The sequence below is a fragment of the Sylvia atricapilla genome, chromosome 3 (genome assembly GCF_009819655.1).
Source record: "Sylvia atricapilla isolate bSylAtr1 chromosome 3, bSylAtr1.pri, whole genome shotgun sequence".
Lineage (NCBI taxonomy): Eukaryota > Metazoa > Chordata > Aves > Passeriformes > Sylviidae > Sylvia > Sylvia atricapilla.
Genome location: NC_089142.1, coordinates 18,503,719 through 18,647,897, shown reverse-complemented (window position 1 = coordinate 18,647,897; position 144,179 = coordinate 18,503,719). Strand labels below are relative to the sequence as shown.

Sequence of the window (144,179 nt, the reverse complement as noted above, 5' to 3'; positions counted from 1 at the left end):
TATTCAATTAAGCTAAACTCTTTTAAAAGCCCCCAAATATTACAATTTAATGGTCCATGTGCAAGAATAAATTCCTGGATTCTATTCTGGGGTAATACAAAGTGACTGCCAATATTTTGGATCCAGCCTTCAAGCAAATTTGATAACAATCTTGAGCTCCACAAGCTAAAGTTCAAATCATTCTCCTGTAGCACACCTCCCTTGAGATCTGGTCAGATGCCTTTACATTACATATTTTCAAACATACCTAGCCATGGAAATCAGTTAAATCAGTTTCAGCAAAAACTGGGTGCTTTGTCAATATAAGATTTGTTCTCCTTATTTTTCAGTTTCTCATTTGTATAGATGTAACTTCCAAATATCAATAGCAGTAATTTTAAACAATAAATTTTAAAAGCAAAAAAATCAGAAGTCTGTACCTGTCTGCAGAACAGGCAGACATAGGTATTCAGTTGTTCAAAATTGTCATAATTTTAGTTGTAGATCAGCTCTGTGATTATCTCAAGACCCTAAAGAAGCAGAAAGCATTGATTTTTGCAGCTCACTGTTATTCCACAAGACATGTGACCTTCAAATCTGCCATTCATGTCCTCTACATACAACTCTTTTTTTTACTTTTAAATTCTACCTCCATTATGAAAACACCAATTACCACAAATGGCTTAAGACTGTGCAGCCAGGTGTGACTCTGTGGCTGTGACTTTCTGTTTCTTCATTAATTTTGATATTCTATTATCAGGATTAAGAGGGTATTTAGAAACCTCAGTCACATTATATGAAGCCGCAGAGCAGCAGCCAATCTCTGTTGTGAAGACCTTAGACTCCCAACAGATACAAGAAACAAAAAAACCCACAACCTTTTCCTAACATTAGAGATCACCCAGCTCCCAGTAACACAACTTGATGCTTCTGCTCTGAGCAATTATAAGACACTGGAAGGCAGAAAATGCATGATAATTGCTCAAGGCAGCTCTTTCTTCTTCAGGCAGTAAGTGGCAGCATTGCAGTAGCCTTTGCTTCCCTATCTTCTTTGTTGTTGCCTACCAAAGCAGTCCTGCTTTTCTGCTCAAGCTCACAAAAATCCTTCTGCCATTTCTATATCCCTAAAATGTAATATTATAATTATATTGGAAAGCAATATATTATATTTAATATAAATAATTTTGTCTAAAGGTAAATAAAAAAGAAAATTTGTAGATGTGGAGTCTTGTGAATGGAGACTGTGCATAAGAAAAGCAACTCCTCCCTCTCTATGCTCTCAGTCAGGGAGCATTTTGTATCCTTATCAACATTTCTAAAAACTGAACAAATTAAAACAAGGGAACTGAAATCATTTCTTCCTGTTTCTGCAACAGAGGATGTAAATGGGATTCTATCTATAGGTAGACATTATAGTGTAGATCCTTATTCTTGAATATTTTATAGCCACTAAAAAATAAGCCTGAAAAATCACCATCAGATCATTTCATGTTAATTGACTTGACTGTGATATGGTATTGGATTTACTCAGTTCTAAAAGGGCTTTTTGGAACAACAGCTGTGATTTCTTCCTGGATCATAATCATCATCAGCCATAAGGAAAGTGCAATCAGAAGGGAGGAGACAGATCTGCTGATGAAGCACAAGCCTGCCTCGTGTTTAATTCCCTCTTGAACTTTGTTGGCTCTGCAGTGCTAAAAGGAACAACATACATCGGGAATTCAGTTTTGTCACTTGCATAAACATATAGTCCTAAATATGAATTACACCCTTTTCAGTGTCTGCTGAAGTGAGTGGCAATTTTCAGTTGTAGGGTAGGACTAAAGAGTAGATCTTTTCTTGAGAAGAAATGGAATCTCAGGATAATTGATTTTCTGGTCAGACCTGTCTGTGGAGATTAGCTTGTGTAGTCATTAGTTCTTGGGCTGTTTTCACACTAACTGGCTCTGTACCCTGATGCTGGATGTTCCTGTCAAAGGTTGTTGTTTTCTCTGATGTGGCATTTTTGCTACTGGCCTTTGCAGAGGAATGAAAACAGTATGATCTGTCTCTTGTGGAAAATTTTCTTTATAAAGATCCAGTTTTCCCATAAGAGCTTGACAAGTTGTGTAAGGCAGCTTTTCATTAAAAATCTTGCTTATTAGCTGTCAAGGTTAAGAGGTGAATAAGAAGACTCATTTATTCCTCAGGGCAAAATGGAGCACTTCCAGTGAAGAATCCTTGAAATGCAAGAAAAGGAAAGAGAAAATGGCTTTGTAATAATTTGCACCATGCCTGGTGTGAAAAAATCATTATTTTATGACATTTCTGAGTCCCATTTTCAGTAGTATTATATTACCTGATGACTGATTTGATACCTGGGAATTTCTGACCATGTTTAGGAGAATCAGTCATAATAATATTTTAGTAGAAATTTTAAAATAATTATTTAAAATGATAATACACTGCATAATCTGGCAATTATTCAAAATCCTCTTTCAGTGATATTTATGTTTTTCTGCAACACCACATACAAACACTTTTAATCAGCATGTTTTTAAGATATTTTGGAATCCTGAGAACAAGTCCTTTATAAATTAAAGAATTACTATTCATTATCACTATAGAATTTTTCCTTCATGATCTTTCCAATCATTAAAGAGCATTAATGAGAAAGTTTACTTATTGTGAGTGTGAGCTGGTTTTCATGAATATCTTTCCCTGAGATTATATGACTGCTGAGATAAAAGCTCTCAAATGTTAATGTACTTGAGGTTTATAATGTCTAATGTTTATGTCACAGGACATAGGTCAGGGAAGTGAACTGGGAGTGATTGTTCAAGATAAATAATCTGCATGTTATTTTTCAGCAACAAAACAGGGTCAATTAAGTCCTGGGACTTGTCTACTGAGTGATCAAGTTATTGCAGGACTTCATATAACATTAATGAGGCATCATTTGAACAAATTGGAAATTCTTGAAATAGGATATCATACAATTAATTTTTAAGGAGCTAAGGAGAATAAATGCTGAGAAAAGGCTAACTGGATTTGACCTTTAATGATGCATAGAGAAAAAGAGAACTTCTCACATTTCATATTCCAGTGTTAGGATACAAAAACTGCCCTGTGTTCCCTCGAGAAATAAACAAGGATTTTTTGCAGAATTTCTTTTTTCCCTTTGTTTTCTTCTCTCTTCTGTGTTACTCTGAAGGTCGAGATTTGAGATTACATGTTCACACACAGAACAGTGACAGAAATCTTTAAGCTGGCCGTGTACATTCACAGCTATAAAGCATAAAAATCTTCTAATATCACTGCACATACTGCACTCTAAACTACATTTTTCCTGCTAGTATCCAGCTACAAATGATAGATTTCAGGCTGAGTTACTATGTCAGCTAGACAGTGATTTACATGTGCTTTTATTTTATGGTCTGGTTTATATACTTCTTAGCTTTACACTCTTCTGTGATAGGGACAAATACAGTACCTACAGTGAAATGAAATAGATCTTAAATTTTATTTGTTTGAAAATGAATTTAATATTGACTCCATGATTTGACCTAAGTCTGTAAATGTTTTGAGACCACTAGTTTCAAATGTTCAATTGCTTTTTATCGATACAAAATACAGCTTCAGAATATAAAAAGGAAGCTGTCCTTACAATGGGATGTGCAAGACTTACATTATCTAATTAAAGGCCTACGCATTGTGCTAGCTTTTAAGAAAGTAAATGCACAACTAGTTCTCTTAGAAGAAATGCATTTATTTGTCCCTGTGCTCTCAGACTCAAAGATGCAAGGGTTATGTCAGTTTTCCACCCAGCATCCTATATTCTTCCTGTGGGATAACTAAATCCTTACACTGCAAAGTGACAAACTCACATGTACTCAAATTTGTTCCTACAGGCTTCTCTGGAGAGTTGATGAGAGTGAATGGGCTTAATACCAGCAGAGAATTTGAAGTATTTGTTATTAAGTGGAAAACAGCATAAACTACCATTGTCATAAGTCTTTTTTTGTCGTAAGAGCTTTATAAGAAATTAGAGATATGTAAATAAGGTACAGAAAATTATTTTTGTTTCCAGGGAATTAGACCATTTGATTACAGCATGCTTTGATTATTTAATAACATCTGGAGAAGCTATTTCAATTGCCTTCAAGATAAAAAAATATATAAAAAATTTGGAACATACCATTTCATATAAGTGAAAATAATGTTTTGTGTAAGAAGGAAAATAAATAACAGCTCATGTATTCATGTTAATAGGCAGTGCTCAGAATTTGTTTTATATGAAATTACAAAAATCTTTTTTATTTTTACCTTATGTCTGTCATTCCTGACAAGTAATTTCTGTTTTGTTGTCTGCTGCTACATGAGAGGAGCATTTAAAATACTGCAGGTATTTTGGGGAACCATCAAAAGCTCCAGCAGAAAGGTTAAGTTAAAAACCTTCATGGTACAATAGACCGCCAGATCTTTCTACTGGGCACAGAGAGGAGCACTGGACAGTCATTCTTCTTGATTCTAGTCAGGGAAGATATGAAGGGTGCTAAAAACAACAGATTAATTTAATTAGGCTTTAAATATAGACAGACATACCCCAAGTCTTTCCCTGAGGGGTGAAGAGATTGTCAATGAGAGAGAGAAGAACATAAAGGCACATTCCTGACTTATGGATATCTACTCCAGGATGAGCTGAATTACACCCAAGGTGAAAGCCACTTTGATGACTAGAGTGAACATTTACCTTGTAGACATCCTCCTTATGGACAGTGAATCCAGTCACATTTTCTCAGAAACAAAGTGGAATTGAGGGAAGGGATTCCGGGGTGCATTGATTGGCTGAGGTCCATCTTCACAGGACAGCCCAGTACCTACAGCCAGGCAGTTGCCCATAAGCAAGAAGATATTTGCCCTTATAGGCTATGTATGCAACCAGCTGTCAAGCAAAAAGCCTAATCAATCCTTTTGCTTGATGTGGCACAGTGAGGAAAAGTCCAAAGACTAAAAAGTGAACGGAGACGAGAAATAATTTTTCTCAGCTTTTGTAGTACTCATATAAAAGGGTAGATGGGAGATCCTAAAAAAAGGCCAGGAGCATCACCCCATATTGGAGAAAATGAGACCCTTTTTAGTGGAGGAGCCTGCTAGTTGGCATGTGAGCTCAGAGGAGCCCAGGAAGACTGGCAAGCCTGCCTTTAAGTTTAGCTTTTTTCTTGTAATCAGTAGGATAATTCCAAGAAACTTTGCTCAGACCAGCAACAACTGAAAATAAAGTTGTCCTCATTCAAGTCATGTTTGGGTTTAACTCTTGAGCCTTTTGTAATCTATCTATAATAAAATAATTCAGTTTAACTGTTGGTCGTAAGGACCCGAGCACAAGTGAATTATTTTAATTATTCTTATTTAATTATTCTACTGCCAGTAAACTACTACATTTTTTCCTCTGAGTTTCCTTGTTTTGCAGCTGAGCAACCATATTGATATCTGTTCACTCTTTAGTATTTTTTATTAGCTATGAATATTCAAGCAATACATTTGAGGTATATTCAATAAATTAGTGAAATGGTAGATAAAGTAGTTTGCAGATGACACTCCATAGAGAGAAAGAAAGAGAAAGAGAGAGACAAAGAACAGAGAGAAAGAAAGAGAGAGAGGAGGAGAGGAGAGGAGAGGAGGAGGAGAGGAGAGGAGAGGAGAGGAGAGGAGAGGAGAGGAGAGGAGAGGAGAGGAGAGGAGAGGAGAGGAGAGGAGAGGAGAGGAGAGGAGAGGAGAGGAGAGGAGAGGAGAGGAGAGGAGAGGAGAGGAGAGGAGAGGAGAGGAGGAAGGAGAGGAGAGGAGAGGGAGAGGAGAGGAGAGGAGAGGAGAGGAGAGGAGAGGAGAGGAGGAGGAGAGGAGAGGAGAGGAGAGGAGAGGGGAGAGGGAGAGGAGAGAGAGGAGAGGAGAGGATGAGGAGAGAGAGGAGAGCGAGAAAAGGAGAAGGAGAGAGAGAAAAAGAGAGGAGTAGGGAGAGGATAGGAGAAGGGAAGGGATGAGAGTAGAGAGAGGAGATGATCGGAAGGAGAGGAGAGGGAAGGAGAGGAAGGAGAGGAGAGGAGAGGGAAGGAGAGGAAGGAGAGGAGAGGAGGGAGAGGAGAGGAGAGGAGAGGCGGAAGGAGAGGAGAGGAGAGGAGAGGAGAGGAAGAGGAGAAGGAGAGGAGGAGGAGAGGGAGAGAAGAGGAGAGGATAGGAGAGAGATGAGGAAGAAAGAGAGAAGAGAGAGAAAGAGAGAGAGAGGAAGAAGAAAAGAGAGAGAGAGAGAGAGAGAGAAAGAAAGAAAGAAAGAAAGAAAGAAAGAAAGAAAGAAAGAAGGAAAGAAAGGAAGAAAGGAAGAAAAGAAGAAGGGAAGAAGAAAGAAAGAAAGAAAAGAAGAAAGAAAGAAAGAAAGAAAGAAAGAAAGAAAGAAAGAAAGAAAGAAAGAAAGAAAGAAAGAAAGAAAGAAAGAAAGAAAGAAAGAAAGAAAGAAAACTGTGACATTTAATAGGTCTCATCTACATGCCAGATGAGCAGCAGTTAGAAACATTACCTGAGCTGAATGATCTGGAATGACTATATTCTTTAGCCAGCTGTGACTAAATACACATACCCAGAAAAGTGAATTACGGTAGATTAATTTACATGGGAACAACAACAATTTTTGGTATGCTGATGTTGTAATTTCCTCTGCATCAGGTCACTCTTACTTATCTCATTATTTAGCTGATCAGCAACCTAAACCATCTGCACTCAATTAACAATGTCATTCCTGCTAAAAGCTGCGGTTGTGTTATTTGTCAGGATGTTCATAACATTCTTGTCAGTTTGAAGAAATGCTGTACTGATTTAACTAACCCTTCATGGGAAAGGAAGACTTGGCACTCTCTGTAGGTATTATGGCTGCCATCACATATCCTACGTTGCTACTATGAAAAGCTTTTTGAAGCAGACATTAAACACCCCATAGCTGCTAAGCCTTCACTGGGACACTGCAAAACAAAATGGCACATAACACGAATGAGTTGTCTGCTCACAAAAGACAACTTTTGCAAGAGTCATTTCATGTAAATTTGGATACCTGCAAGGTACACGCTTACATCCAAGCTCATCACCTCTGGTTCCTTCTGCAATTGATGAAGGAAATGAGTCATCTCTATGACAGGATTCACCACATCATAGAGTAAACCTATCAAACTGTGAAATTGTTGATTTTCTTCATTTATGGTGATGAAATGAGCTTGACTAGTCTGAGCACAGATGTTCACTTTATAGTTTCCTAAAGGGAAGTAGAAGGGATACAGGCAGGTTTTGCTGCTGTTTGAGAATCTGAAATGTCTGTCACCCTGTCCCTTTGTTTTGCTCTGATTCTTGTGTAATTCAGATTACAGCAGGGGTTTTCAGAAACTCAGCATATTCTTGGAAAATATGCAAAAAGATAAAATATCTTTGATGGGCAAAAGGAAGGAAAAGGAAAGAGGGAGACATTGAAAACTGTTATATAGAGATGTTATATATTGCACTTCTGGCTGACAAAGGCATCCTAGAACTTTTGCCACACTGCCCTGCCCTATGTCCAATATCCTCAGAGTTACCAGACCACAGCAGAGCACTCACTTCTGTCTGTCTCTTGACTGCTGGCAATGAGTGCTCTTTGTGATGGATGCAAAGCTGTACCCTGCAAAATGTAAAGAAATTTGTGTCCCTAATTTTGCTCAGTTACTCTTTAGGGATGTAAATTTTCGTGTTCCTATATGTCTGGGGCAGATGTATCTGTTTTACAAGTTTTTCTCACTGATGTTTTAAAAATTCACTTTAATGAAAAAAATTCAGCATTTCCATTCCAACAGTAGTTACTATGTATATCAGAAATACTCAGTAGTGAAACTTTAATGTTTATTTTTAATTAGATACAATAAAGATTTCACATGCTAAAATACATGTTAATGTAATGATTCTTTTTCAATTAATCCTTCTTTTTCTCCTTAAAATTAATTTTTCTTCAATTTTCTCATTCCCATTATCAAAGACATGATAATATTTCCCTTCCTTTTCCAGATATTCTGGTCTTTTTCATTTTGTTCCAACACTTTGCATTTTCCAGAGAAATATATCCGTGAATAAGGACTCTGCTCCAAAGCATTTCTTTGGAGAAGTTTAAACAAGTTCCTCTACTTCTCATAGGCAGTGATGTGTGCACTTACTGGTCTGAGGAACAAACCTTGTTCCTGAAACAAATTGACCCAAGGGATGTCTACGTAGTGTTCTAGCAATGCCTAGTTTGCTAATTGCTAATTTCTGTTCTGTTCCTCAGAGTCTATCCTATTCAAAAAGGCAAAACTTTCTAGGTAACTTTCTGATCACGGATGAGCCAGCATCTAACCTAGAGTAATCTGCATGATTTCATTGTGCAGCTGTACCCAGTGCCGGGTCTTCTCTTTGTGGACCTTTCTTTCTGGTAAAAATGAAAATTTGAATGGTCTTTTTTTCATGTATATAAATTCTGTTTAGGTATGGCAGTTTTCCAAAATACAACTTGTATGTAACAGTATCAAGACTACTTCATATTTTCTGTGTATATCACATTTAGTAAATTGAAGTTAAATATTCAAATAGATTAAAGCTTGACACATATTCCTGTGCTGTCATATTCACACAATCTAAATCAAATATTTCTGTCACAAAACAAGATACAATGACTGAGTGAATTCAGATATATACTTTACATAATTTTCCAGCTTGAGATCAGGGACAATCCTTGCAAGTTTCGAGCCCAAAAAAGCATGGATCATGGATGATAGAGGGCTGAGGGTGAAGAACAAGGAGGATGGAACTTCATGGCCTGGGGCTGTAGCTGGACGGTTACCCCAGTATGCAAATGGACCAAAACTTGTGGAAGTGTGAAACCTCATGACCAGTCATCCATTTTGTGACCATTTTTGGGTCCATCTTGGGTGTATCCTCAGCCAGGTTCTTGTGCTGCCCAAGGTGTATCCTTTAAGACCTTATAATGAATATTTATTTTATTTTCTTAGCTGTCTAGTCTTTTTTCCAGATGAGCTTCCCAAGACATCACTTCCAGTAGTTCAGAGCTCATACTGCAAGGAATGCACATGGCTAAAGGACTGACATGCAGTAAATACCAGGCAGGGTGATTAGTTATTTCCCTGTTTCTCCAGAAAAATGTTAGGAGAAAAAATAATTTAGCTGTTAATTCCTGTATTTGATAAATAATTGAAAGTGTCCCTTTGCTGACATTTTCACTCTACTCATGCTATGATTATTGCAGTCTTTCAAAGGATCTACTGACTTCAAGCAGGGATCTTAAAGGAAAGACAACATAGATAAGAAAGTAAGGCAGCCTTTTCTTTGGAAAGCATATAATTTTCCATTAAAATGCAGAATATAATATTTGCCGATGTTGAGTCTTCCTGAATAACTTATTTCTGCCCAACATGCCCATTTTGTCATTTTGAAAGTCTAAGAACAATATTAATTTTTATGAACATGTTTTATTTTTAAATTCCTGTTTGAGGGGGTAAAAGACGAGAGTTTCAATAATGTTAAAGAGCTTTCAAATAGAGGAGAAATAATAATAATAATAATAATAATAATAATAATAATAATAGGAGGAAAATTTAATACCTAGCTGTGTTAATTGCAGTGTCTTCAAACACAGGTTGCATCCATTTACAAAACATGTGCACATACCTGTGTAGATTTTGATTACCAGTGGACTATGAGATTTCATTCCCAGTTATGCCAAGATATAAAGGAAGGTCTTAGCAGTGGCATGTGGCTCCACACACACAGGCCCCAGGGACCCATTGTTGCCTCAAGTTTGCCTGCTTTTCATTGTTTGCATTTTGTTCTCATGCAGCTTCAAGAAAACTATGTATATTTTAGAACTTATCTATTTTGTTTACGTATTTCTCCCCTGGGAGGAGAAAGATGATTGATGGTGATGTTCACCAAGGAGATCAAAGAGGTGGCTACCTGTGTAGCCAATCTTTGGTCTGCTTGTCAATGTGTATATATATGGAGTCAGAGAAATAAAGTAGAGAGCTTTCCTGCTGACCTTTCTGCTGCCTGCTTCGTTCTTTCATGTCCCTAACAGTGACACCCCATCCCTATTGGCATCTCCTGTTCACATCTCCGTATTGTGTTACTGTCACTATGCTGCTCATTTGTGTTCACATAGTGCTTTTACGTGTAATTTTACACTGGCACAGGGAGGGGTTGATTCACAGCTATCAGCCCTTAGCCAATCTTCATTTGAAGAACTGAAGTTTGAGCATCAGGCTTTGAGACTGTATGTCTCATGTTAAATGGGGTCATAATCTCTTAAATGGTGTCTGAAATGGGGTTCAGATTCTCAGTTTCTGGATTTCATTTTGTTGGAGGTCAAGTTTGTCCCTTTTTCACTCTAAAGAATTTTTTTCCCCATAAGTTACCAAAGAGACCAAGTGTTGGATACTTAAGAGTACTTAACTGAAAAAAAGAGGCGGCTGAAACCCGGTTGGAAAGAATTTTTTTTCTTTAACTGTTAAGGAGTTAACTGCCTTCTGATAAGAAGCCAGCTGTTGAAAAACGGATGGAGCATTGTTTCTTATCTCTGCTCAGATGGGGCATTGTTGCTTATTTCTATTCATTCTTCCACTAGCCCCATGGGAATATCTTCTGTTAATGGACCATTAAAGCTCACCACTGGCCTAAAACATTACATAACACTATTTTAAGATGCTCTACCCAGGGAGGAGAAGCCAAACCATCTTCACCTAGATAAAAAGGAGACACAAGTGTCACCAGACATCAAGTGTTCCCATGGAACTCCCAAAGGAAGACTAGACCCGTCTCTGGACCCTTGGCTCCACAAGATCATCGCTTCTTCAAACAGGACCACATCTGCCACTCCAGGAGGGCCTACTTCCTGACTGTTTTCAACACCCTGACCAACAGAGTGTCGACTGTTTCAGACTCCTTCAGTTTTCTAGGATTTCTTATTTGTTTGTTTGCTTGCTTATTCTTCTGTACTACAACATTTGTATTTTTAATATCCTTAGTAAAGAACTGCTATACCTATTCCCTTTGGAATCTTTGCCTGACAGGCTTTTAATTGCAAATTTATAATAAACTAAAAAAGAAGAGGAAGGGGGCTTACATTCCAAGAAAAATTACAATCTATAAGCAGATACCTGTCTATCTAAACCAAGACAGATTTCTATGCAGAAAGCATATATGGACACAATATTGCCCAAACAAAATGCCTACACTTGCTCTCAAGCTGCTAGCCTGTGAGAAAGTTTTGTGACTAAATATAAACTGAAATTGATTTCCTTACAAAACTAAACCAAGCCCAGGGAAACTTTTATGTTTGTTTACTTCTCTTACACTGTCTTTTTTTATTTATGAGTCACCACGTCCTAAACTAGAATTTTCATTGAAATTCCTTTGAAGTGTGACTACAAATATGTAAGCAAATTGAATATAGATGAAATTGAGGAGGTTTGTTTGTGACTTCATTGGCTCTTATAGCTAGAATCTTTTAAAGTCTTCATCCATATTTCACACCTAAATCTAGAGATTCTTTTTTTTCTTCTTAGTATTTTGGATTTGACTTGAAAAATTTAGAGTTTGCTTTTCAGAAAGTGGATGTACTTTGCTTTAAAAAATGAATATTATTACAATTGGGAAGCTTTTGAAGACATTCCTTTTATTGTTTATGCATTTTATCCCACTTATAAATGAGGCAAATTAACTCTAATATTGTATTTAACTCTATTTACTAAAAATACTTTTGTTTGCTGAGAAACATCCTTTGAGAACAAAGATATTTCCCTGTTTCAGAGCTCAAAGGATTAGGCCAATTGCAAAGTTTCCTTTCCTGAAAGAAGGTTTAGCCCAGAAAACATAGCAGTTTGCCCCAGGCTTAACTAGAAGAACTGAATCTCCTGCCAGACATCTTAGATATGGGTCAAAGTTGTTTTGCCAGACATTTCAGATATCCAGATTTACTAGTTCAAATGATACACTAAGATTCTTCCAAGAGGTTAATGGTAAATAGATGAAATCCATACTGGGTACAGTGGGAGAGAGAGAGAAATATTTTGCATAACTATGTTGGAGATTTGCAAAGTTACCAAACATGTGGTGTTATGGGGCAGAGAATGCCCCTGAGAAAATTCAGTAGTTTCCGTACACTTCTCTGGTTTTGTTACTCATCCTCCCACAGTTCTCCTTCCTGCCTCATTTCCGTCACAGCTGCACTTTAAATAATCAGGGCCTAATTTCTCTTTCCCTTACCCCAGTTTCACAGCAGTCTAATGGAGTTAGATCTTGTTTTATTTGTTTATTTCAGGTAATGGTATTATTATACACAGGGACATGAAGACATAACTTGTGAGAGTGACAGAGTTTGGGAAAGATGCTCTGAGAGCAAAAGGAGAATAAAGACTATTTATTCACACATGTCAATTGGCTAAGCTATGGAGAAACATTTTGTCCAGTTCCATGTCTGACGACCAAAGCCTCTGTATACAGAGGTTTTTTTCCCAGTCCACTGGCTGCAGATGAAATACAGTGTAGAAAAGTGTGTTTACTGGTTTGCAAGAATTTTAGTCCAGATATTACATCGATTGTAGGTAGAATTAAGGTGAATTACAGTAATTTCAATACAAAAACCCCCAAAGCATTGTATCTATGATGAACTGAACCATACTGAAGACATTTTCTTTCTATTTTGAGTAAATGATGTCCTAAACTATCTCTGAGAAAGAAAATGGATGAGTGTTTGGAATATGTTTAGATCTATGGTTACCAATGCTTAGAATACACTTCTAACAATAAATTAAAAACTGTATACATATAAGCAAAACTAATGCAATTCATGTTTATGAAAGTTGACACAAATAACCTGTATACATGGAGGCTTCTCCTCAAGAAAAATCTGTACCTGAAGAAGGAACCCTTATTTCTCCTTGCATTCCTTTAGTGCAATTTACCAGTGACCTTTAAAAGTACATACTGCAAAGATTTTAGAGTCAGCATTCAGGTCTTATTCTATCAGTGAAAAGAGCTCATGGTTACTTGGATCTTTTCATATGCAAGATCTATTCAGTCAGAAGACCCAGAGTCCCCACCCAGATGTAGCTCTGGATAAAACATAATGTGTAGATTAAACCAGCAGGTTTCCTGTTGGTCACCAAAAGATGGGAGCAGAGAGTTCCTCCTTCTGCAAAGAACTAAGACACAGTGTTTACATAACATCCTTAATCATTTTTTTCAAATGTGTCACACAGAAATTTTACAGTGCTCCTCATCTCAAAGCTTCTTCCTTTCACGGTAAGAAAAGGGGTAACTCTTGAGTCCAACCCAAGTTATTGTTCCAACTAAAGACAGACTGTATTGCTACATTTAGCCAAGCCCTGTTTATAGAACAGTTTTTTAATTTTCTTTGTATGGTAACAGTAGATACAGTCCTATGTCTTCAAGCCTTAAAAAAAATGAATTATATTTTTTAATTAAAAGAAGAGTTTAGATAATTTTAGCTACCTATGAGATCCCTTGAGATTGCATATGTCCAGAGTTTTTATACTGTATATGTACTATATATAAAATCCATACTCAGTCAAGATTAAAAGGGCATTGAATGAAATGCACATTGTAAAATGTTGCTAAATTATGACAAACAACTTGATTTTGAGTAGCAAATGAAGCATACCATGAAACTTATTCTTAAATAAACAAGACCTTTATAAAGTTTTCTATTTGACCCTCACTTTCTCAGGTTATTCAAAGAGAATATGCATAAATGAAATGTCACTGATTCAATGCACAAAACATAGAAGGCCAAAAATAATTTAGAGGGAACACATTCTTCACACACAACATTTTATACTGTCAAGCTACTCTGGTTTTTTATACCCTGGAGATCTTAACATAAATTACTGCTCTAGAAATGACAGCTGTTAGCATTCATACTGTTCAGTCCACTCTAATGAACTTCATTTGAGGCTGAATTATATGAAATCATTCCCCAATTGGCAAGCTATCTGTTAGCAGTGACTTCTGATGATTCTTTGTAAAGACAGGATGCAGTGACTATACTCTTCATTATTTCTACAAATCACATTTAGAGTCAAGCAACCTTAGGATTGAAGAGAGAAAGTATGGAATTATGGCAGTTGCACAATGTCAAGAAAAATACTCCTTCCTGTTCAGGCCTGAAAGAGTTTAGCATTGATAGATTAGCACATTCAAACAAGGATAGAAAATACTCTAAGTCTGCAAATTTGTCCCACCATTAGCCTCAGCTAGAAATAAATTGAAATAATATATTTCCTAGATAAAAGGTTTAAAAGCAAGCATTTAAGTTTTGGGGTTTTTTTAATTATATATTAAGTGTTGCTTTGGCAAGTCAAGAGCAATAGTGATAATTTCTAAAGTATGTGACTTCAGTGAAAAGGATTAATCATGTACATCACAGCTCCTATGAAGCTGTTCCACTTTAGCACTTCTCTCATGTCTCTGGTCTTATAGATTCCTTTACAGATTAACTTCTATTCAGACAGAGGTTGCTACTCATAAATCCCTGTTCATGTTATAAGGTATGACAAAATAGTTAAAAATACTCTACATGCTGAAGAGAAGGATATTCACAACAGTCAGTTTTACAAACACAGTGAGGATACCTTGAGCTGTGTGTGAAACCAGTTCCTCTGAGGGGGACTGAGACCAGGACTATTTCCTGTGCTCTCTCACTGGAACAGCTCAAGATGGGGACAATCAGATGGAAAGCAGAGAAGGTCCTGGGGGTCCTGGTGATATGAAGTTGGCCATGAGCTGGCAAAGGGACGTGACAGCAAAGACAAATAGCTTCCTGTGTGGCAGAGTGTTACCAGCAGGATCAGGAAGGTGATCCTTCTTCCCCTCTTTTCAGCACCAGCGTGGAACCCATTTGGACCATTGGGTACAGCTCTGAGCCACTCAGAACCAGATAGACATTGACATATTGGAGCAAGTTCAGCCAAGGGTCATGAAGAGGATAAGCATAAAATCCTTCTTATTCCTATCAGAATTTTTTTTCTTCTTGAAACGTGGGCTATATCACTGCTATAATTTTCGCATCGATAAGTCACTTCTAAACGACCCTAATAGCATTATTTTTTGGCAGTAGTTTTGAAGAAACTAAGGGATCACATCACTCTCATGTTTTCTGTCAGAGGATGTTAGTATTTTAATCTGTGCACATACTGCCCCTACATTTATGATGAAGAAAGGTAATGCAGTTCTAAGTACACCTTCAAAGACAGAAAGGCCATCAAGGTAGTGCCAGATCTCTGTTCAGGGCTTTGTATGCTGTTGCCCATATACATACCTTGTTAATTCCATTCTGTGCATCTAATTTCTACACTTAATGAGTTTTCACTTTTCAGAAATTATCTTGCTATCAAGAAATAATTTAAGCATAAGGCATGAAAATAACCAGTACTACCAACTGAAATAAAGAAGTCTTTGAGCCATAAAACAGCTCATAAATAAAGAACACATTTCAGGAAGCATCTTGACATATGGTTATGGAACAATTTATCTTGAGTGCAATCACTACAACCAAGGGATCAGGCTCATCCAGGATGGATTTAGGAAAGGCATGAACTCCACGATCCATCTGATCTCCTTTTAGGACAGGATGACCCAGCTAGCTGATGAGGGAAAGGCTGTGGATGTTGTCTGCCTGGACTTCAGTAAACCTTTTGTGTCTGTCTCTTCTTCTTCTGGAGAAGCTGGCAGCCCCTGGCTTGGACAAGTGCTGTGTCAGGGGAGGCTCAGGAGGTTCAACTCTTCAGGACACCAGGAAGAGTTTCTTCACTAAAAGGGTGGGTAACCATTGGAAAGGGCTGCCCAGGGAAGATGTGGAGCCACCATTAGTGGAAGAGTTCAAGAAATGACTGGATGGAGCAGTCACTTCTATAGTTTACTTGGCATGGTAGTGCTTAAACAGAGGTTGGACTTGATGATCTTGGAGGTCTTTTCCAACCTTAATGATTCTATTGAAATAATGTTACAATTGCTCAGAACAATCACATATCAGGCTCCTTTTACAGTTGTCCATCATACCAATTTTACTGTCTCTACCCCAGACAGCACAGGCTAAGTATAGGTATCAGAAGCATATACAGAACTAGACAGCAGCCAGTATTCTGGCAAAGCTTCCAGCTCAGCTGTCATCCCAGCTGATTCTCAGTGAGCTCAAATATAATCCATTGAAGATGTCATTCCCACAGGAAGCTGAGGATCAGTTCACACAGGACTTTGTGTTTGTTTGCATATGTGTATTCACTGTAGTTAATGTCATTTTACTGACTGCACTTAAAAATTGCTCTCCTCCCGAACCGTGTGAAATGCGATTATCCCTCTAACCATGAGACTGTTTCTGACAAAATACACGTGAATCAAGCCCTAGCAGGTCTCCCACGTTCATGAGAACTATTGGTTTCAGAAAAGAAGCACCTAAATAATAAATCTTCACATCCTATTTTGTCTTCATTATTCCTAATAGAAACAATGGATTGGCTACCTTTTTAGGTTTATGGTCCAGAATGATTTCAAAGTGATTATAAGCAAATCTTTTATGTCTCAGACAGAAATCAACTTTTTCATTTAGGATGCTATGTTGTATCTATCATGTTTCCAGGATAAATGATGAAAAATATGATACTGTTTTGACTGAAAAAATTACTGTAAGGACAAATGTGCAAATTAAAACAGAATTAAAAGATACAATAATATTATTATCTACTATGTAATCCTAAACCAGCAAAGTCCAAATGAGGATTTGCAGTATATCTGTTATCAGTTTTGACTGGCTGTGAAAATACTAGATCTAGTTTCAAGAAAGATCCTACTGCAAAACCTTTCAGCCAGTGGAATCTGTTGAAGTAAATGGAGTCATATCAATTATTGTGAGAAGGGTTGCAAGAGAATGAGGAAAAGCATCTTTTAATAAAGAGCTCTCTTATAAGGAGTAGTGTGGTAGGAGTAGAACAAGATGCAAGAATTACCCTTATGCAGGATACCTAGAGCTAAAGGAGAAAAAAAAAATACTAAATAAAGTAGCAAAATTCTACTCTAGAAACAAGCATCTGTCCACAAAGAATAGGGAATAATCACTGTGTGATAACTATGTGAGGTCCCAACACTGACTAGAATGGCTGTAAGAATATGTGGACAATAAACATGCATTCCTCTAAACTGAATAACTCCTACAACTAAGAAAGATACAAACAGAAAACCAAATGTTGTTGCTAGCATAATAAATAAGCAAAAAATACCCTTCTTATGTATATTCTTAACCATAAGATGTCTGGTATCTTTCTGTTTCATAGTGTGTTATTCATATCTTATTGTTTTATGTACCCTAGAATTAAAGTAGAGCATCTTAAGTGGCACAGCTTTTGACCTTAGCAAAGGCAGCCAACACTCACTCACCAGTTACAATGCATTAAATTACTCTGGTGGGACTGACCCCCAGTTTACGCTGTCTGGACGCCTGAGTATCCAGTACTGGTATTACAGGACAAATCTTTCCAAATCCTTTAGCAACACTGCTAATACAAATATTATCTTGTGCCAGCTCATTGTCAGGAACTGTGATGCTGTTCACAGCAGTCTCAGAGAAGAAATAAAAGATGAGGAAAGTGTGGTATAAATATGAGATGATGAAAGATTAATTGAAAAAGAGAAGTAAGGATCTCCTGCTATAAATAAGAGGTGTGGAAACATATTTTCCTCTTAAACTTTCTCTCTCTCAGTCTTCAGTCTTTGAAAAGGTGTCTGGGGCACTCTTCTGGGAATTCCCTTAGTTTCTTGACCAGGTTTCTACCCAATAGATAACTTCTTCTGAAAATGAAAAAATAGTTTTAAACTTTAAGGCATACAGATTTTTGTGTCACCTATTTTGTGAGATCTAAATTCTGGGGCTAATCCAAATTTCCTTTCAATTAATGAGGCCAAAAGTGGTATATATTTCAGTATACTTAATTCTCCTGAGGAATACCTTCAAAATTAGTGGGAAAAACTTTGAAAGAACATATTCAAATTTCATAATACTTTCTGCTTCATTTCTGTTACTTGAATTTTTTACATTTTAGTAAATACTTCAAATTTTTAACAAGTACTGGGAAAACAGACTGATATTCACGCACAGTCTAGAGGAACAAATCTTTCCAGAGAAATGCAAAATGTAGTGGAAATGGAAAGAAAAAATTCTACCTGGCAAAAAGCCAGCTAATTTTCTACAATAAAGAAGCATGCTAATTCCAGAACATAACATGACAAAAGCTCTAGTAAACATCCTGAATGCTTCATCCCCCCAAAAAAATCCCTTCTATATAATGACTACTGTTGCTGTGTGATCATCTTCTTCTGCATATTCCTGTGAAGAACTAGTACTCCAGGGATTTTTTGCCTTTGATGACTGATCTGTCTCAGCAGCCAGTGGGAGTTTGCCCTTGACTTCTGCAGAAGCTGGGTCAAGATCCAGAACAAACAATGACAGACTGCTGTCTGAATCTATATGAATTTAGTGAAAAAAACCCCTCACTGAGTATAAGAGAGGAGGCGATGAAATTAATTTTAGGGTAGGGTAGACTCTTTACCTGCCACATCAAAAAATACATTTTTGATCGATACTATATCCCAACTTTTCTCATATCAAAGCAGAAGCATTCAAATTAAGCTAGTATGTCCAACTTGGCAAACTTATCTGTTGTTTTAGCACACAGGCCAAGGATTGACTAGACACTGTATCAGAGCTGGCAAAAATCCTCGTGGTTGTACTAGATTGATTTATGCTGACCGAGGATCTAATAATATATTGTCCTCAAATAAAGTAAGGTATACAAGAGGCAATGTGTGAAAACTTTAGATGGTTTTCTCTGCACTGAATCTATATTACTAACAGAAGACTTCAGAATTAATTCTGGCAACACTTAAAAACATACATTTGCAAAACTTTTGGAACTAAGCCATTCTGGCAACAAATATTCAGAATAGATTTGAAAAGTATTCTCCATGGAAATCTTTTATTGAGAAAAAAAAAAGTCTACAAAATTATTACTCTGTAGACCAGAAGAAATGCAAGACCATTTCATTAGTTGTAAACTCTATTTTAGAAATTAGACATAAAAAGACTTTTCAGACTAGCATAACCATAAATTCAAGGACTTCCTACTAAATACATCCATGTATTATTTCAGTAATATTCTTTGTCATTTGTATTTTACTCATCTAAAGCTTATATTCTATTCCAAAATATTCTAGATTTTCATCCATTAAAAATATTGTGTAATGCCAGAGGAAATACATGCTTCACACAATTTTTCTTCTGATACTTCGAAGACATTTGCCACCTTCCCTTTTAAGAAGAAACATCTTATTATTGCAAATAACATGAGTATATTTTGTAAATGTAAATAGTGTGCCTCTTTCTTCTCTGGAATTTTTTAATTTTAACTCCCAATTGCAGTGATTCAGCTAAAAAATTCTGAAATCAAGAGGGTAAGAAAAAGAATAGCATATGGTCAAGAATCTGAAAATATGCAGATATCTGTGTTCTACAATTTTCCATAATTTTATGACAACTATTCTTAAATGGAGTTTCTTCAGTATGATGGGAAAGAAATAAAACTACTGTTTTCACTAATTACAAGGTTTTATTCTAATTAACTATTTACTGTATTCACATGTTGATTTACAGCTAATGTAACAGAAATGGAATGCTGCAAAATCTCAGGGGTTGAAATAGTCAAAATTGTCCAGTTACTATTGGTCCACTGTCAGGCTGAATGCTGCTTTTCTCCTGAATCAAACTTCTGATTCTTTGCCAAGATTAAGAGTCTGTCTTGGGAAACAATCCTTACAAGTAATATAGCACTTTATCATTCATAGTTCCTTAATGTTATCCCTGCTAGACCTGCATATACAGAATGCATTTTAAAAGTTAAAGTCACAATAAGTATCAGAAACCAAATATTTAAAATATATGGTTTGGATCTCCAGCTGGTACAAACTTTACCTCACTGCTAATACTGATGTAAGAACTATGGTCATAATGTCCTTTAGTTCTCCAGTCTTCATGTCCAAGAATGCAGAAGTGGATTTTTCAGTTTATTCTCCTGTCATTGGATCTGATACATCACAGAGATGGGAAAGCCACCACTTCACACGAGTGTAACATTCCTGAATGCAGCTCTTGCACAAGCAAAAACACATGGCATCCAATGAGGGTTATCCTAAGGTTCACATTAGACAAAGTCAAATTAAGAACTAGGGTGTCCTCGGTTGCAGTATAGGATGTATTCTATCACCATCTTCATGAACTGATTACTCCAATTGTTGGAGCAGTGTTTTCCCAGGCCCCCCTCCCTCTGGGGTGCCTTCAGTTGATGGCCCATCAATGCCTTGTGCATGACTCACAGATAACTCCCTCTGGGAGCTATCTCTCTTTAATGGGCCATCAAGGAGCCCCTGTATGACTCATCATCCCATTGTGACATGCTCTGCCAGGGGGAGGAGCCAAGCATTCTCACCTGGATATAAGCTGGGATTTGGGACAGTACAGGCAGCCCTTACCCACTGGATTCCCAGACCTTTCTGTGAGATCACTGCTTCAGGAAGACCACCTCACCTGGACTGCTTCAATCACCCTGCTCAGGTTGTATTCTGACTCTCTCAGCGGTCTTTTTGTATTATTGCATTTATTTTATTTTATCTTTTTTCCCCGTTCTTCTCATTAAATTGCATTTCTGACTTGGAGCATCTCACTCGTTTTACTTTCAAACCACAACATAGGGAAACATTAAAACTATTATGGAGCTTTACCTAGGGATTCTCCAAGTGTTATTCCAACTTTGATTGCTACTGTGCACAGAGCTGACACAGCTGCTACCCTTCACAAAATAGTATTTTACCTACGCAAGGCATAGGCACCTCTACTGGACTTGGGATGGACTATTCCTGGAGAACTGTTTCCATGGTCACAAATGTTTGTGAATATAAGAGCATTCCTGGCTGGACAACATCATGATACACCATAATAACCTTGTCTGTATAAAGTGCCTAAGCAAATGATGGAACAATAAGTGAATTACTAAATGAAAAGGAAAAAAAGTTAGGACATTAAAATTCCTGATAAGAAAGAACTTTAGAATTCATTTCACATTGATTTCTGTGGGATTATCATTGGGTGACTCCTTTTCCATATTTATGATATTACAAGCTTATCACCACATACTATAATTTTCCCAGCTTTGAGATTGGTTTGTATGTTCTTAAAAATTTTCAAAAATATTTCTTGAAAATCTTATATTTACCAGAATGTGTCTTATTTACAACATATTATGGAATGGAAATACTACCAATAGCATCAGTGTGCATCAGTAAAGCTTTTGCAAATCATTTGAAATTATACCGTGAATCAACAGGAAATCATACCGTCACATTATGTGATTTAGAATTTTGAGAAAGATAATTTATAGGGAAAAGTGCCGATATGCATTAATAGCCATGCAGTATAATTATTCAATGAATGCAAATGAGTACAATAGATTTCTGACAATTAAAGTATTGTGAAATAGCCACAGGAACAGATAAACTCTCCAGTATATATTCTCTCAGGTAGGTACACTGGGAAATGCTCCTCAACCTTCATTTTGGCTTAAGGTATTCAAATTAAATTAAATTAAAGCTTCCATACTCTCAGCCTGAGGCCAAGCGAGGCTTTGCTGGAATCCTTTAGCTGCCAGATGAACAGAGCCCCAGAACTTTCAGAAAGTTTTTTTGCATCCTCTTGCAATAAAATGATTGCCAAGGTTAACTGTCAGATACTTGTAAGGATCAGTAAATCTCACAGTGAGAAAGGTATTTCCCATTGTTTAGTAAAAAAAAAAAAAAAAAAAAAAAAAATCTTGTTGGAATATGTGAGAGAGAGAAAAATAAACTGTGCTTTGAAGCTTGAGCCTTTTTCAACACTGAACATCTTGAGTTTTTGCACCAAAAAACATTTGCAAACAATTAATATGTGAATGGGAGCTAGCAATTCAGCAGCCATTAGGGAGAGAATTATAGACCACAGTCTGAGGCTTTCCAGGGCACAGCCAGCTTTATATACTAAAAGAGCAAATCTATTAACTTAATGTTTCCTGGTTTGGCTATGAATATAGATCACAATTAGTTTATAGTTTCATTTGGGTGGTTTCTCTGATTTTTCTAACTATCTAAATAAAATTCCTTCAGCAGTGTATTCTGGCACACACTACTCCTGTTCCTCTTCATGGAATACTTCCAAATTGGATTGCTTCTGATATTCTCTTCCTGTAAGCTACATTCCATCAGAAACACCTGTGATTTTTAGGTTCTTTCAGCATCTTGGTATTTAGAGAGTAGGATCTGATATTTACACTGTACAAGCAGCACTGGCCCTCTAGGAAAAGAAAAAAAAAAGGTAACCAAAACTGTGGATAGTACCATGTTTAATCAAGATAAAAACGCAATTAAAATAAAAAGATTCTTGAGGATTGCTCCACTGAGCTTACAAAAACATTAGTACCTGTTTAATTTTTTTTTTCTACACAACCATTATTTCCTCATCCAAGGAATGACATGCAATTTTTTCTCTTTCAGTTTGACTGATGGAGCTTGCTGAAAATTTATTCTACTTGCCCTCATTTGGCAGAGAGATTCTCCAGATAAAGTTTTTATTTCTTCCTTAGAAGTAGTTTCAAATGTCCCATAGCCTGTGATCGCTACTCTAGATTAGAGAACATCCATTTTATCTGAACTTAGGTAATAATTACTATGGTGATGGACAATGCATATGGTAACACTCATCTTCTTATTACTTACTGCAACATACTGCCAAAAAATTTGTAAATATCAGATGAGCTCTCATTTAGATTCCTCTGTGCTGTCAGCCATATAGGTAAAAAAAATAACTCCCTTTATCTCTGCTTTCACACATCTTTTAGAATATGACAGAACAGAAAAAACACATGTGGATATTTTCACTTCAATAGCACTTAATAACCTATGCTTATAAATAAAAGATTGGGAAGCAGGAAAATTAAAAAGGCAAATGAAAAATTACAGAGGCATAGCTGAACTCTATACCATATAATAAGGAAGTCCAAATAATTCAACAGACATACTCAACTGCTCTGAATATAAAACCTCAAAATAAAACAATCTCTTTTCAAATTCATTCTTATTGCAAGTAGAACATCAACGGTGATCTAGATCCTGTTTTCTTCCCTACCTAGAGTTGGAATAAATATCTTTTATATGAAATTAAATAGCTCATTCAATGAAATTAATCTTATCAGATTCTTAAGCTCAGTATTATATAATTGATATGGAAATAATTTTCTTGGAATTTTTTTTTTATAATCCTAAAGTTTTAAGAATGAATGCTTTAGAAGACAGACTACGAAATATAAATATTTCTTGTTATGTTTTTGAAAATCTTTGATTCATTCTATAGAACAGAATGGGCAGCAGTGTAAACATCAGCCCAATCATTAAGGAAATCTCTTATGAAAGAAATATGGTTGAAATACAAGAATGTGATACTGACAGTACTTAAATATCCTTGAAATTTCAGCATGCATCACACAGTAGTTCTCTTATTCTAGATGAATGTATATGCAATTGAAAACCCACTGTGAGAGATAAAGCTGAATTTGTTGTGTAAGCAAAAATTAATGAGAGCATTAAGTACAAAAAATCAGTTTGATCAGTCTTGCTACACTAAGCACAATGAAGTCCAAAGCAGTACCATACATAATTACTTCTTTGAAAGGAGAAATTTCCCAGAACTGAAAAGAATTATGAGCCAAGTCAGTTAGCAGAAAGAATTTAAGCAGAAAAATCATATGTCAAAAAGAAATCAATTATGGGTATTTTGCTTCATGTCCAAAAGGTAATAAGCCTATGAACAAACAAACAAACAACAACAAAACCCCAAACTCCAGTAAACAGAATAAGGAGGCAGCTATAAAATTAGAGTGATATGACAAAAATTGAGAATATACTAAAATAACAACAACTAGTTACTAAAACAATAATAACTAATACAAAAATATTAATTAGAAGTTGGAAAATTGGAAGAAAAATAATATAAAACATTACAACACAACAAGAATAAGGGCAATGAGAAAGAATACTTTAATACATAAGGGTAAAGATGCATAGGTCTGTTATTCTATAGAAATGGTACACCTGTAAAATGGTAGAGAAGATGCTAGAAAATATGGTCAATTTTGATTGAATGTGGAAGGAATCGCTGTAATACTTCAGAATGGACAGGCATAATGCCATCAGAATGATAGTTTTAAAAAGAGTGCCATTGTTTGTCTTGGAATTTTAAAATCAAGTGAAATTATTCAGTATTGATGTTTTTCAGTGATTTATCTAACAAAAAAAAAAATTTAATTGTGGCTTTCATATCTCCTCATCCACCACCTTCATAGGTCCCTTGTGGTTTTTTTGTCCAGTGAGTACTTTAATTTCTATAGAGATCATCTTTTGCTAATAGTGTCTCAAGTGTCATTTTAAGTGTCTAAAACAAACGGATTTTGACTATTGTATTAATAAATCAAGCACTGCCAGGGAACATTCCTGGGCACTGGAATTTGAATATGTTAAACTCTTAGAACATTCTCTGGCATCATTTTTCCTGGGCCAGCAAGTGCTCTATCAAACAAATTCCAGGTATGGCCTGAATGTTAATGCTGTCTATGAACAGATCTCAAAGGATGTGCAACCGGTTTTGGTGTCTAAGATAACAATGGGTTCTCTTCTCTGCCCCTTGGCCTCAGTGCCACAGAATAGTCCCAGGTGCATAGTTGCCTTGTAAATATGTAGCCTTTTGTGAAAGATCAAATAAAAACAGATTCAAAATTAATGTCTCAGATTCTCAGCCAATGAATGTCCTTTCACATTTTTGGCCATGAGTTTTAACTGTTCCCAGAGCAAAGTCACTTTATATGACTATTTCTAAGCTGCATTTCGGGCTTAATTACCCTTGTACTATAAACTCCAGTTTTCTGTCCAATTTTCATATTGTGATCCTGATAATATAAGTTTCCTGTAGACAGTTTTATTAGGTATAACATGCCCCTTGTAAAAATAAATAGGTTTAGCTCAGAGTAGGTCTTGAATCTTTCTCAATCTTTTTAATGTCTGCTGCTTTTTTTTTTTCACCTGGCTTTGTAAGTTCCTAGCACTGCAAAACAAACCTAGCAGTTTTCTAAAGAACATCATGAAAAAAACTTGAAAGACATAATTTTGTATTTTGTCTTTCAAGCTTTGAATTGTCTAGGCAGCACTTTTCCCAGATGAAGTTTCACATTTCATAGGTATGAAATAAGCATTTAATAAACTCAAGGCAGCTTACCTGAATAACATTCAAAGTATAATCTTTATAAACATGAACTATGACTGTCTAAAATCAGTGCATGATTTGCCTGTTTAGAGGATGGAGATGCCACCATAAGCCAGAAAAGTGACAGCCATTCTGCTCAGCAGAAGCACTGTCTGTTTCAGTGTCATAAATAAAATCCACCTCTAACTTTAGGCCCTGAGTAATTTAAAACTCTAGAATTCTCTTTAAAAGTACATAGAACAAGGATGCAGCCTATCAATGGCTTTTTCTTGATAAGACCATGTATACAGTGGGCTTATTTTTCTTTGGCCTAGTAGAATAAAGATTCAAGGATTCCAGCAGCAAAGAAAAAATTTTAATTCGTGGCTCAATTTTGGTCAAAAGAGAAATCTTTAAGCACACAAATGCAGAGTAGCTTCATGGAAGCTCCTTGTCTTCGTTCTCTTTTGAAGGCAAAATGCTAAGCACTGAAGTAAACCAGAAGTAAGGACAGTCCCTCTGCAGATGAATGGAATGAAAATTATCACTCAAAGGGTCTTAGAAACTCTCAAGCTCAATTAGAATATGCCTAGTTAATATTGATGCCCATAATTTCAGGACATCTTGAAGTTAAGACTGTTAAGATTCCTGTATAAAACACAGATGAATTTTAGGCATTCAAATTCTTACTTGAGAAGGAAGCGACCTTAGGACTACAGCTATAGTACTAAGTTAAAAATGCCCCAGAACTATTTTGGCACTGAAGTAACAGGCATGAAAGAGTTTGTATCATTAACAATAAATGGTTTTATCCCACTAAAGCAGGATGGCTTAATCCAAAGTGTAAACTGGATCTTTTAAAGAACTATTTAATTTTTTGCTTTAGATATTTTGGGTGAAAAGGATCTCATCCAAAATTAGTACAGTTCCATATCCGAAACAGTCTTCAGCAAAGTACTATATTTTATCAGCTATTTTTCTTTTCTGTTTTCTTCCACAAATGCCTAGATTTTTTTATGTTTGATTAGTGGTGTCTGCACTCATTAACTGGTCTATGACCAATGTTGTTAGAACAAGCAAGACTTACATTATCCACAGTACATATTTTTTCCAGTTTACCAAGAAGCAGTCATCTTAACACACCTATAGACTTCTGTTACTGTGGATTGTCATTTGCAGCTGTTATTGATGTAAGACAGAGTTGGATATGGGGATTAAGATAAGTTATTTCCTTTGGAGACCAACATTACCACTTCTGTTTAACAATATTATATTTACTCCAGTGCTATTCATTTACTGTCTGCTAAACTGAAAAATCCAGATCTTTCTTCCATTCCAGCTCACAATTTTAGCAGAATTTCTATCTGCTCTAAACACCGTGTTTTGTTCTTTTTCTTTTCTGCAGGAACTTTGTTAAGTGATATTCCCATATGTTTTAGGGGTTGTGAAGAGTGAACACATTTTACAGGATTCAAACATGACATTACTGAAGCCAAATAGCTTAGCTGTTTTCCAACATACTGGACCTTTGAACGAATAGTAAAGTTATCCAGAGGATAGAAAATATTCACAGAATTTTTCTTTGATATGTTAAGTCCTCAGGTTTTAGTTATGAACCAGCTTCCAACTGCTGAGGGAGAAAGAACAAGGTAGTATCTGCCACAGCAGCCTGTTACACCAAGCTGAAACATCTGCTTTTAACCACTGCTGGACAGAAATACACATAGAGTCCTCTGACAATAATTAACATCTTTGATTTCTTTCATCATTAGTAGAATTTTTCACAAACATTTCCTACAATTACTTACAGTCCTAATATAGTGAATTTTCTGGTGTCATGACCATTGTTTATTATCATTTTTTTATCAGGTATGACTGTACAAATGAATGCATATAGAAAAAAAGTAGGAAAAAAATCGATTTATGCATCCAAGTCAGAAACTCAGTTACAAGAAATCCATTCAGCCAACATGGGAAAAAATAAATCCAGATAAATTGTAAAAACTTTGCGAGTAAAGCAATAGTGCCTGATTTTTGGGTTTCTTTGTCTAACTGCCAAATAGAGTCAAACAGTAAGATATCCTGTCCTGTCAAAACTTATGGAGAACACACCAAAGCTCAAACAGTAAAACTTTCCAGAAAAACTGGAATCCTGCTGTATGTTTTCCTCAGAGAGGCAAAGCAGATTGGACTCATGCATGTGATTAATTACAATGACCTGCCAGGAGTCCACACCACCATGACCCAAAAATGAATGCAGAAAGGATAGCAATGTTATACAACAGGCAGTGAAGGCAGAATTGAATAGGGAGCCAGTAAATTAGCTGTCAGGATGGAGAAAAAAAGACAGGAAAAGGAGTAGCTCAACGGGAGACAAAACGTTCAGGGGCTCAAGCTGTCATAATAGAACAGCTGGAACAGAAGAGCTTTTTCCTATGGTGGCTATTTCTTCCCATTTCTCTTTTATGCTGTGATCTTGGGAGAAAAACCAGAGTCCATGTATGACTTCCCTTTACTCTATTCAGGAATTCACTAGAACATGGGGCTCAGATTACATTAATGTCATTTAAGACAAATAAATTAGAAGTTACATCAGCAGAGATCCTTGCTGGAGAAGTGCTCTCTAACATGACCTAGCAAGCTGGCTGTATTTTGTCCAAGTGTGAACTTGCACAGCATTTGCTTAGTTTTGATTATCCATTAAAGCAGCAGTTTAAAAAAGAGCTCTCCCAACAGGAAACAGGCAATATTGTCTAAAACTTTGAACAGTGGAAGAGCACATTCTGTTTCCAGGTCTGACAGTGAACTGCTGTTCTTTCTCCATCTGTTAAGTTTCTCAGGTCATGGCTGACAGTAATGAAGCATCATATAAGGAATAAATACACCATAAACTTGATAAAGCGCCTTGATAAAAAAAATGCTATTCATTTCAATTAAGGGTGCTGAATTAACTAAATGGCAGTTGTTGCGATGGACTTTTGGGTTTTTTTCTCCATTGAAGAAACCAAATAGCTTCAATTACTTCCTTCTCTCTTTTTTTCTATCTCTTTATTGCCTAATGAAATGTGATGCGAATGCAATAGTAAAGAAATTACAGTATTATTGCATGCTGTTTAGAATAAAAAATGTTTGGTTGGTAGGTATGTCTGGAGGCTGTCTAGTCCAGCCCCTGTCCCAGGGCCAGCTACCAATCCAGGTCAGGCTGTTCAGTTGAGTTGTCAAGTTGAGTTTCTACTGTTTCAAGGAAGAAGATCCTATAGCCTTTCTTCTCCAGTGCTTAACCAATGTCACAATGAAATTTTTATCCCCATATCCAGCTGGAATTGCTCTTGCTACAACTTGTGGCTGTTGTCTCCTAACCATCACAAACTCACAGAATACTTAGAGTTGGAAGTGACCTCTGGAGATTAACTGTATATTAATTATGCCGGGATTGATTCTATCTATCAGAAGGATCCAGTACCATTTGAAATGACCTTTTGAAAAGATCTTTTTGACACCCTGCTGTCATCCAGTAGGGCCTAGATGTCCCCAAGTTCCCGTATGATTTCTGTCATTCTGCTGCCAGGCTATGGCTTCTCAAATGACACTCAGGAATAACTGTACTGATGGCTGATTAAGTAAATAATCCTCAAATATTCGTAAGTCTGAATGAACCATATTTTTACTTCTGGTAGTGGAAGTCCAGGTGCTTAAAATGCTTAACCCCAAGCATCCAAGAGGAGGTGTCTTTTGTGCCATCAGTGTCTGGGCTACTCTAAAGTGGAGTGACAGTGTTTGGAACTGCAAACATTACCTGTGATAATCTGGCATCAGTGACAGGGGCTTAGCCACCTTCTGCTGACAAAATTGGTTCTAAAATTTGCTTTCAATAGAATCGCTGAACAATATTAGAGATATTGTCCGGGGAAGTATACAGTGCAGTTCATCAGAAGTGAATGTCAAGTTCTGTACATAAAAGCAATCAGCTGTATAATGACAGGCTGAATAATTACAGTCTCTGGCACTATAGAAAAGCATCTCTAAAGTATGGTGAGCCACGAGTTGAAAGTTATTCACTGTCAGGCTGCTACAAAACACCAGAACATACCATACTGGGATAGATAAACAATAGTTTTGTTTGCAAAACACATGAAGTAACTTGTCAGTAACATGACCTCAGAGAGAGCACCATGTCCATTTTTGGGCAGTGCAGATCAAGAAGAATGTGGATCAGTCCAGAGAAGCAACAGAAATAACTGAAGGTCTTAGAAATGTGGCCCATAAATGTTGAAGGAATTAGGACTGGGTAATCCGGATAGGGCTGAGGAAAGAAAACTTGGCATGACTTAATCTTTTCTGACTTTATAAGTGACAAAAAGAAGAAGGAGGACATAAAGACTCAAGGCCATTTCTGGTGCTGATTGGTACTAAAGATGTTTGGTCACTATGATTTATTTCTCCCATGCAAGTGTATCAGGAGCAGGGTCCATGCAGCCAATTCATCCATCACAACTGCTTAGCTCACCCTCATGAGTTAGGCTTTTGGCAACAGAAGGCTCTCAGAAAATGTGAAGCTACTGCCAAGCACTGGGGACTGTCCAGTCTTGTAAACTTTTTTTTTCCACTATATTATGCATCAACTTGTATTTGTACAGAGAGTGTTTACGTCACATAAAGAGCTGAGTCAGAAACAGAGGCAAGCTACACAAATCATTTCATGACAAAATTTGACCATGTTTCTGTTTCTTTAAAGGCAGAATCCAAGAGTAACTATCAGCTGAGAGTTAAGGAGTGCTGTGGAGTTATGCACAAAAAATGTACTTCAGTTTAAAAGAAAAACAAACAAACAAACAAAAAAACAGGAAAAGAAGGAAAAAGAAACCCATTGATAAAAATTTGATGCCAGGGAGTAGCAAAGGCCAGCTGCTGCCTAAGGGCAGTGACGGCAAAGGTGATCCAAACCAAAGTGGATCCCTCACCACACGGGTACAGTCCTACAGGGCTGAGCAAATTGGACAGAACCATGGGCTGGTAGCAGGGTCTGTCAACAGCCACAGATTCAGGTCCACAACTGATGCTGAGGATCTGATCAGGTCCAAAGAAGATGGAAATAGCAGCAAACAGACACAAAACAATTTGGACAGGGACAGAGAGCCTGTGGCCAAGATTAAATGGTGCCCTGGCCTTACAGGAAGGGGTGTGGAAGGCTAGCAGGATTAGCAAGGTCTATCTATTCTGTCATGGCTCTGGAAAATTTCAAAGGAACAAAAAATTAGATATAATTTTTTAGAAAATTAGAAATTCTTATAGATTCTTGATTTAACACACATTAGACTGATTTTAAGGGTATCTGCTCTTAAAAACAATTGATGCTACACAGCATTTTAAATTCCAAAGGAAGATGGATAAAATTCAATAAATGTAATGATTTGTTCACTACTATTGATTTCAAATACAGAATTTCTACCAACAGCAAAACCTGTGATATATTTTCTAGTAAATATGGGCTGAAAGAAAGATTTTTTTTGTCTTAGCTTATGCTTGGAGTTTACCAAAATTGCATCTTGGGTTGGTGGCATAACCAACTGTGTTGAAATCTTTTCTAATAGTTATGTAGTCTTAGGGAAAAAAATCTCATGAAATCTCCTGAGAGTTGCTGTGTTTTGAAAATCTTGGCTGCATCTCAAATGGGAAACAGGCTCTTCCAGCTTTGGGATTTTACTGGAAACCATAAGCAAAGAAATGATGTTGAAGCTGGGAATTCAAATGTTACCCCGCCCTTCTTGGCCAGAGATTAGATGAGCTGGATGTGACACACTAGCTTCAATCCATCTGTTCTTTCAGGCACTATCAGATACAAAGCTCATTTCACTGACAGCAAATGCTCTGAATAATTTGTATTACTTGCATTCTGCAATATCCTTGGTGATCTGTTCTCCTTCCCCACTTCCCCCACAGACAGAGACTTAGCTATTCATCATGTGCTCCTCACCTCATTGTACTATGAGACAGCTGTGCTCCCATGGATTGCTTTAGACCATTTGGCTGCAAAAGCTGGCTGGCAATCCTGTACAGCTGTAACCTTGGCCCACTAACTTTCTAATGAAATCCATGCCACAGTGGGCACCAAGGGGAAAACAAATACCCTTTTGTCCATGGAAACTCTGGCAGGGAAGCAGATCCACTTTTGTTTCAATAACAAATTTCCTTTGACTGCAGCCCTCCCTTTGATTTTTTCACAGTTAGTCAAATTGACAGAATAACCAAGGGCAGGAGGAGGCCTACAGTACTTTGGGCCACAGCTGCCAATTATTCGAAACAAAGAATCCATGGACAATTAGCAAAGAAACTGCTAAATCAATTCTTAGAGATCTGTCTTAATGGGAGGTGGTTTCATTCCTCAAACTGGTTTCTTTTTCGTATGCACACACATTCAGTAGAAAAGCCTGGATCGGTGAGGAATGTCTGGCATTTCTGCTGTCAGTGTGCATGTAACTTGGAGTTTGTTATTTTTAGAAGCCTATTGCATCCAAGTATGCATGAATTCTCACGTAACCTCATAGCATGAACAGCTCAGGGAGTCAGGGATGTGAGGCTTTATCAGATCAAGTAGACAACTTAGTTCCTCGGGAGTGTTTGTCACACAAACACTTGCTGCATATTCCAATCCAGGAGCAAATGGTCCCGTAAGATTAAAGTGGAGAAGAGAAGCAGGAAAGGCTGTGGTAGCTGGGTTATGTGGTAGAGTTATGCATAGCAAAACTCTGCAGGGCAGAGCTAAAATTCGTTAACCTGGAGAAGGCATGGGGAAAGCTGGATGTTCAGTGCATTTCAGACAGTCATATGTCTTTTGTAAGCGGCTCTAAGAAAATGTTTCTTTCTTAAGGGAGATTTTTTGTAAGCAGGAGATTTCTGACTGGTCTACTGTCATTTTTTGACCCATACCCAGAAATGAAGACTTATTTCTTCTCTCTTGACAAGATCATCTGATAAGCCTCTAAGGGCCTTCACTGTAGAAGTAAAACAGGGTGATCTTTACAAAAACAGCCCAAGGAAGGTCAGCTTTTGAGAATGTTTGAGATATAGCTTGAAACATGTAAGAGAAACGAGCAAATTTGAACTGGAACTTTCCAGAATTTTTTGATTTCCCTTTATTTCCAAAAAGAGTAAGGATACCATTTCTTACAATGTCAAAGCCCAGCAAATGTAAGGAAAACATTTAAGAAAATAGCCCAGTGTTAGGGATAGAGAATTTATTGGTTCAGCCACAGAACAAGTTTACGATGAGCTTCCATTTAAAGAGGGCATTGTTTCACAGATAGGGCAAGGATCTCTAAAATGTCCTCTGCTTGGCCTGCAAAATTTCAGGGATCTAAAACCACTCAGCAGTTTGAAGTGCTCTAGCACTAAAACATCCAAAGTCACTTGACACATAAATGATTAGGTGCATTGAAAAAAGAAACAGGACAATATTCCACTACAATACTTCTGAAAAAATTACCTTTTTTCAGTAAAATAAGGCAGAAGTAAATGTAAACCATGGTTCAAGTATTTTTTAATTTTTTCATTGAAGTATTTAGTTTAATCACCAAAGCTTGGGCCTTTCCCTTTGCTGAGGGAAATCCAAGTTTAGAACATAAATACAACATTCCTGCATAATGTAGCTTTGATCTAATGAATAATAACATGGATAGATTCTTGTTCTATTATTCCCAGAACATAAATGAAATTGCCTTGTTGTTAACTTTCTCTAATCCTGATTACATCTGTATGTCATTTAGGTCTAAGAGAGTAAGACAAAAGTAATTATAATTTTGTTGGCTTAAGGGCAATCTCTGCTTTTGGACACAGAGGTTTTAAAAGGGGTTGAATTGACTTCCCTCTCATCCTTCTTTTTATTTTAAGTTTCTTTTAAAAAACAGAATGAGGAAATGGAAAAAAAAATGAGCTAATGATATGGCTAGTGTTACTTGTTAATTCTTGTGAGCTTGTCCAGAGTTTATAATGCACATTTCCTTAAGAGAGGAGATACAGTTTTATAAAAATAAAGATAGCATGGTGTGGTGCTACTGGAATCATGCAGGGTTAAGGCAGCTACTAAAAATACTGTGTATGAATATGCTGAATGTCTTTCTAGTCCCTATGGTAACCAAAGGAACAATCAGTTGCTCTGAGGACAAGTGGAAAAGAAATGCTATGAGAAAAACAGACCCTTTCTGACTAGAGCAAGGAAATGGCATGATCTCTGCAGCCTCCTAAAAATAATGTACGCTGTCATTAAAACTTCAAGTATGCAACCAAAGATCCAAGTATCACAAAGGGATGAAAATAAAGAGCTGGCACAAGGCTCTGTGGCTTTATGATTGGGCTTGAGGTACAGAGGTAATTTTCGGCCTGTGATTATTATTTCCTAGATACTGCCAAGGCTTCCACAGACTAATCTCTCCTCTTTCAGGGTTTCTAACTGGATATCCTCTGAACAAAGTCCCATGGCTTATTTTGCTCACCACCCAACATCAGTCATCTTTAGAGGTGCATCCAAGCCACTGCCAGCGATAAGTAGGATTTCCATACTGCAGGGCAGAAGTACCTATTAGCAACAACATAAGATATCTGCAGCATTCCCAGCAGAACTCACTAAGCTGAGTTTTTTGTCACAGCATAATCTTATGTGAATTTTCATAGAGAAAAGTATTAATTTTTTATAATGCTGAATGCATGAGACACCAGGTTGGTATACCGAAGATACGTAACCTTGGTGCTTTTGTTGTAGAGATCTCAGACAGCAGGAAGGAAATGTTCCTGAGGAACACAAGTGAAAGGAAGAGGATCTGGAGCATGAATTTGCAGCAGAGAATTGGAGGAACTAGCTGGGGAAAATGAACACCTGGCATAGTAATTGAAGTTCATAACATGATTTTACGTGTGAAAATCAAATCTGTACCAAACATTTAAAACCATGTATGTTAAATACACTTTCCAAAAACATGTATCTATGCACCAAAACATATAAAAATGTCACTAGAATACAGCTATATTAATAAGTGTAACACTGAACAGCTCATAACCATAACTGATTTTAGTCATTTTCTAAATCACTGAGCATCCCACAGCACTCAAACTACCAAATTGCTTTTTCTACCAAATTATTTCTTTAAAGCATTTTCTTGCATCTCACTCTAAAGCTCGTAGAGTTCTTTTGGGCTTCACACCAGAAAAATGACTGCCACTGAAAAGGACCCTTTATGTTGTGTCTGTGATCTAGGAAACACTGACTCTACATATAGATTTAGAAATTCTTTGCCTCATCATTCTCAGCAGGAATTGTCTTTTGAAATCTCTCTTGCCCATTATTTGAAAAGCTGGAAGAAAAAAATTCAACACATTTAGTGTACTACATAGAGAAAAATGTATTTTTCATTCCTGCATATCGCTTCCAGAATTTCAGCAACAGATGTAACTGAACTACCAAAGCTGCTGAGACCAGAGGGAATGCAAAATCCCTTCCTCCTACCCTACATAAGGTACACTGTTTTATTGGCAGTTTTTGAGTGGCACCTTCTAGGCAGAAATACATGTACATGTGCTAGGTTTTGGAATTCCATACCATTAATTTGGAATTCCACCATATGTGGAATGGTCTGGACAGAGTTCCAGGACACATGGGGCCCACTGTATGTGATGTACAGACTGACCTCTCAGAGCTGAAGTGTACACCAGCACTAGGTCTGGTCCATCCAAAACATGATTTATCAGTGAACCATAGGCAGAATATAGTTAATATAACAGTCTCAATATACATCATGCATTACTGGCCTCCACTGTAGTAATTACTGTTATTGAATAAAAAAAGACAAATCAACCTCAAGTATCCCTGTAATCCTCAAATTCATATATGTCCATCTGGTAAAGTAATTTACATTTTGGACATATTAATAGCATGTACTAATTTACTTTCCAAATCTAGAAATTATATTTTTCATCTCTCATAAGGCAGAAATTTTTACCATTATTGTTGTCCGTCTTCTCTTGATGTAGGGAACCCAAATCCCTCATACATTTTTGCTGCATTTATTTACTTTCCAACACCCCTTCTCTCTCATTGGGAAACACAAGTCTCAGAAAAGTGATGGCCATGGAAGAAGGAAGTTAGCAGCAGCAGGAAGAAGATGGATACAAGATTCAGATTGAACAAAACTTCAAAGCAAGAACATATGCACTCACCCTTTTATCTGCTTTATCGAGGCACAGCTCTTACCCCTAACAGTATGAGGTCTGTCAGTGCACCTTATAAAATCAGTGAAAGTGCCTAGGTCTACAGAATCCTGGGAAAAATAATAGTAACACTTCAATCACAGGAATGCATCATTAATCAAGTAGTAAAAAACAGTCCTGGGTTTACAAAGTTGTACTTTTTCTCCAGCAATGCTGGATTTTACCACTTTCAACAAACTGTTGGTAGAGCATGACAAAAGAAGAGAAAGGACAAGATCTTTGGATTGTCAGAGCTCACTGTCAGTCATTGTGAGGACTGCAAATATTGGTAACATCCTGGGCTGGGCATCCAGCTCACAGTTGTTTTTACTCCTGTATATCCTGAAGGTGAGGCTTAAGGAAGTTGTACAAAGGCAGACTGAGGATCATTGCTCTTCCCTGCCACACACTCCATGGCCAAAACTTGGAGGGGAATTAATGAACAGTTTAAATATGGAAAAATAAATACAAAAAGATGAAAAGAGGTTACAATAAAGCAGAAATTGGAAACAAGCATAAGTCAAAAAACAAGCAATAGTCTAGAGACAGGCTGGCATCAGTTCAAGCTATGGGACTTAAAATAATTTGAGGCAGTCACCTTTAAAAACAAGTCATAAAAAATGCCTTGGTTGTATCAACAACTTCAGCCCTTCTACAGAGTAAAATCTCTCTTTGTCTTTCTTTCCCCTGTTTTCTCTCTTTTTTCATGCATCTTGTATTTCCCTCAGGTCTTATTCCTCACAGATAAATTTTCCTCCTGCTCAGGAATGTATTATTTAGACTACCTAAACACATTATTATTTTTTTTTTAACTATACTAATAAGCAATGGTATTTTTCTGGGTCTTTGACAAGGGGTGACATTTTAAATAATGAGTTAATGCAACACAAATTTTTGCACAATTGTTTTTACTCTGTCTCAAAATAACAGCAAAGCAGTTAAGAGTATAAATACTTCTAAAGAGATAATAATGCTGTAGCTTTGCGATCTATAAAGATGAACAATTAAGAAAAACTAACATATGAAAATCATGTTACCATAAAACAGCCCAGAATAATTATGATGAACATTTTTTGTTATTTGAATGGAGATTAAAAAAATTCTTTAAAAAGCCCTGTCACAGAAAACATAAATGGTATTGGCTACATCCCAAGTAGAAACAAGCTAAAATATTCATGGGTTCATAAAGCTTTCCCAGAAAATCCTTGAAATTGTAAAGTGTGTCACAAGGAGGATTTTCCTGATGAAACCATGTAAAAATAGCTTCAATAAAGTAAGCAAAGGAGTTAATTCTGGCAGAAGGGATCTGCTTTGAGTTATTGAGAAGTTGCTCTCTCCTCATGTATCACTGTCAATTAAATCAATGGATCCTACAGCTCAAACCACCAGAGAAGAGTAAAACCTGGGACTGGTAACTTATTACCTCATTGCCAGTCACAGACATTGGGCTGCCAGGAATGTCTCATGCCCCTTTTTGGCTCAGTACAGGACACAGTTCAACCCTTCTGTCTACCCCACTGCCTTCCTACCCCTTCTACACACTGAGGGAAATGCAGGTGTAGCTAGCTAGTTTAGAAAGATAATTTGTTCCAAGCTGTTACGTTTCTCAAGTGAATGTCAGATGAATTCATAATTGTGGGAACTCTTGAAACATTTCCAGCCTTACACAACATGTTTGTTTTAGGCCTCTGGTAATGTCTGTAATGTGTGGGTCTGCTGAGATTTGGAACAGATGCATTATTTTTCACAGCCACCTGGAAGAAAGTAAAATATTGAAAAAGGTTGGTTTATAAGGACTCCCTAGTGTCCACAAACTGGTCTGGTTAATAAAAGAGAAAATATTTCTGATTTTTTTCAGCTGCAAAACAAATAGTAAATGTATAATTGCTGTTTTCTGTCAAGCACATAAAAATGTCAGGAGGCTTGCAAGGCTTAAAATCGACACACCGTAGCTTGCCTAGTGTCCTGATTTGGGGGTACATTAAGTATTTGTGAATGTACTTTTTAGACCTGTCCTGTAAACTTGAAACTGAAGAGAGAAGACCTCAAACCTGCATGTAATTCAGTGTGAACTAGGCTCTTTTAGCAGGAGTTAGAAGAAACTCATAATATTGTCTTAATTTCTTAAATTCCTTTACTAGAGAAAAGACACACTTGAAATTTACACTTTGAGAGCAAAGGATCTTCAAAAAAAGAAAAAGTGGCCAAGTTCAAATGGCAGCCCAAAGAATAGACTTCTCCAGACTGAGTGATGTTTGACTTGTTGCAAATGCCCTTGAAATTATTGGCAAACTATTTCACATATACAAATATCACCGGCCATAATATCTGCTTGAAGTCCTCCTTTGTTTCCCCTCAACATAATGAAATGTTGCAAAATCCTTTGTAATCCCCATTCCGTTCTTTGAGAGATAAGGGCCTGTCTATCTTTAGGCTGAATAGAGGAACTTTGTATGCACAGTCCTGGGAGCAGACTGACTGGCTGGACGTCATCTGCCAACAGTGACTTTGTAGCTGGAGCAAAAGCCTCAGGCAGGGATCAGGAATATGTAAGGAAACCCTGCTAAGCTGCAAAGCTTCACCTGCTGCTCTGCTCATGGCCTCAGACCTGGTGACATCCATAACAAGAAATTCCCAAGTTGTCTCAAGATGGAGCTTCTCTTATGTAGACATTGGTTCTTAAAGATGGTGCATAATGAATCTTCCTGTATGCAGAGGACATGAGCTATTACACACCAATCCACAGAACCTGGATATTGACAGGAGAGATAAGCCCTTAAAGCAGCTCTGTAGTGGTGCTTTAATATCCAGGATTTCTCAGGTGGTCAAGGAGAAACTTTTTACTTTTAAAACAGGGTTTTAAAGTGTCTTCACAAGCTGACCAGTTTTCCCATGTACAGATATACAAGGTCTTGCCTGAATTATTTTCACAATTTGTCCTGAAATGTCATCACTGTTAGGTAAATGGGATAAGCTACTTAACTACTGCTGTGGACAGGGAGGACATGGTATATACAGCCAAAAACACTTGGAGACAAGAGGTTTTGTCCAAGATATACACATTTCAGCAGCACATGTAAAGAGCAGTTGTCTCACCAGACATCTGAAGCTGCTGGCCTAAAAATAATGTTTGGGTAGATAGTATTCTAAAAGAGAGAACTCGTTAGGCTGACTGTGTTTGCAGGCTTTACAACCCTGAATATACTTCTCCTTTACATGTTACAACTCAGGTGCAAGACATACACTGGAATTTCCAAACTATTGAAATTATTTTCTTCATTGCGTTAGAACTCTAAAATTTCAAAGAAAACAATCTACATCTATTGCTAAGAGAATATCAAGTTGAACTGAAGTTATCTTTTGTCTCTGCATTTCAGAGATCAACTGACAATTATTAAAATATGATTTTGTAACAAATATTTATACATCACTAACAAAATTCCTGCATTGTTCTTGTGTGCTGGCTGTTGTGTAAGACCAACTCTTTATACCACAGACAGCTCATCTCATCTTTGATTATAAATTATGACATTTACATGGCAAAGTGCTGTGTAAAGGGAGCAGTGTGAGAGAAGTTGGCACTTCTTGAAAAAAAATAAGCCAAATAAAATGTTTCTTTTTCAAGCCTCTCCTCTGCTAAGTGAGCTAGAATATAGGGACATTTAGCTATAATACTAAGAAAATGAAATATGGAATACATTCCTCTCCATTCACCCCCCCAAATCTAAATCTTCATTATCTAACAATTTACAATGAGCTACATCTGCAAAACTGCATAGCTACATTTGAAAATCCCAAAGGCCTAGTGCAATTCCTAACAGATGTATCATTGCTTTTATACAAAGGGGAATAATGTGGCCCACTAACCACAAGAAATACATCAAATTATATCTCTGGTGATGACTATAGCATCTGGTGATGATATCATGTGCCAACTAGTTTTTTCAGCATCTTACACAGACCTAGAATTAGGTCTGTCTGTGAAGCTCAGTAGAGAATTGCATTATATTTCATATCTTATTGGCTTTTCAGAAATGCTATAGAACATTTAATTGAAATTATAATGCCTTTATGAAGTCTATTATTTAGTAAGCCATTTGTCATCCTTACATCATGGATATAATCCAGTATCAGGTTTACAGGCAGTGTCTACCTATGTTAGACTCAAAATTGGTCTGCTGCGGCTTGATGACATGCTTGGTTTTTCCAACTAAACCCACTCTTTAAATTGGCCTAACTTTTTGGATAGTGTTAATTGGAATGTGATAGAAATGTGCAGGTTCTTTCTAACTCATTCACAGGTATGAAGCCTGGCATTGTTTCATTGACTGTCATACAGAGCCTCATCATCCTGATTCCTTGGAGTCAGCTGCATGTCTGCATCACTGCCCTGGCCTACAATCAGCTATTCTTGCATGCAGAACAGCCTAGCTTTCAGATAAAGCTGTACCTAAGCCTGTGAATTTTCTCCGTCTTTATTCCATGAACATTTAATATTAGGCACCATCTAGTTCTCAGCCTCTCAAGCATAATGAGCTACATCTGCAAAACTGCACTGCTGCATAGCTCCTCTGACACTTTATAAGCCATCAAATTACTATCAAAGCACTAGAAAAAAGTCACAGTAGACTTTTACATTAAGTATTATCAAGTAGCTGAAAATTAGCACTAGCATGTCTTTTCCCAGTTACATAAAGGAAAATGTCCCTTCAGGTTAGTGTAGGTTGCTCACTGTTAAGCATATTCTTTTATCATATAGCCCATTTTTAGCTTTTTAACTGTCATTGTGCATTATATTAAGTTTAATATCCAACATCACGTCTTTCTTTGACCATAATTTTAGTGGTATTTCTCATAAGGTAGTTATCTTCAGAGAGATTTCTACTATAGTATTTCTCATAGTATTTCTATGAGAAATACTATATTGATTGTGCATCTACCATTGTACACAGTAATTTCTGTCAAACTACAAACTACAAAATGATAATTTCTGTCGAATTACAAACTACAAAAGGTTGTTCTTCCTACTAGGAGTATATATAAATACAAATTTACTTTTTATGTTTTGACTTCAAGCAGTTAACGGTCATTCAGGAAATTTGCCACAGGGTAACAAATTCACTGGTGATTATCATATAAATCTTTTAGTAACAACATCCATGCAAACTAGATAAGGAATTCGAAGACTAACAGAGAGTAAGGGTATACTAAGAAACACTCCGCCTAATTCTACTTATTATGCTCAGCTTTTTACAGGGAAATCTCTGACTGAACTTCTTAAATAGAATTAAAGCCAACTACTTTTGGAGGAAGAGGATGAAAACATAGTTCATACTATAAAGATATACCTATCTTCAGTCAGAGGAATTTGAACTCAGCTGTGAAATTAACCCATCTCTTATCCTTCATCAGGTACATTTATGAAAGGGGCATCTCTACATCTTTATCCAGAAGTCTTGATGAAGAACTTGGAAGAAACAAACTTGTTGTTGAGGATGACTGAACATTGTATGGCTGAAGAAACTTCAGTGTTTTGAGAAAGTTACAAGCATGTCTTGTCTGATTCCATGCTTACCTGCGAAAATTTAAGAAAGGTAAATATGCCAACAGGATGTGAAGACAATATTTACCAGATGAGTTGAGGATGAAGATTGTCTGAAAAAATCAGACATTCTGATGAAAGACGTAATTTAGGACTCATCCAACATCTCAGAAAATTAAACTGATGAAAACTTAATTCTATCTGCTAGCAGAGACAATATTTTTTTTTATGCCTTGTCTGATGATGCTTTCACGTTCACTGGGGTTTGGTGAAATTCTGGGATGTTCTATGATTGTTTTCAAATTATATTTACTGGCATTTTCCCTTCAGTTTAGTTCCAGATGGGTAATGTGATGTTCAAATGATCTGAGGATTTATTTTTAAGGGCACAGGCTATCTGACAGGTATTAAATATGCACAACTATGGCCTCACTATTTCTTGACATGCCTAACTCCATCTACATGAGAGGAAGGGAGAAAGGACAGGGAACTCCTCTCAATCTCCACTACAGAGCAGCTGGTCGGAAATGACAGGCACTGCAAAGCCATTATCAGCCACTTCCAGACCTGGAAAACTTCTGCCATAATCAGATCATCTAAGACTCAGCTTCCCCCTCTGGTTAAAAGTTCATGGTGGTGTTGTTCATGGTAGATTTGTCTTCCTTTGATAGACCAAACTCCTATTCAAAATAAAGGCAAAGATCACCAAAATGCAAAATAAACAGGGAAAGGAAATCACACATTAGAAGGAACAACAGTAATCCCTTTCTGAGACACAACACACCACCAGTGAGCTTCAAGAGATTTTAAAAGACTTTAAGAGGTCTGCATTATTATGTCATGGGAGATTTTAATATTGAGAGCTGAAATTAATTGCCTGTGCATGTCAAAAGCTAACCCAAGAAGGGAACCATCCTGTTTCTTATCTTCTGCCTTCAATTAATTGTTCCAAATCTAGTCAATAGTTGAAATGTTTTTCCCTCTGTCTGCCTTGAACCAGAATATATTTTATGATCAAGACATCAAATAGTCAATGTAGAATCCAATAACTCTGGACACAGGAGGATGAGCAGCTCCCTTAGCCAAGTGTCCTCTCCAATGTGTTTAAGAGCAAAACTTCCTCCTAAATTCCATTTAACTACTTAGGCTAACTCACAGATTGACTGGTAGAGTTGAAAATAATTTTCTTGTTTTCTTATTCTAGTTTGGGCATTCTACCTCTGACTTCTGCTTTTTAAAAAACATTTTATTTTGGTTCAATCATGTATATTAAACGTTTTTAAGAAGTTATATTGTACAAAGTGTAGAGTCTTCCAAACAGTTCTTTTCCACTTCTCAGTACACAGGTGTCTGTTGCCTTCAGGTCAGAGAAACTGAATTGCAACAGAGAATAGAAACCCCAGTTACTGAAAAACAACAAATATATGGATAAACATGTAAAAAATACATATTAATATCAGATACTAGGAACAAGACTCATAACCACTGGTTTTGGCTGGAGTAGAATTGATTTTCTTCCCAATGGTTGGTATGGGGCTGTGATTTGGAATTGTACTGAACACAGGGTTGATAACAGAGAGATGTTTTTGTTATTGCTGAGCAGGGCTTGCACAGAGCCAAGGCCTTTCCTGCTTTCTGTGCTGCCATGCTGGTGAGAGGCCGGGAGTGCATGGGAGGGTGGGAAGATACACAGCTGAGACAAGTGATCAAAACTGACCAGAGGGATATTCCAGACCATACAACATCATGCTTAGGATATGAAGTGAGGGGAGGAATGAAGAAGAGGGAATGTTTGTCTTCCCAAGTTGTCATTGTGTGTGAGGGGGCTCTGCTTTCGTGGAGATGGCTGAATTACTGCCTACACTTGAGAAGCACTTATTGATTCCTTATTTTGCTTTCCTTTGCCTACTAAACTGTCTTTATCTCAACCCATAAGTTTTCTGTCTTTTTTTCCTAGCTTTTACCCTTCTGACTCTCTCTCCAAAACTGTTGGTGGGAGTGCTAAGAGGCTGCATGGGGCTTGGTTGCTGGATGGGGTGAAACCATGACATCCTGTCATGTTGAAGTCATTGTCAAAGGAATATAAAATCTATTAATACAAAAATTGCAACTTGTCACTTAAAAAACACATTTTAAATACTACAGATAATTCTTAGAGAGTGGTATTCCTTTCACAAAGAACAGAACTTTCTAGATGATTATGAGTAAATCAGCATATAAGTAGAAGAAGGTATGACATATTTAGATATGCTGCAAATCCCAAAAGTTAACTATTTAATATATTTTTTTTTGTGCATACTGCACTCACTTTTGTGTAAATCTTACCATGGACTGAAAAAATTAATTCATTCAGTTTACTTCAGGGATTATTCCACACTTTGAGGAATTGAATAAGGTAGCTCAATACTCAGTGGCCTTTTTCTACTCCCAAAATTGCATTTTATTTAAACAACCTAAAAAAACCCCTTCCTTCTATTTTTCCAAACATTTCCTCCAAAATAATTGTGAGTTGTTGCCATATTCAGACACTTCATGACAGTTGCTTGGCAAAAGGTCTATTAACTCTCGTAGGAAACCAGTCCCTATGGGACCATAAACGCTGGTTTTCTCTTAAATCCATTCCCTTTGACAGAACACTTCGGCCAGGACTTTGGATGACTTGTTTAGGTACAGGGTTACCAGTGTCATGCAATAGAGAGTCCCATGGACTACAGAGGTCACTAGATGGGCGTAAGAAATATATGCATCCTAGAAATAAATATATTAAATGACTACAGTCACAAAGACTTTAACTCATATAAATATCAAATATTTCATAATTAAGAGAAAATACATGCTGTAAAGGAATACCATTTTCAGTGGAATTTTCATTCCAGCCTCCAGCTGGAATTTCATATATTCTATAGAGATATTTAACTAATTGGCTCTCAAGTTTACAAGACAGAAGGGAAGTATGGGTTTTCTGCCTGATAGCCAGATATTTTATTCAGGGCCCAAGAGAGAAATGTGTTCATGTAAGCCATGATCCTGTGCATGCTTCCTTGGTTTGCTGTGCCAAGACTGATGTAACAAGCCTTGGGAATCTTTACTGAAGACCCAAATGTGCTAACTGAGATCTGATATAGCAGTCATCATCCTGACAGTCTGGCAAGCTGTCTAGAAGAATTCTCTAAATCTGCTGGGAGAGTCAAAGTTATTCTCTAAAGAGTGAAGGATTTTCTGATATCTTGCCCAAACCACAAATGTTAATTTTCATGTGGATTCCAATTTCACTTGTAGCTAGCACTCACAAGGATGGACCTTGTGTAACAAAATATACCTAGAAAAAAAATTAAATATTTTCTAGGACAACATTGCCAAGGTTTTTATTGGTATCCTGTAGAAGGAACACATTTAGTGAAATCTTGTCTTTATATTGCAGTCACATATTATACCTGGCAATCTTATTAAGGAAGATTTCTAAGTAAATTGGTCATGAGTGTCCCTTGGGATACTTCTGTTTTTAGGAGATGCAACTAACTTCTCTGTTTATTCAGTTTACTCGCACTGGGCATTCGTGTAAACAAACAAAAATTAGGACAGAGGTCTGGGACATTACACAGAATAGGATATTTTCCTAATGAAAATATACCGTTCAGTGCTGTCATACTGAACTGTAGTAAGATGACATCACTGAACTGATCTCCTGATCTTATGTCTTAGACACCAAATTCCTTCTCCCTCTTAACACACAAAATCCACAACTACAGGAAGATTGTTTGATTGTCTGGGTGGAAATCCTGGCCCAACAAGAGCCTTTCCCAGGACTGACCATAAAGTGTCAATGACATCACACACTGATTTAGCAGAGAGAAGATTCCAGCCCTGTCCTATCTCTTGTTAACAGATTTTTTTGAGGGCTTTCAGAATGAAAAAAAAAGGCATGTGTTTGATTGAAGACAGGAAGACAAAACAGAAAAATAATGGTCCACTTAGGGAAGCTGTTTCTATAACATTTTTCCAAGATCATACCTTATGAAGAGCTTAAATTGTAAGTACTTAAATTTTCTATAATCCCATAGGAAAATTAAGATGATGATTTTAAAACAGCTGAAATAAGTGGCACAGTCACTGCCATCAGCTTTCTTCAGACTAAAACTAGTACTAGTATCTTGTTTGCTTTGCAAGAACCTGCCAAAGTAAAACTGTAACATTTTCTGTGAAAGTCTGGGATTAACACTCTAGTTTGTACTTAGTAATAAGCAGTCAAATACTCAAGATTTGGTTTACAAAATAATGTGCAATTGCTGTGGCATTTCCATTTTCTTCTATCCCTTTAATATTTACAATTTAAAGTAGTAATATATTTTAAAAATACCATGTAGGCAACTTTTCTAATTTTCTAATAACTTTTCTAATAAATAACAATCCAAATAATAAATATTATGGATTTTAAGGTAGCCATAATTAAATACTGCTAATGCAAATGCTTCCACACAACAGGTAAGATGGCTTGCAGGGTTTCTAGTAGAGAAGTGGAAAATCATAACCAGTAATTCAGCACAGAACAGAGACACACTCCTTTCTAACAGCTTGTAAACAAGTGATGCCACAAAGCCCATCAAGGCTGGTACTTGCAGTGTTTGTCTCAACAGAGACACAGAGACTTGGAGGAACTCAGGTCTTCATCTGTGTCTGAGTAATTTTCCAGAGATGTGGTGGAGTTCAGAGGCACTAGGAACTTCTCACATCTGCCAACCACAGCTGTTCCGTAGGCCAAGACATTTTATTTTCCAATGGTGCAAATCCAGCACTAAAATATGCAAAATTCCTGACCACAGCTATAGCTTCATATAGCCCAAACTCTTTAAATCTCTAATATAAACAGTTTCCCCAGCCATATTTTTCTGCTCTTTCATAAGTGTGGGCTATTCTTGTTTTAATCTAATTTAAATTACAGGCAGAACTAAGGGCTGCAATACAAGAAAGCTGAAAGGGAAAGGAGAGACAAGATTATCACTAGGAACACACAACCTACACCATGTGTTACTACACTGTGTAAATCCTGACTTTATATCAAAGCCTCTCTCTAAGCTCTTGTACCTTTAAATAGTGCATCAAGAATGAAGCAAACAGCAGCAGATATGGGAGGAAAAATGCCAGAGACCATCAAAAGCTTTTTTTCATTTGTGAACATCTCACCACAGAAGGGAAGCAGCAGCTCAGTCTTCATTTGTTTTTCCTTTGCTTTCTTATTCTCTCAAATGTGGTCAGTCATACTTGAAAATTATTGCTACAAAGAATCTACAAGATGAACTCACCTGTAGCTGCATCAGAACATCTATATTGTATTACATAACTTAAAACATTAAGTAAATTACATTCTATAAAGAAAGATAAAACAATTACTGATAAACCTGTCTGATTCTCTAGACTGTTTATATTATTAGAGTGACATAGTTATATGCAAAATCATTCATGGAGGAATAAAGAAAGTGACTCCTACTAAAAAAATTCAGGCCTATAAAATAGCAAAAAGCTCTCAGATCTGGCTGAACATGAATCCTGGGTGTCATTTGCTGAAGAAGAGTCATCTTACACTATAAATGGCACCCATCTAAAATTTTTCATTTCAAAATCAAAACAAAAAAAGACTGATCTATTTCAGAAGTGAAACTACAGGTTAGGATAAGCAGTTCAATGGCAGAATACAAAACTATTGCAGGCTGAATTTTTTTTTGTGCAAGTAAATAATCCCCACTACACTTTTTAAATTATGGTGCTTCGGAAGTAACATTTCAAAATTTTCTGTCAGGACTGGAAGTCTTTTTAAGACACTATTCAAACACAAAGTAGTGTTTTAATGAAGAAACTCTGGACAAATTGAGTTTACTAGACAAGGATACAGTGACTCCTCAGGGCTTTAAAAGTCTGTTCATCTAAAGCAATAGGTAGGAGCTATGTCCCTTCTTATCACTCCCAATGTTCAAAATGCTTTAACTCAAAAACTAAGATGAAGTCTTCTGATACATATCTGAAAGAATTTTGATAAATGTCTGAATATTTTTGATTTTATAATAAGTAAAAAAAAAATAAAACTAATTAAAAATATATTAGCTGCTTGTGAGGTAGGATTTGGGGTAAAAATAGCATTCCACTGGGGAAAAAAAAAAAACAAACAACCCCATAAGATGAAGGTTTTAAAATCTACATTAATGTTTGCCTGTAGCAGGAACCCAGATGTCCTTTTCTGACTGCAAGACACCTATTGTTTGTTATTGCCTGGATTGTTGATATAAAAGAAAACCCGAATAATCCCACAGCAATATTTAAATACTCTCAATATAAGAGAACAGCCTGGCAACATGTGCTGTATGCAATCATACAAGGCATTTCAGATGAAAGAAAACATCTATTCTACTTCTCCAGTATGCTGTACTCCAGTCAAGAAAGCTATTTCCACAAAACCTAATTAAAAAAAAATATTTTCTGAGACAACATTTGAGTTTTTAAATAAAAATGTAGGTTGCTTGTCACCCTAAGTTTGCCTGCTTTTCATTGTTTGCATTTTATTCTCACGCAGCTTCAAGAAAACTATGTATAATTTTAGAACTAATCTACTTTGTTTACATATTTCTCCTCTGGGAGGAGAAAGATGATTGATGGTGATGTTCACCAATGAGGTCAAAGAGGTAGCAATCTATGTAGCCAATCTTTTGCCTTCTGATCAAAATGTATATAAGATAGAGTCAGAAAAATGAAGAGAGCTTTCCTGCTGACCTGCTTTGTTCTTTCATGTCCCTAACAGTGACAGTTGCTAAATAACTGATTTTCACCCAGAGGTAGAGAAAATCATTGATTAATTCAGTTTGAGTATTCCTTTAGCAACTGGAATTGCTTTCCGTATATCAAAGTTGTCCCACTAACCTTTCCGGTGCAGCAAGAAGATGGCTTTCTACACAAAGAGTGACCTAGGAAGGAGCAATCCCTCAGCTTGGTGTCTCCCATGGAAGTGTGAAATCTGTGTTACTGAAATCCATAACTAACAGTGCCAAATCTGTTACCCAAGCACAGTAAAGGAACATGAACTCCCTGTATGTCCCTCAGGGAAATGTTTTTAACAGTCTGAATCTTTCTCTGAAGCATCCCATTCAGGCCTCTGTTGTCCTTGTTCACCAGCCAGGACCTGCCATTCTGGGTCAGGCTGAAGATTTGCTCCAGTAAACACTTTGACCTTCAGTCCTGAGCTCATATTTAAGTCCTTTAGCTGTCAAAGTAGGTAGGACAGAAGAAAAAAAAAAAGTCACTGCAAGAGAGGCAATGCACAGAGTGGAGGTAGGGGACTAAAAGCCTGCCTTACTACCACTAGTAGCTGGTTCAATAAATGGTGAAATTGCTTCCCAGTGCCGCAGGACTCTCTATCACAGTCTACTATATGTGCTGGTTTGGTATAATTAATCTGTTGCTATATTCCTAATGAACTTTGGCATTTGCCTGAAAAAAATCAGAGGCCTTGATGAAATCTTTCCTTTTTTCTCCCTAATAAAACAAAACAATAGTTTATTTCCTTTTCTCTGGACAATTCCTGACTACTTACTTTTCCCCGTCTGGACACCTTTTACATGCTTATCTCTACAAAAAGAGACATGAGCACTTTGCCGTTTCAATCCTTGGAATGGCTGCACATCAGATTAAGCCCTTAGAGCATCTCATAAAGATATAAGTAGATAATGAGATTTTTTTTGGCAACTCAGCAAGAGCACATGACTTGTGGGAATGTAAAGTTGTATCACTGAGGGAGGCATCAAAAAAACACAAACATCTTTACGAAATGCAACAGATAAGTTCATTCTTTTATTGCAGGAATTGCTGTTCCATTTCCAAATCTAAACAGATATTCAATTCATAGCTTTTCAGGTAAACACAGCTAGCCAGATCTTTTTGTAACTTAGACATATCTGATCTGTAATCTGCTCCATCTGTTAGCTGGTTGTAATGCTTAAGCCTCGTGAAAGGACCATTCATAACACTGCCAGCTGGACAGCAAATATATCAGGCCGAAAAGAAAAGAAGAAGTATGCTGGAGGTTCAGAAGTTTCCTTGCCATATCATGGCAGGCTAAGTGGGAATAAAAAAGGAAAGGAAAAGAACTATGTTGTGAAAGACAGGACTCGAGGAAATGGCCTGAAGCTGAGTCCGGGGAGGTTTAGGCTGGATATCAGAAAAAAGTTCTTCAAGCAGAGGGTGTTTGGGCACTGAACAGGCTCCCCAGGGCACTGGTCACAGCATCAGCCTGACAGAGCTCAAGAAGCATCTTGACCATGCTCTCAGGCACACGGTGTGACTCTTGGAAATGCAGGGACAGGAGCTGGACTCAGTGGTCCTTGTGGGTCCCTTCTAACTCAGCTGATTCTATGGTTCTATGAGCTAAGCAGCAAGGACAATTACAAAACAACAGTCTGGTATTCTTAGTACATCTGCTTTAAAATATGCTGTTAAACAACAATAGTGTCTTTTCATGACTAAGAACAATTTCCTGATTAGGTACATCATAATCCAAAGCTGGTCAGGACAGTACTAGTATTGAGCAATTAATTAAGCATTTAGCAATTTATTGGTTTGCATTAGTTTTAATAAATATAATGCTTTGTTCCACTGGGAGTCTGACAAACTTCCAGCATGAATGAGATAGGTGCATATGCTTATATTACTACTTTTTGTTGACACAGTTTATTCACATATCGGATCTCATTTTTTCTTATACAAAACAAAAATTGGTCTAGTGAATTCTGAAGTATATTTCACTGAACTCCATGCTGTAGATGAGAGGCCATTAGAGGATATTATGGAGTCTTTTCTTCTACTGGTAATTTTCTAATTTTATTATAAAATTATAAATATAATTTTATTACACTGTGTGTGCATAAAACTATTTTAACAATACAACAACAGAATAATGCAGATGTTTTGAGAAAGTTAGTCAAATATACCAGCTTTTGATACCTTAATCTAGTTTTCAAACTAAAACCGTGGAACAGTCCAACATGTCTAACGACCTCTCTGCAAAGATTACTGATTTGGTATATACTAAAGGCAAAAAGCATGAAGCTAGTTGGGGATTAGAAGGAAAAAACATGAGGAAAAATACTTTAAATCATATAACGATATGTGCTATGGCAGCAAAATATTATTTTACGAAACAAAGTTAATGAAAGTCACAGGAGGTCATTCCCTATAAAGACAACTTACTGTAGTCAAATGATTCTTAGCTGTAATCAACTAAAAGAAATAAAGTCAATTTACTTGATTTATTTCAAATGTAACTGAGTCTTCTTCAGAATATATCAGTATCAGTGGAAGGGTTTTATTCTAAATGTCTACACTTTGCGGTTTGTTAACAAACTTCTAAGCATTTAACACTGTGTGGGTGAGCACCAGTATGTTTCAGCACCCTATAGGAAAACACATGAATGATCTATTGCAGTTTTGCTGTTCTAGATTTGCCTTATGAAAAACTAACAAATACATAAACTATAGTGAAGTGCAATTAACTGTAACCTGAACATGATTCTTAACTTTGTCTCTTGGAGTCCATCTTTAACTTCTCTCTTATCACTGTAAGATAACTTAGAATTATATAAATTTCAGTGACATTGCATCACAAACTTCTTCAAATGAATTTCAAAAAGGAACTGACCTAGTCTTCTAGAGATCCTAACACCTCACCAAAGGATGAGAGTAACTCATCATGTGTCCAGCAGTAATTCATATCCTGGGATAAAAAGAATAAATGATGTAAAGAAGATCTCTTTTGCACAGAAGACTCATTTTGAGCTGAGATTGCATGAACCTGAATATTCATTGGTGAAGTAATGAGAAAAAAGAATGAATGTAGAATCAAGTTCTTAGGTAGGCAAGTCATGACTGGATATATTTGGAGACACGAGGAACTGTAAGAACAGACTTAAATTTGTATGTATTTGTATTTAATTGTTATGATATTCCTATTAAAAAAGTTTGGAACTAAGGTCTAAAAATGCCTTTTGCTAAGAAATAAGTGTATTTTTAAATATCCTGCCTAAGCCTATGGTGTGGAGGTGGGTGGAGCCCCGGCTGCTCTGCCCTGGAGGGAGCCAAGCTGAGGAGTCAAGGAAGAATTTCGCAACTTCAGCCAGAGCACCTAAGACAAAGACAAACCTCCTAGCCACGGCGACCTGGCTGGAGACCCACAAGCCCCCTCGGGATTTTATGTAGATCTGTTACAATTGATTGGTTCTGTACCCTTTTCCTCCCACCCTGGTGTCCCATAAAAACCCCTGAGTTTCCTCTGGTCAGCAGAGGTTCCTCGTCCCTGGATCCCTTTCGCTGGTACCCTCGCATACTATGGTACCTTTTTCCAGTCATCTAGAAGAAAACAGTGAACAGATACTTTCATTTTATGTGTTGCAATATTACATAAACCACTGGTTCTACATCAGCTTACTTCTCAGAAACAGTGTTGATTATGACAATCCTGCTTAAGATAAGTAATATGTAACTTATCAAAGCCTACACATTGGAACTTCAGCAAATAATCCAAGGAATACATGTACAAGAAGACATCTTGAAATTTACTTGGAAATGTGGCCCATTTTATTTTAACTGAAAAGCATTCATTATACAGTGCAAACAGTTCTTTGGTAAGTTTACTGGTTAAAATAACAAAAATGACAACTTTGTTTTAGGTAACATTAAAAAAGAAAATAAATATGTAAAATTTGCATCATATTACAGCAATATTCTCACAGTGGATACTGAGGAAATGGTCATCTAGACATTGGCCACTGTTTCAGAAATGTTAAAATCAATGCTGATTCTAGAGACACTGCAATAAAACCGAACGAGTACAATCCATGACTGATTACATTTTAGACTGTGGATAAAGACCTGTTTTTCCTGGTTTATAAACAGATGGATGGTGGACAATAACTCAATATTAGACTTGTTACACTTGTTAGGCATACCCAGACTCCTAAGCCCATTTTATATACCATATGAATAAAGAGTGAACAACAAAGAAAACCTCCCACTTTACTCTGGAGGCTGGAGAAAAGAAGCAATCAGATATAAGGTACTATTTTATAATTATAAAATGGAAACTCTCTTCTCCTATAAGCGGAAATCTTGAGAAAGTTTATTTAATATAAAATTGAAAAGAAAGAATGCAAGTAGTAACCAGCTGGATGTATTACTGCCTTATTTAACTGTTTGGACAGTTAAATTATATTTGGTTTAGCTCTGCAACTCTTCCTCTTTGAGGAATTTCTGCTATAGGTCAGTGGGAGTTCCATCTGAGTTGGAATTACAAGACGAGACATGTGGTTTGGACTCTTGAGAAAAGTCAACAAAACACAGAGTATCAAAGAAATACAGGAATGACAATCTTTAGGAACCACATGATACTCGAACATGCTCGCCACACAATTTCCAGAAGTATTAACAAAGAATATTACATAAATCAAAACATTGTATATAAAATCAATTAAAATATTCTTAAAAATATAAATTGCAATTCCATGTGTACCACACACCTTTAACACAGCACTCACATGTACATACTGCTTCTACCATAGTATGAAACAAAATTTCTGCAGTAAGCTTTAAAGTAACACCAAAGTTTGAATGTGTGTCATGGTAATAGTTTATCAAGTTCAAAATTATTAATGTTAGTAATCAGAGAAATTATGTGCCAAAATATGATAGCAGATTTCGTATTGCTGTGCTAGGTTAGTTATTAGACAGGTATTTTTTCTACCATGCAATAATTAAGTACTCAGTTTGCATAATCTGAAATGCTTAACATATGAAGGTTTAATTTTGTGCAGATTTCTTTGATACCCCAGTCACTTGAATTTGAATGTTTAAATTCAGAAGTCAGTGAACCATGTAACTAGCTCTGGTTCTAGAAAGTCCTGACTTAGGACTAAGGAACAGGGCAATAAACTCTCGCAATTAAAGTATTCAGGGAAAGAATCAATTCTGAATAAACAGAAAAAAAAAGCTGTAAAATGAGGTATGATAGTTGTCCTTCACTCAGTATAATTCCTGGTCAAAAATACACAGTTGGCTCCTAGAAAGTACACAACTTTGAAATGCTAGTGTAGACATATACTCTATAATGTTAAACATTTAAATGGGAGATGAAGTCCACTGATGGACCATTTTTAACAAAAATGATAAAAATATTGAGGTAAAAATATATATTCATTAGATGAAACTGGAAAAAAAAATCAATTACCTTGTCAGAAAAAGTAGTCAATCCACAATAATCATGCTGCTTGATTTGATGTTAGTGCCACAATATAATCAGGGACATTTGTCCATTGATAATATGCACAATGAATCAGTAGGAATCTTTGTACACAAAATGGCATGTGACATCTTTTTACATTTTTAAAACAGGGCCATACAATTACACGAGCTGATCTGAGATCAAGAGAAGCATGCTTTCAAGGTGACCTGGATGGTTATGTTACAAAGATTTAAAATAAATGAAACAAACAAACAAACAAATGTTGTCTAGCAATTACAAATGTTTTGACAAAAAGGATTATGCTAATTTTTAAGATCAAATGCTACTCTGTCATGCATGTTTCCCTAGAATGAGGAACACTGTCAATTACATCTATAATACACATTCAGTTGCTTTTGCTTCCTTCCAATTACAGTTATTTATATCTCCTTGCTAATTCTAGCTTTTCCTGCTTTGAAAATTTGGTGAATTTTGATCCTTAAATTAAGGAAAAGTTGTTGAAGGGTATCAAGTAGCTTTCTTTATTTCCTTGCTGGCCCAGGCCCAGCAGTGATAGTGTGATGTAACAGAATTTCCATGCATTGATGTTTGCAGAAACCTGGCCTGGCTATGGCATTGCTACAGGCACAGTGACCTTGTGTTTTCCATTTCCTGGCATTTTACTAAATAACAGCAAATAGTTAAGTATCAAGACAGACTGGTACTAGAAAGGGACAGTAAACTTTGAATGTTGCTAAGTAGAGATAGGAAACAAAGTGTTCATTTTAGAGTAAATCCTAAACCCAGTCATTTTGGGTACCTAACACTACCCAACAGTGTTCTTTTAAAGTAGCACCAGTTCGAGTTTGTCTAACCTGAGAAGTATAACACACAGTTAACTTTGACCTGTTTGCTATTTTCCCTTTTGTTAATTTTTGCATTGTGATTTACCTTCATGGGCAGAAAATAAAATGATACATTATGTTATACTGTTGCAGCACCATTAGAAATGTTGTAAATCTTGATTTCTTGCTGTTGTTAAGACTGCAGTTACCTGGTTTTGCCATCAGCAGGCACTGATATGATTTGAGGAGTACGCACCCTAAATTCTTTAAAAAGTATGCTTATGGCTTCTTTTTATTAGTATTTTGTTGTAAGCAGACTGGACAGCAATCTCCTTTACCCTTCACAGGAGCTTTGCAGTCAGCTGGCGGGCACGATTCTACAAAACAGGTAATCTGACCAACCTGTGTCAGGAGAAAAGCAATAGAACGTACTTAGCTACATGCTCCAAACAAGAAATCATGTAATTTTTTCATGTTATTGCAGAAAATACTCTCATTCATTCTCTGTAAGAACCTGCCTAAGATGGTAGCTCCACATAGCTTGCTTTAGTATAAACTTACATTGAGAAGGATAAGGCCCTCTCTGTATTACCACATTTTTTGGTAAAGCAGCATACATGCTTTTGTCTAATAGTCAAGTGTAATCAGAGTACCAAGAACTAACATTTTTTTTTTACATCTTTTTTAAAAATTTCTCTCTGATAGAAGAAATTGACAATCTAGCACTAAGAGAGATGAGCTTTTATTGATTTTTATGCATTTGGTTGGATTTTTTTTTTTAATCTCACTTTGCAGTTAAATTTACCCATATAACTATACATAAATGAAAAAACAAGTACAATAGATAACAACTGGATTGGAAAACAATGTTGAGGGCAGGAACATCTGAATAATATAATTTGCTGCAAAAAAGAACTGAAGAACCATTAAAAAAATTGCAAGTATTACCCAGAAATTAGTAGGCACAAAACTGGAACTGCTAGTTTTAGAAGCAAAATTATCACTTCTCTCTCAAAATTAGTTTCTACATACTTACCTTGCATTCACATACAGTACAAGGATCCCTTTTCCAGGTTTCATTGCTGGAATATGATTTACCCTCTTCATCAGTGCAATCGGAATTACTGAGGCGTGATTCAAGTTTTTTTATCTGAAAGCATTAAAAAAAGTTAGTAACTGAGTCAAAAAAAGGTTTTGATTTGTGTAAAGTATTCTGTTTTTTCTCTTATAATACACACTATATAACCCTTGTTATACTTGCCTGGGTTTTTCTTCTCACTGCTTAGTTTTTATAATGCTAAAAGACCAGAAACAGGTAATGGAGATAGTCTTCCAAAAGAAAGCTAACAGAAAATACATCTTTCTTACCACTGGAATATTCAGCTAGAGCATACAAAGAGAAAAAAAGCCTTCATGTTTCATATACAGAAAGACTAATTTAAACTGTCAAAATTGTTTTTCAAAAGAAAGTGAATTTTACTTTTTCTTAAAAAAACCTTAATTAAAAATGTTTACTTGAATTTTTTTATTAACTTCTGTATGGTGTACATTTTAAAAATGGGATTCCACTGTGGCTAAATAGCGTTTACCTGCAAACATTGCAAAGTCTTCTCTTAGTCATCTAGATTTTAATTCTGTTTACAGCTGTAGTCTGGCACAATACTTCTTATAAAGCCTGCATTTTAATCATTGCTTTACACAAATTGTATACATTTCAAATGGTAAAAAAGATTTTAAGAAAAATTAATTCTGTGTTTAGTATACAATATTTACACAAGGCTTCAGGTTCAAAAGTCAAGAGGGTCCAGCTGGAAAGTATTTCTGTATGACTTCAAAAGAACACAGAAATAAAGACCAATAACACACCATCTTCTGTGTGGTGGGTTTTGTCTGCAGGGTATGTCTAAATATTAAAAATGTAAGACAGATGTTAGGAAAACATTTTTAATTAAATTTACAATTAGACATGATAGACTACAATTAGTTCACGATAGCATCTTACCTGATTTCTGAGGCTTGAAATAGTTTTTTGCATTTCCAAAACAAATTCTTTGAAGTCATTCACTGCGGGTACATTTCTATTTTCATTAGATGAGGATGTGGCATTACGAAAATACTTACTCTGTTTCACAGAACTGCAACAAATGAATGCCAAGTCAGGATATTAATCTAACTCACTTTTATTTTATTATTTAGGACATGTAATAAAAATGTAAAAGAAGAGCAACCAACAAATGTAGGAATATGAACCACAACAGCACACAAGTCCAGCTGATGCTGAAGACAGATTCAGGATAGGTGAGCTCTAGATTACTGTCAATATCACTAGCAACAGGGGATTTCTTATACTAAGAAAAATTATGCATTTCATGCAGGGGTACACACCAAGTTGTCACCAGTGACACTGTAGAGCATCACCTTAAATTCACCCCTGAGCCCTCAGTATGAAAGCAGACTAAAGTGAGAGTCTTAGAAAGTGTTCCCTTCAATATGAAATTTACATTTCACATTCTGAACCACACACTTTTTTTCTACAGGCTTGTTAGCAAAACATGTATTTTAAAAAATATGGCTTTAAAAAGGAGAAAGTTTGGTTTCATAAATAAATGAGAAGTACTTCTAGATATGAACATAGTTTTAATTAACATCTGACATCAATACTGCTTACAGTACACAAAATGTAAAGTCTTTTGTTTCTAGTACTTTCCAGCTGATTTCTCATAACAGATATATAACATTAAATTGTGTTAATCAATTCAATCTGTTGAGGAGAAAGAATTACAAAAGGAACTAACTATTGTTAGTCTGTAACTAACAATATATTGTCTGGTACCACTTGAAAAAACAGGCACTCAAAAGCATAGATAACACTATTTTTTAAGTCACTTATTACATTAAGATCCTTGAATACATTTACATTTTTTGAAGATTCTTGAATCCGTTAATAATTACAGCCATTATTACTTTGTTAACTTGTCATCTCCAGTGCTAAGGGATACCCAAAGAATGAACTGGCAAAGAAATTCTCATATATCAGGCCTCAGGATTTATAATCTTTCTGCATAAATTAAAACAGCACATACTGGCAGGGGTTCAAGCTACTTAGTTTCCCATAGTTTTTCATCTAAATTAGAGAAAAAGAACTCTAAACAACATAACATGCCAAAGTTCAAGTAAACCAGCTGCTATTGTATAACAAAATATTTAATTTTCCCCACCTGTTCAAGTTATTGAAAATAAGAAGCTAAAAAAAAGGAGGAAAAAATCCTTCTCGCCAGAAATGCAATTTAAATACAACACTGAGCATGAGAACTCATGGGAATGTTCAATGACTGAGGCTGCTTTAGCTTTATTTATGCTACATATTAAGCACTGTAAATTTACTACTTTGTATTCCTAATTAGTAATTGGACTGAAACACAGTCAAACAAGCTGGTACTTAGATATAAGCATTTATTTTTTTCAGTTGCTTTCATTTTAATTTAATTTAAACCCTTTTTACATTTTTTGATTATGGGACTAGCATTCCTTAAAAAGTAAATTGCTGTTTTGTAAACTTTTCTATCAGTTCACTTGCAAAGACGGACAAAACATCCTTCTTCAAGGATTATTTCAAAGGAACCTACCTTTTCATATTATCTATAAGCCAGTTTATACATAGCTGCTGTTTTCTCTGGTCCAAAATCCTAAACACCTAAAGGATCTTCTATTTCAGGACAGATTCCTCTCAAATAAGAGGAATATAATCACGGTGTTTCATTAAGTACTGTAACACCTCCAGTGTATTTTAAATTGTTGAAATTAATTTACCTTTTTATGTATCTGTCTAGATGCTTTCCTTGCCAGAGTGGGTAGACTCTGCTTGATCATCATCATCATCACTCAAACATAAAGTTTTATTTGTTGAAAGAATGCATGCTGAATAGAAAGAGCTATAATTCAAGTGTCTCAAATTTGTTCATCATGGATGATTTTCACATGAAATGGTCTCAGCAGAACTCATTTCATTTCACTATTTCATATATAAGTTTTCATTCCCATAAAAGGGCAGGGAACCTGTGCAGCTGCTAATTTGTGACTGAAACTGTGATTTACTTCCTTGCAATATTTTGAGGACTAGGGAATTATAAACAATATTATTAGCACTGCTGTTCTCTCTTCCTGCTTTAAATATTTAGTATCATAAGCAATCTGTACCATTATCAAAAATTTTTATGCAACTGAAATCATCACTTGGTATCCTCCTATTTCTACAGGAGAATCTAAAAGCTCCAAATAGGAAATGAAATAATTTAGATTAATTTAGTTACTGCAGGCAGTGTAGCAATGGTGGATTTCAAATCCCCATATTACATTTCATATGCTGGTGGCTTTTTCATGAAAAATGCAGGAAGAACAAAAGTGCTATACTTACACTACTTACAAAAAGTTTTACAGACATCTGAGCTTGAAAGAAAACGGTTTATTGTTTGCAGATATGTAGAAGTGTCAGAATAAAATACATCAATCATAAACTTGAGAAATCAGACATTGGAAAAAAGTAGCATGTGCTCACAAAGAAATCATCCAGTTTCATTCAATTTTGAAAACAAATGGGTTTTTTTATAATTCTTAAAAAAAAAAAAAAAATTCTCACCTTACTGATTTGGACATTTTCATTTTCTTCAGGGGCTTGTCTTCCTGAAAGCTGTAGTCAAGAGAACGTCTCCCCCGAAAATGGTATGAAAATGCATTAAACTGTCCTCTGGTTCTACAGTCTGAAAAGACACAAGAAATTACATATAGACTACAGTGTATTTCAGCAGTTACAATATTAACACGGTTTAGCAGTGTTTTCTGAATTGGTAAAGGCAAGTCATACATTTAATTTGACCCCTCTAGAACTGGTTGATGGCAGATGAATACATCTCAGTGATAGAACATTTAGGCTAGTTAGATGCAGAGAATATGATTACCCACAGACCAGCTTTTTAGTGTGAAACAAAGGAATGAATACAATTTTAACAAACCCATAAAACTAACTTTAACTATTTATTTCACTTCTGAAATTTTCACTTTCTTGGCTTTTCATTATTTTCTGGGTGAACAGGGCAGCTACATATGAAGAAAAACAATGACAGAAAAATCAATCTGTGGGTTTCTCATCTATCCCAGACATTATTATTTTTTTTGCCATCTGAAAGAGAATTTTCAATTAAATTCCAAATTTGCAGACATGCTTTATAGGTTGACAAGTCTTATTTCCAAATCTGAGGAATCTGAATGTATTACCAGATCTTAAAACTCCTTACACCACAGAGTAAAAATCTCAACCCTGAGTCTCCTAAATCCTAAGAGGACATTTTGACAGGATGAAATATGTCTTTCTTCCAGTTCACTTTACTTAGCCTTCCAAACACAGTGAGTATTTGGAAAGAGTCCCATTTAAAAAAGAAAAAGAAAACAAAATAAAAAACTGCAACAGCACGTGATAGGAGACAATGAGAAAATAAAAGTTTTCTCATTTCTATTCACAGAAGCTTTAAAGCTGAAAGTTATAATGGGCCAAGTTGAAGCAAGAACAAACTACATGATCAAGTGCTAGAAGCAGAGTCTGCTAAAACCAAAGGGAAAATCTAAACATAGGATGCCACAGACATTTCTCAGCTGAGTCTGGTACTAGCAGAATGATTCATGAAAGCAACTGAACATGGAAAGGAGTCATTTTCCATAATGTTTCTCTTAATTTGCACCAAAACAAATTAAATCAAAAACTCAGTACCATTTATGAATTTTTTCTGGAATTTAGATTGAATACCTGAAGCGTTAACACAAATTAACTGCAAAAGTTTCAAGTCTATGAACCCTGCTGAAATGAGCAACTAGAGACAAAAATGTAAGATTGTTCTGATTACACAAAAATTACGTATCTTGGACTACTTTTAATTGTGTTGAATTTTTACTTATATTAAAATATTACAATTTCTCTGTTAGGAAAAACTTAAGTTTGTCTTAGTGGCTTAATATCATTCAAGACACAAAAAATAATAAAAATATGACTGACCAAAAAAATTATTTTCAGATCAAAATAGTATCTACAGATCGTTCTTGAACACTAGTTATCCAGAATTCCCCTTCCCTGTTCTTTCTTTGTGGTTTGTCCCATTCTTTAATGAATACATTTCTTTCCTCCTATAATAACAGCATCCACCAAAGACTACATGGTATTTGCTGCCAACATATTGTTCACCCTCATGTGTGTTCCAGTATTTCCCACACAACCTCCTTGCTGTCCACTCAGAAAGTAAACTCTTTCAGATGGGAACAGACCAATGTCTCTGGAAGAAGCTCGGCATGAAGGCATTTTTTAACACCCTTAGACACTTCTATATTTAGTATGGTGAGAAAAAGGATCATACTGAAGGGTTCCTAAAGAAAGAACTAGTTTTGGTCAAAGGAATTTTTTTTTCCTTAAAGCAATGTGTTGCTTAAAGTTTTCCTGAGTATCACAAAATTTTAGTTTCTCTTGAAAGCAATATGTGAAAGGTTTCTGCTATCCTCCTTTCTTTGCTCAGTAACTGTTATGGTCATCTTGCAAAATACAGATTTTTTTTTTTTTTTTTTTTTTTTACAATAACACAATGGCCCATTGTTTTTTTTATGCCTAGGTTGTTGCTTACAAGCAAGGGTCTGAAATCTTGGGAAGGTTTTATCACCTTGGACTGGTAAATATGAGAACCACATGTTCAGTGACAGCTTTAAGTACACAGATCTCACTTTCTGTGTTTTTTAAAACTTAAATATGTCAACTTGCTAAATTCACAGCTCTTGTTCTTGGTTTCTGTTTCAGGTACAACAGGGAGGAATGTCACAGCTGAGAGGTGCAGGATAAAATGCTTCAGCTTTCAGAAAGCATAAATTAAGATTTTGTTTTTTTAACTTTTATTTTTTATGAAGAACACCTCAGCAGTTAGAAGGAAAAATAAGCCTGAAATTCTGGTTCTTTCTTTTCCCCTAGCTTGACTAAAATGTCCCCAAATTAGCTATACCCATTCCAATTAATTTTCTGCAGAAAAAGTGAATGTGTAAAAGAGAATTCTAAGAATTCTTTTTCTCAATGGACAGTTTTTTCTTCCAGAAGTTAGCTGCTGTTACACTGCAAGTGTCAAGATCCACTTACAGAATCACATATAATCACTGAATTATTTATGTTGGAAAAGACCCCTGATATCATCAGATCCAACCTTTGACCAAACACCACATTGTCAATTAGACCATGGCACTAAATGCCATATCCCATCATATTTCCAGGAATGATGGCTCCTCCACCACCTCCCTGGGGAGCCTGTTCCAATGTATAACAACCCCTTCCATAAAGAAATTGTCATTTCCATTTGTATATGGAAGCCATGTCCACATCTTTAGAAAATCCTGTTTCCCAAAAGGTTTTAAAAATGCAACTATTACGTAAATTGGATAATAAAAAACCTGACAGGGAATTATTGAGCAGTCTGAATTCTCTATGAATCACTCCTCAAAATCTAGGCCATGGAGAATTAATCTAATGGTAGATTAAAACACAACAACTTGAAAGATTGAGGAAATGTGAAGCAAAGAACATTTACATTTTTGATACTAGTTTGATTCTCCAAGATTTATTGTAATGAATTGTGTTTGTTGTTACTGTAAGCATTTGTATTAAGAACTTGTAGAAATGTCAGTGGGACCTGTAAAAGGGTGGAGAAACACTGAAAATATCTGACATAATTTTTTTTTTTGAGTAGATGTCTTCACAAAGCTGCTACTTCTAAATTTAAACATAAAAAGATAATTTGAATGTAGAAAGCAAAACTATATGACCTGACCAAAGCATATAAGTTCTGTGTAAGGACAAAACCTTTTCAGGAATAAATCACATCATTTTAGTATTTTGAGGAGTTCTTGGTAAACAATATCCTTTGTCAAAAAAAGAACATCCAGTCTCACACAGAGATTTCTGCTAACATTTTAAAATGCTATTTCCACTGTTTTCCACAGAATTTGGTGCTTAGCCCAGCGCTGTTTAGTATTCTTATTGAAGATTAAAGGGCATAATGAGAAATGCATAGTAAGAGATTAATGTGGTCAGTAGAGAAGCAATAGACAGCATAATTGTTCCTCTGGTCTTACAGTGCAGGAGTTCATAAATATAGGTCTTATCTACTGAAAAACATTTAGATTAACAATGTGTCTTAACTTTGTTAGTGAAATTCAGTGGGATTTAAACATGTTTGATCATAATTAGTATAAGGCTGTATTCCTGAATTAAACAAACAAACAAAAAGAATAATATCTGACAGAGGAAATATGCTGTTCACTAACCGAGAAATAGTTAAGAAACATCTTTCTATATCAGTTTACACTTATAAGGATGACTTATAAGTGTAAGCTGATTTGGAAAGCATCTTATCTGAATCACTTCCTCCAGGGTCATTGTCCATTGTCCTCCTGGGTCCCTGTGAAAACCTCATGGGTTTTGACATAAAACAAAAGGTTAAATAATTTTTTTATTGCAACTTAAAAAAAGGCTCCAAAACAAAAGAAAACTAAAAAGTGTGAAACTTTTAAAGATCACATTCCAGTAATCATGAAAGTGTATACTGATAACTTAAAAAAAAAAAAAAAAAGAAAAAAAAAAATTCAAAGTACACTTTTTACACTAGAGAGCCTGAAATAAAGCACCAAAGGTTTCTTGTTTGGAAAACCTGAAGCTGGAGTGCTCTTTGCACAAATAATGAGCTGCAGCAAATCCAGCAATTACTCATCATGTCTGACAAGACAAAGAAAGGTAGAAAGTGAAGGAAAACAGAAGAAAACTTGTGCACTTTAGCGGAACTCCTAATTTTTGCCTAGTATAACAAGTATTTTAAACTAGTAATTCTGTTGTATGATTTGCCAACTGAAATCTAAAGGTAATATTTTTTTTTATTATAAGGAGGAATAATGCTTTGCTTTGTAAGAAGTAAATACTAGCTTTACTCAAAAAAGTTACAAGGCAGGTTTTTGTAACTAGGAATTTTTCTATTCTTCATATGGAAAAGCATTTTGACTTTTAACAAAACAAGAAGAACAACAAAACTAGAAGTGTTTTTAACAGGCTGAAACAGCTGAATATATGGGCCACTTATGAAACATATATAAAGTGCAATGAGCAATATTCCATGCTCAAAATTTAAATTTAGGATAATTTTAATTATAAAATCATTAGAAGCATTTTAAACATGGAGAAGGGTTTTATTTTTTCCCTCTTAAGTAATAAACAAATCCCCCTAATTTATTAAACTCAAAGTAAATGCTGCTCCTGAGTGTATGCCCCACCTCAGAGGAGTGGTGACCACAGAAACAACGAAATTTTTTACATCAGTTGCTTAAACTAGATTCCAACAGAAAACATCGCAGTCATTCACCCATGCAAGAAAGTAGTTCAAGCCATGCATACTTCACTTTTTATTCATTAACCCCTTCAAGGCTTCAGGAGTTCAGAAAAAGGGGATACATATTGGCAATTTTTTACAAAAGAGTAATTATTTACCCTTTCTTTTGCTTGACAGTTGTCTAACTGTACTGCATCTGGTAGCAACTTTCTTGAATGAAAATACAAACTGGGTTGGTGGATACAAGAATACTCTTAAGACTTTCCAAAGATAACATCTGTTCTAAGGGGCTCAGTGATAACATTTAGAGAATCAACACACAATTTCTCAGAAATACTTTACTATATTTCCAAATCAATATAAAAAATGTATTTGCGAAACTCTCTGTCAAGCTTCGTGAACTATGGCAAAGTAAACTTATCCCAAACTGGAAGAATGTGCTTTATTTATGGTAAAGCATGTAAAAAGTGATAATTGATTTTCTCCCAATGTTTCTGGCATATGTCAGGGTATTTTTGAATAGATTCTGGAAGACTTTATACTAAAATTGCAATGTGTCGACCACGTCTAGCTTTTTAGAAACTATTGTCATTAATTTGGGAATGGCAGGTCTGGTAAACACTGTTGAAAAAGATCTGACTAATCTACCAATAAAAAAAAAAAAAAAAAAAAAAAAAAAAAAAAAAAAAAAAAGCTGTAAAACTTAGAGCAAAGTCTGAAAGATATTGTATATCTTTCTGTATATACTGTACAAGATCTTACCAAAATTTAAAGTGTTTATTTCTCTTAGTCCCACACTGATAACTGACATTTTGAACAGCATCTTGCAAGGAAGAATTTTCTTAGAGAGTGGGTTTTTTTAAAAGACTTATTTACTGGATAAGACAATACCGTAATCAATTTAAAAGCTAAGTTATGCGGTAACTTCGAATAGTACATCTCGATCTACCTTTATAATTGTTAATGGCATCTGAGTTTGTTGTCATGTTACAGTCACACCATTATAAATCCTTCCTCGGTATTTACTGTATATTTAGCAGACTGAAGAGACATCCTCCATCAGTTTAACTTTTACCTTCTGCCTTAAATTCTGAGCCATATCATAAAAGAACTTTATCCTTGTGGACAATTATATCATACCAAAAGAGTTAAGTAGACAAGACACTAGTGGAAGATTGTGACTTCTCGCAAAAATGCAATCCACCAGTTCTTTATTCATGCATTTCTGTCAACAGAATACTGAATAGCCTACTCAGCAGTAGGAAACTCAAGAGAATAAGCAATAGAAAAGATGAAGAACACAGATCTGGTTACCTTTCATCAGCAAATCTACAAGGTATGAATATTGAAATACATTAGGGAAATTATAAGATTCTAATGATATCAACCAATACTACACTTATCCTCTCAAATAAGAGCAAGGCTTTTCATACTAGGAATTTGTCTGACAGCAATTTCTTAATAGTCAGAGTTCAAGAGCAAAGTTCCCAAAATTCCTGAACACACTTTTACAGTCTGGGCATGTCACTTGAATTTTGTCCAAAGAAAATGATAACGACATTGTCAAGGAGATCTCAAGAAAGAAAGGTCATTGTCCTCTGAAGCATTTTGTTGTTGATGCTACTGAAAATCATTCTGCATGATCCAGAAGATTCTCTTGGGAATGGATTCTAACTGTGTTACAGCTGCAGTGAATTCTGATGTGACGATGGCTGAAGAGAGGGCATGCAGAAAATCTGTGAGACAGAAGCCAACATACAGGCCACCAAGCAGTGTCCTGTGCTCCATGCAGCTAAATAAATCCTATTTTGGGAGAAAAGAAGCTTATTTTTCAGGAAAAACAAATTACCCCATGCTCTTAACTTTTGAAGGAGATGGTAGTGAACCATCTTTACCAACAAAAGAAAGAAAACAAGAAAAGAATTATCTACACTTTGCAATGCTCAAATCTATGCTATTTTTATATGGTGTTTATTTAATAAAAATATGGAATGATTTCCCACTTAACAGGGGCTATGCTTCAGATTATGATTTGTAATATCTGAACAAAACAAAAAAAAAAAAGTAAAATATCTTCTTGAAATGAAAAAGACACTTAACAAATGCATACATCTCACTGCCCCCAAATCCACCTCTATACAGACCTTCACAGCAATCTTGCCACATCCTGAGGTCCAGTTTAGGAATATCTTCACAGCTACTATATCCATGTGGGAATTCAGCCACCCTAAAGACATCGTGTTGTACCCTGGTTATGTTGTCACCATTGTCACACAAAACTCTGGCAAGAGACGTCTGCTTGATCTGAGTGAGCTGAGCAGGAGTGAACACACCCGGGTTTTCATACCACAGCCTGTAATCTCACAGAAAAGACAAGTCTGCTAGTGAAAAAAAACCAAGAGGCAGTTTTTCAAAGATATTTTAATACTGTGTTTAGCAAGAAATGAATTATCTCATAAATACTGTTCTCAACATTGTATCAAGGGACTGATCCAAATGCAAAAATTTAAATTCCTAGTGTGACTTCAGCACTAGCTGGTGTCATGCTGACACTCTGAAAGGGGTGAAATCTTCAAGAAATTAATTGATTTCCCTTCTAGTCTCATTTTGAAGTCTTGGGTAACTTTGGACATCTAAAATGGCACCAAACTACCAAGTTAAGGGTTCTTTGAAGTAAGAAACTTAAATGACCATAATTTCTTTCTGTAGGCAACTTTCTTATGGTCATGAAAACATTTTGATGGATTAGATTTTGATGGATGAGATTAGAAGAATAGTTATAATTAGTTTACTGTTAAGATAAGTGAGATGATTTAATTTACCCAATTTTTTTTCTCTTAAACTATTTTCATAACTACATTGATTCAGGGATTTTCTCATATATGCTCAGTTAATTCATTATATTCCAGAAGGAAACAGTAAGGTTTCAAATATTTTGGTTTTCATACATGAAAGGCTAAAAGCCTATTATAAATAGCAAATATAAATAATACATTACTATAAAAAGCAAGCTTCACACGCAAAAGAAAATTTCTTAAGTTACGGTCCAGAATTTGAAAAGATTCTTAACCCATTCTAACACACAGGAACTGCTCACTGTGACATTGTTTCTGTCTCCCAAAACTGAATCAATATTGATACTTTTCCCCTTACATATTTTAATTTTTTTTAAAAAATAGGCCTTTAAACTTTATGAAAAATCAAAACCAGTAGTAAACTTTGAAGAATGGTCAAGAAATTTCATTTTACCTGTTTACCTACTTAGTGTATAATTTTTATAAAGTACTGGACAGTGGCCAAAGAATTTCCAAGTACTATGATCAAATTCTCAAATTTCCATCTTTACATGAACTTAGGCTCCCTTCAAATATCATTCCTTTTTCATGCACAGACATATCTGCTGTGCAGGATGGTACCAGCTTTGATCCTCTGCCCACTGAAAAGGCTTTTCAAAGAAGTAAGGGTTGCTTTCATTATGTCTAATAATATTTTACTATTTACTGGCATGTTGCTTCCAAATACTTGTATTCCTTGGATAGCAGAATTCCATTAACTAAACATTCAGTATTTTTCTATAGTTTCTAAATGTTGTATCAGAAAACAAAATAAAACAGGAAAAGGTGCTTTTGCTGAAAATTGCAAAAAATATTAACAAAAAGTAGTATAGATATTCTGTTGTGACACAAATAGGTACTTGTCACCAGTAACCTGGAGCTCATACTGCATCTATTTCTTTTCCTTTTACTCTCTCTGCCTCCAGGCATGAGATTTCTATGCTTCACAGCTTTATTTTTAAACATATTTTATGTTAAAAAGTTTGAGATTTCTTTTAAAATAGCATAGAAAAAAGTCTGTGTTACTGACTATAAAAATAAAAAAGCCTTTATAATATCCTAAGTAGCAATTTAATAACTTAATTCAAGAAAAATAACATTAAATAAAGAGAATCAAATCTAATTTCCTAATTCTTCCTCTGTCTTCCTTTCATTAGGACTGAATAAATCAGCCTAAGTCTATGTACACTCATGCCATGAAAGAACAGGATTCTAGGTCACAAATTATGTTAAAATGAGGGAAGCATTGATTTTCAGATACTGAACAAGTGTGCTCAAAGTGTGCAAAGGAGATCCGGCTGCTGTGACAAGAGAAGTAACTATTCTCTTATTTCAGGTATTCTAAAAAGTGAAAATGAGAAATTGCTTACAATGTGCATATATTTAGAGTATTTTTACTTCAAATAATTATAATTTAAAGTAATTTAAAGTAAAATTTAAAAAATTATCAAATTGTGCTCTTTGGAATAACTTGCCTTCTTTTAACACTTTTTTTGCTGCACAGACTGCTTATATTGTAGTATGCATAGGGGTTATATAGACAGAGTAATACTATTCCAACCTATGCTTAAGTAACAACCACAATTCCTTTGCCAATAAAATAACTAAATAACAATAGGAGAAGTATCACGCACTTTTCAAAAAGGCAAGTGACTTGAATATCTGGCTAAAGGAAACTCAGCTTGTATTGGCTGTTGTGTTTTTGGGGGTCAGTATGACACTCAGAACAAAACCTAACACAAGTAATAAAGAATCATGGCTTCTAACAATGTTTTAAATGTGTATTCTTCATCTTTTCAGTTATATTTTAAAATCATAAATGAACATAAAATGGAGTTTGTTTTGAAAACATGATGTTGCAACTGTTATTAAGCATCCTTTAAGTTAAAATTCATTTTGGTTTCCATGGCATTTTAATGTACCTGTCTCCATCCCGAATACGCCTGAACTGCGTGGTTAACAGACACATCAAAGTGGGCCCCAGTCGAGTTCCTGGAACTAGATCTTCCACCATTAGAGCAGGAAATAGGTCTATGTTCAGTGGGGAGCCATACAACCTATAAATTGAAAAACACAAATATTGAATAACAAATATTTTATATTTACAAAATAATCAGTACATGGTGAAACTAAGAGCAAGAGATACAACTAGCTCACAAGAAAATATGTAGTGATAGCACTACATCTTTTGTGAACAAGCTGTGGGTGTACATGAAAGAAATCCTACAATGCAGGTTGTATACACCACGTGGGTCTGCATGTCCAGCCTGCAATTTTTTTCCTCATAGCAGCTTTCTTCTGATTTCTTAGAAATGTTTCTTTTCTATAGCTCCTCTTTCCTGTGCCTTTGTACATACTTTTTCTCTGTATAGAATAGCTGAGACTGATGCTCCGTCTTTAATTTTGAGCAAACAAGCTTGGGGTGTCAGGTAGATGTAAACTTAACTTCAAACACTGAATCTCTAAAGAACTGATTACTAGTAGGGAAGGATGTCCACATGACAGTACAGTGGATGATACTGACATTTGTTTCACTGTACAGAATTAATGGAATTGAACATCTAAATACTTGCATGAAGTTGGCACTTAACATGACCTTACACGGAAAGAGCACTCACATTTAACAGCACTTACAAAACTAGAGATTTCAAATTAATAATTTCATGAATTCATACAGCATATATTACTGTATATACTGTATATAGTCTTACTGTTCACAGATGTTCTGCATGTGGAAATTGTTGACATCTATTTTCAGGTACTGATGGAAGTTTCTTAAAATATCCCTTTAAGTCTTTCTTAGCAAGTAATTTTTTCTAGGTAAGACATTTAGCTATGGTTTTTGCATGCACATTTAGATAATTGACTTTTTCTTTACCTCAGGCTCACCTGCTAAGTTTCTCCCTGATTTCAGGATTCTTAATTTCATTTTTCAGATCTTCAAAAGTCTGAGCTGAAGAAAGATTACAGTAAACTCTAAAATCATGGTAGGGAGGAATTCCATGATCTCTGCCTCTCTGAATATTCATAGCTGCCAGATCTAAAGCCACAGTACGTGCCATGGAGAAGAGTCTTTCTGTTAATTCTGTATTGAGTAATTGTGACGGGACACGCATCTTACCAGCAACACCAAAAAATCCCCTTAGAAGTGGATCAATGCCTCCTTCATTTACAATCCGAAATGGAGAGAAGAATGCCTTATGAAGAGGTAGATGGCCTTGTGGAATAGGTTCAAAGTTTTCATCCAGTCGATACAGAAAAGGATTAATGAGTGTGTGACCAAACCTAAAAGCGGCAGTTGCAAACTCATTAGTTATGCCAGAATTAACACTGGGATCATAACCCTTATATTCGCCAAGCATCTTCATGCCTACCTCTCCAAAGATCTTAGGGAGCCAGTGGCTAAATGTTATGTGTTGCATTTCTGCACCAACAATTTTGCGTGTTTCATGATATATTGTGTCACCGTCCCAGTGTGGATTGAGTTTCAGTAGCTCTGTGGCAATTCTGTTGTGTTCTCTAAACCACAATGTGTGGATGCTGGTAAGACCCAACTGTTCATTAGAGCGCTGATCACCAGCCAAAAAGCAGGGTATTGGACTCTCATTTTCATCTCTCATACATTCTGTTGGTGGGCCAGTGGCAAATGGAAGAAGGGGCTTGCCAGATCTCTGTACAATGCCCTGCCTCAGAAGGCCCCTTTGACTCGCCAAGTCTCTGATTTCTAGCGCTTCATGGTCTGAACTGCCATACACATTGGACGCATCAATGTATGAAGTCAGCTGGTTGATCTGTTCTCGTGGGTAAACAGAATTCATCAGGAGAGATGTCATGCCACTTCCACAAACTGGGCTGGAGCGTACGAAAAACATGCAGCGTGCACCATTTCTAACTCTGGGATCATTTGGTGGTATCATAATTGAAAAGCATGGAGGATCATTTGTACAAACAGAACTGCAATGCTGACCATCTGAAAACCTGGCCTCACTTAGAGCGGCCACGGTGAGGTCAAGGTCATGGTCAAGAAACTGACCCCACTGCATGAGCATGTGAGTGTACTGGTCATCAGGAGTTACGGTTTCTGTCCCGATCAGAGTAGTCGAGACCAAGCGAGGCATTGGGAGTGCATAGCCATTGGAGAGTCTTCTGGGTTCAATTCCCCGAGGCAAATTAAATCCATTCTCATAGACTGACTTTAACAGACGTTCAAAAGCTGTCAGAGAAGCGCCCCACATGGGATGCTGAAGGTTGTTGCACGTCCCATCGTGTGTCCTGTACTTCTGGTGGAAGCACATATCTGAGCAATTGTTCACTCGTCGATGGGCTGTACAGCCTGAGAGATTGGCTATCAGATTCAAGTACTGTGGGGATACAAGGTCATTATAGTGATAACCTGAAAGAGAAAACAGAGAAAGAGTAGAATCAGAGAATTCACAGACTCATGGTCCCCCACAGATCATGAATATATTTGAAATGCTATTTTATTTAGGTTTTTTTTTTACATATCCCACCAGATTAAACATCCTTATTTTTAGACAAGGACAGCAATAATCATATATGTATATTTGAACATTAGGTCATTTGAACAACTTCACCACCACTAGGTCAGGGAGAAACTTTCTAAAATGTCAATTTATGTACAACTTTTACAAAATGATCACAAAAGGACCTCATTACTTATTCGGAAAGCAGAGATATTTTCAGAAATAAAAGTCTCCTATTGAGACATAGAAAATTTTCTACTCTAAGTGTTAGTAAAAACACTTAAAAAATGTCAGTAACACTTAAATGGACTTCAAGACTTTAGCTTTTGTGACTTGCTCATTCACTGAACATTACTGTTTTGTTTTGTGTTATTACAGGGAAAGTTGCAAAATTTAAGAAAAAAAATCAATGAAAAAATAAAATAACCACCAGTAATAGTGCCAAATGCAGATTGATCTCTAGGATAAGCATGGAGTAACTCATATTCATGTTACCCTGGGTAAGTTTCTATAGAAAAGCAGTGTTTGTGTCGCATTTGGCACAGATTTCCTCTGCTATCCACACCATTCTCCTCTGGGACTAAAATGTACTTATCATTTTCCTGTATTTTTTTTCAGTTCATAGAAAAATAATACATACAAAATATATACTGTAATTCATTAGAATTATACTTTTAGAACCTCAAACTAAGGTTACGTGCTGCATGGTCTCCGTTGTGGTATGATGGCCTGTGGAAGGACTGAAGACTGTAAGTCCTTCCAGTACAGTGTTGGGTGACTGCAAATAGCAGAAGGATCAGCCTGTTCCTTGTCCTTGCTGCCTATTAGGAATTACTGTAAAAGTGGTTTTTACTTAGTAACATTTGGATTTAATTTTAGGGGGCGAAATTCTGGCTACATCTACATTAGCAGCTTCTGTAGACCAACAGAAATATCATGGTAAAGTGAAATTTTTGCTGCTGAGTAAGACATGCCTACTGTATCCAGGAGTAGGTTTTCTTCAGAACATCTTTACTTCGTACTCTTGGACTGAATGTGGGCCTGGACCTGACTTTTCATTTAAGTTAAAAAGAATTCGCATTGTTCAAGACCATATCACAAATCACACCAAAGCACAGCAAGTGGGGAAAACTTCAAAAAGGAGCCTCTGATCCACAGCAAAAGGCACACCATGAGTGACTAATGGATATAGTGTGGATGAAAGAAGTTCCAGGATCCAGGAAAAAGTCCAGGAGGTGGAGTATTTGGCAGCATATATGTACATTTACCTAACTAGAAACCATCACACACCACCATGGATCTTGACCTGGAAAGCTTGCAGTCAGGAATAAAAGCAAACAAATATAAAGGTAAAAGGAAAAGATGAAATGAGCGAGTGCAGAGTGGTACTGTGTTCCCACAGGCTTGAGGGGTTCCCAGCATGAGGGCAAACATACAAAAATATGAACTGAATGCAGTTTTACAAGAGGTTGGTATTGGTTAATTGCACACAGTTGGGAAATGTTACTTTTAGTCCTGAGCTCAGTCCCAGTGTGCCTGCGAAGACAATGGTCTTCATCTAAATTCAACACATAAAGGTATGCTAGGCACAACTGGCTCTCTGCCAATTTCCTCAGTGTAGAGCAATTGCAAACAAACTACCTAAAGCCCAGATTTAACTTTGGCTTGAAAGAGACTGGGTTGCTCACAGTTGCCCAACTGGGACAGGACGTGTGCTCAGTCAGGAAAGCCAGGGAAATTGTTTTCTCTGCCTCAGCCTATGAGTACTCCACATGGTTTACAAGTCAAAGCAAAGATATCAGAGAATTAGTGCTTGCATAAGGAAAAGCTAACATGCTCATGTAGACATACAGAAATTATTTTATGGAATATTCTGTACTAGGAAAATGAAAAACAAACTACACAGAAAAACCTGTGTCAATGGGTAATGCAGCAAAATACACACTTTGAGGATATAATTCATAGCATATTAAAATACCCTGGCTACCAGGGCAGTTTAATTCTAGAACTATGTCCAGAAAACTTATCTTCCTTATAATAACACTTCTATTTAAATGATTGTCATTCATTATGGTGTTCTTCGCTTATGATTATTAATCAATCAAATAAACATCTGTGGTTATCCTGATTGCCAGCCCCACTTCTGAAATCAAGTTGTGAGAAAAACTGGACTGTGAATCTTTTGAGTGGAATGACTTTCAGTACTAATTTAAGATAAAAGGCTCGGGTTCTCTCTTTAGAAGTTCAGGTGGGATGCAATATCTCACGATGGATTAGATTTTAGCTTTCAGATGCCAGCTGCTAATCCTTAATTACCTCTCATGTTGTAGGTGCTAACCTTGCCTCTGCTCTCTAAATGGCTGGGCATTTCCAGTGCTTAGAAGCTGGCTAGCTCAATTCACATATTTACTTTTTTTTTTTTTTCGAAGCAAGGAAGATGTTTCATAGAGTCATAGAAACATTGATTACAAGGGACCTCCAGACCAAGCTCCTGCTTGAATAGAGTTGTTTCCAGCACTAGATAGCTGTACATCTAGTCTAGCAGGCTCAAAAACCTGCAAACTTTGAGACTCCTCCACCTTTTTGATTAGTTGTTCCAGTGCTGCACTGGTCTTCTAGTGAGAAACTGTTTCTAACATCTAATCTGAACCTCCATTAGTAGCAATTCCCCTTGTTATACAGTTTGGAACTGCGTAGGAGAATTTGGCCCCATAGTATTTCCTTGGGATATTCAAAGGTTTTGCAACAAAAAAAGTTTCTGACTGGGAAACTGTCATGTTTCTCAACTGTTCCCAATGCAAAAACGCTAAATAACACCTTTCATTTGGCTCTGGATTTAGAAATAAAATTAAATAAGGACAAAAAATACTATTAAAATTGGAGGAGTCGGCAATTTAAATGAAAACAGATTTATTTTACTATTCAAGTTTCCCCAAAAGCCAGGTTTCTTTGGATTCTGTAGGTCTGAAAAGCAAGATCTCATTGCAAACAGAATTTCCAGCATCATAGAAAGGTGCCTGATTTTGTGTTTATTCAGTAATATCCACAGGCTTTAATGACAGTTTTTGGTAAACCTTAGGTGTTTCACTATTATGAGTCCTAGTCAACCAGTTCTCACACATCACATTATATATATCTCTAATACTATAATTTATAGCATATATATTCAATATTTTTGCATATGCATCTAATCAAAGAACTGAACCAAACGGGGTAGCTCTCATAAAACATCAGTCTTCAAAGAATTATGAGTAAGTTTTTGTGGTGAACAATTCATCACAAATTATCTACTCAGCTCTAATAATGAGTAATAAGCAAACTATTTCACTAGCAAATGTGACAATACACAACAAAGCTTGCTGTCTTTGGTCTTACAAATACTTGCTAGTTCATGGTCAGTGTTAAAGTTTTCAGGAGTTACAATAAATACTCAATTATAAACATCAGAAAGAATATAATGATTAAAGGTATTTCCTCTGGATCGTCAGTGGAGTTTTTTGCTATGTCTCAAGTCTCAAAAGCTCTCCTAAAACTCTGCAGTTATTTCCAAATTCTTTGATCCTGTGTTTCAAGACTATCCACACATATATCTACACACAGTAGCTGTATGTACTCCAGCTGGACTTCATGAGTTTGAGAGCAATACAATACCTAAAAGGCAGAAATTAAATCTCACACTTTTTTTGCTAGTTATAAAAAGCAACAAGAACTGTATTTGTCTTTACACCAGGTCAGTGTTCAACAAAGCAAATAGCTTAGTTTGACACTCATTTATAAAGTAGTAAATGATTCTTCAAATACTATTGTGTACATGCAGAAACCTTGGTTTATAAGGTATACAAATCCTTCTTGTTATGTCATTGTTTCTCCTTGCCAAAGCACGCTGATATTAAATGTTTTTTCTTAAAGAAACAGGAACAAAACTGCTTATTTTTAACACACAACAGAAAAAAGTCTGTTCTGCTATGAGACAATGGTCCTAATAAATTAACATACAGAGAATTAACAAACAGGATACACTATGCACTTCCATCATACTAAGTTTGACCAGCAGAAGAATCAGAATCTGAACTTTTTTTTCCTAATATGTCAATGTGAAAAAAACCACTCCACTTGGAGAGCTCAGAGTTATATAGTGCACAATGTGCAAATCAAGGATGGAATTCGGTTAAGTTTTGCAAAGTCAAATACCTCACCAATTTCAATGTAATGTATCTGCAGTTGGGACCAAACCTCAGAAAATTAATGTCTCCTGAAGTATAATGACTTAAAAGGGCAAAGACACGTAAAAGCAGAAAAATAAGGAAAATATACTGACTTGTTCCATTCAGGTCAACCATTAGACCACCTTGTACATGATCTTGAATAAGCTGTAAGGTCCTTTCAAATATTTCCCCAGCTCTTGCTTGCTCAACAGTGTATGGGTCCCTTGGGTATCGAAATAAGGCTAGCAAATCATTTGGAGAACGAGGACGACTGATAGATAATTTGGAAAAAAATAGTAAGTGTACACAGGAGTTACAAAACAACAACACTGCAAAAATCATATAAATGTTCAGCAATGTGAATAGTACATACCTTGATTACTCATCTCAAAATGGAAGGCAAACCAAGAAGAAAAAAATTCAATAAAATAATAAGAATTTAAATATTTAGTAGTAATTAAATACTTAGTAGCATTTTAATACACATTATCTCAGCAGAAGAACTGCTGCAGTGAACAGAGATCTCAGCAGGAGTGTATAAACAATAGGAATCCTTACATGTTAAACTGTAGGCATTCTCAGAACCAAAGAGACACTAATAATGTCTTTTAAGTAATAACATTGTTTCTTATTTAATAAATCTCCCATTATTTCTAGTACATACAAAATGAATTCTGACTCCTCAATACAGGAAAAAAAAAAAAAAAAAAAGGAGATACCTGTCAAACAGATGTGTACGTGTTGAATTTATTGCTCTATCAACAGTTGCAATTGCTTCCACAATTGACGTTTGTACAAAAGGGTCTCCATTTCGGCTGACATTAGGAACTAGAGAAAAAGGAATTCATATGTTATTGTAAAAATGGCCACACACAAAAACACTTCCATGAAACAGAGTCTAGACACGACATCATTTCAGTTCTACAAAGTAAACCCTTGTTTTTTAAATGTTAGTTCATCCAAATATAAAATTCTTAACCATGTTGCAATTCTATCAAGGCGTATTAAAGTAGAATAAAATTAATTTAAAAAAGAAGTTAACCTAAGCTTAGAAGTCATCTAGCTATAACTCAAAACCAATACCAAGATAAAGTTAAGATAAATACATACAGTGTTTAGCTGTCCTTTAATTAGACCTAAAATTTCAAATGCAGATTATCAAATAAAAATGAATTATTATTATTATTATTATTATTATTATTATTATTATTATTATTGGCTTTCTTCTGGTGTATTATCAGGTTTCAGGTGTTGGTATCAAGAGCCTGACCTATACCCACTGAAATCAATGCAGATTTTCCCTTTGATTTCAGCTAGCTCTGAATTAGTATTTAATTCTATGTAAGAACTTAAAGGGCTTACAGGAATGTGATACAAGTGGTACATAATGAACATAATTTACATAATTGAATGAACATAAATTAACATTGTTCTTCTCCTGATCTTAGTATTAAGCAACACAGATTAATTTTAAAGGACAGTAAATGTTTTGTTTTTTAATTTAGATCACTACTTTGTTGTCCGCTTTAAAATTATCTTTTTAATACTAGGTTAAAACTCACATGCCTAAATGCTATTTAACAACTGCACATAACACTGGAAATTCAGTAATGCATGGGCCTTTTTGTACTTTGTTGCAGCTGGATGTTTGTACAAACTATGTAGGACTAATAACCTTTCTTTCAGTCTAAACTAAGAACTACCAGATCCAGGGGCAACAGCTAACAATTTCCAGAGCATGTTTAGATTGGAGAAGTCACACAGGAAGAAGGGTAAAGTAGGGAAAAAGTCCAAAGCAAATATACTGGAATAAAATCAGCAGATGTACAAAATCATCTAACATAAAAACTTTTGTTTACAAGCTTTTCACTGCTTCTTTTTTTTTTCTCCTAGGCAACTTTTAATTACTCCTTCCTAAGTGGCAGCTTAAATTATGTCTACACGAGTTTCATAGTCTAGACCCACTTAATCAAACGTAACCATCTATACCATCAAATAAAACAGTCCCTGGAACTCTATAGCTGCAGATGAAGCCCCTTGCTGTGCCCTAAAGCCAGTCTCAGGCTTTTGGCAGTATATTCCCAGCATCCAGAATCAGCTGACCCTTTCCATACTGCTTGAGGGCAATAGTCTCTGATTTGTCCTAACTACCAATCGTCCTTGCTTGACAGCTTCATTTTCAACAGCAACCATACAGAAACACTATCAGATAAGCTACTTTTTTTAGGAAGAAATGTCATTTACAGGTTTAAAATTTTAATTTCAGTTGTTTCAGAGTAGTTGTGTGCCTTGTGACCTAAACAGTGCAAAACTGTGGTCTGTAGAAATCCAGTGTCTGGTTACCTTCCTCAGTGCTGTCTACATTAGACGTAAACTTGGTGTTTACTTGCAGGGCTATCTTTCTGATTAATGGTATACATGGGCTGAATTATAAACCTTAGTCAGATGTTAACTATTCTGTACTTGATTTATTGCTAGCAGTTCTTTTTTTTGCAGATTGATAAATGTTAGAAGTTAAAGCTCCTTCTAAGAGTCTCCCACAATAGTTGGTTTCTTTTTTTTTAATTTGGGCAGGAAGGGGGAATAACTTTTACAAAACAATGGGAAAGGACAGGAGAAAATGGCTAAAAAAAGCATCTTTAAAATATTATCCAACACAGCCAGCAAAACCTGTTCCGAGCTTCTATACACTTGCCTTTATTCGGTCTCAATCTTAGGACAGTGTTTTGGTTTAGAAACATTCATAAAACATTGCCCTGTTTAAAAGAAATTATGACATGCAAGTTTTTAGGCATTTCTGGCTACGTCATTAGAAATACTAACTACACAGCGATTAACCAATACTTATAATCTGTCCACTTGTCCTCCTTGTTTTTCTGACAGCCTCAGTTTTTAAAGCAGCCAAAGTGAAACACCATCTCATATCCTACTAGCTTAAAGGAGAAATTTCATTTATGGTTTCAGATGGAATGCAGATTAATTAAGTACAGTTTCACTAATTTTAAGTTTATTTATGCTACAGTATAGAAGAAATTACCCACATTACAATTATTTACTGCAAATCAGCAAATAAGCAGATTTGCAGTTTGCTGATTTCAGCAAATGAGAATGATCAATTTACACCCATTCTAAGTGAGTGAAACTCATTTCCACTGGTGTTTTATTTCAGCTCATGGTTTCATTTTTCAGCAGTCTTAGTGACTTGAGAACTAGCTAATCTTTCCTAAACAAAAATGGGTTTTTGCTATGCATCTCCAGAGTAGCCAGATTAACTTTTTCACAGACTTTCTTTCCTTTGCTGACTTCATATATGTAGATGGAAACTTATTACTGAATTATTCCTAGCTCTACAAGTTTTCTTTTCTGAATAATCTTTACAGATTAAAGAAATATTTTGCATAAAGGAAAGTGTAGATTAAAAGTCTACTAAGAGCAACCTAACACAGGTAACATATCATTTTATTGTTACTATGTGATTGATACCACAGCAAACAATACATTAGAAAAATCACTGATACATCTTTATCAATTTAGTAAACAAAATACAGAACCATCCCAAATAACACTGGGAAACAATATCCAATATATTGAACATATCTTCACATCAATCTTCAAAATACCATAGGAATTACTGTTCTGTACTAATTTTTCGAAGGTATAAAAATATTGTCTTATATTCTCCACTGAGAGACAGAAATCATACCATTTTCTTTAATTTTCCATCAGAATTGAACTGAAAAATCAGCAGTTTTAGTCAGTAAGTTAAAAAAAGTGCTATGTTCAAATGTAGCAAAGTTATTTCCTCAGCTTTTTTTGCTGCTTTACTGCTATTTATTACATAGTAATAATTGATAACTATTGTTTGCCATTATTGCTTTCAAATAATTAGAGCAAGATCAAATATTCTCTTTTTCTTTTTGTTTTCTCTTTTAGCTTCTTAAGATCTGTATGACTTTCCTGAACTGTTTTGCAATAGTTGCAGTGTAATTTTCAATGAAATGCTCTAAGTGTTCCTTTGAAGATGCCAGATGACTTTTGTTAAGTTATTTCTAAAAATTAGGCTGGGTGTTTGACTAGCAAATTATTAAAGCTCTAAATAATATCTCAATAAGAAAGCTGAAATATTAACTCGAGCCCAAAGCATAGCTGGTTTTGATGCTTAACACCTACAGATATTTTTATTATGACATCAACATCTTATTAAAATATGGGGAAATGAAAGAATCATGGGAGAAAAACAGAAATATTAACAAATAACTAATTTAGTATTTTGACAACTTCATCTTACACATTAGGCAATTAGGACCAAACTAATAATTAGGTCATACTCAGTCACATATCTTACCATTTACACTAAGCACCATACTAACAGAGGAGTATCCTATGGTGTTGCGGGCAACGCATTCATAGCGACCTTCATCGGCTGTGCCAACATCGCGAATGGTGAGAAATCCCTCCGGACTCACGTGAAACTTCCCACTCTCAGTCACCTGCACTCCATCCTGCATGAAAGCCCAAAGTTTACTTAAACAAAACACACTTGTTTTCATATCTGATCTTTGGTCATCGTTTCCTCTTACACTTTTAATTTTTTATTTTATATTTCTGTTTTGTACGCCAAGTTCACAGTCAGTCAGATTTAGATAAGCTTATACAGAAAAATCACATGTACTTCTAAATTCTACAGTGTATTTCTTTACTTCTAAAATTACTCATTATTACAAATCAAAGTATAGGCATTCACCACCTAAAATCTATGACCCAAAAATAAGATAGCACATATATATTTTGAGAACATACATATTTTATTTTTCTTAAAATTAACCAACTGAAATAGATCTCAAGAGCATTATGTGTATCAGTTCTCCATGTGCTACACATTTAGAAGCTATTTAAGGTTCATTAAATTTCTAATACTAATTCCAGAGAAGAATATAATCAGAAAAAATTGAATATCAATATTAGCAACTCATTAATTCACTGGTAACTCTGCTAATACTTTATAGTTTGATATAGCAATTATTACATCAATGGAAATCAAAGCCAGAAAGAGAGGTTACTGGAAAGTTATCAAAGCTTGTCCTGGTTGGTCTCAATCTGGCAGTAGCAAATGGCTCTAATACAGCATTTCTTAATAGTTTTCATCTATAATATCATTGAAAGTGTGAATACTAGTAGGATATTCACACAGAACTTCACTAAATACAGACATAAGGCATACATTATGGATTTTAGCTGGTCTGCATAATAATTTGTTTAACTACATATGTATATTTATCTATATAAAATTCAGGTTTATTATCTATATACATGCTCTGTATTAAATACTTACTGACTGGATTTCAGGTAATGTTTTCAGACACCATAGGAAGCAATAATTTGACAATGTGCACTTTCAATAATTAATTGTGAAGAGAAGGAAAGGCCACTGCCTTTCTGTAATAACTGAATATGTAGTACCTTATTCCATGTAATGACTGGCTCTGGCTCTCCTTGAGCGCTGCATGGGATCTGCACATTTGTGCCAACCTCCACTGTCATGTCACTGGGAACGCTGGCAAATACAGGAGTCACTAAAAAAGACAAATGATACACTGGTAAGTATGAAATATAACTTGTGCAAAAGACAGTCAAAAAATCAGTCAGCACTCTGTTTTTACCAGTTACTGAACATTTCCTTATCTATTACACAATTCTATCCGCATGCTTTTAGTTGCTTATAATTTTATTTTAGGGATTAAATTTCTTTCTCTCTCAAGAAACTAGCTTCCCATGGTGTGGATGTATATTCTTTGCTGGATAAAAACTGGCTGGCTGGATGGTCAGGCCCAGAGATAGTAATCAATGGAATTATATCCAATTGGTGGCCAGTCACAAGTGATATTCCTCGGAGCTCAGTTTTGGGGCCAGTCCTGTTAAATATTTTCATCAATAACCAGGATGAGAGGAACAAGTGCACCCTAAGCAAGACAACACCAAGTTGGGTGTGAGTGTTGATCTTCTGGAGAGTAGAAAGACTCTACAGAGGGAGCTGGATAGGCTGAATAGATGGGCTGAGGCCAACCGTATGAGGTACAGCAAGACCAAGAGCCAGGTGCTGCCCTTGGAACACAGTGAATCCCTGCAGTGCTGCAGGCTGGGGGCAAAGTGGCTGGAAAGCTGCCCTGTGGAAAAGGACCTGAGGGGCTGGTGACAGCAGCTGAACATGAGCCAGCCGTGCCCAGGTGGCCAAGAAGGCCAATGACATCCTGGCCTGTGTCAGCAGTAGTGTGGCCAGCAGGACCAGGGCAGAAATTGTCCCCCTGTACTCAGCACTGGTGACACCACACCTCAAGTTCTGTGTTCAGTTCTGGGCACTTCACTACATAAAAGCCATTGTGCTCCTGGAGCATGTCAAGACAAGGTCTGGTAACAAGAGACAGGAAAAGATGAAATGCCCTAAAGTTGTGCCAGAGATTTATATGAGACATAGAGAGAAAAAAATTGCATAGGAAGGGCTGTCAAGCACTGGAACAGACTGTCCAGGGATGTTTTAGAGTCATGATCTCTGGAAGTGTTCAAAAAATGTGTGCATATGGCACTCGACGACATGGTTTAATGGTGAACATGGTGGTAGTGCTACATGGACAGTTGGACTTATGAAAGGTCTTTTCCAACTTTAACAATTCTATGACCTTATTCATGATGTGTACTTCAGGATGATTTTAAAATACTCTTAACTTCTAGCATAATAGGCTAGTAGTCATCAAAACCACTTAAGTTCCATGAATTTAGAAAAATCTGAAAAATATTTCTGTTTATAGCTAAATCTGTACAAAGTCATCAGAATGATGACTTTGCATTAACTTCTGTCATCTTTTTTCTTGTTTTAATTTCTTTAAGTATCAAGAACTACAATTTCTTAGATGACAAAAGCAAAACCTTCCACAATTCATTCAGCTGAATCAGCCTGACTGGCTGAGGCACTGAGTCTTGACAGATCACCTACCTTCAAGACACCTTTGAGCCTTAGCCCTTAAAGCATCGAAAAATCACCTTCAGTTCTAAGGATAGAGCAGTTACCTAAATCCACTGTGAATAAAATGAATGTGTTTTTAAACTCTAATTTTCTTCAAGTCCAAATTGATGCCTGGCACTCAGATATCATCATGAGAAGCACCTACAAGATTATGAAGACATTAAGAAATTCTGTTTCTGCTGTAACACATACTGCTATGTTACTGATGTCATGATACTGATATTTAGGGGGGAGTAGGAGAGGGTGGAGGGATGTGCTTTTACAGAGAAGCATTTGGCTCCACTGCAGTCATTTATACTACTAACCAGATCTGGCCCTACTGTTAAACTTTACATAAATGGCTGTAAAGGACCAGAAACTAGTTTAAATAAGGCATCCAGAGGCAAGTGTCCAGCACTGGGAGGTAAGAGAGTCTGACTCTGTGGATGTGAGCTGAGTCATGCCAGCAAACAGACCTGGGCCATTAATCTGTAATCATTAACACTGATTTAACCACAATGACCAATGACTAGACATTCCTTAGATGAACAGTCCTTTTGTTAGAAGCCCAGAAGAAAAAAAAATCTCTTGCACAACTGAAAACAGCACAGCAAAAAATCTGTGGAGAGCTCCCAATTTCAGGCTACATATTCAGCCTTCAATCTTGTATTTACTGTCTTTTGGTGACTGCATTTTGCAACCTGAGTTGCACAAAAACTGTTTTATTAAACTTTATTCAAGTCCAGTGGAATTTAACACAGTTGGAAAGTTATAAAACTTTTTTAAACTGATACTTGTGTCATTTAATTTTAATCAACATTTTATATAGGTTAAAAAATCATCCTAATGTTGATAAATCTGTCTCCTGATACTACTTTTAATTAAGAAAAATCAACAGAATTTTTTCTGACAAACTTCTAAGCTCATTTGAACCCCTTTAACTGATATACAGTTTTAAACTAGGTCAGTAAAAAGCAATTATTTGAATTACATGTTTTATCTCCTTGAATTAAATTAAAAATCAAAGTATGTAAATAAATGATGAATGGCAATATGATAATAATTTATCCTAGAAGTAACTTGCTTAGAATTTAATTGAAAAAAAAAAAAAAGGCATAAAAATGGAGTTTAGGGTTGCTTGTGTTTTAGGACTTTCTTTTGTGTCAGTTTATTTTCAGTATAAGGTATGACTTTTTTATGTGGAGTTGCTTCTGTAAAATAAAGTGTTCTGTTTCTGGACATGAAACATTATGTTAATAACACCATTTAAGTAACATCATAGACCCTTATTGGAAACTCGAGTTTTCACAAAATAAAATATTTTCCAAAGCATAGGAGTACTGTCATCCTCAAAGCAAACCTCCACTTCTTACCACAACAACAAAAAAAAAGTAAATCAGATAAACCTCTTTCCCAGCAGACAGAATGTTTTAAAGGAATGATACCCTGCACAAATACTGGTAAATATCCAGACATGTTATTTATTGGAAACCACCTGGGATCTAAAAGGAGATGTACTCAGAAACAATCACACACGGTACTGTGTATTTTAGTGTAAGAATAAATTTTTCTTTTTTTTTTTTCTTTTTTTTTCTTCCCAGCAGCCGTACGTGGGCTGTACCTCTTGGCTGAACAGTCAGGTACACGATGATTCGCTGAGACCCAATGATGTTGACAGCTTGGCACTCGTACTGTCCCTGGTCATGCAGAGCAACCCTGGATATCCTCAGTGTCCCCGAGGATAGAACTAAGTGTCTTCTGTCAACAGACAACTGGCCTCCTGAAACACACAACAACATCATTTGCTCTTTATAGCAACAAAGTCCCTTTGTGTCAGAAAAACCAAAACCCAGAAGGTTTTAAATTTGATAAAACACTGGAAAATATTAAAGTTTCTTAAAAAAACCCCAAAACAAACAAGAAAAAAAGCTTGAAACCTTTACTTTTAAGAAGATAAACATGAAAGGCAAACAAATTTTATGTTGTCAGACAATCATAATTTTGATCTCTTCTCTGTTTGTGGTAGAAATAAGTATTTTCATTTAAGGAACATGCTGAAGCATCCAAATGAGAATGCATAAAAATACCAACATGTGTAACTGTTTATCTGATATTACTGCCATGTGTGTAAGACACAATTTATGTCATTTGCCTAGGCTTATATAATCCACAAAAAATACGCATGGCCCTGAAAAAAATGGAATATAAGAAAAATGAACACACATCAGTGTCTGTACCCTATCTTCCCTTTCTGGACATTTCATGTGGTTGGAACAGTCTAAGTAAAGGCAGAAACAGGGACATTATCAGCATCAAAATGATGAACAGTTTGTTAAGAACCTGCTTTATGTACCATAATTTAGAATTTCCTAGGAGTCATTTATCTGCTAGAGTTTTTTCACTTGAATTAACTGGAAATATCCCTACAATAAAACATCCACTACAGTATTTCCTCCTGCTGGATTTGGCTTAATGCCTTTAGAGCCATCACTTGATAAAACAGTCAGCAGAGTGCACCCTGTTGTTTCTGTCAATGCGCATTAAGCGACAGTGATGCTGGTACTCTGATGCCAGTTACAGGCTGGACTATTCTGGCTTCTGAAGAGAGCACATCCCACCTAATTTCAGACCTCTAGTTACTGACAGCCATCTCCATTTCTTCTGCAGTACAACAGCAATGATACATACTGCTACATGTAATTTGCCTCATGTTAAGCATTTATTATTAGGAATCTGTTATGGACACATATAATTTAGTGACTCTTTTTTACCTAATAATAAAAAATTCTTGGGCAGCTTGCTCCTGTGGACACCTTGTCTTTCCCAGCTAAAGGAGAAAGAGATGAACTCTGTTTCCTTCAGAGACTGAAGCATCTAAACAAATACGTACAGTTCCTTTCAATAAAGAAATTATTCCAATATGACTGCTAAACTATCCTAGTAGTTTGAAAGTAAGGATGGAACACGCTTACCTCCTTTAGTCCAGGCAATAACAGGCTGGGGATAACCTTGTGCTTCACAAGGAAAGTCAACAGTTTGTCCCTCAATCACTGTTTTGTCTTGTGGAGTGACAGTAAACTGAGGTAGAGCTACAGAAGAGGAAATAAAACCATTAAAAAAAAAAGAAAAATGCATTATTAAATTACATACTATTTACTCTGTAAGCTGAAATAGCTCATACTGGTGGGAAGAGAGTTGCTAATGGAATTATATTATTATTGTGACCCCTTGAGAGAAGAGAGTTAAGGCAGCCACTTGAGCAAAAGGAACATCTCTCTCAAAACCTGGCCCCGATGTCAGTGAAGGCATGTGGGATCTACTGTCCTAGATCCAAAATAAGAGGTACAGTATGACTTCTAGAATCAGATTGATGCAAAGTCTTCCCTTGATTAAAAATACTATTTTCTCTTTCTCTCAAAACTTCCCAGTTAAATTCTGAAGAAAATGTAATGGACTCAAAACCTTCTTGAGCTTCTTGTTTTTTCCATGAAAAGAATGAGTGAAATGTGGGCCAGATTCTGTAGTAACACTGCGCACTACCAGTGTGAGAAGTATTTGGTCAGCTCTCAAAACACAGTTATCCACTGGTAAATAATAAATGAACAAACCACACAGACAAGTTGTTTTGTATAACTTTAGAACTCATTAAGAAGGCATTTGCAATCTTAACTGCTGGCCAACTAAAGATTTTTTTCATGAGAACAGAAGCAAACAAATTTAAAGGTTACTTAAAGTATTTTGGAAATAAAAGTTCCAGCACGAAAGTCTTTGCAAGAAGTATTATGTATACAAGAGACTTTTGATAGCTGATCTCAAATACTTTATAATCATACTACTGACATACAATATCAAAATTATTGCAAGAGAGTACTTTGACTTTTGCTTTGCAGAAAAGCTGTGCTAATGCCTCAGCTGGCAGAAAGATAGTTTCATCAAACTCAGGAGAAAATGTTTCCACATTCACTGAAGTATCTATAAAAGATAAGTGGCATAGATCTGTATTCAAAACTCTGCTTCTAGTTCTCTGGGCACAAATTCTAATCTCTAGCATTGCTGCTACAGAAAATATTTAATCATTCAAAAATTTGATACTGCATTTTTGTTCCTCCATGCAAACAAAATGTAAGACGTTAACATTTGAAAATATTAAACTTCTGATAACAATCAATGAAATGTAACTTTCAGGAAAACAGTATAGGATATCTTACTCTGTGAGAAACGTATAGCTACCTCCCTATGGACCACAACAGTGCAATTAGAAGTAAAAACTCATGTTTTTAGTTTGGCTCTGTCAACTCAGAAGAAAAGACAAATCCACACAGTTTCAAGTAATACGTCTCTCTTAGTTTAACTCTGTTTACCTTGGACTATGATGTATGCAGTTGCATGGATGTTATCTACGCTGTTAGTTGCAAAACAGGTGTACTCGCCACTGTCCTCCTGCTTCACATTTTGTATATAAAGCCCTCCTGATGGGGTTATTGTGACACGAGGGTCATTTGGTAGAGGGGTTCTGTCGCCTTTGGTCCAGGTAATTCGTGGCTGAGGGTGCCCAGTTGCACTGCACTCCAAGGTAACACTCTCTCCAACCAGCACTTCGGTATTTTGTGGGTGAATCACAAAACTTGGCCGGGCTGTGAGAAAACAGCAATGCCAAAATGCAGCTTTTAGCTCACACAACTCTAATTTAGACAAATATAGTCTATAACTGGGGGCAACGCGGGGGGAAGGGGTGTTGAGGGGTGAAGAAGGGGGATTAATAGCTGTGTTCCAATATATCTCTAATCTTGGAGCAAGGTCTGTCTTACTTTAAGTCTAATCTAACTGCAGATATCAACAGATTAAAATAAAAACTCAAAATTACTCTGACTCTTTTTTCTCAACTCTCATTAAGACAATTTTTGAACATTATGCTCTTTTATGCTGATTTTTACAAAGGTCTCTTCAGAGGCATAGACATGGGAACCCAAAACACAAACAGTCTAAAAATTGCTGTAAGTGCCAAAACTGATTAAGCTACATTTTAAGTAACTTTTCTCAAGTACATGGGTAATTTGCAGTGACATTCTAAGTTTACCTGATGCTGTGTGTCAAAACAAAATGTTCTCACAGCAAAGTCTGTGTTTAAAAACATTACAGTCCTGGACAGGAATTTAGTCCTTGCAAACATGAGACCTTGGCGAGACAAAGCTAAGAGGTTCTTGAGCAAGGATGGCTGCACAGGGTGTGCCGAAGCTTCCATGAGTGGCCTGTTCAGCAGCTTGTGGTTTTCAGCATCCAGAGAGAACGTTACTGCATTGAGCAATGCTGGAATGTAAACCCTCTTTTCCTAACCCTTCTACTGCCTATGAGATTATTATCAAATTGCATACTACAATAAACATACTAATTAATCAGCTGAATTGCATTTTTGTTCCAGGGATATTATAGCTTCATGATCTACTTCTTAAAGATGCCCAAGCCCAACAAATCTACACATCAAGCATCAAAGCATTTAATTTCTTAGTAATCTTATGATCAAAACAACTCTCTGTCTGAATGCAAAATTCAGACTTAACGTTCCTTACCTGGTGACTCAAAGTATCTAAGAGTAACTTCCTGAGTTTTTACTTCTCCAGCCACATTTTTTGCCATGCATTGGTAAATGCCTTGGTCTGTTTCTTGAGTATTCTGAATCATCAACGTGCCATCATCTAGCAAGTTTAGACGGGAATCTTCTTTCATACTGAGCTCATTACTGAAAAGAAAAAGGATCAAAAGGATCTAGCAAAAGGATCTGTTAGAGTTAAACCTTTAAATCACAAGTGCAGAAAACTGCTTAATAGTAAAAACTAGGAGATAAATTACCAAAAAAAACTTGTGGGGGAAAAAAGGTTGTTAAAAATAATGGAACTTTAAATTTTCTCCTAAAGAGAAGAAGAGGAAAAACAAACCATGAAACTATTTCATTTATGCAAGTAATGCATCTTCAAAATGAAAAGTTAAAATAATTTTATAACGAAAAGCTTACAGGGAAAGAACAGTGAACAAATACACATAACTGGTCTTTAAAAGGCTGTTCAAGCTGGCAAAACAATTAAAACTGTTTCCACTGGAAGTATGTCATGCAAGTTCAATATTCAAGATACTTTCTAGTAGGAGAGAGGTTAGTTGCTATAAAACCATCTTTGTGCCAACCTCTGCCTGGATTGTTCAAGGAGCAATAATGAACCTGATTATAATTTAATGGTTTAAAATATAAATTAAGCTCAGGTCTTTGGCTTAGGTCATGGATGAGTTTCTGTGATATAATTTAAGAAGTCTTATGGAGTTTTATTAAAGGAACTGTTTCTCAGTCCACCCCTCACTACATGATGAAGAAAGCAAGGATGAGATCACATCTCTTATGTACAAAATCCAGCCTACTGACCTATTCAACATACTGCTCAACAGGTTCATGGCTTTTGACTGAAATCTTGCCATATTCAACTACCTTGTGAAGAGCTTTGCTCTCATTCATGCAGCCAGGAAATGAGCCAGAGTCAATAATCCCTCATCCCAAGCTCAAGTTTCTTCTTAAAATTCATATGTGTATTCTGAATGTGTTTTCTTTGTATTACAAACACATGAGCCAGAGAAAATTTTAAAGACATAATTATACCATTCAAGTTCAAGGCTCTGCTCTTGACGTACTCCATAAATGCTGTACCTTTGCTGCACGAGCTGTTCTCACTGACATTAGCAGAAAGATATAGAACCAGGACTATAAATCATTCCATTTCATCAGCAACTAACCAACTAAAATGCATTATATAAATTGTATGGGAATTTATGTTCCAGGTCAGGTTGACCATTTGTATAAGAGCATTATTAAGCCAAAGTCTGATTTGCTGATGGTAAATTCATAGTTCATGTGTCCATTGTAAGATCACACCAGTTTACGGGGGTGATGTGCTGGCACAAGGCTAGTTCAGATGAGCTGTGCCCAGTGCAGCTGGAGGGAGCCAGGCTCTGGGCACAGCCTGAGCAGCCACTCTACAACAGGCTGTCCCTTGGGCTGTTGAGAGATACCATCCTTTATAGAACCCTCCCTCATCTTCTAAGTGATGAGGGAAAGAGATGCAGCAGGTTGCCCAGACAACTTGTGCTATCTTTACCCTTACAGGCTTTTAAGACCCATCTGGATAAAACAACCTGGAATAATTCTGCTTTGAACAGAAAGCTGCACTGGAGACCTCTTCCAACCATGAAGACCTCCTCCAACCTGAATTACAATACAATCTTACAATAAAAAGACTTGCTTGCCCTCCATGTACTGGTTTGAGGAGGCTGGAAACAGATGACTCTCCTCTCCTGGGACACAGCTACATCTTGGAGGCAAGCTACTTCTGAGGAGCTAGGACTCCAGAAAGAGTTGTCTGAAACTTTAATTATACCCAGCCGCAGTCCTTTAAAAAAATATCTTTCTGCTCTGCCCCAAAACATAAGCAAATGCTAAGTAATCGGCAGACTGTACATGCAACATGTCCACAGTGGATTGCCTGGTACTTATATATAAATGATTTAGTATTACAGGTGTGAGCAGCTCTGCAGGTATCCTACAGCTGAACATCCTCCAAATAGTACTAGAGCAGTAATACTTTTTAGTTATCAGCTCTTAAATATTTAGAATTACTGATAAAAAAGATATGGGCCATCATTACTTCATTTGTTTATTTTAATTACAGCATCTTTTTGCTGTAACTATTTCATATATTACCATATACGACACATGGACATGCACCCAGAAATGTACACACACAGAGGCAAATGTACCTACATCAAGTTTCTCTCTTCCTCTTTTAAACTTACTTGTTTCGAAGCCAGATAATTTCTGGTTTAGGATTGCCTTCAGCCCTGCAAGTGAAGTACACTGTATTCCCTGAGGTAACATCCACATCCTGAGGCTCTGATGTAATTCTTGGCCTCTCTATATCAACAATAAAACACACAAAGAACTCTTACTTATTTTGAAACTACTAAAAACTGGTAAATAAAAATAATTCTAAACACCTTGTAAAAAACTATTTTTCACAAATGTTATGACTTAAAGTATGTATACGCTTAGTCAGGATTAAATGCACTTTTCCCTGTGCGAAAGTGACTGTGGGATTTCTGACCTCCTTCATTGTTCCTCAGGACCTTTCAGCAGACTGGAAATAGATTGTGCAAATTTGTATCAGGTTCTAAAGCAGCTGTTTTATTTATTTGAACAGAGACTCAAATTGCCTATGAAGGAAAAACTAAAGCAGCAAGTGCCATTTAAAATAACTTCCTCTAGATAAGTATCAGTGCCTAACCTGCCTCACAGAACAATTTGTACAGCTTGCTTCCAGCAGTTTTCGTATTCAGGCTCCTTAGATGTGCAATGAGCTGGCAGGATGTCATATGCATTATTCTTGAACCAATTCTCTTTGTACCATCTTTCTCAAGAACCTTATGATCATAGTTCTCATGATCAGAATTATATCCAACACATAACCAAAAAGACAATTTACTTATTTTATGCCTTGGCTTCATTATGTGGGTGGGCAGCAAATGCCCACAGCTTGATGAGAAATCTGCATTTTGATGAGAGCACAAGAGGTGCTGGGCCAAGACCCAGGGTGCCCATGGGGCCAAGATCAGGCACCCTTAGGGTGAAGGAATAGAAACAGAAGGATTACAAAGGTGCTTGTCCATTAATCCTCAGTGGCAGAGGATTAGAGTGCCTGTGTAGGGCACTCCTATTAATTATAGCTGAGTAAAAAAAAAAAAATTCAGTGGCCCAACCCCAATTCCTACATTAACAAAAATGTTAAAGGCAAGAACCGTTTCATCAGGAACCATGTCATCAGGAGCAATTCAGTCAAGCTTCTTTCTTTCCTTTCCCTCATATAGACAGGAATAAATGACAACAAATAATATTAATGAAACCCCAGAGTTCCCAGTTGACAGTCCTGTTATGATCAAAAATGATATATAAAAGGGAAAGAGAAACTCCTTCAGGATAATCACCTTTAGTTCTTCAAGATAAAATTTCAAACATGGTTATATTGGTTTCATTAAAGTTAGGGAGAAGGGTAAAAGCAATCAACTCTGTCAGAAGCACACAGAACCAGAAAAGGAATACAGAGAGATTTCTAGAAATAACCAATAATAACCGGAGGTGGTCAGTGCTAATAAACAGAACAATAAATTCCAGCTCCCCAAATAAATATAGTTTAGGTACACGCAACCCATGAAGCAAGCCACCAGGAAGTAGCAAACTCACCACAGTTCAGTTCTTCTGGTGTTATTGTGGCCACTGATCTCCCCTGGATCCTCCGTGGGTACTCACAGGTAGCAGCTGCCTGAGCGTTCCCGGACTCCGCGTACGTCTTCAGCAGCTCCGCCAGCCACAGGATCTCGCAGTCGCAGTGAAGGGCGTTCGAGTCCAAACGCCTGCACAAAACAAGGAGCAGCCACAGCTCTGTTAGCAAGCCACAGCCATTCATTGCGGTCAACACAGCTCTGTAATGGAGCAATGCCTTTGTCTGTGAATACAGACAACAGCCATGTGCAATACAGGTGATGGTTATTTGCTTATAGGCGTTCTGGTAGGTTCAATTAGTAGAATGTGTATTATTTTTACGGCCCAAAGAACAATGTATATACATTATTTAGTCTATAAAACTATGATTACAAATAATCCCAATATAGAAAATAAACTTCAGTCAGAAACTAAAGAAAATAGATATAAAACAATGTTCTCAATCCATGCACATAAACAACTGGAGCACAGTTATGAAAAAAAAAATTAAAACAATTACACCATAAAAGACATTTGCAAGGAAGATAAATATTGCAAGAGAAGATACAGTCTAATTGGGTTCTTTAAGATTTTGTTAGTACAATAATAATTCAATTTACTTACAATCTCTTCATAGATTCTAAGTGACTAAATGTTCCAGGAGTCAAATGAGCTATTCTGTTGTTATGCAAAAACCTGTTAAAAACACAGAAATACGCATGTAATAGTTCAGATTTTGTGATGCATTCATTTCATTTACATACTTCTGGAAGGTTTTCAAGGGAAAGTAATCTAAGAAAAATTAAGAAAAAAAATTGAACCTGTTCAGCAACTCATTTTCTGCTATTTTTTAAGTGGCCTCCAAGGTGTATTGTGCATGTCTATATGGGTAAAAAGAAGCCACAAGTAATTTTAGGGAAGGGAGTTCATAAGTATTCAAATTAGAAATTAAAAAAACTAAAAAAGGTCCTAAATAAATTGTCTAGTTCTTCATTCATAACATTTATTTTAAGCCAAACATTGATCACAGGTCTCTGGGAAATAGTTTTGCAAGAGAAAAATAAACCACAGGAGATGCTCACTTCTGCATGCCTCTAAGGTCAGCCTCACCAAAATGTTTTTGGAAAAGGTATGTAGTAGTTACAGTAAAAAAAAATGGATTAAAAATAATCTATGGCAATGATAGAAATATTATTTTTTTAGTTTCAAACGCTTGATTTAATTCAAACAAGGAAGCAAGCTGTCTTCTGAATCTTACCCCAAGAAAAACAAACTTACAGCCTTTCAAGTTTTGGAAGATGAGTAAAGGATTCAGGTTCCAACGTTTCTATTTGATTAAAGTGCAGATACCTGAAAATATGTTAAAAAAAAAGAAAAATACTGAAACAATTTTCTTAATTGGTGAGATATTTTAAAGAATTTATTGTTTCCATACTCTTTACAGATCTAAAAGGGCATAGTGATGTAGCAGCTTTTTTTCTATTATCATCTGAATCTCATACTTGAATCTGAGAAATAAAAGACGTGACAAATGAAGAAGGGTTTGCAGATCACTATAGTGAGTGTGTGTGTACATATTTAAACAAAAAACCCCTAAACATTGCTTTGGAGATTTTGGAGATAATACTTTAAACACTTTTTTGCCAAGTCTGATGTTCATTGTATGCATGCTTGAAAAAATTAATTGAAAAAAGAAAATTATTATTTTTCTATAGGAAAATGTTAGAGGTTATTTAGAAAACACTTACAGCTTCCAGTACAATAACATTTTTCATAGGCAAATGTTTTCATTTCAGTGAGTGAAAATTTCAAAAGATGCTGAGAAATAACCTTCTCTAGTCCACGAACACTGGCATTTAAAGCTGTGAACACTCTCAAAACCAAATTTGTAATATAAACTCAAGTTTGACTAATTTGACTTTGGACAAAGGGCTTCCTAGCATTGGTTCTGTTTGATGCTCTCTTGATGCTTATGCAAGCTATTAGCATTACACAACAACAAATCTATAGAGCTGTTAATGCTGTAAAATCGAGAAAGTTAACATAACAAGACAATTAACCAGACTACTAATCTGTAACTGTTTGAAAATGGACTGCAAAGGCAGGATCCTGCCAGCACTGACTATTTTGTGGAGATACTCCTTAACCTTGCAGATGAAAAAACAAGATGCAATAGATAAGACCAGCACAAGGAACTGTGAAAATTATTTATAGACTTTAGATCCTGATTATATCCAAATGTACTCAAAACTCTTTGGTTTCCTATTTGACCTCTGACGAACCCAGGAACCTCTGGAGAATGTGCACATACAGAAATCACTACAGTCTGAAGAACAACAACGCCTGTCATTTAAAAACAGTGAGAACAACTCAGAGCTCAGTATCTTCTGAAACATCAATCCCTCAGCATGAAAAGGACAGGGACATGAGGATTTTCCTGTGCTGAGCCAGATGGTGGCTGCGCAGGGAGAAAAGCGGGAAGAAGTGGTGACTCTGGCCAAGCCCTTGCAGGGAGCCCTGGAAGGCGCGTGCAGAGGGAAGCCAGGCACATGCCTGGCAGCCTCCCAGGACAAGCACGAGCCAGCGAGCGATGCCAGGGAGCAGTGAATGGGGACCACAGAAAAAGCCAATAAATCAGCACGGGCGTGATCAAGCACATCAGAGTGTCAAGACTGCCTACTGCCAGTGCAAGGCGCGGCCACAGAGTATACTGAGCATAAAGCATACGGTCTTGTTAGCATGAAGAATTGGAAGAACCTTGCTGTGACTGCCAGCTTTCACTTCCCCTTTAAAAATACAGGGTGATTTCTTCTAAATTAAAATGAGAGATCTCAGAGGCAGATATTTCCTGCAAGGTTCATTCAGAATGAGAAGTGACCTCAGTGAGGAACAACTGGCAGGACAAGGACTGGGCATGGCTCATCATGAGGTGGGCAGGCACAGTTTGCCAGGAGCCACGGCTCTGCTCATCCATCGTCCAGAAGGAGCAGCATGTGGGAGGGGCCAAGGCAAGGTGGGGATCGCTGCAATGAAAGAGGACAAAGGGAGAAACCAGGCACAGCTATAGGATTTGTCACCTCTGAAGCAGCTTTCATTTTGGAAAAAAATTGCAAACACTACTTCTTTTGCAGGCAGCAGTGATTTTTGTCTTTTCAACTTTCTTAATTCTACTTGTATTTTTATGGCTTGTGAGCATCTTGCAAACACCTCTATATATTCCAAATGAATTAATCTTTAATTATTAAAATAATTAATCTTCTTTGGCATTGACAAGGCAAGATTTGTAGGCACCTCTTATTTGAAGAAAAAATAACATTGGTAAAAGCAGACACACTGAGGCACACAACCCCTTCTTCAGGGTCACAAATCAGGGTGAAATAAGAAAGGGAAAAAAATACCTCTCTCAGATGGTTTAAGTAGTGTATACATTGCAAAACTCAAAGCAGCAGCCCATAATGGCTGTTTAGTACTCAGGTGTTAGAATTTAGATTAGTAGGTATAGTACTTGCTATTAGAATTACAGATGTAATCAATAGGTGCCTGAAAAGTCACCTTGTTTTTCCAAACAGATTTAAAAAATATTTCTGTTATAAATCTTGCCTTGTTTACAAGCTCACATCACTGCAGATACAAACACAATAATTCAGCTGCTGATGAACATTATAACAGCTAAGTTTTCCCCATCAGGTATCACATTGTCTAAAGCAGCTCAAAAAAATCAAATAATGAAATCCAGCTGGAAAATACTCTTAATTGCTTCATAGTAGTTATATATAACTATACAAGTTATATATATATATACAAGTTACTTGGGTTTTGCAGGTCTTTAAATGATGACCTAAAAAAGTCCTGAGCAACTTACCACGCAATTTATTAACACAACAGGGTGTTAAGTATCTGGCCAAAATAATTTGTAATTCAAAATAAATAGATGCAGAAACCAGATTGCATTTTAGGTCTACAACAAAGACAATAAAAAATCCTTGGCATTATGACCTACACTTTAATCCTGTTTTATCACTTAGGTTTCTCACTTCTATAATTTACTTCTATGTACCACATTTAAGTTTTGTAAAGGTATATTTTAGTATTTTAATTAATATGGTAATTTCTTAGATTTAAAATTCACTTTAAAGGTAATCATATTCAGGAAATAGTCTCACATTGGCACATCTTTATAGTCACCTTTTATGTTCAGAATACAAAACACTAAAAATGGTGGCATCATGTAATAAATTAGAGATTAAAAAGACTTTCAGAATGAAAATTGAAAGAAAAGGCATGCAAGAGTGATTTTTAAATATCTACATGTCTTTCTTCTCTAAATCTAAACTCGCTATCAAGAAATTAACAGAAGAAAATACTTATGTTTGCCCTTTTGATTATCTGAAAGAGAATGAACAAACATCTATGTTCCAAATTTATCAAAGAGTTTTCCCTGCTCAGAGACAACAAGTAGCAGCCTTAAACCACAAGGAAAAGGATTTAAATGTATGTTGTGGTATTGATATAAAATATTGGAACAGGATACTTAAGGAGGTCATGGAATCCTCACTGAAGACTTTTAAAATAAAGCTAGACAAGTATCTGATTCCAATTTCTTGTCCCTAGCTGATCTTACAGTAGAATAATAAGTATATACTTCTCAAGGCCCCTGTCATACTTTGGGTTCATTTGTTTATTAATTAATTATTTTTCATTATTCCTTCCCACAGATAGTTTTAGCAGCAACTTTACACAGACTTCTCTGTGTTAAATGTGCATAACTGCTGATACAGAGTTATGCAAAAATCAGGCACTTGTAGTATAAAACAAGAAAATAAATAGCAACACTTCGAAAATACTCAAAACTGATCTGAGGTAAATAAACAACATAACAAATTGTATCACTATATGTTAGTTGAGGTTTTTGTCTATTAATTCCCCCTAAATATCTATAGACATACAAAAACTACATCATAACTAATAACAGCTTATAAAGAACAAAATTAGTAAGTTAATATGAAAGTTAAAAGAAAATGCATAAGTAGGATTAGGTAAACAGATTTAAATAATTCCATTAACTTTTGGGGATCCCTCTAGTTAAATACTGGAGAGTACACTTTTTGTCCCTGATACATACAACTCCTAAGCTGAGATCTCTAAAATATGACAGATATTTGGAAGCAAAGCAATGTATACACATCTGGAAATGACTCCATTTAGAGCTAGATCCTGGGATCCAAACTCATGCCCTCCCAGGCAGGGTATTAGTGACATTTCAGGCGGGATTCAGTTGTCAAGCCCAGGCACACAGAGGCACAGGGCAGTTGTCTAAGCCCAGGCACACAGTTTCTGGTGTTCTGTCTGCCTTCCGGCTGCTGCTCTGAAAAAATGTAAGTTTCCTGAAGCTTTCTGCTGTCTTTGCCAGACCCAAACATATGTCTTGCAGATTTAACAGTGTCTAAACTGGTACTAAGCAGCTACTTTTCATCAGCTCTCTCCCTTCATGCCCAGCCACAGGTGAAAAGTTAGGTGATGAAATATGTATGGCTCAGTGTGTTCGAGTACCTAAAACTGCCAATTTTTCTTCAGAATTAACCCTAGCACTTACAGGTTTCAAAGATCTTATTCACTTGGCAGAAATTTCCAAAGGAAAAGCTATTTTGACTACATCAGCAGCTAAGAATTCTGCTTCAGAGTTTTAAGGAGGAACCTGCCAGCTGCAGTAAATACTTGGGGGGTTTTGTCCCATACACATGCAACAGGCCTCCAAAATCTAACTACATTTAGTTTCTGTTAACAACAATCACCAAAAATGTGTTTGCTTTGTTGTTCAGGTATTTTTTAAAATAAGTATCAGTTAAATTCTGCTTCACTGGAGTAGGAGAAATTGCTGTGAAACAAGTCTTTCCCTGAAACGTGGTCCACGGTGCCTACTTCTGAGAACTCTGCTGAGCACTGAGAACAGCATTTGGCTGAGTTAACACAACCAGTAGCAAAATGTGTTTGATAACTTGAGACCACAGAGACCTCAAATGCAGAAACATCGACTTAGTACTGTCAATACAGTTCAAAACTGAAATTAGGACACTTGGGAACTTGTTTGCCAAGAGTAACCCTTGTCAGCAGTTTTTCTCCAAAGCTAATGTCATAAAACAGACCCTGCAGAGTCAGAACATATTTTAATGCTAAAGATGCATAAATTCCAAATCCCTCGTAAAGTAAAATTCTCAGAGAGTACTCTCCAATAAATTTATTATTTCTGTGCTTGCCATTGGCTTCATGTGCTCCCGTTTTCCTTCCTGGCAAGCTCTCAGCTTAGGAGAGTAGAGGAAGAGCTCTAAAAAGCAGTGAGCTCTGAGGCAGGCAGTGGGAAGTATCTGCACCCCATTCCCCAGGTGCTGCAGGTGCTGCCATGACACATGGACAGGCAATGAGTGTTGATTCTGCCAGGCTCCATTTCTGTACCTCCCAGCTAGACATGAGACTCAAACCCTGAGTTTGAATCTCAGTTTCACATTGAATAGTGTTGGTGTCTCAAAACTTCGAGCTTAATCTGATAAAGAGTGATATCACCATAGGCAGAGAGGCTTAACTGCCACATAGTGGAAAAATGCATTCAGAAGGTGTTAATATTTCAAATTGACTTATGTTTTTCAGTAATAACATAGATCAACAAGAAAAAAAACACAAGAAGGACAAATGTTGCCACTTGCAGCATGTGAGGCTTGTGGCATGGGGAAGAACATTATTTTGGAAACATTAGTAATTCAATAAATCAGCCTCAGTATTCCAAATTCTACACAGAAATTAATATTGCTATTAGCATGCAAATAAGCCCTACCAGTTGCTGTCAATATGGTGCAGTAATAATTTCTAGGGTAAAAGAAGAAGGAAGAGAAAGGCATTAAGGAAAAAAAAACATATTTATATACTTTTTATAATTAACACTACTGTTTTACATTGAAGCTCCTCCTTCAAAAGGCATCTACTGCACTCTAAAAGGAGCATGTATGATTTTGTACCCATATGAAGTGTCATTTTACTTAATATATACTCTGTGTCTACTAATACCCATTAGAGGTTTACAGTAACAAGGAAACTGGTACATACAGAACACTTGTAATACACTGATACATTTCAGGAGTTTAAAAATTTATATTCAGCCTCCAATTTATACACTACAAAACTTGTTGGTTTACTATTGTTATTTGGTAGTCAAACTGTGAAACAACTACATACAGCTTTTTCCTTTTTCTAAACATTATCACAATGAACACAGAGCAATGCTTTCTGATCAGAGTCACAGAATTGTTAAGGCTAGAAAAGATGTTTAGGATTTTCAAGTCTAACCACCAACCTAGCAGCACTATCATTTTCATCACGAAACCATGACCTCAAAGTGCCATATCCAGTCATTTCCTGAACACTTCCAAGAAAAGTGACACAACTGCTTCCCTGGGCGGCCTGTTTCAATGCTTTACAACCCTTTCCATGATTTTTTTTCTTAATATCCAATCTAAACCTCTCCTGGTACAACTTGGGGCCATTTCATCTTGTCCTGTCACTAGCTGCCTGGGAGAAGAGACCACTCTCAAACTCACTACACCCTCCTTTCAGGGAGTGGTAGAGAGAAATAAGGTCTCCACTGAGCCTTCTTTTCTCCAGACTAAACAATCCCAGGCTCCCTCAGCTGCTCCTCACAGGATTTGTGCTCCAGCCCCTTCAGTGCCCTTCTCTGGACTCACACCACCAATTCATATGTCTCTGCTAGAGTGATCATAAAACAAATATGTCTCTCCTATAGTGATTAGAAAACAAAATATTGTTGAAATTAATGGAATCAATACAACTGGGTTTTGTCATGCTGAGGACTGCATTCTTCATTCTTTTTCAGTAGAAATTATTCTTCATTATACAGGAGAAGAAGTATGATTTTAATCAATCCTTCTGGAGGACACTGCTCAAACATCTACATTGCAAATGATGGACTTCTTTACTTTTTAAACATTTATGTACGGCAATTATTAACACATATAAATAATAGCAAGGTTTTAATTTAAAAAGCTATTCTTGTTTCAAAGTATAACAAAACTGGGTTGAACTTGCATAGGCTAATTCAACTTTAGTTATGCTGCGTAAAACAAAGTAACTGCTGCAGTCAAAGGAATTGAGGTATTATAAAAACCTGCAGAAATGAAAGCAGAATCTATCTCTAAGCAACACACATTAGTTTTCAACATTTTCCACAATAATTCTCCTTTGTCAAAGCTGTGTAACAGTGTATAGGGACATCAGGAATGCAAATCACAAATAAAAGACAAACATAGAAATGAGGAATTTGACACAGAGATCAACTGTGGTTTTTCACATGCAAATGATTATGGGGCTCTCTGTCCAACCCAGGGAGTGCAGACATGCAGAGCATGCAGGTAGGGTGTACGGATCAAGGCGTGCACTTTTCCTCTGCAGGGGAACCATGAAGATGACAGCACAGAAAAGGCACTTACAGTTGTTCTAGAGAGGCAAGTCCTTTAAATGCTTGCCTGTCAATTGACTGGATTTCATTCTTGTACAAATAGCTGAAACAAGAAACAATCAGTAATATTAGTACACAAACAAGAGCTACATGAAGGTGGAAAAGAAGAATTAAGTTGACACATGAAGACAGTTTTTCAACTACATATTAGAAAAAAAAAAAAAACAAATCAAAAACTAAAAACATAAAAATATTCTGTCCTTGAGATTTCATCCCAAATGACTACTAGGAAAGACAAAAGTCTGGGGCCTTGAAGGCCCTGAGGCTGATACCCGGATGGACTTGGGCTTCCCAGTGCTCATGGTATTACTCACAAGATTTTTGTCCCTTGTGTGCTTGATTGGTTTGCCAAAAGTCAAAATAAATTCAATTCAATGGGACAGAATTGCATTGGAAGTGCCTTTACCAGAACACACCAGGGATGCCACTGGCCTCTTGTTTTCTTTAAATTATCTCATCTGAATACTGGTACAAATATTCAAATTAGGATAGAGTGAGTCTTTTACTGGACTTGGAGAACAAACAGTGAGAAATTTCTGTAACTCCACCTGTGTCACCTTTGGAATATTCACAAAAAAATACAAGTTAGAATATTGGTATTGCATCCAGAAAAAGTGCACAAAGCAGCACTGTGTATTTGTTTTATCACTGTGCAGAAGATGGACATTAAGTCCCCACTGATACTCCATAATATAAAAAGAATAAACATGCAGAGTATCAGTATGATAACACATGTTGTCTACACCTTTTTTACGGAATTGAAAGAAATCAGGAAGGATCAGTGTATGTGCTCATGTTCATCACGCTCTTAGCAGCAAGGATGGTTTAGTGAGGGGATATTGGAGAAAAATCACAGTTTAGCCAATGACTATAGTTTCTGTGTGGAGGCAGCAAATGAAAATTTGGGGGTTCAGTGTCAGTCACCCATTTTGTGTTAGGATAGGCACAGGTTTGTGGTTAAGAACTATTTCACAATTACTTGACAAATGATTTGAAACTCAGTTAATCAGGCATGGGTTTCTATGAAACGGGCATGAAGAGACTTTGTACCACAAATGACTTTATTAGCAGGCATCTTATTAGTAGTTATTTGGGTTTTCTGTTATTACAGTTTTCAGTAACTTACTGGAAATACTGCAAACTCCTTTTGATGCAACAGAAAAAATACTGGCTCTGCTGGAGGTGGTGGCAGTTTTTACACTGATGTGACAATGGACAACATTTCACAATAGGCCCTAACAAGGAAAGAAGGTGTAGGTATTTGATATTCAACTAATGACAACTTTGGGGAACAATAAGGAGTAGTATCATTCTTTTGCGTCTAAATTAACTTTTCCAATGCACTGCTTGCTGAGAATCCAACATATTAATTTACAGAGATTCCTGTGTGCTTTATTAATGTAGATATGCATCTCAATAAAAAAATCAGAGTCCTTCCAAGAATAGGTAACATGGAAGTAAAATTTTTTGAGGTTTTTTAAAATATTCAAAACCAGGAAAAATCACTGTCATGTGAAATTACTGTAAAAACTTTAAAAATAACTTGAAAACAGTGATTTTATATGCAGAACTGGTTTTTATTCAACTTGGAAAAAAGTATTTAATGAATATTAAATATTTGTTTTGGTTTAGATTTACCAACTCATTTGCGGATCAGAGTCATTACAATTTAAACACACCTTTTCAATCCTTAGAAAATTTCGAGGACTGAACAGCTTTCTTAATCTTTCTTAATACACTTAATTCCACTTGGCAGTGTGGAAATCCCTCTTATTTCTGAGTACTAAAATTCTGGACAAAAGACCAGACAACCAAAGTGGGCGTAAGACAGTTTTGATAATCACCCTCAGTTAATTGTTTCTTGTGGGCATTTCAACAATTTTATTCAAAAAATCTGAATTAATCCGATTTTTAATAAAGTTTTGCCACAATCATTCACATAACTTTTATTTACTCTCTGCAGGCAAAAGAAGGTAGAGAGTGAAAACCAGAGGTGAGTTAGATTGGGATAATGACTGTAGTATTACAGGCTTTTACCATCATACTGAAGGGAAGGGAGAAGCCTTTAGGAGTTCTTACCACGCCACTGCAGTGAGCCTTTATTTGGGATTCAGCTTTAAACCAGAGATTTTTCCACTCTGACCAGAAAACCCTCAGCTTCAGGAAACTCAACCAACCTCAGTCAACCATATCCTCCCTTCACAGAGAAACCCCAGCAACCTCAGGGCTACATGTCCTGTGACAAATGTGTTAACCAGAGTTCCATTTAATTGACTAGCTCTTTCACTGAGAATATTAACAGAAAGAAAAATATATAATTATTTGCCTAATGGAAAGAGATATAATGGAATACAAAGTAGAATTAAGTATCACCCACAAAAAATATTTGTCCCTCTAAAATGGCACTGTGCACATACGGTGTTATAGAAGTAAAACTCTGTAAACACTCCTAAATTTTAACAAACATTCTCAAAAGTTATCTCAATTACATTATCAGAAAACAATTTTAGTGCCATTAGGGAAAAATAATTTATCATTTAATTTACCTAAAAGCTCTCTTACAGAACAGAGTATTAGAATTTTACAGAAGATGAATAAACAGTGGATGAAGATGAAAAAGGGATATATTCTATTAAGATATTAAATTATTTTTGGACAATTAATAATACCTATTTTTAGAATTTAATAAATAAATAAATAAATAAATAAGAGCATTTTTTTCCAGAAATCCAAGCAAGGCTGCTAGAGATCAGAGGTACTGGTCATACACTTAAGAAATTAACAAATAAGTATTCAGTTACCAGAAAATTTGGGAGAAAAAATAGCTTTAATTAAAAGCTGCTTAAGCCTGCTAGATTGCCTATGAGGATATTATTGGGGGGTTCATTTTTTCTTTTTTTAATGGGTTATATTAAAAATCATGTGATTCAAGGAAAGTAAGATCCAGGTATATTTGTTTGGAACTGCAGGGAACAAACAGGCAAAATGTACCAGGCATTGTAGAGTTAAATCTCACAAGTAAATAAACACTCAAAGAGAGGTTTCCATAGGAACATGAAGGAGACAGCAGAACCAGTAACATGAATTGCAAAGAAAAGAGTTTCTGGAATCGCTGGAGGTGCCTGGAGGACAAAGTAACATGACCAAGACAGCAAGAGTGGCAGAAGGCACAGCAGGAAAGCTACTCCCATTCTGAAAGGCTGAGGTCAGGAACTCTGCATTTTGGCCAACCTCTAACACAGCATCTACTGCTATTACTTCATCTACCAGACACAAAACAAAACTTATATGCTCCCTGTTAGCATTTCTGGAACTGATACACTTCATACAGTCTTAATTACCATTTACCATGCTTATGGTAATACTTTCATGTCTGTTTCCTCATCCGTGCATTTCATACCAAGCAAACAATGTTGTTGACAAAGTTAATTTCATTCCTCAGTTTTATTTCTTTAACTTCCTTCACCTTGTCTTCTAGCTCACCGCTCTGTAAACGTCTAATACATGTTCTCTTTATCTGGAAAGGTGGGGGGTTTTTTATAGATAACCTAGATTGTATATTTTTCCATATCTCTTTCTGAATTCTTTATTTTTTAACTTACTTTAATGTTTTCCACTTCTGATTCCAAATCTTCTACTATTCTATATGCTGAAATGCTAATAATGTGTCCACCTTCAATTCCCAACTACTGTCTCTTCTGGAGAATAAACTGCTGACTTTTAGGCTTAGGAAGAGTTATCCTATCAATTTTCCACAAATTTACCTGAATCTATATTATAAGGTTGGGAAGCTTACTAAAGAGCCTCATTGCCAAGACTAAAGTATATGGAGTAAAGACAGATAGACAGAAAAGCAGTCAAGAAAAAAAAAAAAAAAAAAAAAAAAAAGATAGCCTTTTAGTTTCACAACAAAACAAAAATACTTACATTTCTTTCTTTCCAGCCTTTTGTATATTAATACAAAACCAAATTACTACCCAGTACAGCAACATCACAAAAACCTGCTTTTATATTGCCAGTATTTCAATTACATAAAGAACAAGATAATAAAAATATCCAAAAAATGGTTCAAAATTTTGTGCAGAATTTTCTTTTTATGATGTAAAGACTGATTTTACAATGATGAATACTTACAATGCAGAGAAAAATGAGAAAATACTACTCTTTGTCAAAATATGTTCTTCAGACAGATAGTTCTCGTAACATATACTCCTCATAAAACTTTAAGCTCAGCTTCAGAAAGGAATAGTACAAAGAAGCATTTGAAAATTGTGATGCTCAAAAAATTTTTGTTTGAAAGCAAAAAAAGGTGATCTTCATCAATCATACAGGAATGGATCTTAACATGGATCTATCAGAGACCAGCTTTTAAAAAAATATGCTGCATTATACTTTATATATTTTTTATAAAAATATATAATTGTAAATATTTTATTAGTTTTCTACATGCATGTTTACTAATTGTTATAGCTTTTATATTTATATATACTCACATTTTACTAAACCAGGGCCACTGAGAAATGACAGTTTTTTTTTTAAATTAGTCTAGGAATTATATTATATTATATTATATTTTCAGAACCACAGGCAATCCAGTACAAGTTGTCACGAGAACAGAAGTAACATCATGGATCAATGATCTAGTTTTATGAAACATGACTGTACAAGTTAGGTTTGCATGATAAACATGGTGATTTGACTTTATAATAGTACATTCTGACCAGTATTTCTAACTTTTGTCCAATCTCTCCCCCCGATTTTTACTTTGGTGGATCCTATTAGAAAGAAATATTTTGTTTTGTTCCCCTCATTTCACAGAAATGAAATGTTAGCAGTCACTTAGCTGAAACTTTCATTGCTGAAGGTATTGATTTGTTACATTTATGTCTTCTGCATTGATAACCTGACCACTACCAGAAATTTTGTAACTTTCATTACAATTTAAACATTTGTCACAGCCATTGAAACAGGTAAAAAAACCCTTTAAGTTTCTTTTCGTAAAACAAAGGATAGCTTTAAAGAGCTCTCTGCAGTTGAATTACCACACTGAACCTTATATTTAAATTTTCCAGGGAACAATAAGAAAACAAAAAGATCTTCCTCTTCATAGTATGGATACTGACAACCATTATTACACGTATATGAAAACAAATCAGAGCTCAGTTATCTTTTTTCACTCTATCATTGAACTGAAGACACTGCATCATTGAGCTTTATTTCATGTTTACTACATCTGAGCAATGGCAAGCATGTAAAAACAAAGAAGTAATAACAATCAAAAAAAAAAACTTTGTACAGCTGCTAACTGTGGAAAGAAGTTTAGCAAACCTCACACAGTAAAACCTTATGTATTACACTACCAGAACCATCATGCAAACATTTCTTGTAACAAACACAATCATCATGGACTTTAATCATTCATTGGCAACAATCTGTTCAATATTCTTTTCCTTCCTATTGTGTATAGGTTAAACAATTTGATTACTGAAAGACAATACACATAAAAATGAGACCAGGAAACGTAATCAAGCACAACTTCGAAAAACAGGTAATGTATCTGCACAAATTTAAGCAATTTTCTCCCTGCTGCCACCTCCTTAGAGGTCTTCTGGTTGCATTCTTGGAAACTGAATGGAAAATTCAGCTTCTTAACTGTTTCCAAAGCAATGAAATCTCAAGGTGACCTTTTTTCTTTTTTTTCTGTACATCATTCAAGTGACCATCAATCAGTACTCCAAGACAGTGGAGTGAAACTTTTCTAAATGACACTCCATAAGGTCCACTCCAGAAACTAGAGCTGAGACTCCATGACAACTTACTATGCAGCTTTAGTCTCTTATACAGACAAAAAAAACCATTTTTGAAGCCTTTTGTTTATTCACAGAATTAATATCCTTTGTATGTTTGTTAAAAAAAGAGAAGTTGGGCTTAAGATATACAGGGTGACTGAAGACCTAGAAGTAACAGCAAATCATATACATATTCTAGTATTTTGGGTTTGACTGAATTTCTCATTTATGAATTCAGTGAAAAAATTAGGGATAATTAATAAGCTTAGGTAGGTTACAAGCTTCTGCAGACACAACCCTTGGATTGTGTTTATACAATTAATTTATTTAGCTACATTTAAACCACTTTTCAAAAGACAAAAAGAACCTGTGTGGAGATTTCAGTGAACCATTGAAGAGGCAGTTTCCTACACCTTTCAACATATCCCTTTTTAAATTATAACTTGCATATAATAAACAGCAACTAGTAAGTCCTTTAAAATGTACTGCCTACAGATAGCAGTGTTTTATTAGTAACTACTTAGAGAAACACAGTTGCTACCACCCCATAAATTCATTTCACAGATTTTTGGTTCAATTTATCTCCTGATTTGATAAGTCAGAAATCACCATCTCAGATTAGAACACCTTCCCAGTGAAGAAGCTGTTACACAGTGATGAAGAAAAGGGTATTCATTTAACTTACAGATATTTCAGATTTTCAAGATCTTCAAACGCTCCGCTAGGAATTCTTTTGATTTGGTTGTTGTTTAAAAGCCTACAAAAAGAAATAAACCACCATTTATTTTAACATAAATAAACACTAGGGGAAAAAAGTATAAAAGCAGGGGCAATATAATATTAAATAGAAAATGCTTTTTCCCCTAAGAGTAACTGTTAGAGAAAAAAAGGGTATGTGCTTACAGGGCTCACCCATTATCTTGCAGGTGAAAATCTGAAAAAATTAGACAGAATTTAAAAAAACCCCAAAAAACAACCATGAATACAGCAGCAAAGATAAACAAACAAAAGCCCAAACCCAAACAAAAAACAAAGACCCACCCAGAAGTGGAATAATGTAGTTTCTTGCAAGTATCTGAGATGTAGACGAAGGGGGGAAAAAACCTTCTACATCAAGTCCACGCGTCAGTTTGAAATTGATAAAAACAAAGATTTGTCACTAGCAGGTGCATTGAAGTGACTTTTCCTAGATGTTTCTTAGCAGTGTTTTGTGTACTGGGCCCTTTATATCAGACAGGAACACAACTGTCTGTATGTACAGATTTGCACACATCCCTCATACACTGGTTTTACAAAGGGAAGAGAATTCAAACTTCATGTATTCCGTCTTTATCTGGGACTTGTGGATATCATATCAGTGAAGTGGACAGTTAAACTTGAGCTGGCTATCTGGCAGAAAACTGAGGATCAACTGCAAACAGAGGTATGATCAAAGGAGGCTGGAAATAGGGACAGTTAGTAAGAATATCTTGGCAGCACAGATTTGGACAACATACATTTTGGGGAAAGTCTTATCATTTCTTCTGGTGTGAACATAAGAGTACAAGAGGTGTCAGTGTATTTGTCATGATGTGACTGCAGATAAATAGCTATCCAAAGCTCACTGATATCACTACTGTATTTCAGTTCATACACTACTTGTGTTCTGGGAAACAATCACATCTGCAATCATAAGTTATGTACACTTAAAAGTAAAAATAACTATTTATCTTAATTCCTCCTCATGCCTGCTAATATATCACAGAGAAACATGCATGCATTTGTTTTAAAAGTGATGCCTGAAAGAATGATAGAGGAGACACAAAGTTAAAATGACAATACTCATACTAATTGTATTATTGGTTGTAAAAGGTCTTTTAGAAAGACTTTTCTTCACAATCGTATATGATAACAAAGACCTCTGTGAAAGGCAGATCAGTAGGAACAAAACCATTTGACTCCTGCCAGTCCTGGTAAGCACATTAGAATAGGAAAGTTCAGAATAATAGAATTTGTCAAATATTTTGTAACTGTAACACATTTGCATGTCTGGGCCTTTAAACAGCTTTCTTGTAACTCCATGGTTTGTTATGTGATAGTCCACCAAAGCAATTTAGCACTATGTCAAAAAAAGTCATACAATAATGATCTGCATTTTTCATTAAATTCAATTAAAGTATATTAATAAAAAACTAGTATGCAAATACTTTTTATTTTGATAGACATACACCTGGTTTTGCCTTCAAACGTTTTGGTCCTAACCCGCATTTCTTCCACCTGTATAAATGCTACAGCTCAAATTTATGAGACTCCTTACCTGTGAAAAGTGAGCCAGTATGAAACATTATCAAATTGATCACATGTAGTCAAAAGGGAAAGGGTCTTGGGTTTGAAAAAGAACTTACAGTGTGTTCAGGTTTTTAAGCCGTCTAAACTCTCCGGGCTGGATTTCTTTAATCCTATTAAATCTTAGGTCCCTGTAAAATATTTAAAAAAAAAAAAAAAAGTTATTAAGAAAGATATGTATTTTTTCATATGAAAAACTGAACTAAGCACAAGTCTTTTGTGATGACTGATCAGCCTCTATCCATAAACCACAGTTTTTGACTAAAGCAAAACAAATCCAGATGCTATTTGACAAGTTCAGGCAGAGGATTCACCAAGTCCAGCCTCAATGGTCAGTTGAAGGCTGCATCTAAGTTAAATTTGTAGTCATGAAGTATGTTCTCTTCCACAGTGAAGCAAGCAACTTGTAATGGGTCATTCAATATTTCACTAAATTGAATTGTCTCTGTACTTTAAAAGCTTGTTTGTAAATAATACCACAGTACAAAAATGCTTATTTATAAATAAACAAATATAGAAATATTTGCATCAGAAAAAAAATCAGGAAAAAGAAGAGACAGTTAAGACTTTTAAGCTACTCAATTCTTTAGTTCTCAGTAAAGAGGCTTAAGTGCCTTATGTTGTCTTGCTTTCAAAACATGTAAACCCAGCCACCTGAAGCTAGACATTTCCTTATTTAATTTTACTTTCTTTTAATTTTTTATGCATTTCTACCACCTTCAGTTTCCTGTTAGCTCTGTAGCTTAATGAGAACTTCTCCAAGAAAAAGGAAACCTATTTCTCAAGCAAAGCTCTGCAGAGAGAGCAGGGACAGGGAGCAAAGTGGAAGTGGAGCAGGGATGTGGGGAAACACCTTGGCTCTGCCAGTCTCACTCCTCTGTTCTGCTGAGAGCAGGCAGCAGGGCTCCCCACCTCTGCCATCTCCTGTTCTCCCCTGACCCCATGTCTGGCTATTGTACTCCAGCAGCTCAAAATTGGTTTAACTGATGGTCAGAAGCAGCAGTAAGCCCATGCAAAAGAACCCAAACAACCAGGAAATTTCTGCCTGATATGCAAAATGGACAGGTTTGTCCTGGAAAAGCACTCAGGTGAGAGGAGGACTACAGGACCAGGGGAAAGGAAGCAGAGTGGTAACTCTGTCCTCTTCCCTAGGAACAGACCAAGGACACCAGGACCTTAGAGTGCCTGGTAAGCAAACAGAGGGGAAGCAAATGGAAAGTAAGTAAAATCTAAGACTGGGATCACATATCTTAGAACACATACTTACCAATTGCTTTCAAAAAGCAGAACACAACATGTCACAACTGTAATCTTTGCATCACACCTGGTCTCAATTAAAACAAATATGCTCTGCATTTTAACAGGTAATATGTTAAAGTCTCTCTGCAAATTGGTCAAAGGAAAAAAAAAAAAAAAAGCAGAAAAGCAGACACCATCAGCTGCATGCTAATCCCATACAGCCCCACTGGCTAAGGCTGTAGTAATGCAAGGTATAGTTGCCTGAAATCTTTTATAAAGACCATACTTGAGCATCATTCCTCATGAATCCACCCACCAGGACTTACTCAGCTCTGGAATAATGGCCTCACAAGGACTTAATCTACATAAATGGTTTAGGATATGGCCTACTGTTCATTGCAAGGAAAGGATTAGACATGTGGTTCTGTGTGCATCACACTCCACCAAAACACTTGATCAGTGACTGGAATGAATGAGGGATGCAAACTTCTATCTGTTATTTACATGTGTAGTTAAACTGCCTGTAGACATGCAAGACAGTCCCCTTACAAAACACTCAGTGAATCGAGGATTTCCAGATTGAGAGGCACAAATTTTCACAACTCTAACTTGTTCTTCACAAAAGCAACTTCTTTAGTTCTACTTTAACAGCATTATAATTTGCTCATCACTAAGATGTTTTGTGTCATACATATATAAATGTATGTATGACACACATATATGTATGTATTCCTGAAGAGAAGGAGCCCCTGCCTCTGAACCTCAGGTGCCGAGATATTCTAAACAACCATTAAATGTCATATCCTGCACAGGATACAGCAGATCTCTCTGTAATAATCATTGGACATGACATACCACTTTATTTTTCTTGCTTTTTGTAGATTATCTGAAAGTTTACTGTGTTCCAAACCAGCATTTTAGTTTTGATTAAAAGAGTCAAAAGTGTAAAAAATTCAATAGTTGTGGAGGTGGGCGGAGCCCCGGCTGCTCTGCCCTGGAGAGAGCCAAGCTGAGGAGTCAAGGAAGAATTTCGCAACTTCAGCCAGAGCACCTAAGACAACGACAAACCTCCTAGCTACGGTGACCTGTCTGGAGACCCACAAGCCTCCTCGGGATTTTTTGTAGATCTGTTACAATTGATTGGTTCTGTACCCTTTTCCTCCCACCCTGGTGTCCCATAAAAACCCCTGAGTTTCCTCTGGTCAGCAGAGGTTCCTCGTCCCTGGATCCCTTTCGCTGGTACCCTCTCAATAAAGTACCACCTGCGGAAATTCCATACGAGACCTCTCTCTCTCTCACCACGGCCGGCTAAAAGAGGGGCTAACTCACAAGGGCATGAGCTAAGAGCACTGAGCTGAAATCACTGAAAGCTGAAATCACTGAGCTGAAAAATCACTGCTCTGCCCGATGCTGAGAAGCCCCTCTGCCAGCTGAGGAGCGCCCTGACCCCCCAAGGAGCTGTCTTTAGCGAGACATCCTTTGGGGTGGCGGTGGCTCTCTGGGTCCCAAGCGGCGGACCCCATCCACCAGCTGGCATAAATATTCATTAATGGAATATCGGAAACTGAGCGTTTTTCAAAAGCTTCAAACTACCATTACAATGAGCAATATTTAACTTCTAAAAACCAGCTTTTTAAGATATAAAATAATATACATTAATCTGTATGAAAAGCAAGCCTATTCCCTACAGTGGTGCAAAGACAATAAATGAAAATTTAACTTTCATGAACAGAAGCAAGGAGTCAGCCCGCTGGGTCAGCAACAAAATGAACCCCCTTTTGATGTGTCCAATCTACTCTGCAGTAATTCATAAGGATAACTGGGGATTAGGAACACCAAGCAAAATAATATAGGTTACTATTGCTGCATGTAATACCATATGCAGCGGTATTTATCTCAACTCCTAACACTATTGCCCTTCTCATATGAAGTTGTTAAAGCTAAAGACACATCAAGTTTGAAATTCTATTCATTCATTTCATTCTACATAAAGGTATGAGAAAAAGGAGCTGCAATAAAACACAGAACAAAAATTTTCTCTAGAGCACAGTATATTTTGTATCTGTAAGTAAAATTATAAAAAAATATGTTTTGTTCAATGTCAGTACTACAGTTACATTAAAATTGGAGGGAAAGACAATGTTTAATCTTACTAAAATGTAAATTATAATTTTGGTCCATTCTTTCAAAGAGTATTTCTTTCTTCAAAGGAAGTAACATTTCTCAGTGTCCACCCAAAGCATTTTCATTAATTTTCAGAACAAAATACCCCCAAATAAAGAGTAAAGCAGCTCAAAAATTAAGAAGATAAAACTTAAATCATAACCACTGAAGATTTCTAAAGAAGAAATCTGTAAAACTGTCATAACTTCCCTATATAACAAGATAATAAGCAAATGGATTAATGAAATAGAATTTACATTGCATGCATTAGTTTAAGGAGTGTGGTATATGTCATTCACATAAACAATAGAGGAAATCTCTGTAAACCAAGTGTTCAACTGCTAGGGGAAAAGATATGCAAGACTAGTTATTGAAGTGAAAGAGTGCATCAAACAGAATTGGCAGAAATCAGATTCAGTAGAAGGAAAAAAAAAGTAAAAAAACTTAAGTCACCACTGTCATACCATCGTAGAAAAAAACCCGAACAAACTCATTCCATACTAAACAGAAGTGCCATTTCTCAGGCTTCAAATGTCATGCCCCCATAGCACAGACACCATATCCAGCTTATGATAACAGAATGATTTCAGGGAACAGAAAGGCTCAGAGCAAAAGCCCAACAGCCATCAGAAGCACCCCTTGCAGAGTGAATGGCAGGAATGAGGACTGTGCTAAATGATTACGGGTAGCACAAGCAGGCCATTATGGAGCAGATCTTCAAAACCATTTTGTGTTGCTGAAATAATGTATGGTCAATCAGAATGATGAGGCTTCTTGACCCTTGTTTTCTGCCTAGTTCTAGCCCAGCTGTGCCACATGACTTTCACTCACAAAAGCCTGTTCCCTGCCCATTCAATTCTCTTTCACTTTTTTTGCTGCTCCCCATTTCACTCTTACAAACTGACATATCCTGCCTGGATGCTGTGCTTTGGGGCAGAGTGTGCCTGACTCCCAGTGACCATCCTGAGTGCACCAGAGGTTAAAACAGCTGACTGAGGGAAGCCATTCTGGGTTTTTTTGGTCATTTTTCCCCCTCCTAATATCTAAACAACAAATGAAACAACCAGTTAAAGAAATGCAATCACCTGTGATGACGGCATTGAATTTGAGGGTATATTACAACTATTGCATAACAATCCAAAGCTAAATGTTATGCATTTGGTTTTTAAAATAAAAATCTAATACACCTAATTCAGATTGTCTCTTTTATTATGTGTTTCAAAGTGAAAACATTTACTTCTTAAAATTGTAGACAACATAATTCATGTTGAAAAATCCACTTCCGCTGCACAGGCTCCCACAGAAGCTAAGCCCGTCATTTTCAAGCATGTCCTGCCTGAATAACACAAACAAAGCATGTCCATTACAGGCAGTAAACTGAATACTCTCAGGGTTATTTTCCTGGCTCCACTGAGGAGCTCTGCTCTGTGCTAATCCATGGAGCACGACCAGGAAATGTTCGGCAGAGCGCGAGGCCGCGTGGGCCAAGAACGTGCCAGGGAGCAGACGGTCAATTTAGCAATTGGATGCCCTTGAGATTCACATTCCAGCGCCTCGGAATGGCCATGGTCCCACAGCCCTGCACACAGCCGTGTCAGGACACGTGCCAGTGTACACACACACTCGCTTTGCAGTGTGCTGTTACCTGAACAGGGCTGTGGGAAGGGAGACCTGAGAGACCCAGATGTATGGCGTATAAGGAAATACAATATTTGTATCTGTTGCCTTTTCTGTCACAAAGCAAATGAGAAATGTGTTCCAGACACTTTTTGTCTGGATGAAAATGAATCCTGTTCTAAATAAATTCTTTACCTGAACTAACTGCATCCATTTGTTTCCTCTCCTTAGACTGCCCATTTTTAACTATTTCCAATTTAGCATTAGAAATTAACTTTTAACAATACTTTTATCTAATTAAGCACAGTGAAAATGTCTACGTAAATAAAAATTAAAAAACATTATATCCAATAAGATCCAATGCTTCTGTGGCATGTCCTGGCACTGGAGGACATTCTTTAAAGCTTGCACTTTATGAAAGATAGGGTTTCTCTGTTAAAGCATCCTGATGGGGTATAGCAACACTGGGCCATATGAATTCATAGCAAGTTTAAAAAATAACACTTTATAAAAACCAAAGACCTTTATAAATATTTGGTACATGACAGTCACACAGGGTACACAGCCAAGAGTACAACATTGACCTTAAACATCAAGCAACTTACAAGAAGAATTAAAGAAGTTTCTGTTTGAAATACAGGAATCTCTGTGAGAGAAGGGATTGTTTTTACTTAGATCAAACCATGCACTGAATGCAAAACTGTAACTTTTTATATAAAAAGCCTAAAGTGGATTTTTCCTTTAATCTTTTTTCCCTAGTTATTGCAAAGCAACATACAGGGTGGAAAGGTAAGGATTCATATTTAATTACTTTTATAAAGGGTTAGACTTCACATATTTTAATAATATTATTTCAGATCCTTTTTTGAATATGCTTGAATTTTAAAGATTCTGTTGCTTCATCAAATGCAGAAAAATCATCAACTGTTTCAAGTCAAATGTATTTAATGTAGGGTCCTGAAGAATGTAGTGTGTGCTCTCATCATGCACCTCAAAAGGCAGCCACCTTCGGTTCAGATTGTGGATACTCAACACCAGAACTGGTCACTCCCGGTCATCACTCCACCAATGATAACCTATTGATCTCAAATAATAAGCACTCATTAGTCTGCAGCTATTAAAAAAGTGTCATTCTAAGCAGGACAAATGAGAAAATTCCTTATAAAGAACTGCTGGAGCAGCAGCAGGAAAGACACCAGGGCTTCTCCTCTGCTTGATCCTCCCCAAGCATGTACTTCTTATCTCTACCTGAGGACTGGGCATTCTGGGACTTATTAGGGCTTGGAGGATGTCCCCAAGATCCCTCCATTGCTAGGGAGAGAATATTAAAAATGGCTTTAATTTTCTTCGATTTTAATCTGTGTCAGAGAAAAACCCTGTCATGACACAATATTAAGATCTTTAATTAAAAAATTCAACCCCAAAATTAACATGTTATGCTAATGCTTCCTCCATAGTCGTCTTTCTCTATATACATACACATAATTAGCCAGTTGTAACATGAATATAGAAACATGGTTTTAAGTGATGATGTAATTAAAAACATTAATCTTGGGAGATATTATGCATGCAAAGCATAACATCAGGGCATTCACAAAAAAACTCACTCTGTGTGTCACAGAAATGAGACAATTAAAGAGATTTCAAGTCTAGTATCACAACTACAAGTATTCTTGGATATCCATTTCCATCTTCCTAGTTACAAGATAGAAATGGAAGCAAAAATATAACTAATTTTTTTTAAGGCTCATTTGCGTGGACGTAACAACAAGATTTACAAAATGTAGTAAAAGGAAGGAGTTTCTAACTTTAGCTGCTAGAATCACCAACACAGGCCCACAATCTTAGACTAAAGAGAGGGAGATAACTTTGCTTTGGAAACTTTTTTCCCTATTATTAAGAAATGGTTGAAAGGAGAATGCTACATGCAAAAGGAAGATTTTAAGCACAATGTGTAATTTCATCTTCTGTTTATACCTCTCCCGATACTGAAAAAGATAAATGCCAAAATAGTCTTTTGATCCTATTTCCTTCTCACATGAAAGAATAAATTTGTTATTGTCTTCACTGTAAAGGCTGAGGAGGACACAGAGCTAGTCTAACCAAACATTCATTAGTTGTACTGACTCCAACCAACTCTTCAACATGAAGCCATGCTTTACTTAGTACTTTTTGGTTAGACCTACTATTTCATATTGCCCGGACTTCCCAACTTCAGAAGATCCCATTAATAATTTGTTAATCTCCAAGCCTCTGTTACAAGTTTTTCTAGTCCAAAAATGAAAATATCCTCTTACTTTGCTTAATAACACTAAATGCAAACAACAGAACGACCTAAACACCAAACTGTACTTACATTTGTTATATTTGTTCTAGGGACTATTGACCAGTATATTGCTCCCAGGTATCATAGATTAAAGATCATGTTCACACATTCATGCTAAGGAACACTACATGAAAAAGAGAGTAAGTAAAGCAAAAATAATTTAAACCCCCTCCCCCCAAATCCTATGAGTATCTCCAAAACCAGTATCTGTAAATACAGAATAAAGCAAATGCATCACATTTACCACTAGTAATCTAGACCAATGTATTCAAACTCAAGTTTTGAAGAGATGCATTTTTTTTAGCCTGTCATATTGAAAGCATCTGATTTCATACTTTAAATTGAAAATATTTGTGTATCTGTTAGCTTTGGTCAAGACAAAGGCAATTTGGATGAAATCAACTCAGTCATATAATACACTGTTTCAAATGCCAAGCTGACCCATTAATGACTTTTATTATCAGTCTTCACTCAAAAGCAAAATACTAAAGCATTTACCAATTAAACCAAATCCTGATTTTTATTAGCAGTGAAGGTAAATATCTCATTATCTTGTTTCAAGGGCTAACCAGTACTTTAGCATTGATTTAACATACGAATGAATGTAAAATATAGAGTTATTTCCTCAGCTAAGCAAAGTCATCACAGTAGCAAAATGGAAAAATATGAAAGAACACTACTGTCTTAAGTATTTTAAAAATGGACAGGTTCTCAAATGTCCAACCTCTGCTGCAAAGGTAGATGTTTCTAAAAGGTTGAGTGAAAACTATTTAAAGTTGAACCTCTTCCTCTATAAGTGGCCAAAAAGTGTATGGTAATATAATCTTCATTACTTTAATCTGACAAATTAAAAAGAGGTAGTGACAAAAATAATGCAAGCTACTTCAAAATTATGGATTTATCATTGTCATGATAAATGGGATATAAACAGTCTGAAAAAGATGCTTATGTGAAATACAGTGCACTCATTCTTCTGTAAGGCTAGTTATGAAACACTGATTGGTAGCAAGAAGTGCAAAATGGAAAATCAATTCTTTCAGCTGTGTGATATATACTGAATCTGGAAAAAAGGTCCAAACTAGTTAATCTCATTTTCCTCAAAAAAAAAAAAAAAAAAAGAAAGGAAGAATTTAATGGATAAACATTAGATTTGTTGATCTGTTAGATTTAATAGGTTAAATCAATAAATAAAGTTAAAGAATTGCCTTCATGTAGCACTTTTCCAATGTATTCATAAGGTAGGAATTGTCATAACCAGATGATTTTACCATTGCTAAATCCAAAAGAACAAAATAAGACAATATTTTTTTCTAAGCATTGCAAATTATTAGCCAGTAGAAATAACCTATACCTTGAACACCAAACTGCTGTTTCTCAATACAGAACAAAAGATCTGCAAATGCCAGCAAGACTACACTGCTTATGTCTACTTTATTCTTACTCTTTTTTTATTCAAGGTCATCCCAGCAGGAAATGAAAAACAGCCATCAGCATAGTAAAAACATTCAAACAGAGCAGAGCATGAAAATCGCACAAAAGAGGTTATATAATCAAGTCAGTGGAGTAACTGGATGATGTCAATGGCACTTTAATGCTGCTTTAACTATTGCCCTGTAAAAAAATGTGTCACTTTGTTGAACAAACAAAGACATAGACACCACTTAAAAAAAATAAAACCAAACCCTACTTTCAGCTGTAGCACTACTTACAGTAATTATCAATTAGCAGTGTAACATTTGCTAGAATACAGGAGAAACCAAGATTGTATATTTTTTTGCTTCTTTTTCAGACTTAGGGCTAGAGCTTATTTTACAAACAAAATTATATAATTTATCTTTTTCTTGGCAATTTATTTTCTGGATTAATCTTTCCCAGTCTAATTATTACACACAGTATGTAATTTTCTCAAATTTATGTTGAGATATTTTTATTATCTCTACATTAGCATACAGCACATAAAAAAGCCAGTGCATTTTGAGATGGGAAATTAAAGCATTATTCTTAGATGGTGAGGAGGTATCATAGTCAATAACACTTAGTATACTGTCATTTCAGTAATAAAAGTAAATGGCAGGACCACAAAAATATTGAAATCTGTAGAACAGGATGCCAAACATTCAATTGAACAAGTACTTGCCTTGATCAGAAACTCATGCTTCAGAAAATATAAATAATGAAGTCTCGATGATACACAAATTATTAAAATAATAAAATAATTAAAAATAAAATAAAATAATAATAAAATTATTAAAATAATTAAAATAATATCTGATTTGCACAAATATGTAAGAATTGTTGACAGGAACTTGGAGTTCATGTGTCTTAAAAACTGTATTTTATCAGCTACAGCTTTGGTGAATGCAGAGCTTATGATATATCCTTCTCCAAGAGCTAAGGATTTGTTTTAACTAACAATTATTTTGCCATTACAGTTGAAAGGAAAACATTTAAATGTTAATTCAATGAAATGCAATACAGTATTGTCTTACTAAGTCTTTAGATCCCTGTGCTGCCTTTGTAGCCAATATTTCTAACCAGCCATTAAAAGTACCATTAAAAAGGCTCAAGTGGGATTTGCTGGTCCAAAATTTGAGGTCTGTAGGCTTAATTGTCAAAAATTATACATGGAAATTTTACCCCGGTGTAATTGTGGCTCTTTGTCTCATTCACATTCAGAGTCCTCCAAAATTCATCCACTATAGAAATTATTCTGAAATTAGAAATTTTATCTAATTCTCATGCTATCTTAAAGAAATACAAAACACCAAAACAAAATCAAACTCACACAACCAAACACCCCTCCTTTTAACAGCATGGATAGAATTCAAAGAGATCCAATTGCTGTTTCTGCAGTCTAAGAATTACAAGAAAAGGCAAAATCTGTCTTATTTCTCTCAGGGGGATCTATTGCTAAAACCAAACAATGAAAAAGCTGTTGACAGCAGAGCCATATGTTTCATTACTGATTATTTTTCACAGAAATAACCTTGGGAAAAGGCTGATTTTTTGTCCTGTGTTTGTGCTATGTCCAATAAAACACAGTACAACAGTTGTGTTTGTGTGCTGTACTAACACAAATCTGAGATAGTAAATGTCTTGAATCAAAATAATGACTGGCACAGTCTGTGTAAAGAGTTATGATACATTGAAATATTTTAGAGGACTTGTGACAGTTGGAGATGTAACCTTTTCTGGGTTTCCTTTTTAATACTTAAGAATATGCATTTTCAACTGGATTTCTGAATACAAAATCAAGTTTCTCCTCTACAGTAAGCTAAAGAAGACACCAAAATAAGAAGCTGACTAGTTTATAGCTTAGTATGAACCACTGAAAGAAATGCATTAGTTTTGTTTGCTTTTGAAGTCAGCAGTCCTGTGAATTGCTACTGTGAAAAGCCCACAGAAATTCTGCTGTTATGCTACAGTCATAAATTAGTCTTATTTTCCTCCCATGTACCATTCTGTAAAAAAATGTTTCTGCACTTCTCTGTCTCACAGGGATGCTTAATTCTAAACTCTATATTCATTAAATACTGATATTCTCAGAGAATGAACTGAAAGCCAGAAAGAAACATCATCCCTGACCTCTCTCACAAGTCGCACAATAGAGAAATTCCTGGTTTTAGGCAATTATTGCTGTCAGAGCTGAGCCATCCCTTTGAGAAATATATAAAATCGTGATTCAAGACCATTTATCAAGCAAAACTTAATGACTTGTTGTCACCTGACAGACACGAAAAGAAGGACACTTACACTGTCCAGTTGTGAAAATGAGAAAGAGGGAAGTTTATTTTTGGGATCTCCACTTATATAGTCTTTGGAGTTTGATCAGGGATTGAGGGACTAGGTTAACACCTCTCTGACTCCACTGGTCAACCTAGAAGTCCATCAATTGTGTCCTTCCCCCCGGAAGGAGTGCATGATTTACAAAACATCAGTCTTTGTTTATGTTACAAGCCTGAGAACTCCAGTACAGAAATGTAAAACATCAGAAGGCTGAAAAATCAGGGCGACAACTTGCTAGCCATTCTAGTAGTAAACTATATTCACTGTTAAAAATGGGATAGTCTCAACCTGCTTCCAAACTTGAGCATGTTTGTTTTCAGGTTCTGCTCAGCAGAAACAAACACCTTTAAGTGAGGAAGAGCACTGACCATTTTTCTGAAAAAAATCCAACCACTGAAGTTTATGCCTTTTTTTTTTTTTTTTTTTTTTCCAGCAGCAGTTCTTGAAAGATTTAAAAATAAGTCATAAAACTTCAAAAAGGGATAGAAAAGTCCAACTCTGATTTTGTTCTGTAGCAGAATAGTTCTTTCTCTCTTTACTGTCAGGAAAATGGATGCAAATAGTGTGCATATTCATAATTGAAAACCAACACAGAATAATCACCTGTGTTTTACCAGAGTGCCTTAAGCTTCTTTCTAACTCTGACACATCAGCAGTCTCCCACAGGAGCACTCAGCTGGGTACCCCTTATGCTGGGTGAGGATCAGGCCAGGGTTGAGCTCTCAGCAACAAAGACCCTACATCTGAAAACAGGGGTGAGAGTGAGGGCTGTGAATGAATGAACAAATTGGACATTAGGTAAACTAATAAGCCAGTATAAGTGTGGTTTTCCCATCACTCGAGTTTTAGGGACTTCATTCCTCAGGGCAGGCAGCCTCATTGATGCAGTGCATGTGAACTTGTATTATATTTATTATGCCAATAAATAACATCCAGCATCAAAAATCCCAATGACCTTACTGAAGAATGCCTGTTTTGTCTCCTTCAATTCAAAAAAGTTGTTCTGCAATACAGGATCAACATCAAGCCAAAGGATGTGGAAAATTGAAGTGCATCTAAAAATAACATCTAAATTTGACTCAAAAGTTTTTATTCATTGTAAATTTATGCGTCACTCTTCCCCCTACACTAGGCAGATTTTTTGGAATGTATTTCCAACTGTTTTGTACTTCCCACTTGTTTCCAACAGTGATAGGCATATTAGATTCCAGTACTCACAGGTGTTAGAATTTATATGGATAGCTGTTCTTGTAGAATGCTGAGGACATTTTACTATTAAAATAGAAACACTGTTAGCATGCATAAAGAGTAACAACAAAAATTCAGGTACTCTATCACTTGGCTGCAGACTGGATTCCTGGTTTCAGACAAAGCAACAGCTCTTCCTTCCACTTCATGGAAAATCCCAGGTCACCTCAATGAAAAAGCTGCAACTCTTGGAAAGGAACTTTCTGCTTCCTGAGGTTAACAACAGACTGCAAGAGCAGATAAGTTAGCTACTTTCTGACTCTGCCTCCAGCTCCTGGCAAAGAAAACTCAGAAGAACAGGGTTCTTAGGACGCCTCTGATATTTATCTCCCCATTCCTCAGGAGTGCAGACAGCCTCAAGGCAGGCAACTGGGCGTTCCTGTCCCTTGGGAGAAGTTGTTTTCTCCCTCTGAAGAGTAATGCAAGTGGCTACTAGAAGACATTCAACCTTCAAGTGCCCAGCCTAATGACATTCAGAGACGGGAATGTCTGGGAACAGATTATTGCTTCCCTTTTCTTCTTAGGTCATGTCATGACTTCTTAGGTCATGTCACACAGATACCACAATTATAAACGAAAAGTAGTTTTGGAGCTACTACTCGTTAGAGAGCAAGTTACCTTCCAGAATGCATTCAAGAGAGAATAAAAGATTAATAATAAACATTAGGCTTTATACATTTTTATGATATTCCATAGCTTGATTCAATCAACACCCATCATCTCTTACCTCACATTGCAAAAGTAGGACTGAATTAGGAAATACTAGCCTACAATTTCTTCCCCTGCACATTTCTTTTCTTCTTTCTCTATATAAATTAAATTGACTGGCCATCTTAAAAAAACAGCTTGGAAAACTGCATTGCTGAAAATTATAGATGTATCTGAAAGCACAGAGTTTTCAGAATTTCCAAGTAAATCTTACTAGTCTTGTGAATTTGTCAGCATTTTTAAGTTCCAGTGGCCTCAGGAGATCACATCTATTTCACATTGTCATGCACTCTCCTCCTAGCAGTTCTAATATTGGCACTATTAAGCCTACAGTCAATTAGAAAGCACTCTTCTGAATGTCCCTGTAACTATTCCATCCTATTGACACAATACGGAAGATACCAGAAAAAAGTATGAAACATCTGTAGACAGAAAAATGTTTTTACACAACTTCCATGTTGTTCATAATACAAAAAAAGGTAATTGCTGAATAAAACCAAAACCAATTATATCCTTTGGTTTTCACAGTGTAACACCATTTTTAAAGTTATAATTCACCCTGATTTTTCTATTTTGAACACGTTTCAACTTACATTCTTGTTTTTATTACCCCATACAAACTAGCTACACTCAGGCCATATAAATACCATTTGGGCCACATGGAGAGCCGGGCTGCCCAGTGACACATAATAGCAAATGGGGATTCTCAGTGGGTCTTTCCTCAGCTCTAACAGAAAGAACAACACTAGTGTGTACGTAAAAAAAAGTTCAAACATTTGATTACTCTTGCCAAGGTAGAATGAAAACACCAGAATTATCTCTAAAATATTAAATTAAGTACAAACTTGCCTTAAAGGAATATCAGACAGTTTTAAATATCCACAGAACAAATACCTAGCATAACAATGCAATAGAGGGGACATTAATCAAAAATTAATTTGTGAAAGTTAAAATTGCAGCTATTTCTGAGGTAGGACATTTGCTCTGGCAGGTGGGTGCAGTAGCCCAGGGAAGTACAGAGCAGGGGCTGGTGGCACTCACATCCCTGGCAAGAAGGGCAAGTGAAGGGGGTTTTTTCTCAAGAAGGGGCACTTACAGCTCTCTGTTTCACGAACGTGCCCCTTCAAGCTGTATCACAGACTCAGCTTATTTTAAGGTTTTCTCTGAGGGCAGGTCCTGTTTGGTGAGGCCCCAGGGGCAGTCAGCAGGTTTGCCCCGTCAGGCCACCCTCTCTCAGACATCACAGGCCACCAAAACAGGGATATGATTTCGGTGAAACCGAATGTTCCTCCCTTGCTTATTTCTCAGCTAACTCTGAGAACTGATGAAGACCATGGGCAGGAGTGAGCAGCTACTGCTGGCCAAAAGAAAGCCAAGAACACCTCATAGGGTGTTTCTTAGTTTTTGTTTGATTGGTTTTGGTTTTTTTACTACAAAAAAATCTCTGTTTTGTAAATTGAAAAAGAAAGTTGGAAGAAGACAAGCAAGTATATACCAGCATTAATATACCAAATAGATCAGCTACTTTAATACATTAGACTTACTATTTTCTTTTCATATTCAATCTAAATTGTATATTAGACACTATCTGCAGCCAAATAGTTTTTTTAAAAAAATCTTAGTTTCAGTAAGCAGATATATCTACCAATTACTTTCCAGCTTTGAATGAAAGTTTTACAATGTTTCTACTACTGAAAAACACATATCTACATGACTTGAAAATGTATAAATTAGTACTATTCCACTTGACTTAGAACACTGCTGTGTCATATATTTGGCTTAAAAGCCTGTGAAAAAATTCTTTCTCAAAAATATTAATCATCAGATCTTAAGTTCCACTGCAAAAGAATCCTCTGGACTCACAGTTAGACGATCATTGCTTTAAGAGTGGTGAGAAATACAAAAATACCCTCTGATCCAAAGGCACACAAACACCAATTTATGGCTGGGATTTCCACAAATACTTAAGACACTTCAAGAACTGAAGAGGCTGAAGACTGCAAGCCACAAACCCAGCACTCAGCACTTAAGGGAAAAGCCTTCTACTGGTAAAGTTTCCTCAGGCATCAGATGTTGCGCTACTGCAGTAGTCTCGTGGCTGAAATCTCTCCTGAGAGATGATACTCGTGCTCTAGTCTCTGGAGGTACAAGTCCTTCCCAGGTCCAAACCATACAGTTAAAGGTAAGCCTGAACTGAATGAACATTTTTATTTCCTGCCTGCCGAAGCTTCATCACTGTGCAGTTAAAACCAACAGATTTACATAATGGAAGAGACACCAAACAAGAAAAAGCCAAAACAACCCCCAAATTTAAAATCCCCAAAGGCATTCAACAAGATACACAAATCCTCCTGATGCTATCAGAAATTTCTTACATGTGGGTCCAGATGTTAAAACCATTAATTCTATGGGTCTACCATTGTGTCAAACTATGTCCAAATGTCAAAGTTTAAAAAATTCAGTAAATTAATTCCACTTGAATCACAACATTTAAAGAGCAATTTTTTGTTTATACTGTCCAGAAGCTTGATTCTTGAAAAAAATGAAATATTCTTTCAGAGAAATACATATATTTTTAAAGTGAAGTCAGCCTGCCAGTATGTGTATAAAAGTGATTTAATGAACCAACAAACCAAACAGGATACAAATTCTGTCACAATGTCTGACATGCAAGACAGGTACTCACTCTACTCTAGAAGTATTAGAAAACAATTCCTTGTGGATATTTAGAGGGGAAAAAAAGTAAATGAAAGGTAATGAAAAACTCCAATCTAATCTGGGTTGCAAAGATATTTCTGTATTCTATGTACAGTGGGAATTCAAATTTTTGCCAATATTGAATTTTACCAAGTCTGAATTCAACAAGATATTGTTAAATGGTGAGCGCAAAACTACAGCTCGTTCTTATTTCTTTCTCTGATAAATAAGGGATTATAAACATGTGCCATGGAGTTATAAAACTGGCCTACATAATATACCTGAGTGAGCGTACACAAACTTGTACACAAGTCACTTGCCTAGCTGTCATATCTGTTTTAAGTGTTGTTCACATTATAACTTCATCAAAACCAGAAAATTTCCCCTGTACTATCTGAGGTGTTTGGCAATCCCACAAGTTTCTTCAAAAGACAAGTTTATCTTACACCTACCAATGGATATATATCTTTTATACAGACATGACCAGTATAAAGATTGAAACTGAAGGCTGGTTTGTTTTGTTGGGTTTTTTTAATAAATCTTGCTTTCAGCCAATTAATTACTGTTCAGTTGGAAATCTCTAATGAATTCCAGACTCTTTTTACATATTTTTTCTCTTTCTAAATCTTATATTCAATTATCCCCATGCCAGATGTATCCAAAATGTTTAAGTGAAATAGAGGATATCAAAAAGAAAACATCTACTCCAGAAAGTACACAAAGTTGACATAATACAAAACAGCCAAGAAAATACTCACATCATAATGGAGGATTAGAGAATTTTCTCGCTAAGTTTTCAAAACTGTTGTTTAGTGAATCAAGAAAAATGTTTCAACATGTATCAACATTTTAGAAATTTCAAGTGATTTAGATTATTGATAGAAAACTCAGAAAAAAAATAAAATCTTGAGTTTTAAAAATTCGTTTAAATAAATTATGAATGCTACCATACTAAGAAAGGTATTTACAGATCTTTAATAATTGTCTGGTAGCCATTATTTATAAACCAGACAACTGAGTCTCCTATCTACAAATTAACATGCTTTAGCTATACATAAAAGTCTAACTAGGAAACATTTTAATTGATTTTACCCCCTACCTAGGTGCTATTGCATTTACTTAAGCTTTTCTTAGGGCAATAAAATTAAATCAGCAAGTTAATGCTTTGAATCCGGCCAGAGCAAGCCACTAACTCACAAAATCAAATTGCTCTCACAACTCTGCCATAGCTCTGCTGTTCTCTTTGCCTAATGTAAGACTCCTTTTACTGGCACTTTAATTCAATTACCTAGGCCCTTTTTATTAGCCTTACTAAGTCAAAGATCTGAAATTTTTCATTTAGCTTATGTCTGTAATAAATAAATACTACCACCTCTCAAATTTTTTGGAGAACTTATCAAAATGCCATAAAACTCGAACTTCTTTCTTGAACCCAAATTAGCCATTATTCCAAAGAGGGACAAAATATCTCTAAAAGGTACTCTGCTTTGATAGGCCATGTACTTTTTAATAAACATATGTCACACCATCATACTGCTGCTCTAGCTTTTTACTTTATCTTAACAGACAAAGTAACGTGGCATTTATTTGTATTTGAGTTTTGAATGGCCCACTAGAGTTATCTGTGTGCCAGAACACACACTGCCCCTCCTATTTTTTCAAAATGTTTTGGAAAAATTGGGAAAAAATGTTCTCTCTTCTCACCATTAAATCATGACAAGACATTAATTTAAAATTTTGAATATTGGTGACTGATTTAATCGGATTATCATGAAGATCTATCATTAAATAGAAGCCACCATGAGACAACAAACAGTGAAATTTCACATCAAAGTGGACAAACAGAATCTTGTAAAAGTAAAGTATTTGCTTCCGTAGAGCATGATGGACCTTGGACAGAGGCTATAAGCCTCTGAACTTAACTGTCTTGAGAAGTCTGCACTAAATTTTATGCTGCCCCAGTCACGATGTTCACACTGCCTAGAGATAAGTCAAGCATACAAGGACTCATTTATTCTTTATTTTTTCTGCAAGAAAGGAAACCAGCAGCAAAATGGCTAATAAAGTGCTATTAAATCCAGTCTGGCCAACACAGTGCAAAGAACTTGACATTTAGCAGTCATCATCCTGCTTACCAAAAACAGTCATTAGTTAAGGTAATGCTGTGTACCAAGTAATATTTTTCCTTTTCCAGACCAGCCAGGCAATAAGAAGTCTGTTGTAATAAGTGATCTAAGGGGAAAGAATGCTGAAAGAAAATGTTTCCGAAAGATACAGGGAGTGGCAATTGGAAAGAGAAAAAAAAAATCTGAAAGTTAGAGCAACAGATCACAACGAAAAAGGGAGTCACAGGCAGTAAAACTAATTTGAAGTTAAAAACATTTGCTCATTGTTTTTCTTAGTAAAACTTGGGGAAAAAAACCAACTTGGGAAAAAAACACTAAGAGAGAACACTACATTGTACAAAACTTTACACTTTTCATTCTACAAACTTTCACATGGTTTCTAGAAACCCTGCCAGCAACTGCACAAACTTTTCAATGTCCTAATCTTGGCTTATCTTTGTAAATACAGATCAAACAAAAAGAAATGAAGATGAGAGATCACATTAATCTCTCCTTCATGTGTCTTTCTCAAGATTTTGAGAGTTCTTGTTATTTGTAATAAACATTCAATTTTCTGTTTAAAAGCATCACTTGACTCACATTAGCAGCAATAATAATGCCATACCAAAATGAAATCAAATTTGGCAGCCTGATAAGCAAAGGAAGGAAAAGGAAATGTTTGAGTCATTCTGTTCCAGCTCAGTCAGCTCTCATTGCACCATCTCTATGGATTGTCTTGAAACCCTGCCCACATTTGCAATAAGAAAGCCTTTAAAGTTTGTTTTGTTTTGGTTTGGGTTTTTTTAATGGACTCCAAATGGAAAAAATGATAAAGACAATTTATCTCAGTTGTTTCCCTATATCTATTTATCTATTTATCTATCTATATCTATACACACACACATTATGTACAGCATGTATATATATAAATATACAGACACACACATATACATAAGTACTTAAAATACTAACTTACTTTTACACATAAACTTCTCCAGAAAGATTAGCAACTATAAATGTCTAGGTTGTGTGATATAGATTTTAAAAGTCACGTTTATAAACGGATCTTTTCTGTAAGTGATGTCTTATCCTATAAGGATGTAAACACTTTGGCTTGCTGGAAGGACTCAGCAAATGCCCGTGTCCAGGAAAAAATCAGAAGCCTGGGGATTAGTCATGTATACCAAGCTATGAGTAAATTCTGCAAGATAAGACCTAGAGTGTACAATACTGTGAACAAACTACAGTAAGCTTTGAAAGTCTCAGAAATTTGAATCTAGAAAGAAATAATTGGAAAAAAACACCATAATAAAACAGGAATTAAGATGGATTAAAATTTGGTTGGTTTTTTCAGTTGTTCAAAATAGAATTGGAATCTCAAAACATTAACCTAGCTTTTTCATTTTACCCATTACACACAGTAAAATATTCCTGTAAAGGCTATTTTGTTAAAAAAAAAAAAAAAAAAAAAAAAAAAAAAAAAAAAAAAAAGCAGCAATAGGCAATTTTAAACATAATGCACTGTTTTTCTTCTTTTTTTTGTAATTTCCTGAATAGCTGTCTGTTATCTTTTCATGTCATAATAGCAATATTGATTTCTTCTATTATATTATGTTGGTTTCTTTCTGCAGTTTCCTTCTGTCCTCATGCCAAGCTCTGTTCTTTTCTGGCTGTATTTCCTAGTTTTCTTTTCTGCTATACTTTCACCCTTTCAATTTAAACTTAGCTTACTTGCAAGGCAGTCCATAAGCACATGCAACAAGCCTAACATTTATTTAATAGCTAAATGACAAAGTTTTCTGCAGGCTAATGACATCCCCATGTCATCTCTTAATGAGCATTGATCTCACCTGGGAGAGAAATCAGTAGGGGATACTCAGAAAATGGAGGAGATTAGAATATTCATTAATCATATTTTTCTCCCAGGCATGTGTTTACCACAGTTTTAGGTGAGACTCCTTTCCCTGTGTTTCAGATCCAGACCCTCCGGATAATGTAAGGATAGGCATCTCCCTGTAATTTTTCCACCAGCTGCCTTTGGGAATTAGGAAAGAAAGAATATATTTACTCATGTCCAAGCATCCATTTCCTACTTTTTCCAGTAAGGAATCCCATGTTTGTCTCTGCTACACAAAAATTTCTTATTCACTGTCTGTCATGCCCCTTAATTCCCCAAAGTAATGCTGAAATTTGTTTAACTCATCATTTTTAATTATGTTTTTGAGAAAACTGAGTAACAGCAGAGACACTGAAGCTCTCTGTTAAAACAGAATCAGAAAGACAGCAAATTATTTAAAAACTGAGATTTTTGAACTGGAGATGTAGACAACAACACCAAGCTATCCATTGATCTGTATAATCCTTATAGCTTTCTAAAACATTTCAGTAGAACAAACAAAAAGTCTTGTGCTGACAACAGTCCAAACTCCCAAAGCTTTGGGAATTAGAAGACAATCTTTTGAAACAGCTATAAAGCAAATCTTCCACACAGTCTGGATGAGCATATGAAGAGATGTTTGCAGTAAATGGAGAATTTTTGTAGTTGGGAAAGGTCGCCAATAGAGTTTCACAGAGACCTGTGCTGAGTTCTGCATTGTTCAGTTTATTTCTAAATGGAAGAGAGATGAACCACAGAAAGAACAAAGTTTTGCTTGTGATACTCATCTATTTTAACAAAGTCTGCCTAGGAAGAACAGCAAAAAGACCTGTCAACAGTCCATAATGGCTATTAAAATGCAGATCTAATGCATGTATTAATACAAAATAATGTATATGGAGAAAACCAAATTTTAGAAATAAAATGGCAGGCCTAGAAGTGATCATTACTACTTACAGACAAGATCTTCAGCTACCCTTGATTAGTCCATGAAACTTCATATCAGATTTGTCCATACAAATGCTGGGCAGTTATAATTCCCTCACCTCCAAACACAGCAGAGCAGGGAAGCAACAGTTCAGATGATGAGAGATTAATACTAACCTTTCACTGAGAAGAGTCATTCAAAAAGAAAGGAATGGAGAATTTGGGGATCAAAGATCACAAAGTCATGGCTGGCATTGGAATAATAGAAAGGGATCAAGTGCTCACTGCCTCTTCCAATAGAAGAAATGGAGAACACGAAGTGAAGCTAACAATTTTCAGGCTTCAAACAGAGGAGAGCAACTTCCACCACATAGTTTGTGCAGTACTCCTTGTCACTGAAAGTTATAATGTAACTTAACAGCTAAATTAGTTGAAAAAAAGGCTAAACAATTTATGGACGAGAGCTACAACACAATCTACATAAAATATGGAAGCATCTTTAGCCCCAAAAATCCATATCTGCAAATTATTAAAGGTATAAACAACTATGTGCTGTTCTATGCTGTCTACTTGTTCATAAGCTGTGTTTTCCATCACCCTAAAAAAACAGCTATCAGGTCAAATGGATCTTTGAGTTTACTTATTAAAGGTATCTGTCCGTATATAAACATATATTCCTTATTTTAACATTCAAATGTTGGGTATTTACTGCTCAAAAAGGCATCTTAGTAAAACAAGATGAAAACCGGTGTTTATTCACAATAATATACGACAATGTATTCCTCTGATGACAGTGTGGTAAGCGTACAGTAAGTTACTCGCAGTAAATAATGGACATGATTTTGTTCCATATGTTTCCCCATTCTTCAGCAAAGAATTTGATGAGGTCTAGCATACTGCTGAGATGACAAAAATATCTTCCCACCAGTGAATCCAGTGACTCGAAGTGAAGTCTCATTTGGGCCTTCTGTTGCAGCCCTCAGCAGCTCTGCCTCTCGTTTCCCAGTAAATGTCAAACACTATCAGTGCTGTGCCCTTCTGCCCCCTGCTAACGACCAAACACATTCTGCAAGCTCTGCAAATGTCTCCTTAACACACTCATGCCTTGGTCCTGGCTCATTCCATCAGCAGCACAACCAGACTGCCTGGGAACAGCTTTAGCAGGCTTTACATACTACACACCCTCCACAGCTGCTTTGCTGGGGAGGATTGGTATCTTTTGCAGTATCCACTTGATTTGTTGGGACTCAGGATGGGGCTAATAGAAAACAGTCTCCTTTTTCGCAACAATACGTACTTTGAAAGGTTATTTTTAAAAATCGCTTATGACTCCTTTGCCTACTCTATTCAAATAGTTTCCTTCTGTTGAAAATTCTATGAAAGCATTCTCGTCTGAAAAATATTTTAAACTTTGGTTTAGACAAATAAATATCAACATCTACATACAGACATTTTATGTCCTTTTATTATCAACAGAAGACTAGGTAACATACATATGCTGGAGAAGGCACAAATAAAATAATAAACTGCACAAACAGTAGCAAATTAATTCAGTTGTCTGACCAGTGGTGCCTGTTGTTGATTTAGATGTCCTAGGCTGAGAGCAAGCAGCTATGGCACAGGCCCAGTGGGGACCTAGTCTGAGGTTAGAAATTATTTCAAATAACTGTGTCCCCTTTTGAGTGAGCTGAGTTCTGCTCCAGGCCCTATGAACTGTACTGGCTGAGTTACTACTTATTAGAAGGCAAATTCACAAAGCAAATACACATGTAAACTCCTGTGTATAGGGACCTAAATGTAGGTGTCTTAATCTCAAATTGATTTTTTTTAGTTGTTCATAAAATTTCTAGGCAGGCAGACATAAGAAAATTTTTATTGATATAATCTTGTCCTTTACCCCCTGTTCTTTATCATTCAAGCAAAATAACACTGGCACCTACTGCAGTTTGCTGCCCAGCCAAGACTGGCAATAGCTGTGTCAGTATTAAGTTATTTTCAAACCCTTCAAATAAATCTTCAGTATCTGTACTTCTTTTCTTAACATTAAGCATGTACAAATCCCTGCAAATTGGATAAAACCTTCTGGTGTGTTATCTCTTGACTTAACTCCTACATGCAAACTTGTGGGCATGATATTTCTGGGTCTGAGGTACTTTAGCCTGCTAGTAGCTGCTAACTTTTTCCCAAGGAAAAGTTTCTCAAGAAAGCTTCTTCTCAAAACAATCTTGGCAAGCAACTATCCTTTCTCAAAACAATCTTTCTTCAGGTGGTGTTTTGCTGTTTCTCTAGTTTAACCAATGGGATTAGAGAGGTGTCATTCCTACTCACCAATCATGTAAGTCTCAGAACACCTTATAAAAGGTAGTAAGAATTAGACAATAAAGCCATTTTTTCTATGCTCTTTGCCTTCTGAAATATTTGGAGTCTCTCATCTTTCATGTCCTATGACACAAACTGATGTTCACCCATGAAATAATCAAGTTTACTTACAGTCCACATTTGAGACGTCACCCTTCACAGCGATGAGGTGTGTTTATTTTATTTTGTCCTAATTTTAATCTACTGAAATTTTTCTAAAAGGGTTTCAAAGATCTAATCGAACACAAGGACCTTGTATTTTTCAGATGAAAATGGGACGGTTTGCTGGCAGAAAATGCATCATTTCAAATAGCAGATCTGCAAACAACATTCAGTAAGATTTCTGCTATGACACCCCAAAGACTCCTGCACTGACAGTCTCCATACACATCACCCATTTCATTTTACTGACAGCCTCTGCTAAGAGGTAATGTTAGCACAAATCAACAGTGAAATGCGAAATGTCATTACATTCCCATTGCCCCTACACCTTTAGTGATTCACATATTCTCCAAACAGATGTGTGATTTGTGTAATTTAGTGTTGAGGGTTTTTTAATTGTATTAAGACAGATACTCTTGGGAAGCCTCAATAATGGTTTTTACTGCCATTATGAATGTACATTAGTTCCACCAAAAGTTCTTATGGAGAGACAAAAATAATATAAGTACTTACTCAGCTGTCTAGAAAGTCACCATAGAATTAAACGACTAACAGTTCCCCCTGTCCCTTTGACATCCCTCCACTGTACAAATCAGAAATTAAAATACATTGATAAATGAGTAAATAAAAAAGTGCACACCCTAAACTATCCAACATTGAGAGTATGTTAGAATCATGTAACAAAAGCAGTAACAAGCAGCACAGACTGTTACCTTCAATTTCATTTCAGAGCCTACCTTCAAAAGCTATTCAGCTGGAATGGCTGCAACTTAAGAAGTCCTATTAAGGTTTGATCACTTAAAATTATATTCGCATGTTGAAGAGGTGTTTTATTCATAGCAGACATGCAAGCAACTCTAATAATCACACAGAATATATAGAATGACATATTTAAAAATGAAATCTTCTCAATAATTTGCATGTCTTTCTCAGAGTAAATCAAGTCCACTTTCTTTCATGACAACTTTTTTTGTCAATTTTAACCTTTTCTGCTATTAACAGAACATTAGTTTATTTTCTTGTTCAGTCTGTTACACTCAAGTGCAGTGAATACAATTTTATTTGTACAGCTAGCAAGAAATAAGAGAGCAATGAGGTGCTGCCAAGAAAAACTGTGAACAAATTTCAGTATTGGTCTGAGTATGTATAGCTAGTCCTGTAGATAGGTTTGGATTTGGACTGTGTTTAGATACAAATAGTGACATATTGCATCAATATTCAAAGGTCTCCTGTCAGAATTATCAACACCACATAAAAGAAATTGCTCTAGAACACAGAAATCTCCTAAAAAGTGCAAGACAGGATACAATTATGGGAGGAAGAGACAGTAAGAGGTGATACCCAGAATTTTACATTCCTTAAGTGTTTAAATGGTTTAATATAAATATATTTCAGCAATTTCTCTGAAAATAAGCACTCTATATTTAGTCAGAGATTAAATGAAATTTCCGTGATTGTATTTAGGGCATTAAATAGTTTTTCAAACCATTTTGTACATGAGTCTCCATTTTTAAGGGAAGTCAGCATGGGACTGGGATGGATGTTGGCCCTAGTCCAAAAAAGAGCCCAGGTAACAATCTCATCTTTGGTGAAACCACGTGCTTATGCAAGGCTTCATGAGCTCTTTCAAAGCTGGCAGAATCCACCCTGCAGAAGCAATCTAAACCATTGATCCCAGCCTGCAGCAGGGAAGGGGAAGTGCCAGAAAGTGGGAGAAGCAAGGGAGAGTGAGAAAATGTACAGCCAGAAGCAGCACTGGCAAGGTCAGCAACTAGTAATGTTATGAACAGTTTTCAAAAGAGAGCCTGAGATTAGGAGTAGACATTTTTGATATGTGGGGGAAAACACTTGGCTGCACCACTGGTCTGGGCCCCATGCTGTTTTAATCCATGTAACAAATTATATGTGAAGTAAAGCAAAGTCAACCCAGCTTCCAAAATGGGGCATTTTTCAGAACCAGTACCCAGCAAAATACTTATAAACAAGGAAAAAAATTGGGGTGATATTTTTTAACAAAATTACTTTGCACAGTCAATCTATGTTGCAAGTAAGAAATAAAACAGATGAGAATGTGGAATTTATCAATGCCAGTAAAAATGGACTTAACTCATCAGAAATATACTTCGCAGGATTTCCTATATTTTTCTTTTAAAGGGGAAGGTGATCAATTTTAAGTAATTTATTATTTTTAATTATCTAACTCTCAACACCACTGCTAAAGAAAATACATTTAATATACCAAGGCACCACTTGAAAGACAAACATTGAGAGCCAAACCAGAGATTAAACAACTGCTTACTTTTGTGCTTAAAAAAGAAACTCTTCTTGAGTGTAGAAAGCCCTCTGTGGGTGATGGGCTACATCTATGAAGTGTAACACTGCCGTGTAGAACTACAGTTCTACATCACAGGTAAGTAAAAAAATGAGAGTTAATTCAGTGAGTAACTCAGACACGTAATAGTTATTCTGAAAGTACGTCCTACAGCTATAAGCAGGGAATTCATATAAAACAGGTAAGCTATTTATGTATGATTGGTACCTTCAAACTGCTGATTGGTACCATGAATAAATAAATTGCAAGTGAGATTGTTCTTTCTCCCAAAAACTCATATTGCCCGAATATCTTCTGACCCAGCTCCTTTCCGTTCACAACCGTTCAGCAGAACTGTAGCAGAAGGAGTAACTGAGTATTCACAGATGTAATACTGCCTATTTTTTCTATAACAGTTCCCCAGCCAGTTGTCCAGAAAGGATAATATCCATTACTAGATTACAAGTAAAGTGACCACTAGGTTTTGAAGAATGCTGGTCATTTGCAGGCAGGCATATGTTGAAAACTATCATTCTCTGTCAATCTGAAAACATATTTTTAACTTCTTTTGCATTACTTCTGTAGCATGGTAGCTTGCATTGTACCAGAATGATAATTCAGTTTTGGGATACTAGACAACTTGATATATTAGTTGGGTTAGATGAGTATAATGCTTGCATTGTTCACACATTCTCCTCTGACTCACTGCAAGATTATAAATACCCACCGTAAGAGGAGCTCCAGCCCTGCGAGGTTTAACCTAATACTTTCTGCTGTTGCAGACCCTTCTACCTTTAAGATGAAACCAAGCTATTAAGACTTGACTCCACACTCTAAGACCTTTTTTTTTTTTTTTTTTTTTTTTTACATTTAAAATGATTCACAAAGCTAGCTTTACACGGTTTCCTGTAATCTCAAGGCAAAAGGTGTTCTGTAAATGTACTTTGTTTCAAATGTAAGAAACATTAACCGCCCACTTCCTGTACTGTTCCCTAAAAGGTTTACAAGTACTGCAGGACTAATCCCATTCTGCCAAAAGCCTGCACTTCTTGCCAAAGAGGGACGCAGTTAATACTAAATGACTGTACTCTTTGCATTAAATAATACTTGGAAGCTGAAACACAGCAAGGCTTTATAGACCCCTTTTGAAAATATCTGACAAAGTCACAAGTTAATTTATGACAGGAGGCCCCGCAGAAAATTCCCAGGGCCAAGCTCTGCTCAGCTTCCACGGCTGCGTGTGTGTAAGGAAAGGGCAGGGCTGGTGCCAAGAGCTTTCTGAGCCCAAGTAACATATAAGCAGGTCAGTGGAACAAATCCGTTCCTCTTAGTAAGCCACGAAACAAAATAGCGTGTGATGTTCGTTTGGAACTTTGCCTTTTTTGCAGAGAAATATGCCTGGAAAGGTAACTGTTTCAGTCAAACCAATGTGCACCAAACGTCAGTCATTGTCAATACCGAAATGTATACCAATGCAATCCCACCCAAAACAGTGACCAGAGCAAGGGCCGGGCACTTCAACTGATACATCTGTGCCTGAACTAAAAAACTAGTTATTAAATGATGCTCTCAAATCTCTGCAGGAAACTGACCCGGGTTAGTTTCCAGCAAGCCCAGGGTTTGGGTCCCGGTTTGCTCGTACAGCCTCAAATGTCTAATAATTGAGCAGAAAGTGCCACCTATGTCCTGTCGATCCCCCTACCGCCTGAATGTGCTTTGAAACAGGGTACTAAGGAAGCAGTGAAATTCTTCTAGGCACAACTAAGCTGGGACACAACACCCCCAAGCTACTCAGAACATCCACCTCTAAGAGCCCGGCAGAACGGGGGCAGGAGCGCCCGGGCACGGCCGGACCGCGGGGCCGAGGGGGGCCGGGGCCAAGGGGGGCCGGGGCCGGGAGCGCAGCCCCGGAGCAGCGCAGGGACGCCCGGCCCCTCGGGCAGAGCCACCGCCGCGCCTCCGGCCCCCTCCCCCGGCCGCAGACAAAGAGCCGAGGCTGCGCCGCCACCCACCCCAGCGCCTCTCACCCCAGGTATCCATCCCCTCCTCCGCCTTCTCCTCTGCCCTCCCTCCCTTCCTGCCTCCCTCCGCCCCCCTCCCTGCCCCGGGCCGCCGCCGGGTACTCACAGGATGGTGGTCTGGGGGGACACGGCGGGGACGCTCTCCAGCATCAGATGCATGCAGCGCACGGTGGTGCGGAAGCAGAGGCAGCGGCTGGGGCACCACACGCTCCCGCGCTGCGGCGGCGGCTGCCCGGCGGCGGGGGAGACGAGCCCCCCGCTGCGGAGCAGCAGCAGCAGCAGCAGGCAGAGGCCGGGGCCGGCCGCCGCTTCGCGCCGGGCCATGCTGCCGGGCGGAGGGCGAGGAGGAAGAGTAGAGGGGCTTCTGCAGATCCGCGTCGCGCCCGCTCCGCTCCCGGCCGCGGCTGCCGCTCGGGTCGGCGGCGGGGCGATCCCGTCCCCCCGCGGGCGGGAGGAGGGGACGGCGGTGGGCCCGCCCCGGCCGGCGGAGGGATGGAGGGGCGGTCGCCCCGCGCGGGGCTCCGCGCCGCCCTGCGCAAGCACCGCGGGCAGAGCCGCGCCGGGCCCGGGCTGCGGCCGGGGGTCCGCCCGCCGCGCCGGCTGCTGCTCCTCCTCCGTGCCCGGAACGAGAGCCTGCAGGCAAAACCCTGAGCGCGGCCGCAGCTTGCGCCTCGGGAGAGGAGAGAAGGAGGGCAACATGAAGGGAGTGGAGAAGGGGAAAGAAAGGGTAAGGAGAGGAAAGGAGAACAGAAAGCAAAGAGAAAAGATGAGGACAAACAGATCAGGGAAGGAGAAACCCTTATGGGAAGAAGCAAGTCCAACAAGCCAGTTTCCATTTCTGCTCTGCTTTGAAAACCCACATACACAGCCCTTGGATTGTCCCCTGTGAGTGCTGCAACTTTGACTGCTGAGCCAGGACAGTCTGTTGGATTTGCCCTGAATTACTTTGTGGTGGTGGTTTTGGGTAGGTGGGTGCACAGGCAAGGAAGTATATAAGAGGACCCGCTAGAATATCATGTAGAAGAATAATGGTTGTAGCCACAGCTCACATGATCTTAATACTCTCTCAAACCAAATCTTGCCTGAAAACAAAAAAGTAGAATGTCTTTGAGATTTCTAACATTGCCTTAAATACTTTGTCACTCTTACATGATATCAGACAGTCAGTCCTGAGCAGTCAAATACCTTATCTCCAACCCTTTGCCTATCCCAAGTAAGCGTTGGCACATCATTTCTAGGATGGCAATTACAGTGATCACAACTAACTTATTATGTCTAACAACAACAGCACATTCTCTTATAAATGATGGATGTCAGCACCTCCAGGTCCACCCCAGAAATAAGCCATGGCACTTCTGCAGCATTGCCTGAATCTCTTTTTCTTCAAGAAACAATGTAGGACATTCTTGCCTAAAACTTCACTGTAGTAATTCATGGAACAGATTGCTCCAAGAGGTTGTAGAATCTTCCTCACTGGAGATCACTGTCTAGATGCAGTCCTGTGTGCTCTAGAATGACCCTGCCTGAGCTGGGGGGTTGGACTAGATTACTCACTGTGGTGCCTTCCAACATTATCCCTTCTGTGATTCTGAATCTCACTCATTAGCCCATGAGTCTGGGAATTACTTTTGGACACCTTTTTTTTTTTTTTTTTTTTTTTTTTTAACATCAAGTCAAATACCTCATCAAGAAAATCAGAGCCTGGAAACCTGCTGTGATGCTGGAAATCACTAATGGGCAAAGAACTAAAATACACTGAGATGATTCATTATCTTTGAATCTTTGACTATGTTTTTCATGAGTCACTATGACTCCTTCTCTAAAACAACACGACTGCTTATATCTTTAAAAAGTAGTTAGCTAATGGAAGTATAGAAGTGGGGTTTGTGTTCAGGGGTTGTGTCCTGAATCCTTTAAAATATCCTTCACCACTCCAGTGGTTAACTGGGAGCCTGTGGGCTCAATATGTGTCTGGAGATAAGGGAGGCTTATTGACATGCCATCGGTATGATTACTGAGTTTCTAGGGTGGTCAGATACTCCTAGAAGACTCTTACCAGTTAGGCACACTTCTAAATTGGGTTCATTTCTAAATGCTGTTGCAGGACTGGGCTTAGTTTCTATTTCAACACACTAAGTTGCTCGGAAACTCATATACATCCACATCAACTGTTTTGCAGCAGAGGCTGCTAGTCTGAAGTAGAAGAGAATTTACGAAATAAGCAGGTTAAAAAGCTCGTCACCTCAATGTCAATTCAGCAAGCAGCTGCTATGTGAATCACCTCCTCTGCATTTGTAATCAGTGTTGGGATATAAGCATGTCTTAATTTGAAAATTAAATTTGTTTCCTGGTCCAGGAAAACCTCAGACACTTTTGACCTACAAAGTGCAAATGTTGGCACAAGTAAGTTTTTATTGCAGAAATGCCACTCACATTAGAATTAGATCATCTTGGCAGCTGTAAATCTGTCATCCTGCAGCGCCTGTATTGAAAGCAGCAGAACATCTGAGGTTAGATAATTAAACACGGTAATATAGAGATAGCACCAAATTGGGATATTCATAGCATTTAGGAAAATATGATGACAGTTTACTTCATGCAATTTTGGTGCTTTACAAAGATTTCATTTTCAGAAAAAAAGTACATACTTAAAATTATGTTTTCTTTAGGAAATTAAAATTGTTCTGAAGAAAAGTTTTAGCATTTGGGATCTTGATAGACTATTGTCCTATGCCTCAGAAGTATCTGGGCTATTATACATGTAATTCTGATAGTGAGAATAAAAGTTCATCTCACTGTCTTTCGGCAATTTAGATGTAATGTGCTATAGCATTCTTGCCATTTACTTTGTTACATGCGACTTCCAGGCTCTTGGTTAATATGTTATTGATGCCTCATAAGTCCTTTAAGTTGGATTTTTTTCATGCCCCATGGAATCCAGAAGAATGAGGTGTTATGTTTATAGTTGGCCTCAGTGATCTTAAAGGTCTTTTTCATAAAGAGTTCTGTAATCGTATAATTTTAATATTCATTGCATCCTCTTCTAAATTGGTGGCAGGGAAGTTTTCTGATAAATAAAACTTCCAAATGGTTTTCATATATGTTTCTATTCTTAGCCAGTTTTTATAAAAGAATTTTTATAAAATGTGCAGGGTCATTTTTGTTGACCCTGCATATAAATATCTATGGGAAATTTGTCTTCTGTTTCCAATTTCTCTAGGTGAAGAGTTGACCTAAAAAGAAAAGAGAAAAAAAAATTATGCTGGAAAGCAGATATATTTCTTTCTGAATGCTAGCAGAAGTGATTACCTTATACTTAGATACAGTGTTAATCTCCATTTGCTTTTAAAAGTTTCCTATCTATCTCGCAAATTTTTGTCAAATACTGCCACTTGCTGGTTTTCTTCCATAACAGTAATTTGGTTTTATAGATTTAGCTTTGCTGAGGTACTAAAAAAACTTTCTAAAAGATCAAATAGGTAATACTTTTTTCTTTTGTTTTTCTACAAATTCAGGTATAAGAAATATATACTCAAATCATCTTCAGTTTAGTTTATCTCTCCATATTAACATTGTATCTTTGGATATAAAATCAGGCATTCTAGACATTTCAACATATCTTCAGATACCTGACAGTGAAAATGCTTTGCATTGTCTTTAGCAGACAATAGTTTATATTATGACCTAGTTTATAAATTAGAACCTTTTGGTCAATAATAACAGTAACAGTTAAGAGGACCAGACTGACAAAATCTCTAATGAAGCACCATAGAAACTTATATTTAAAGTGTTTTCATGATAATATACCAGTACAGGGATCTAAAGATTAAACACAATTGTTTATTTTTTAAAGGCAGAAACAAAACCCAAACTGGTTTTGAAAGCTTATAATCTTACCTTTTATTTCTGTTATATATGCAATGTGAATGTCATGGAGTAGCTGGATGCCATGTCAGCAACTCTGCTAAATTGTTAAAATCCATAAATGCTTGTTCATAAGCATTTCTCAACTATCCAAGGAAGCTTAGGCTATACTCAGATACATCGTTCTTGAAACACCTCATGCATCTTCATAGCCAGATCTGTCAGAGGCAACGTAGCTTCTCTGACCATGGGCATTTGAGGGTTTATAATAGCTGCTGGCACAGGAAAGAAGATTGACGACATTGTCTCTACATACTCGCAAATTCTTCTGCCTCTCATTTTGGATAGTAATGTTGATATCTGTAAAAGCTGCCATTCTCCTTTCCTGAATGTAATATGAATTTCTGGAGGAAATTATTCCTTCACTGGTTCCATTATAAAAGATGTTCCCTCCAAGTTCGAACAAGAGTGTGCCTAGCTGTGGAATGTGATGGGTAACTTTATCTGCCTGGTGACTTGCAGACGCCTGAACAAATGTTGTTAGTTTCTTTATAATAATAAATTCCTGCAACTTACAAAAGAAGGGAAAAACTTGTCTTCCAAGTTATCTTTCAATCTTCATTTCAGACTACCTGGTGCTAGTGAATGTGTTCAAGGAAAGATGCTTACTGTGTCTTAAATCTTACATTTGCCAGTATAACTTACATTTGCCACATATTTATGTTCTTTCAGCCTATGTATTTTAATGTGTCCTCCCTTTCAAAGGGACAGTTTGTTCTGTGCAGGAAATGGACCCTTATCTGATATTTAGGAAAATAAAGCATAAGCTTGGTTTTTTACCAACTGTGCAATAAGGGTCTATTAGACCTAATTCCTTTGGTTTGATTCCACACAACTCTCGCAGGTAACACAGTCGTGGTAAAACACCAATCAACCTGCACTGGCTAGTGAAGCCAGGCTTGAAAAGTAGATAGCACAGGAGGATAACCTGTTTTTATCCTTCTGTCTTTTTAAATCATATGCTAAGAGAAATACTGAATAAAAAAATAAATAATATTAAGCCCTGCTTTGGCAAGCCACTTAAAATGCAGAGAAACATGGCCAGCCAACATACAGTGGAAGAGTTTGCCGGTGATGATAAAGGAAAATGAGAAAACTCCCCTGAAAGAGTTTCCCAAAGGAAAATGTACTTGAACCAATGAGCTCCTGGTTTCCCACAGAGTAATTTTCCTTAATATCAGCATAGTGGGAAATTGGGTGTTATTAGTTTAATCCCTTGACTACACTGAGGAAATACCTCACCCAGAAGAGATTCCAGGCAATGATTTGTTCTGCAGCTGTGCCTGGAGGCCTCAGAGAATCAGAGCCACCAGACACATGTTTTACAGTCATAAATAAAACCAAATGCCCTCTCTGAAGACACATGAATACTTTGGGACTGTTCCCAATTCCCAGCTGGGTACTGGGTTGATCCTGGGCACCTTGAGCCCAGTGGCCTGGCTCTTGAGGTGCTGGGACAATCTGGGAAGAGTAGAGCTGGTCCCTGGGCAGAGCAAGCTGCTGCAGGAAAGGCCAGAGCCCCTATGAGGGCAAGCAGACCTGCTTTTAAAGCAAACTGCCATTTCCAGCCTGGCTTCAGCCCACCTCCACAGCCCTGCCCACATCCCAGGGCTGTGCTGGACACTGGACCCCAACCCCAGCCCACAGGTGAAAATCCTGACCTGGTCTTGGCTCATCCCAGTCCTCAGGGAGGTGCCTGGCGCTCTGGGCTGGCTGCCCTGTTCCTGGCTGGCAGGAGGGACCAGATCCTAGGACGGGTCCTGGAGGCAGTGGTGAACAAGTGCTGTTCAACTCTCCAGAGCTGTGTAGGTGTTTTCTGTTCTTAATTGTAAATGAATGAGCGTCATCAGGAGAAACACAGGCAGCAGATCGAGGGAAGACGCTTTCTGCCACAGCTGGTGCATATGAGGTCCCTGCCTGGAAGGACACATCCTGTTCTGCCTTACCAGATCAAAGGGGATGACAAAAATCTAGAAAGAGGAGCACCAAGATGCCCAATGGCCTTGAGTACATGACTTGTGAGCATAGACTGAAGGATCTGGGCTTATTTCATCTGGTGAAGTTTGGTTAAGGTTGTGATCCAACAGCAACCCGTGACACTTGGAAGAGGAAGTACAAATATTGATAAAGCTATTTTTTGCAGTAACAGAGGATATAATAGCAGTGATATAAGTGCAATGTTTGTAATTTTTGGTTTGAGAAATTTAGGTTAGATATTGTGTAAAAATAATTTTTTACTAGGATGGCAGTGTGGCACTGGCACAGGTTACATGGAAATGCTGGGAATTTCTAAGAGTTTTTTTAAGAGTTTCTCAAGATTTGATTAGACAAAGTCATGACTGCTAAGAGAGATTGCAGGCAATAGCCCTTACCTCAGCAGGAGGCTGCTCAAGAAGTCTTCAGACATCCTCTCCAGGCATCATCTGGTTTTTTTCATCACCTGACTTGCCCTATGGCAATGACATCTCGTTAACAAAAGCTGGGCCTGTGTGACCAGCTTGGGGCAAGATGCTTCACAAGCTTAAAGGGTGAATCATGAGCAACTTCACCAACATGACACAATCTGGGACAGGAATGATCTGCCCTAATCATCATGACCTTAGCTTCCAGTGAAATGGAACGTTTTTTCTGGAGCAAAATCAATTTACCAATTTAAAACTATTTAAAACTATTTAAAACTATTTAAATTTACCAATTTAAACTATTACTCCAATTGATTGGAGTAATAGTTTAACAAAGATCTTTGGAAAATCAGAAGTAATGCAATAGTCAACAAGACATTCAGAAGAATATATATTTTTTAATATAGATGTTTGTGTTTAAAAATAATATACCATAAAGAAGAGTTTCTCAAACTTTCGAGTCAAATACCAAGGTAAACCAAGAGGTAAGAGGGTGTGTTCAGCTAGGTTGTCTGAGGTCGAGACTCTCAAACAGACCTCCCTTAATTCATCCACGCTTTCCAGGCTGATCAAAGCCAATATGACTGTTCAGCTAGGGTGGCCCAGCACAGTCCTGTTCTCTCCCTAAGGGCACTTTCAATGTCCTCTAATTGCTCCCCGAATTGGCTAATTGCTGTTTGATCTTCCTCCTTTAGTCACCTTTGATGTTCCGTTGTTTGTTACAGAGTGTCTGGTTAGAATTATGTTATTTTAGTGAGTAAGAGAGTCCTGTGAAAGGGAATACAGACAAATAAGTACTGAAAAGAGAACAAAACAAAACAATGTTCTTTGCCCCAGAGGGCGAACTCTAAATTACAATAGCAGTGAAATCCGGGGTCTTGATGTGTAACTCAGGTATCATGACCAAAATATCATGTTTGCAGTAACGCTGTTTTCCTGTAGGCCCTTAATTTTATAATGATCTGCTAAGAGAGGAAAACAGCCATTCCAGATGCACGACTTATATAAGAGTAAGGAAAACAGAGAATGCTAAAGAAACGAATGGAGAAAAAAAATCCACTACTAAAACCTGTAGCAATATGGGCATCTTTTACATGCAAGTCAATGAATGTACAATTCTCTTTAGTTGCACAGACAGTAATCTCATTCTTCATGATCCCTGCTGTACATACTCCACTGGCTCCACTCATCTGTTCGTCCCATCTCATCCACAAAATGGACAGTAGGCTGGTTTGGTTACTTCCTCTCTTTTTTGCATCTCTTGGGGAAAGCAAAATTTATTCCCATCCAGTTCTGACTGAAAGTGGTAATATCTTTAAAATATGAGTTAAGGCTCTATTATTTATCTTATAATTTGAAAGTTAGGTGGAAGAATTTTAGAAAATTAGCATATTTTTTTCTGCTCATTTTTCTGGTTTTCTTTGTTTCCTTTCATTGCCAATTCTCATTCTATTCTCACTCTCATTTTTCTAGCAGAACAACAGCCAAAACCGCTCTTAGGTAGTAATGAGTGCGAAAGAGACAAGGTTGTTGTTTGATTTTTTAATTGCTTTTTTTTTGTTGTTGCTTTATCAAAAAAAGCAAAATATTTCAAAGCCCCAGTGCAATTAAGAAGTCCTATTCTGTGGAGAAACAGACCACAAGAGACCTTGTCCTCTTTAACAAGTATCTGTTAAGAAGCTGGCAGCTGGCAGGCATTTTAGTACAAAATACTAGCCTCTAAATGGAAAAAAAATTTCCCTGTGTCATTTTTAAGAACAACACAAACAACATACTTCTAATATTGTAACTTTTTTCAGAGGCACTAGAATTAATAGGACAAAGTCATTATTTTTCCATTTCAAACTTTCTTTTTTCATCCTTCTTCATGCTTTCCCCACCCCTTCTCTTCAGTGCACACGGGCTTTAGGTCTTAGGTTAAAAACCAAAACATTAGAAGGTGCTTGAGTGATTCCTAATTCCATTTCTATTTTGAGTCACGGTGCTCAATTTATTTGACACTTATAAATTTGTATTATTGTGTATATATATTCAGGAAGTAAGGTGAATCCTATGGCACAGAAGCACAAGGGTTGCTCCTTTTGTAAGAATGCAGAGGCCTGGAGCAGTTAGTGTTTGGGAGACTTGGCACAGACAGCTGGAGTTACTTCTCAGAGAAGGTTTGACCAGGGGGAATAAGCCAGGGTTTAGCCAATGACTCAGAAAGT

General features: G+C 36.5%; 1 protein-coding gene across 1 annotated transcript; it reads right to left on the bottom strand.

The window, feature by feature from the left end:
* Nucleotides 1-51,753: 51,753 nt before the first annotated feature.
* Nucleotides 51,754-135,985, bottom strand: PXDN (peroxidasin). The gene is made up of 23 exons (XM_066314872.1): nt 135,753-135,985; nt 108,162-108,233; nt 106,463-106,534; nt 99,960-100,031; nt 92,746-92,817; nt 92,092-92,163; nt 91,450-91,619; nt 90,009-90,126; nt 87,746-87,915; nt 86,540-86,812; nt 85,151-85,267; nt 83,800-83,958; nt 80,642-80,754; nt 79,527-79,683; nt 75,901-76,009; nt 75,295-75,452; nt 69,382-70,885; nt 68,415-68,549; nt 65,803-66,011; nt 58,903-59,023; nt 56,269-56,401; nt 55,303-55,416; nt 51,754-54,668 (listed from the first exon to the last, which is right to left on the bottom strand). Exons 1-23 carry the CDS (start codon nt 135,968-135,970, stop codon nt 54,546-54,548), a joined length of 4,461 nt encoding a protein of 1,486 aa, XP_066170969.1. The 5' UTR covers nt 135,971-135,985; the 3' UTR covers nt 51,754-54,545.
* Between the last annotated feature and the right edge of the window lie 8,194 nt (nt 135,986-144,179).

Bases quoted from the DNA above. Each gene is read 5' to 3' on its own strand.
- PXDN (XM_066314872.1), bottom strand. From the start codon at position 135,970: ATGGCCCGGCGCGAAGCGGCGGCCGGCCCCGGCCTCTGCCTGCTGCTG. The intron at 80,755-83,799 runs GTACAGCCCACG...TGTCTTTTTTAG, and splicing joins CCTGACTGTTCAGCCAAGAG to TGACTCCTGTATTTGCCAGC. The intron at 55,417-56,268 runs GTAAGATGCTAT...TAATGCTTTCAG, and splicing joins TTTCAAGCCTCAGAAATCAG to ATAAAAAAACTTGAATCACG.